The sequence below is a fragment of the Cricetulus griseus genome, chromosome 2, assembly GCF_003668045.3.
Source record: "Cricetulus griseus strain 17A/GY chromosome 2, alternate assembly CriGri-PICRH-1.0, whole genome shotgun sequence".
NCBI classification, from domain to species: Eukaryota; Metazoa; Chordata; class Mammalia; order Rodentia; family Cricetidae; genus Cricetulus; species Cricetulus griseus.
This window is the reverse complement of record NC_048595.1, coordinates 267,066,312-267,210,490: the sequence shown is the minus strand read 5'-3', so window position 1 is coordinate 267,210,490 and position 144,179 is coordinate 267,066,312.

The following is a 144,179-nucleotide window of genomic DNA, read 5'->3' as shown; positions in this document are numbered from 1 at the left end:
CATAAACACTCAAGCAGGGCCTCTAGAAAGTGGTTGTGAGCCTGGAAAGTTGCCCAGAGAAGGATGTTAAGTGGAGAAATTTAGACTGAGTTAAAGCAAGTGTTCTACTATAGTCCTGTGTCAGCCCAGCTGATAAATGAAAACTCTACCACTCCGAATGACTGTTTAGGTTTTCCAGAAGTTTCCATCAGCCCTTTGCCAAAGCTGTTGTCACATAAGATGATACTGAGAACTAGTTCTCTGATAACACATTGCACAGTTGGTATAGATTGCATTTCTGGGTTTTGTTAAAGTTTTCTTTTTAACCACATATCAATTTATGTCTGTAGTTGAGTCTGTGAAACTATTATAATTTGGATATGTGTGCTTGATGAAGGGGAACCATCTAGAAATTTAAATGATACTTTTTGAGTTTCTTAAAATAGGCCAGATGGAGACTCTAAGTATCATGATCTCAAAATAGACACCTAGATAAGTGAACTTGTTAGGATTGTAAAACATATATACAGTAATTGTATGAATTATTTACATATGCCCACATTTAGAGGTCAAATTTTTCTTCCTGTGTGGCCTTGGCTACATATTGTATGAAACTGCATTTTAAATGTAAATTAAAGGTATCTAAATATAAGCATGTTTATGTTAATTATACCAGTAGCAATTTAACTTCATTCAATTATACTTCCATTTTTGTTTTGTTTTCACAGGAACTGGAATCCTCGTCACCAGACAGAACTGTAGGTAGGACCAGGATTTCTTGTTTGTAATAAGTGTGCTGCTTTCCCGATGTCTTTTAACATCTAACCTAAATCAACCCTTTAATCTAGGAGCCTTTGATCCTAGCTCCCTTCCCAGAGTCTTCAATACCAGAACTTCCCCTAGTTATTCTTGTGTAAATCGATATCATGGATGTTAGAAGGCAATAAATGAACAATGCCACATCTAGTGTTTATAACAACAGGGATTATTAACTTAATTACCGTATCCTTTTGAAATATCTGCAGAATAATTATGACCTTGGGGACACCAGCGACAGCCACCTGATCTGTTTCTTACCAAGCAGCAAAGTCTCCCAGGCATCCCTCTGTGATCTGTTGTGACAACTGGTGTTTTCTCTTTGCAGAATTCTAGAGTGGAGGGAATGGGTCAGAACTTCTGTATTTCATTAACAAGGAAGATTTCAAAAGGTAATATGAGGGAAAACGTCCAAGAACCAATTTCTTATTTTGTTAAGTGAGGTTGATAAGCAAAAATCTTTCATCTCTTAGGTATATATTTTACAAAAGAAAGATATTTGAGCAACAAAATAGTATGTAGGGAATATTTTTAAATTACAAAGATTTTATGGACTTTCCCCATATTATCTTTATTTTTGCATTTTGGTATAGATCCTGGAACAATTTCATAAATCATGAGGAAGACAGAAAACTAGGAAATGTTAGATCTTAAGGGTTATTTGAGTGTTTAGATAAAATTATTTTAAATTAAAGTAAAGCTTAAAGAATGAGTAACTTCATGGTATAAAATGTTTTGGCTAAGGGTATAGCTCAGGAGTGGATCCTTGCATGGTGTGTGTGTGTGTGTGTGTGTGTGTGTGTGTGTGTGTGTGTGTGTGTGCACATTAAAGCTCTAATACAGAAAGAAAAAGACAGGGAGGGAGGGAGAGGAAGGGAGACAGACAATGATCAGAGACACAGACAGAGAATTCTGTAATTCTAAGAATCATGTCTCTTCACAAGGGAACAGTTCCTTTAGAATAGCATGCCTACACTTACACTGCAGGCAAAATTTTAAAAGCATTTGCTAAGCTTTTTCAGGCAGTCAATCCAAATGTCATTATTCAAGACGATTATTAATGATGCAGTGGGCTTAGACTTAACTAGTGATCTTACTAAGCACAGACAAACATTAAAGGATAACAATCTTCTATATAAAGTAGTATTTCCCAGTTAGTCTATTTTTACAACATTTTAAATGGAAAATTGTCATATGCCACAGAACAAAGATTTGCAAGAGACATTTTCAGCTTCTTTCCTATCCAATTCCCATTTCCTGTCCATTGGCCTCAGGGGTATAAGCAAAGCAAAATTCCAAAAGCTTTTGGAAAAACAGAAGCTCTCTCTCTCTCTCTCTCTCTCTCTCTCTCTCTCTCTCTCTCTCTCTCTCTGTGTGTGTGTGTGTGTGTCTGTCTGTCTGTCTCTCTGTCTGTCTGTCTCTCTGTCTGTCTTCTCTGTATGTCTGTGTGTGTTTGGGGAGGCATAGTGATGGAAGGCCAGCAAAATCAAAATAGGTTTAAAATGTCACTCCTTTGGTCACTTGCCTGTTTATTCTTAAGGCTCAATTGTGCACGTGCTCTGCCTTTGTGAATTTCACTGCAATGGGCACAGCCTGACTAATGTTGTGCCATAATGAGGAATCCGGTGGAAGCATTCACTGAAAGGACATAAATGGTTTGGAAGACACCAAAGCTATCTTATCATGAGGGTCGCCAAAGATCAAGCCACTATAAATATCAACACTTAATCCATTATGTTGTGAAAAACTTGGGTGATGTAACTAGGAACTGATTGGGTGAACTTCAAGGCTCAATACCCCTTGTCCCCTTGTAGTTAGTTAGAGGCTATGACTGAGAGCATCCTGCCTGGAGTATAGGGACATCTGAATCTGGAGAAAGCAATCAATGTACATTTAGAGACAGTATGGGGTTGACTACAGACACACTTCTGCAAGGAAAGGAGGGACCATAAAGTAAAAGCTTGTGAGATTCTATAGCAACACAGGAAATTGATATTAGGGGCTATGGGTGCCTGTAAACAGAGAAACTAAAAGAAAATGTAAGCATGGGAGGGAGATGGGAGAGGTGGGCAAGTGTGTCAACTATCAATTAATGCCACTCACTCTATAAACATCAGAGAAACATGGAATAAAATAGGAAGTCAGAGAGCATCAGCTCTGCAGGGTATGAATGGAGTGTGCATAAAATACTCCACCAGAAAACTAATAATGGAGAACTAGGGTCGGTAGAACATTTATAAAAGAAGGGTAACAAAAATAGCAGAAGACTGAGCTCTGTGCTGACAGAGATCTTTATTCTGTCCACCAATCTGGGTTTCTGAAAAAGGAAAGTGAACAAGAAGGCAGTAGTTTCGTTGGTAACTGTCTTTTGCTAGTGCTTTGTCAAATTTACTATTTCTAAGTGACTAATATCCATAGAGTGTCCTCTGGTTATTAGGAAGAAAGAAATCTAAATACCAAAAAAGGATAAACAACACAAAGATAAATATTTTGAAATGATCCAGATTTGGAAAGTCCTAATACATTGCTACACTTTCCACATTTTCTTTGCCACAGGATGACTCCTCTGAGAACAAAGTAATTGTTGACTTCAAAGAACTCTGAGGAAGTTCAGTGGATGGAAAGAATTTGGCTGGCAATTGGGTGATTCAAATCTATTTTTCTTTGTATCACATGTGTGCGCACATGTGTGCGTATGTGTGTGCGCACACACATATTTCCAGAAAATGTAGCTCACTACCTGAGAATTTCTCAATGTTTGGGATGTACTGGAGAAGGGGAATGCTCTTCCTGTCAGTAACTTACTGCAGAGCTGTGGCAGGGCACTCTGTACTTGGGCAATGTAAGCTACCAGACTTCAGTGGTATCCAGACAGCTGTCCTTGAACTTATGGAGGGAGCTTTAAAAGAATTCTTGGGTTTTACCACACTTCTCTTGAATCAGACTCTTCAGAGTGGATGAAGCAAATCTACATACATTTGCATAGGTGATCCTGACACCAGTCTGAGGGACCACTTACACTTAACTTATTTTGGAGGTGGTTCTGAGGGCTCACATATCTAAACTATTTAGTGGGCATCCCAGTTAAGTGACAGTTACCTATCCTATTGAAGTTACTACCTTAGAAAAACAGAAGTTCTGGGAAGACCTGCTCAAGGTCTTCACATATAATAGCTTAGCCTTCCCATATTCACCACACAAACCCCCACTTCCATCATTGCTTTTCAAAGAAAATGTTCTGCTAAGAGATACTGACCAATCTGACCAATTATATGGAGGGAATTGATGTCCCACCAGTGGGTTTATACTTCAGTATTTGTTTAACAAGATTCCAACACTGACTCCAAACAAGCAACTCAACCAGGGGAAAGTGTTCACATACTACTTGAGAAACAAGCTCTTGGCTTTATTGATTCTCTCATTTTAGAGTTTTGTTTCAATAGTTTCTTAGTTTTTTTTTTTTTAAAAGTGCCTTCTGGCAGACTTAGTAGACTTTCTAGGAGAGTCCTTACCCTTTTTGAGGAGCAGATGGGAGGTGAGTGTGGGAGAGTGGGAAGAGAGGAGGGAGGGGAAACTGTGATTGGAATATAAATAATAATAATAAAAATTAAAAATGTGTCCTCTATGAGCTCAGCTTTTCAGTCTATTAGAGTTCTTTACATTTTAAAAATATTTCTTTTAAAATTTATTTTTTCCTCTTATCGAAAATATCCTTTCATCAAATAATGTATCCTGATTATAGTTTCCTCACCCTCTACTTCTCCCAGTTCCTCCCTACTTCCCCTTCCCTCTGGATCCACTCTCTTTCTGTCTTTCATTAGAAAAGAGCAGGCTTCTAGGAAATAATAACCAAACATGACAAAATAAAATATAATAAGATGAAGCAAAAACCATCATATTGGAGTTGGGCATTGCAAGCTTCCAGGAGTCCTAATTAGACCAGCCACAACAGTCAGAGACTACTTTTCCTCACAGTTAGGAGTCCCCCCTCAAAAAAACTCCACTAAGCTAATAGCTATAATATATACACAGAGGACCTGTTGCTTGCTACTTCAGTCTCTGTGAGCTCATATGTGCCTTGCTTAGTTGATCCAGAGGGTCTTGTAATTCTAGTATCCTCCATCCCCTCTGGCTTTTACAATCTTTCTGCCTCCTCTTCTGCATGTGTTTCCTGATCTCTGAGGGGGAGGAATTTGATGTACACCTCCCATTTAGACTCTTTCTCTATGTAATGTCTGTCTGTGGGTCTCTGCCTCTGTTCCCATCTGATTCCCGAGGAAGCCTCTTTGATGATGACTGGAAAAAGCACTTATCTATGAGGAATCATTAGGAGTAGTTCTATTGTTACCTTTTTTTGTATTTTTTAAGCAGTATTGTTTGGTTTTACTCTAGACCTCTGGACATTCTAGTCTCAGGTTCTTGGTCACCCAAGCAGTGTTGGCATGAGGGTATGGGTTCTCCAGGGGACCTTAAGTCTATTCAGACATTGGTTGGCTACTCCCACAAGTTCTAAGCCATCATTGCCCTCGCATATTTTGAAGACAGTTCAAACATTGAGAAATTGTAGGTCAAAGGTTTTGTGGCTGGTTTGTTGTCTACATTTCTCTTTAGGCAGCCTGCAGAGTACCTTCTTTCATCAAAGATACTAGAAAGTAGGAGTTAAGGCTCCATGTAGGCACCAGCCATGTTCAATGAGTTGTGTGGATGCTGTCTTCATCAATGGGGACCCCACTGTCAGTTTCTAGAGAGCAACCCTTTGTCTTAGCATCAGCCTAGGTCGTTTGGGGATTTTCATGGGATCCACTTGGCCAACAACTCAACTGAATGCAATCCAGTCCTGCCACTGAAAGCCATATCTGGATACAAGAGATGGTCAGTTGAGATACCATATGCCCCATTACTAGGAGTTCTCATTAGGATCACTTTCATATAGATTCCAGGAAGTTTTCACTGCACCATTTTCCATATTGTCTCTCCAGTGTCCCCCACCAAATTCTAGCCATCTCTTCCTGTACTCTCTCCCTCCATCTCATCTTCCTTCCAGACTTGATCCAGTCACCACCTGCTCCTAGTCCACCCATAAAATCTATTTTATACTACCCCTTCCCAGGCAGATCAATGTGTTTCCCCATGCTTTTTACATATCTCTCTAGGTCTATAGATTGTGTCTTGATTATCATTTACTTAATGACTAACATCCACTTATAAGTGAGTACATACTATATTTGTCATTCTGTGTTTGGGTTAACTCACTTATGATGATTGTTTTTCTAGTTTCTGGTTCTTATGAATAAAGCTGCAATGAACATGGGGGCAAGTGTCCTTGTGGTAGGATGGAGCATCTTTTGGGTATATGCCCAAGAGAGGTAGAGCTGGGTCTTGAGGTAGGTAATTCCCAACTTTCTAAGGAACCATGACATGGATTTCCATAATGGCTATAAAAGTTTACACTCTCACCAACAATGGAGGAGTGTTTCCCTTGTGCCACATCCTCTGCACCATGAGCTGTCACTTGTGTTACTAATCTTAGCCATTCTGACAGGTATACGATGGAATCTCAAAGTCAGTTTGATTTGCATTTCCCTGATGCCTAAAGATGTTGAGCATTTTTTTAAGTGTTTCTTAGCCATTTGAGTTTCCTCTATGGAAAATTCTGTTTAGATCTGTATCCAAATTTAAAAATTGTGTTATTTGTTTTCTTAATGTCTGGTTTCTCGATATCTTCATACATTTTGGAGATTAGTCCTTTATCAGAATGTAGAGTTGGTAAAAGTCTTTTCCCATTTACTAGTCTGCCTCTTCGACTGACAGTGTCCTTTCCCTTACAGAAGCTTTTCAGTATCAGGAGGTCCCACTTATTGTTGATATTACTGCCTGCATTACCAGTGGTCTGTTCAGGAAGTTGCCTCCTGTGCCAATGAGTTCAAGAGTATTCCCCACTTTCTCTTCTATTAGGTTCAATGCATCAGGCTTTATGTTGATGTCATTGATCCACCTGAACTTGGGTTTTGTGCAGGGTGAGAAGTATGGATCTATTTGTATTCTTCTACATGCTGACATCCAGTTATGCCAGCACCGTTTGTTGAAAACACTGTCTTTTTTGCAGTGTGTGGTTCTGCTTTTATTTTTATTTTTGAAAATCAAAAATCAGGTGTCGATATGTGTGTGGATTTATGTATATGTATTTGCATATTTTTGTATATTTATTATGTCTGGGTCTTTAATTTGATTCCACTGATCAACATGTCTGTTTTTATGCCAGTACCATGTAGTTTTTATTTCTACAGCTCTGTTGTACAAATTGAAATTGGAAACAGTAAGATCTCCAGCATTTATTTTACTGTTCAGAATTGTTTTATTTATCCTGGTTTTTTTTTATTTTTCCATATGAAGTTGACAATTACTTTCTCAAGGTCTGTAAAGAACAGTGTTGGAATTTTGATGGGGATTGCATTGAATATGTAATTGCTTTTGGTAGGATGGCTATTTTCACTATGTTAATCCTACCTATCAATGAGCATGGTATATATTTCCATCTCCAGTTATCTTTTTCAGTTTCTTTCTTCGAAGACTTGAAGTTTTTATCATAACAGTCTGTCATGTGCTTGGTTAGAGTTACAACCAAGATTTATATTATTTGAGGCTGTTGTGAAAGGTGTTGTTTCCCTGATTTCTTTCAGTCCATTTGTTATTTTTATGCAGGAAAGTTATTAATTTTTTGAGTTACTCTTATATACAGCTACTTTGCTGTGTTTATCAGATGTAGAGGTGTCTTTTGTTATGTCCCATTTTCATTTCTGATTTTGTTAATTTGGATATTCTCTCTCCAGCTTTTAGTTACTTTAGGGAAGGGCTTGTCTATCTTGTTGATTTTCTCAAAGAACCAAATCTTTGTTTCATTGATTCTTTGTACTGTTCTCTTTTTTGTTTTATTGCTTTTAGCCCTCAATTTGATTATTTCCTGCCATCAACTCATCTTGGGTGAGCTTGTTTTCTTCTTGTACTAGAGCTTTGAGGTGTGCTGTTAAGTTGCTAGTATGAGATCTCTTCACCATTTTTTTATGTAGGCATATAGAGCTATGAACTTTCCTCTTAGCAATACTTTCATTGTGTCCCATAAGTTTCAGTATGATGTGTGTTTATTTTCATTGAATTCTAGTGTCTCTAATTTCCTTCCGCCCTCCCTTCCTTCCTCCCTCCCTCTGTCTCTCCCTCCCTCCCTCCCTCCCTCCTGACTTCCTTCCTTCCCTCACTGCCCCTCCTTCCCTCCCTCTCTGTCTCTTTTTCCTTTCTTTCTCCTTCCTTCCTTCCTTCCTTCCTTCCTTCCTTCCTTCCTTCCTTCCTTCCTTCCTTCCTCTCTCTCTCTCTCTCTCTCTCTCTCTCTCTCTTTCTTTCTTTCTTTCTTTCTTTCTTTCTTTCTCTCTTGATTCATTTTCCATTTGGTAGAGGGTTGTTCAATTTCCATGGGTTCGTAAAGTTTCTCATTTCTATTGTTGATATCTAGCTAAGATTCAGGGAGATATTTAATTTTCTTGTGTCTATTAGGACTTGCTTTGAGTCCAAGTATATGGTCAACTTTAGAGAAAGTTCTGTGAGGTGATAAGAAGAAGGTATATTCTTTTGTGTTTGGGTAAAGTGTTCTATAAATATCTGTTATGCCTGTTTGCTTTATAATGTCTGTTAACACTGGTATTTCTCTGTTTAGTTTTTGTCTGCATGATAATGGGGTATTGAAGTCTCCCACTATTAATATGTGAGGATCAATGTGTGATTTAAATTGTAGTAGTATTTCTTTTACAAATTTGGGTGCCCTTGTGTTTGGGATGTTAAGGATTCAAATATCATCTTGGTAGACTTTTCTTTGATGGACATGGGATGTCCTTCTCTATCTCTTTTGATTAGTTTTGGCTTGAATTCTATTTTATTAGATATTATAATAGCTATACCAGCTTGCTTCTTAGGTCCATTTGTTTAGAATATCTTTTTCCAACCCTTTACTCTGAGGTAATGTCTATTCTTGTTGTTGAGTTGTGTTTTTTGTATGAAGCAAAGGATGACTCCTATTTTTCACATCCATTCTGTTAGGGAAATTGAGACCATTGATACTGAGATATAATAATAACCAATAATTGTTGATTCCTGTTATTTTCTTGTTGTTGTTGGTGGTGGTGGTTGTGGTGTGTGTATGTGTGTTTCTTGTCTTTTGATTTTGCTAGTGTGACATTATTTATTTCTGTATTTTCATGGATGTAGTTAACATCTTTAGGTTGGAATTTTCATTCTAGCACCTTCTATAGGGCTGGATTTGTAGATGGATATTGTTAAAATTTCACTTTATCATGTACTATCTATTTTCTCCATCTGTGGTGATTGAAAGTTTTGCTGGGTATAGTAGTCTGGGGTGGCATCTCTGGTCTCTTAGAGTCTGCAGGCCCTTCTGGCTTTCAGAGTTTCTACTGTGAAGTTGGACATAATTCTAATTTATATGTTTCTTAGTCTTTTTCCCTTGCAGCTTTTAACCTTTTTTCTTTGTTCTGTATGTTTAGTGTTTTGATTATTATGTGTCTAGGGGACTTTTTTTGGTGCAATCGATTTAGTCTTCTCTAATAACCTTCTGTACCTTTATAGGCATCTTCTTCAGTTTAGGAAAATTTTCTTCTATGATTTTGATGAAAGTATTTTATGGACTTCTGAGTTGCAATTCTTCTAATTTCTCTATTCCTATTATTCTTAGGCCTGGTCTTTTCATAATTTCCCAGATTTCCTGGATGTTTTGTGTAATGAGTTTTTTGATCTAACATTTTTTACTGATGTATCCATTTTGCCTATTGTATCATTAATGCTTGAGATTCTCTTTTTCTTCTCTTGTATTTTGTTGGTGAAGCTTGCCTCTGTAGTTTTGTTCAATTCATAAATTTTTCATTTCTAGAATTCCCACAATCTGTTTTCTTTATTGCTTCTATTTCCATTTTCAAGTCTTGAACAGTTTTGTTCATTTCTTCCTACTCTTTGTAACTTCCTGGGTTTCTTTAAGGGATTTATTCATTTCTTTTAAGGGCCTTTACCATCTTCATTTAGTTGGTTTTAAGGTCTTTTTCTTGTGTTTCAGCTGAGTTAGAATATTCAGGGCCTGCTGTAGTGGGATAGCTGGTGGAGACACATTGCCCTGGCTGATATAGGTTGTTTTTATGCTGGTGCCAGGCATCAGTATTGGAATGATTATAGGTCTAGGTGCTGATTCCTGGATTCGTCTTTCTTTCTTGGTTTCTGTTTTGTTTATGGATTTTCAGAGAGTGTGATAAATGTATGTTGCCTGTTTTACAGGCCTGTTCAGCTGGTGTATTCACAGGGGATTCCTTTTGGGATACTGGGATGAGTTGGGGGCAGGAGGTTTGGTGGAGAAGTTCTTTGTGATCAGTTGGGGACGTGGTCAAAGAGGAAAGAAAGATTGCCCAGTGGGTTTGTCAGCTACAAAGCTGGGGATGAGACTGAATGAAATTATTTATTTTATGTGTATGGGTGTTTTGCCTGCATGCATATTATAAGTAGTGCCCACAGAGGCCAGAAGAAAGTGTCAGATCCCCTGGGACTGGAGTTACAAATGGTTGTGAGCCATCACATGGGTGCTGAGAATTAAACTGAGATCCTCTGGAAGAGTAGTCAGTGCTCTTAACCTCTGAGACATCTCTCCAGCTCCCTATTGAAGTTCTTAACCAGGCAGAAGTGCAAGCAAGAGACAGGCACACCCAACTGTCCTCTGAACCCAGCAGCTCTGAGTTTAGGGTACCCAGTGTCACTCAGGGACAACCCATTTTGTTGCTTATTTTTCTTTCTTTACAAGTATTTTGGCGTATCAGCTCCATAGCATCTCATATGGTGTGGTTGTAATTTTGGTAGTGGAGAGCCAGGCATTTCAAGATCTTAGTGTTCTTTTTTTTTTTTTCCAGAAATGATCCATCATGAATTAAAAATGATTTGCTCTTGACCAATACATCTTAGGACACAGTGCATTTGTCATTTCAATCCAATATCCCCTTTCTTTTTGGATCTCAGCAAATTAGTGTTAGGAAATGCAAATGCATCACTGTGTTTATCCATTAATCAATTTACCCCAACACTTATTTCTCATTATTATGTACCAGGAGTTCTGAGAGATATAAATAGTACACTATAAAGAGGATAAAACTATACATAACTTCTAATCCAAAGTAGGATGTAATTAGGATCCAGAAAGCAGAACATAGAATGTGTTACATGAGCTTTCTGGTGAGAGATCAGAACCATATACTGGACGAGAAGGCTGTGGGAAAGGTTCCTTTCATTTCCCTCCCTGTTTTCCACCAACCCTGAAGTTAGAGCACACCAAATGTCTGTGAGGGCTTATGTCTCAGGTATACATGAAATCTTACCATTTATGGAATGGATAAAGAATGAACCTAGTGTTGCATTAGAATCCATATTAATCATGTGGAAGTTTTTTGAACATGGAAACTCTTTCTTGGATTAAAAACAATGATGTCATGACTGAGGACATATGTAGCTGAAGGTTTCTCTCCTGCCCACCAGCTCTGAAAAAAAAAAAAAAAAACACCCTGAGACTTAATATTGATTACAAACTCTTTGGCCTTCTAGCCCAGGTTTATTATTAACTTGCTCTTACAACTTAAATTAACCAATTTCTATTATTCTATATTTTACCCTGAGTCTCATGGCTTGTTATCTAATATCTTGCTTCTCTGGCAGCTTCTGCCTTTTACCTGACTCTGCCTTCTTTCTCTCTATGTCTTTGTTTGGATTTTCCACCTGGCTCTATTCTGCCAGGCTACTGGCCAAATAACTTCTTTATTAGCCAATGGTAGTAAAACATATTCACAGCATACAGAAGGACATTCCACATCAGTCATGTCACCTCTGGGTATGTGTAAAATCCTCCCAGGCATGAGTATACACTTGAGATAGCCAACTCTCTTTCACTGCAACTCATTTCACAAATGTAGAGACTGAAAAGAAGATCACTCAGTTGCCCCAGTTTAATGGTAGTAAGTGATTGAACCTGACTCTGAATTCACATCACTTGAGTAAGGCCCCTGTCACTCCCATGTTCTCTTACAGTGAACATGCTCATCACTCACCACATGCTGGGTGGAAGTGAATCAGAAGCAAAATGGTGCTTCCAAAGCATGGGTAAAGAGAGCTGCACTTTGGGTACTTGCCCCAGGGCAGGATTCTTAGTCCTCAGCAGTGGGTGTGCCTAAGTGATTGCATACATGGCCAAGGGAAGTTTGTAGACACCAGCCAGGATTTAGGAACTCCGTGTAGGACGGCCATCACCATATTTTTCCCACCTCAATCCTGTGATTCTATTAATGGCTGAGTAGTGGTCCCATGTGATGTTATCAAAAGATCCTTTCAGACAGGAAAAGGACAAAGCCACTACGGGAGGCCCTACTGATTTTCTTTCTAAGCTGCTTTAATTTGTGAGGATTTTATATTCCTGTGTGTGTGTGTGTGTGTGTGTGTGTGTGTGTGTGTGTGTGTGTGTGTGTGCGTGTGTGTACAATTTGTGTATACATGCATACATCCATGTGTGTCAATGCAGGTGCACATGTATAGGTCAGAGAAGAACTTTGGGTGTTGTTCTTGCCTTCCACCTTTAAGACAGTGTCTCCTTGCTGTTTGATGCAGTCTTGTCTACACCATGCTAGCTGGTCTTTGAGTGTAGGAGTGTCTCCTTTCTCATGCCCCATCTTTTTGTAGGAGCACAGGAATTATAGGTGCCCATACAACATATAGGTTCTGGGGATTCCAACTCAGGTTCTCACTCTTACTTCTTCCCATTAAACCATCTCCATAGTCCTCAAACTACTGCTTCTAGACAGCCTATTATAGCTGTAAAAGTCTCACTTGTGTGCAGAATAAAGGTTGTTGGGAAGTATGCACCTGTAGCTGAGGTAAGAATTTTCTGTAGTATGCATTTATAATCTACCTTCTTTCAAGATAAAGAAGTCATATTTCTCTTTTATTTGACATAATTTATACTATAGGACTTTATAAATAATAGTCTGTGAATTGGCTGTAGGAGAAAGAAAATTGAGTACTTGGCAGCTAGATTGACTAATACATGGAAAGTTGTGGTTGGAGGTGCTTAGATGAAAATTAAATGGTCATTAATCTTATTATATTTTGTACTCTGAGGAAAATAAGTGTTTATCAGCACCGTTTCCCTTCATGGTTCAAAGTTTTTATCTTGATTAATCAGATATTTTGGTTTTTTTCAATGCTTGTGATTCACCAGTTTCCTGTCCTTTCACTCCACGGGATCTGGTTTTCCCATTGATGGCTTGCCATGTAGTCTCAGCAACACAAACTAGCCAGAAGTAATTTTAAGCTGTAACTATGACTCTGTCTTGTTTGGGTCTAAGGGGAGATTGCCATGACCAAACAAAATAACAACCCAAAGGAAAAGCCACCAGGTCCTCTTGCATTTGAACAGCCAGATGTTATTTACGGCTTTGTTTATGAAGTATTTTCTTGACCTTGCTGGCTAGAGTCCATGCACTTTGTCATTTTGGAGCACAATGTCCTGTCACATGGTGACAATGTGCCCTGAGCAAGTAAACAGGCTAGAAGACTATTGTAAGGGTAGAATAATCTTCTAACATAAAGTTGTACTCCACCTACTCACAGCCCAAAAGACAAAAGGGAGCATTTTTAACATTTTAAATAATTATAATTTATGTCACCACTATGAAACTCCTGCAAAGTGCTATGAATAAAGAAGTCAGACAATTCATGAATCTAACACTTAAGGCTCTCAAGTTCTCATTTAGTGAGAAACAATCTGAAGGTGCAGTTGCCATTGTTCTTAGGGTAGTGTACTAAATAGTCATTCCAGAGTGTGTGTGTGTGTGTGTGTGTGTGTGTGTGTGTGTGTGTGTGTGTGTGTGTTCCAATTACTAGCAATATAGGGAATATTGTATGACTCAAATTAAGGAAAGAATGGACTAAATTATAATTTCCCCAAAATGAAAGATGTTTTTTCTCTGCTTCCTTCTGCTGCCATCAGAGTTTACCCTGATGCCATCTTCTTCAGCCTCTTACCCCTATGTCAGCACATAGTCTAGACCAGTTTGGTCCACTTTCCAAGCCCACTTGCTGTTTCCCAAAGGAAGACTTCTCTATGGTGTCAGTTTATGTCCTAAATGATGATGTATCTGAAACCTGAATACTGATTAAGAACTATTCAGCCTACTGGGTCTCCCATGGACTCCAGCCCAGCTCCTACTACACCTGGAGGAAAACAGGAGCTACCTTGTTCTTCCCTCAACACAGTCTAGTCTTTTAAAAGATTTGTTTATTTTTATTTCATGTGTTTGAATATTTTACCACATGTGTGTCTGGTGTTTCTGAGGTCAGAAGAGGGCATCAAATCCCAGGAACTGAAGGTCAAGATGGTGTAAACTGCCATGTGGGTGCTGGGAACCAAACCCAGATCATTTGCAAGAGAAACAAGAGATATTAACCTCTGAGCCTTCTCTTCAGCTCACCCCATTCTTCTGATGCTCACATGCCCTGGGGGACCATCTCATATTTATCGGTACTGAGATAATTTACTGGCAAACTGGTATTTCTTCTTCATTCAGTATTTTGTCATGTGCTCACTGCCTTTCCATCTATTGCCCTTGGTGACAACTTTCTTGGATCGTCAGCACCATTCTAGTTGGTTCAGTTAATATGATAGCCTCAAAGATTCTGTTCTCACTCCCAAGGTTCTTTTCCTTTATGAGACTTCTGCCTTTTGTGTGGTGATTGCATTTCAGGGTTTGACATGATCAGTTGCTATGTTGCCTATGAAATGTCAACCTTCCTACTTTCTGTCCATCATTTCCTGCTTTTACAACTCACTCACCATTGTACCCTTTCTCCAGTTTTTGACCACTCAAGGTTGGCTACCTGTCATATCTCAGTTCTATTATCCACTCTGTTGTATGTCTGTCTCTTTCCCTCCTAGACTCTATAGTTTATTGAAAGTTCCTTGCATATGCTCTCAGTTTTTATAATGGCTTGAATCACGTTTCCCCCAAACTCATGTACATCTACAACCTCAAAACATGACCTATATCTACTCTCTGCCCTCTGCCTGCTGCCTGAGAGCCTTCATCCAGTAGCTGTTCGAAGCAGAAGCAGGCACCCACAGCTAGGTACTGAACCATACTCCTGGAATCCAGTTGTGGAGCGGGAGGAGGGATGAGCAAAGGAGCCAAGACAGTGCTGAAGAAACTCACAGAAACAGCTGACCTGACCAAGTAAGAGCATGGAGACCCTAGTCCTAAAGCTGAGGAAACAGCATTGGACTGAACCAAGCCCTCTGAATGTGGGTGCCAGCTAGGGGGCCAAGACAGTCTATGGGACATCTAACAGTGGAGCCTGTCTTTAACCCTAGAGCACAAGTGGACCTTGGCAGCCCCTTCCTTATGGAGGAATTGCAACCCAGATACAGCAAGGAGGGCCTAGGCCCTCCCCCAAATGATATGACAGACTTTGAAGGTCCCTGGTGGAGGGCCTCACTATCCCTGGGGATGAATTGAGGGATGGGTTGGGGGAGCGTTGTGGGGAACTTGGGAGCATGGGAGGGTGAGGGAATATGGGGGATGGATACATAATATGAGTAGTAATTAAAGAATTTAAATTAAAAAAGAATCTTCATAGAATTTTGGCATTTAAATTTGTAAGATACTGATGTAGTTTTTAGCTGTGAACTAATACTTCATAAGTGGATCCATGGGCCTGCTGTTTTAGTGTAACAGATAAGACAAAAAGCTTCTCTGTCTGGAAAACTTACTCTTTGAAGAGGGAAAGGGTGCCTACTGCTACCCCTCCACTCACTTTGGAGGGAAAAAAACCTCAAATCTGGATCAGCGTTCCTACCCTGTACTTGCTTTCTTGTGTATTTCAGAGCCATGCTTGTGAGCACATTTAGAAAAGTGGGAAGAGCGTTACCATTTGGCTTCAGTGGTTACACCATCCTGACTACTTAGAGGTCAGGAACTCCTCTCCCTATACAAAAACTTGAGGTGAAAGGTTTGGATGGTCTTGTGTGGCAGAGTCAGGACTTCCACTGTGGAAGCCCATCTGTCCTATCCACGCCTTTTGACTCAGGAGATGTTAGAGGGAGAGAGTTGCACAGTTATGTACATGGTTGGAACCTTTCTACTAAGAGATGTACAGAGAGGCCATTAGAAACTAGGGCATTGCTTCCTGGATCCAGACAGCAAAAGGCTGGGTATCAGCACTCCCTAAGAATGTTGGTGCTCCACTCATACCACAAGGACATCTGTTCAACTATGTTCATAGCAGCATTATTTCTAATAACAAGAACCTGGAGGCAACCCAGATGCCCCTCAACCAAAGAATGAATAAAGAAAATGTGGTACATATATACAATGGAGTACTACTCAGCTGTAAAAAATAATGACATCTTGAAATTCACAGGCAAATGGATGGAACTGAAAGAAACCTTCCTGAGTGAGGTAACCCAGACCCAGAAAGACAAACATGGAATGAACTCACCCATAAGTGGATGTTAGACACAGAGCAAAGGATAACCAGCCTACAATCCACAACCCCAGAGAAACTAGGACATAAAGGAACCCTAAGAGAGACATAAATGGACCCCCCAAGAAAGGGAAAGTGACAAGATCTCCTGAGTAAACTGGAAGATGGTGGCAGGGGTGGGGAGGGAGGGAAGGAGGGGAGAAGGGGAAGTGGGAGGGGACCATGAGGGATCAGCAAAGTGGAGTTGGGGAAGGACAGAGAAGGAGAGCAAGGAAAGAGACACCTTAATAGAGGGAGCCGGTATGGGCTTAATGAGAATCCTGGCACTAGGGAAATTCCCAGAGATCCACAAGAATGACCCCGACTAAGAATCTAAGCAATAGTGGAGGGGCTACCTTAAATATCCTTCCCCTATAATGAGATTGATGACTACCTTAAATGCCATCAAAGTGTCTTCATCCAGTAGCTGATGGAAGCAGAAGCAGAAATTCACAGCTAAGCGCTGAACTCCTAGAATCCAGTTAGTTGTAGAGAAGGAGGAGTGATGAGCAAAGGGAGCAAGACCATGTTGGGAAAATCCACAGGAATAACTGACCTGAGCAAGTGGGAGCTCAGGGACTCCAGAATGACAGTTGGGGAAATTGTATAAAACCGAACCAGGTCCTCTGAATGTGGGTGTCAGTCGGGAGGCTTGGGTAGTCCCTGGGGCAAGCCTCTGGCAGTGGAACCAGTATTTATCCCTAGTGCATGAACAGGCTTTTGGAGTCCATTTCCTATGGAGGGATAATTTCTCAGCCTAGATACCGGGTGGGGGGGGGGAAGAGGACGGGACCCTGTCTTGCCCCAAATGATGTGACAGACTTTGATGATCACCATGGGAGGCCTCACCCTATCTCAGGAGTGGATGTGGGTGGGATGGGGAGATGGTGGGTGGAGTGGGAGAGTGAGAGTGAGAGGAAACTGGGATTGGTATGTAAAATAAGATTTTTAATTTAAATAAAAATTTAACTAAAAAAAAGAGGGGTGGTGCTCTCCTGTGTTTATCGTCAGGGTTGGTTATGTCATCTATAGCCTATGGAGGTACTCTGGCAGGGCTCTCTCACACCTCCTACCCTTGGGGATCCTGATTTGTCTTAATCACAGGTTGAAGGCCTCTTTGGGAGAGGAGACAAATACCTTAGTCCTTCCATCCTTCATCCTAATCGAGGCTTGAGTAACTGATCCAAATGAAAAATTTCTTTCTACAGGTTTTCCTCACAAAAATCATCTTGTTCTTATACGCCTCTTAAGACTGTGAAAATGGGCTTCAGAGAAATCAAGTCTGTTTAATTAAAGTATATAAAAGATATGACCTTATTTGGATATGGGGTCTTGCATAAACAATCTGTTAAAAATAAAATCAAAACAGGTCAGTGTAGGGAGCCAAAGGAGCCTCGAGTTACAGTATCAAGAGCAGATAAAGTCTGTGAGTGAACTTGAATTACCAGCATGGGCACAGCATAGCAAGAGCCAATTCTTTAGACTCATAAGAAATTGGCAGAGTCTTTCTCCTGGATTAGTCTTGGAATGGTAAAGGCTTCTCTGGTCTAAGTACAAGTGAGTTTTTGTAAACTAGCAATTGTACTTCCAGAGCCTGAGACTGCTCATGTACAGAGACCTCCTACTAAGACTAGGGAATTCCTACCACAGAGCTGTACACAACAAAAACACTGAGGGTCTGGGTTGCCATGCAGCTGGTACCACTCTATCAGAGTGTGCATAGCCTACCTGACCACAGCTTTTCTGTACATGTGTCCATGCTTTCTTCATTCCCCCAGCATCCCAGTCAGGCTTCCTGACAAGTTATGTGGGATGTAACAGACTAAGGTAAATGCTGTATCCTATCACTGGTAAAAAGAAGAGAAAAAGGAAGCAGATAGAGACATGGTCACAGAGGCAAGGTCATATGACCGTGGAGATGGAGAACAGAGCTATGCTGCCATGTTGGAAAAGAAGCATGAGGTACTTGTCCTGCAGGGCTTACAGGGGCAACTGATACTGTTCCAATCTTGGTTTTAGGTTTCTGGCCTCCTGTACTGTGAGAACAAAATTCTGCTATTTCAACCACCTCTTTTGTAGTAATTGAGTACAGCAGACATAAATGGAACTATTCCCTTGTCTCTCAAGATTCAACACTAAGTCAAGACTCCCCAAAAGACAGCTTTGGGGTGAAAGAAAATTTACAAGTATACTATCTGGTCTTATGTTCTTGCTTTCTTTTTAATCTTGGCTCTTACTCTTTGGGATCTTTGGGTAGCCCACCACCCAGCTCCCAAATAATGGCATGTATTTTCCTTTCTGTTCCACTCATTTAATACATGGCAAGTGTTTATTAAATGGTGATGCAATACATTTTAGCACATTAATGAAGTCCTTCCCCTTTGGATGATTATGTTCTTGGATAAGAAACAATTAACAATACATAAACAAGTGCATATTCAATGTAATATCATATTGTATAAATACGTATATAGACATGAAATGTACTGTGAATGATAAAAGGAGGTTGTAAGTATAGTGGAGATGGGGATAATGGAAGGGTGGAGGGGATAGGAAATTGGGATTGGTATTAAAATAAGATTGTTTTTAATTTAAATAACAATTAATTTTAAAAATCAAAGCTGGCTTTGGCATTGGACTGTGGCTCTCCTTCACTAAATCCAAGCATGTTGTTAAAAGAAAAATTCAGAGTTTCTGTCTCATATCAGAATCTCTTGTTTTAGATTACCCATTCTTATCTCAGTCAAGGACTTTTCCCCTACTGCCTTCCTTCACCTAATTCTCCCTTACACACTCTATCAGTATCTCCTTCCTTATCGGTTCATGACCATTAACATACAAAGGTATAATATATATAAGCCTTCTTGCAAAGGAACATTCCTGGACTTCATACTTCATTAGTTACCACTTCAGTCCTTTATTTTTCTTTATAATAAAACTCCCCAGTGAATTGTCAAGACTATTTTATATTCACCTATTCCAGTAAAAACTTTACTCTTTTGAAGTTCTTCTGAAATATTCATTCATTTGTATGTGTATGAATGTCTTTCCTGCATGTATGTGTGTGCACCATGTGTGTGCATGCCACCCATGCCAGATGAGGGTGTTAGAGCCCTTGGGACAGACAGTTATGAGCCACCATGTGGGTGCTGGTAATCCAACTAGGATTTTCTGTATCAGTAGCAATTTCTCTAACCATGGAGAAGTCTCTGCAGTCCCTAATTAGTGTTAATTTTACACCTTCATCTTTAATTTGATGATATTTTGTTAAATATTTCCTTTCAAGACAGAGTCTCCAATGTGTAGTCCTGGCTGTCTCCAACTCAAGATCCTCCTACCTCTGTTGAGTGTGGAGATTACAAGTGGGAACCATGCCTAGCTGACTCTGACTTTCATTTTAATGATTCCTTACTGGTATTGGGAGCAATCATCAGAAAATTCTTTTCTAATTCTTCTCTTTGTTTAGTTTCTCATATATTTCATTTTCCGGTCTTTTTCTACTTTGACTAGGCACTCACTTCCAGTTTCTAAATATCTAAATATCAGAGTATCCAGGACTTAGTCTTCAACTCTTTGCCTGTGTGCCTAATATTACACCTCAAGATGTGGCAGCCTCACCCCGCTACGCTACTTTACATCACCCTGACAAAGAGTTTCCACCATTTCCTGTAACTGATACACAAGATGTAGTGTGCATAAAACCAACACTAATTCCTAATCTAAGAAGTTCAGGTGAGTTCATATTAAATAATATGATTAGATCACTCCTCCTTGAAGAGTATCAGCTAGGGAGCATCCGGGAGTGTTTACCTGGCCACATCATTTAATGCGCACTCTCACACTCTTCCTTACCTCATGTATGTCTTGTTGTCCAGTCTAACACTTTGGAGGGTGTGTGCTGGGCTCCTTTGTACTGTTTCACATCCAAATGTCATGCTGAAGTCTATGAATATCATTCTCAAACCATGGCCCTTTCTAGCACCTCTACAATTGGCCCAAACCTTCATCAGCTCCCTCATGGCCTCCCATTGCTTGTTATTCACAGAGCTATTCAGAACACTCTTAGTAAAGTATGAATCAGACCCTGATTTTTCTATACAAAATGCTACAAGGGCTTTCCACCACACTCAGAAAAAAAAGAAAAACTCCATTTTTGGCTTGTAGGACTCATTGGCCACTCCCAAGCCTTGAAACCTCATGCTTCTTTCTACTCTGTTCCAACTATCCTCACTTGATGCTCGACAGCTGGCACTCTTCAGGGAGGACTTATCTGGCCATATTATTTAGAATATTAAAATAGCACTATAACTGTACCATAGCCAATCAATCAGTCAATATACACACATAGACATATATGTTTCTCCTAATCTGATTTATTTACTCTATTTTAAGGTGGCATTAATTAGTAACACACACACACACACACACACACACACGCACGCACGCACGCACGCACGCACGCACGCACGCACGCACGCACGCACGCCCACTACTGTTTTGTTAACTATCATCCTTAAGGGAATATAAGTATGAAAGTATGCTGGGGAGTTTGTGACTCAGTCTTATTTTTCTTTTTAAACTTAAAAGCTTGGACATAGTGCTCATTTGACAATATCTGCTTAGTTGATGAAGTAAAACAAAACATATGCTACTGAACATTTAAGAGAATGGAGAAAATTCATGAAATAAGGTTAATTATCAAAGTCACTATTAATAAAAGAATAATAGCAGAGAATCTTCTAAGTACTTTCCAGGTATGGTCTTCCTAATCTTTAGATATTGCTAATCTTAGAACTAAGGGTGTTCATAGAAACAGCTGACCCAAGCAAGTAGGAGCTCACAGACCCCAGACTGACAGCTGGGGAACCAGCATAAGACCAAACCAGGCCCCCTAAATGTGGGTGTAGGCAGGCTATGGGGCCTCTGGCAGTGGAACCAGTATTTATCCCTAGTGCACAAATGGACTTTGGGAGCCCATTCCCTATGGAGGGATACTCTCTTAGCCTAGATACATGGGGGAGGGCCTAGGCCCTGCTCCAAATATTGTGACAGACTTTGATTAGCCCAAATTGGAGACCTCACCCTCCCTGGGGAGTGGATAGGGTGTGGAATGGGGGGGCATGGGAGGACAGGAGGGAGCAGGAACTGGGATTGGTATGTAAAATAAGATTGTTTTTAATTTAATTAAAAATTTATATAAAAAGACAAAAAAGAACTAAGGGTGCTATTTGACAAATGAGGAAAGTAGAGTTTACTAAGTTCAAAAACCATGAGATTGACATAAAGGGAGCATCCTTCATGAGATGCACAATGCACATTGTGGGGAGACTCAATATAAATCATTTGGAGACAATCTGTCCACCTACTTAGCAAGATAGCTCCCTCATGTGACCTACTGAAAGTCAGCTCTGGACACAATCAAATACAACAAACCAAAAAGGCAAAGTTCTCTCAAGCTAGAGTAGGTCAAAGATCTGGGTAGTGACCTAGATCTCTCTGCTTCTAAGGCTCCAGGATTCAAAACCTCAGCTATGTAAATGTTTACCCTTATTTATGGTAGAGAAAGGTTGCGTTTCCCTTAATATGCTGGAAGAGATGCCCAAGAAACAGTCTTGAGGAAAACAAATCTTGAGACATAATAAAAATGCTTCAGTGAGCTAACACAAAATCCAGGCACTTGCCAAGCACATACAGGAGAAATCAGGAGGCAGTAAATGTCTTAGGAGGCTTTACAGCATTCTGGGGACTTGGAACTCTGCCCTAGCTACCACTTGGGACCCTGGGAATGAAAGAAAACTCCAGAACTTTGCTAAGTCTAGGAATCCTTGCATAAAGTCAGAAGGACCTCAGTGACGTCACCCTCTGCCAGCGGGCAAGTCCTAAAACAGATATATACAACGTAACCTTATAGGTAACCTTTAATTCAAGAAAGGAGGAAAATACCTTCACTAAAAATCCATGGTTACATTACTGTCTGATGAAGATTCATGGTTCAAATCAATACATTCAGACTGAGAAATTAATTTAAATAATTTCCAGATGGGAGCACTCCCAGATAACTGGCAAAATTGGACAAATCTACTCTAAAGATTGGAAATTCAATCCCAGTCTTAAGGAGTTATTACAGAAAACACCTTTAAAATTTTTTAGATCTTAAAGAAATGTTCATTTACACAATGGAGTATTACTCAGCTGTTAAAAAAAATATTGACATCATGAAATTTGCTGGCAAATGGATGGAACTAGAAAAGATTATCCTGAGTGGGGAAACCCAAACCCTGAAAGGCAAACATGGTACGTACTCACTCATAAGTGGATATTAGCCACAGACCCAGAGAAGCAAGGTAACAAGGGCTCCAGGTGGTGGCACATGAACCCCACTGTGAAGGAAAAATGGCGGAGGCTGGATGGTTGAGGGATTGTGGGGTAGGGAGATGGGGAGTGGAAAAGGAGTGACCATGTGGGGAGAATTTGGAAGAAGAGAGTACTAAGAGACAATTATAATCTGGGGGCATCTCTGGGATGAACTAGAAACCTAGGGCAATGGAAACTTCCAAGAATCTATGAGGGTGACCCTAGTTAAGACTCATAGCAGTGGGGATATGGAGCCTGAACTGGCCATCTCCTCTAAACAGGCAACCTTGCAGTGGAGGGATTGGAGCACCAACTCATTCACAAACCCTTGGAGTTACAATTTGTCTCACCTACAAGATATGTTGGGGTAAAGATAGCATACAAATTGTGGGAATGACCCACTAATGATTAGCCAAGCTGGAAACCCATACTTTGTGTGGGAACTCATCCCTTAGGTTGGGACCCAGAGGCTAGATACTCCAGAGATCTAGGATAGAACCAAATAGATTGGCAAAAAAGTCACTAAAGTGATTCCTAATAATATTCTGTTATACACATAGATTAGTGTCTAGCCCAACTGTCATCAGAGAGTCTTTATCCAGCAACTGATGAATTAAGATGCAGAGACCCACAGCCAAACATTAGGCAGAGCTCATGGAATCCTCCAGAAGAGGGGGGGGGATTATGGGAGCCAGAAGTGTAAAAGACAACACAAGGAAATCCATAGAATCAACTAACCTGAGCTCATAGGGGCTCACAAAGTCTGAACAGACAACCAGGGAGCCTGCATAGGACCCACTTAGGCCCTTTGCATATATGTTAGAGTTGTGTCGTGTGGTCTTTTAGTGGGACTCCTAACAGTGATAGCAAGGGCTATCTCTGACTTTATTGCTTGCTTTTGGAATCCTTTCATCCTACCAGAATGCCTCATCCAGCCCAGTATCACTGCAGCTTGATATACCATGGCTGACTGATATACATGGGAGGCCTTCCCCTATCTGAGGAGAAACTGAGGGGGAGGAATGGATGGGGACCAAAGATGAGGCAGGAGACAAGGAGGAGAGGAGGGAGAGGAAACTTTGGTTGGGTTGTAAAAACAAACAAGAAATAAACAACTTTTCTACCTTTATTTATTGTTATTGTATGAATGTTTGTCTTGCAAGTATGTCTGTTCGTCACATGTGTGCCTGGTCCCTGTGGAGGTCAGATGAGGGGGTAATATCCCCTAGGACAGGAGTTACAGGTGGCTCTGAGCCATTGTATGGGTGCTGGGGATCAAACCTGGGTGCTCTGCAAAAGCAGTCAGTGCTCTGAACAATCTCCCCAGTCCCCAAAAAATGTTTTAATAGAAATGAGCAACTCACAGACACCAAGTATCCAGGGACCCACATAAAGGAAAATGTCAAAGAAAAGACCTGGGAAGAGTCAAGCTTTAGTTCACTAGATGCTGAGGGCAAAAAGATAAAACAAGTTAAAAATTTAAAATTTGAATAGGGAACAAGCAAAACTCAACAAGTAGAAGAACTTCTAGATACTTAGAAGATAATACTTGAAAATGAACTTGTTGATTTCATCAGCAGTGTTTATAAAATTCATAGAGAACACTGAGATGCAAGATGGGAGATTAGCTTAGAGGTCACTGGAGATAACCACCCACCATTCCAGCAGGTTGCCTGGAAGTGAGATCCCAGGTCTCAGGCTGCTCCAGTAGTCTCCTAAGATGGAGACCATAGGACTAATGAATTGTAGTTGAGACTGGGAAAGTCTAAAAAACATCACCATTAAAGTGTCAACATTTGACCAGGCTGTCCTAGTCAGACAAGGACCTTTAAGCTATACATCTCTCTCCATGCATGTGGGAAGTTTTTTGTGTGGCCAGGTACTCTGATAGTTAAAACACTTCTATTAAAATGAGATATTATTGCCCATTTTTCAAATTGGAAAATTAGGTGTCTGGGATTTTAAATAAAACTATATAGACATTATAGAACCCTATTTTCTCAGCATTCGACATCACTCAATTTGTATAATCTTTGACTGAAACATGTTAGAATTCCATTTAGTTGCATCTGTAAGGTTGATCCTTTGTGCCGTTTCCCCCATCCATTTTGGCATGTCTATTGTCCTTGTTCAGTTCATGTTTTGGCAAGCAATTTGGCAAGTTTTTATGGGTGTAGCTTCTAATGTCACTAGGAGACACCATCTCAGAGCAAACTCCCTGTTCTTTTGGCTCTTAGAATTTTTTGGTCCCCTTTCTACAAAGTTCCCTGAGCCTTGAGTGCAGGAGTTGCATTCTAGATGTTTTAATTGGTAGTAGGTTCCACAACTCCGAATTTTGATCACTGTGGTCTTCTGTAATGGTCTCTATCTGTTGTAAAGAGAAGTTTCCTTGATGAGGAATGAGAACTACACTTACGTGTGGATGTAAGAACAAACATTTAGAGTGTAGTTTAGGATCATGCTGGTTTAGTAAACTGATGGCTATATATTCTCTTCCCAGGTCCATGACTTTACTATCCTTGTATAATTGAAATGGTTTCCCTCTTGTTGAGTGGGTCACAAGTCCAAATAGAGAGCTGTTGGTTATCACCAAGGTGTGTGTGCCACCACTGTATCTGTAGTTAGTGTGCCACGCTAGTCTCTATTGTAGTTCAGAGGTGTTATAGCTGTGTAGGACTGGTGATTGCCTCTCTCCTTTGGAGGCTTGCATGTTGCCTTCTGGTACCACAAATGCTAGTCCTTGAGGAGGGAGCACTCAGATTAGCTCCAGATCAAAAGTCTCTGGGTCCTGTTTCTGAAGTGCATGGTATCTTTAGCAATAGGATTTACCTTCCACCTCTGGATGGGTTGAGGCAACCAAGGACAAGAGCAACAGCATGTACATCTGGGGAGTCTCTTCAACAATTTTGACAAGCTACCCAAAAGTGGGTTTTTCATGTTGGGGATTGGGACTTTTGTTACGTGAGCTTTGGCTCATGGAAAGAGCATTGTCAGTCCAGGTGAAAAAGTGTGCCTTAGATTATATATGTATGTTTCTACATAGACTTCCATGTATTATAGTTTTTAAGGTAGTTGTGACTTGTTATCCTTACTGTTATTTTCTCCACGTCTCTCCTTCTTCTGTATTTATCTATTCCCACTCCCACAATCAGATAACTAGTATCCTTCTCTTCCCCTCTTGGCTGGTATTTTATGCCCTATTATCCTCATAAAGATAGTGAAATTTCATAGAGAAAGAGACAAGTTGGCCTCCATGGGCACAAGGCAAACATGCAGGCCAAACACCCATACACATGAAAAAATAAAATTTAAAAACATCTAGAAAAATATTTCTGAAAAAGTAATAATTTGGAATGTATCCAGTAAGGACTTACAATAGGTATTATCCAGAGGCATCCTGAATTGCATAAAACAAATTTATGACTTATTATTTTGGTTACTCATGAAAATCACCACAAATGATAAAAAATTACAATTTTCTCGACAAAAATTATTATCAAAATTTATGTAATAGAGTTGACTTGTATACCTGCATGAAAACTATTTTCCATGGTCAAAGTAATATTCATTTTATAGAAATAAATAGCATTGTAAGATATCATGAAACAATTAGTAGCACTCTAAATATCATACTGAGAGGTTTCAATAGGTGCAAATGTTGGAGACTCGTATCTCCAGCTTATTTGAGACCTTGTAAACTAAAGTTTAGCTGAAGTATTTTGAGTATGGGAAATGGACCACATATATTGTAGTTATTACACTGCTCAATTCCAGTTAATTTGGCTAGAACCAAAGCCAGAGAACTGAGATAGCATGATTTCCACTGAAATTGTATGGGACCGAACTAGGCCCTCTGAATGTGGGTGACAGTTATGTGGCTTAGTCTGTTTGTGGGGCCTCTGGTAGTGGGACTAGGACCTATCCCTGGTGCATGAGCTGGCCTTTTGGAGCCCATTCCTTGTTGCAGAGATGGGAGGCCTGGTTCTGCCTCAATTTGATATGCTAGGCATTGTTGACTCCCCATGGGAGGCCTTGCCCTTTCTGAGGAGTGGATGTGAGGAGAGGTGGGGAAGGAGATGTTGGAGGGGGAGCAGGAGGAGGTGAGGGAGGGGGAGTTGTGCTTGGTATGTAAAATTAATAGAAAAATTAAAACAAAAAAGAATCATCCACCACAACTAAATAGTAATCGTTACAATTGTACTAGACTTTAAGACTATTTTTCAATCATTTAACGATAATGACCCCATACAGTAATTCTAAAGAAGGGAATACTAGATCTCCTGAGTGGGTTCCTTTGTTTTACAGACATTTCACACAACATAGCCATTGGATTCTAAAGGAAACTTAGTTTACCCTGTCTCTAAAATATTGTGGCCACATGTTCACATTTCCTCCCTTTTCCCAGACTTAATAAAATATTAATGAGCTATCTGCTAGAACAAATTATATTTTGTCTTAGATCAAAAGTCAAGTTTGAACCCTGACAGTGAAGGCCTCTTATGGATCTGGACTATCTGACTGGGAAGCTTAGTCCTGAATTTTCAGGAAAGTTCTGGAAAATGTCAAGCGGGAAATTTGGAAGTATTTCCTCTATGTTACTTTTTTAGGATGAGTTAATACTTAGAAGATATCAAATCTCTGGGCAGATTTCATAATGACCTACAAGACAAATTCAGAAGAAGAAGGATTGTCATCTATACAGATTCATATTTGTAAGTTAATATGGAGAACACATACATATGTATGTTCCTTTCCTAATAAATAAGTTGATCAATACTTATTGAACGATTCTTATGCCTAATACTTTCAATCAACATGTGAGGCAGTGGTGGATCTGTGAATTTTCCAGTAAGGAAACAGACGGCATGGCAAGTACTAACTGAAATGGGCTTAAAGATTGGCTTATTGATAAAGACATGAGAAAGATTAAGAAAATCAATACATAATGATGTTACATAGGTTTGAGTTTTTTTGTTAATGGGATCTCATAGACCACCAAATATTACAGGCTATTGTGGTGAGCACAGGAAGCGTTGAGTGTGTGAAGTTCTGAGTGAATGTGTTTTGTTGACATGAGCTGGCCATGGCAAGGATGATAGGTAGCCTCAGTCTCTTGGGAAATGGCAAAGCATTCCCTATGGTGAGGCCCAGAGGGACAGCAAAGTCTTCCTCTGTTTTGTGTGTACATGGTGACAATGTGTGCAGAAATTCTCCTCCAGAGCTTTCTACACTTGGATAGTTATGGCTGGTTCCTTCTGAGATGAACTAAACCTGCCTCCTGGTTCAGAGTATATAATAACCCTACTTCCTTGTTTGTAAGTAATAATCCGACCTCTCAGATCAACTGCCTGTAATAACCCTGCTCAATTTTATACAATAAATGTGTTGAGCTTCTTCATCAGAAAGCCCGGTGCACCTTATCCTAGTTTTTCTGAGAGTATGTGTGTCCATGTGTCTGTCTGTTTTCATTCTCTCACTGCTTCCACACAAGTCCATCCAGTTAATTCCATTCTTCATGGTTACTCCCCCAGTTCTTGATAGTGAGACCCCATTTGTGAAAATACCATAGACTTGAGCCACAGAATATGGAAAAATCATGTCGGTTCTGACTTGACGGGCAACACAAATTGGACCTGGTGTGTGTGTGTGTGTGTGTGTGTGTGTGTGTGTGTGTGTGTGAGAGAGAGAGAGAGAGAGAGAGAGAGAGAGAGAGAGAGAGAGAGAGAGAGGGTTGGTAGGTAGGAAGTGTGGTTGGATACAGGAGGGATGAAGAAGTGAAGGATGACTATATTCAAAATACAATGTTTGAAATTAAGTTCATTGAAATGTATAGACTTTGGGTCTGGCTAATATAACTGAATAACTTTTAAAGTTGCAAGTTCTTTACAATAATGTTTTAATTACTAAGATAGAATACAAATTTATTAAGAAAGAACAGTACATTTTAGCAGGAGAAAACTACCAATAAAATAAATGTGTAAATTATAAAAAATAGAGTATTTATCATTGGGTTTGTAGGAGACATAAAGCCCTTTAATTGTAAAAGTATAACATTCTAAGAATTTACAATGTTCTTGGAATTCTGCTTTACAAAATACTCTTCATAATAATCCTACAAGGAGGTTTATTCCTTTTTTTATTGTACAAATGAGTAAACTAAGGTCCAGTGCTTTAAGCAACACACATAATCAATAAGAATTAGTAACAGAGTGTAGATTTATGTTACATGTTTATCGTAGACACAAAGTGTATGGCTTCAATTATTAAAATTTGGTCCCAATGACATGTTTTTGTTTTTGATTTTTGGTATTTTCAGTCCTTTCCTGTTTTCAGGGTTATGTCCATGGTTATATCTAATCTTCACCATGGAGAAGCAAGTTTCAAGTGATTCTTCCAAGTTTCCTACTAGTAGAGAGCAGGGTTAGACCTTCAATCCTGGTGTTATGTACTAATGTTCCCATTCTTTCCTTCAGCATAAAGATAATTAGGAACTCAAAGCTTATACAGACAATGATTACTTAATGAAATAATAGGAAATAATTGGTTTTGTTATTGTTTTTGAGACAGGGTTTCTCTGTGTAGCCCTAGCTATCCTGGAACTCACTTTGTAGACCAGGCTGGCTTCAAACCTGGAGATCCACTGGCGTCTGTCTCCCAAGCGTGGGCTTTACCACTACCCAGTTGGAAATAGTTTATGAATCATAAGTCACAATAACTATTGACAAAGTACAATAACCCTTGACATCTTGGGTACCTCCTTCCTTTGAGAAGAAACAAAGAAAGGTGGTTACTCTGCTGGTTGAGATACCAGGTGAGCACTTGGGAAGCTCATGCTTGCTCTGGACTCGGGAGAGTACTGTTTGGGTGGTTAATGGCTTGTAAAGCAGACCTGGGAGGGTTGTGTACGATAAACTTTGGAAAGCGTTGTGTTCAGGTGACAAAGAAAAAGCACACATAAAGAGTTGTAGGTGTCAGAGCACACAACTCTGAGGAGGTCCCTGACACATGGAGCTTACAGGAAAAGCAGGAAGTAGAAAAGCAAGTCTGGGACAGGAACAGACAGGAACAGACCCGACGTCCTCAAGTCAGGAGAGAAATGCTCGGATGCTCTTCTTAGCTGCCCCTCTTGAGAAGCAATCCAGAAGATGAGGTAGAAAGGACTGGAATTGAGTTTCAGATACAACTGTCGACTTTTTGTGACATTCACGAGGGAAAGCAGTGCATGGATATGTGACTTGATTCGAGAGCCTGCTGGAGTCTGAGTAATCAGGGCTTTATGACGCATTCGATATGATGCAAGGGAATGGGACGTCCAAGTGGAAAGATTCGAAGGCTTCTAATGGGAAACGGTGGAATTTAGTGGAAACAGAAGACGTGGTAATGGCACAGGGAAATGTTGAGATCCATTCCATGTTTGGGATGGTTGTTGAAAATCCAAACAGGGACATCTCCCCAGAAAGTGGACACTGGTGTTTGTAGAGAGAGACCCTGGATACCTGTCCTGATGGCCACGCCCAAAAATAGTATGAGCTGGCAATACAGACCCAGAAGTGAGTAACGTATAATTGTATGTAACCATAAGGTAGACGCTTAATCATTATTTGAAGATTTTGTGGAAGACAATCTTATGTGACATTTAATATAGATGTCTTAGCATACTAGATGTCATTTGTTATGGGTTAACCACTTGTAGACCCTTATAGAAATGTTATAAGCATTATTTCTCTGCCAATTGATTGATGTGCCTTGGCTTATTTCAATTCTATATTTAAGCTTTTTAAGATTTATGAAGGACTAAGGTTTCACCACAGTTAAATAGCTTGCCCAAAGTCATACAGCAGATTTATAGAATTGTCACAGAGAGCTGCTCATAACTTTATCTAAAGACACGTCCTCCCTGGGATTTATGGATTTTTAAGCAAAAGCAGATTTTAGATATCTGCCATACTGTCAGCATCCTTTTACATAGACATCCTTGTCATCCTCTCACCACAACCTGCACCATTCTGGAATGTGAGTGCTTACTGAGCAAACCAAGTAGGCAGGCTTGCTCCTTCCTTCCTTCCTTCCTTCCTTCCTTCCTTCCTTCCTTCCTTCCTTCCTTCCTTCCTTCCTTCCTTCCTTCTTACAAAGTCATAGCCTAAGAGGCAAACAACCCTACTGGGATTTTCCTTTGTCCTGTGTAGTTAGCAGGACTCAGGCTGTGTAATTGCTCCTAAAGTATGCGGTAGTGCAGAAGTTGGGAGGAAAAGTGAATTTAAAGGAAATGACAAAGCTTTTTTAGCTTGGGAAACTGTCTTCTCTTATTAACAGTATGGGGTAGCTCCTGAAGGGAGGGAATTTCAGGAAGCATATGGTAATTTCACATTTTATTATGAATCATTGGCTCTGACTAGGGCAGGCTTTGTATCACACAAAAAGTGGAACAGCTATTTCTATCACAACATGATGACTACCCATAATTTCCTCTTACCGTGTTGACCATCCTGTGATTCCCATAGGTTCACTCAAAGAGGCCATCAGGATTATCATGTAGCAGAAATGTATTGGGTGGCATAAAATATTTCCAGTCCAGTACAAAGTATTTAAATTTTAATATTTTCAAGTCTCTAATAGCACAGCTCAGCAGTTGCCTTTGTATCCTACTTAGCAGAACCAACACAGTTTAGATAAAAAATAATGTCGTGGAGACTATTATACACCAAGACGATTGGTTATTCCTGAAGCTAGTGCCTTTCTGCTCAGTTGTGAATGGAACTCTTGCACATGTGATCTGAATAACAACATATTTAACAATATTTAACTTTTCTATTTTAATAACTCTAATTTTAAATATTCACTTGTATTTTAAATGTTCCTATGATGTGCTCACATTTTGAGATAGGTTCTCATTCTGGAGCCTTGTTTGGCCTCTGCCTCAGGATCCTTTTGTCTCTGCTGAGTGTGAGGATTTCAGACATGTACCACCAGGTTTGGCTCAGCTTTTCCTTGGAAGTACCGTGACATACCTTAGTGAGTTTTCCTACATTTGGTTAGGAGGATAAACAGAAAAATAAAAAGTAAAAAAGGAAATATTGTTTATATTCACTCAACTATTCTGTGATTACATTGTTCTAATATCATATATAGAAAGTGATGAAGACATGGATATAGAATACACTTTTTCATAAAATTGCTTAGAGGATAAAATTAGGTATAACAGTAATAATAATCTGTAACAATGCCATTTACAGTTATCACCATATTATTTAATCATCATGTTTTCATATTTGAAAACCAACTTCCAGCATATGATTTTTATGGTAGAGCAAACCAAAATTTGCCTATTAATGGTCTTTGGTTCATTGACATCAATTGTTAACTTCACCTGACAATTTAAATGCTCAGTTAATTAGCTTTATCAATAGTGTTCTTAAATTTCACATGTGTTAATTAATTTTATTCTTTGGCAGCTCCTGGAAGGCATTAGCCTACTTAATATGTTCAAATACACTTTCTTTCTTCCTTTCTCTTCCTTCCTCTCCCCATTCTGCCTCTCCCTCCCTCCACTACACCCTTTCCCCTTCTTCTTTCCTCCTCTGCTTCCTCCTTGCTTCTTTCACCACTTCTTCCTCCCTCTGTCTCCCTCCCTCCATCCCTCCCTCTCTCCCTCCCTCCCTCCCTCCTTCCCTTCTTTCCTTTACTATCTTTCTGCTATCTATGCAGCCCAGGTTGGCCTTGAAGCCAATCTGAACTTGAGTCCTCCTACCTCAGCCTCCTGTGGGCTGGGATTACATGTGTGCACTACCACATCCAACTCAAAAGATCTTTCCTGTCCCGGGGAGTTGGCTCAGTCTGCAAAATGCCTGCTGAGCAAGTGTGAAGATCCAAATTCAGATCCCCTGAGTACACACAAGAGGCTGGGCATGGGGCACATACCTGTGACATTTGAATGGGGAGTGTGTGGGGCCAAGCAGACCTCCGAAGTTCCTGCCTGCATGAGTTAAGGGCATAAAAGTAAAGATAGAGGACAACTGAGACATCATACTGGACCTGGGCTCTGGCACACACACACACACACACACCACACACACACATATACACACAAAACACACACACACACACACACACACATACACATACACCACACACACACACACACACACACACACACACACATACACATACACATACACCACACACACACACACACACACACACACACACACACACACACACACACACACACGACTTGGTTTTTGTGGTAACATCATCTAGTGTTTCTTTGAACTAAGAAATGATTATCCTCCACAATACATCTACAAGAACTATAACTAAAACAATGTTTCATTCCCCCTTTTTGACAGTTGGTTATGAAAAATTTTGAATAACTGATTTATTTATACTGGAATTAATAATACAAAATTATTTAATCCTACAAATTTTTTCTAGACAGGGCTTCTCAGTGTAGTTTTGGAGTCTGCCCTGGAACTCACTCTGTAGACCAGGTTGGCCTCAAACTCACAGAGATCCACCTGCCCCTGCCTCCTGAGTGCTGGCCCACAATTATTTCTGATACTTTGATCAAACCTAGGGCTTTACCTATACTAGGCCAATACTCTACCACTGAGCCATATCCCTAGCCAACAAAAATGACCCAATCTTATAACCAGAAACATGGTATTTCTGAATCTCTAACACTATTTTTCTTCTTTGATTGATTGTGCAGTGCACTAACATTACAAGCAGAGTCATTTCATTAGAGCTTAGTTTCTTGTGCATTCTTTGCACACTGGCTACAGTGGCGGAAACACTATGTGGGAATGATGAGAGTTCCCCAAGTATGCAGACAGCTAATGGAGTAGGTTCTTATCCAAATGCTTTGCAGATAACCTTTCAAAGCAGTGTGGACAGCAATGTGTTGTCTCCCTGGTGATGTCAGTGGTTAGACTACAGTAAAGTGGGGATGTGATCATTCCAGTTCCCAAAAAGATTCAACCCTAAAGGCTCTTCTGAAGAACTGGAATGAGCCAGTCTACTCTTTGCAGGAGAGGGGGAGTGGCATGGCAGTTGGATGGCAAGCCTGTTCTTCCTGAGAAAGTTAGTTCTAGTTAAAACGAAAGGAAGTAAACCAGGTCACAGCTTGCACACACCTCAGAGGCATTTCCAGGTAAGAGTGCTTGGCTCCCAGACAGCTGACTGAGGTTGAGGCTTTAAGAGGATTACCCAAACTCTTTGTTCTCCTGAAGAGTCTCACACCCAGCTTTCTTCACTACTTCATTTCAAAAAAAAAAAAAAAAAAAAAAAAAAAAAAAAAGGAGGGAGGATGCAGCTCTGGAATAAACAAAGCCATCAACACTTTCCCATCATGTTATATTTTCTCTTAGGTCACTGGAGAGAAATCAAACAGCTCTACATTTGGTCAGGTTAAGTAGGAGCAGTAACACTGTCTTCTAGATCATTGGTGTTTTGATGTCTGAACTAATTGAGCAGACTGAAGGAGTTAACGAGGAGAGAGAGAGAGAGAGTAGTATGTTGTTATACTTGTTGAGGATTTTCAACATTTTTTTCCACCACTGGGAATTTAGCTTCACACATGCCAGGCAAGCACTTTACCACCGAGCTGTATTCCCAGCACAATTTTGAAATCTTAGACCATCACATTTGGACATTGTTGTTGACACTTATTGAAATGGCAGTGTTGCCAAGAACATATGTTCTCCCTAAGAATCAAGTGATGAAAGGGTATGTTTTCAGTAGAAAAATGGATGGATAAATTAAATAGTATATAAACATGATCGAGAAGAATATTAAAAAAGTTCAAAACCTGGCAACTCCCCACAGCTATCATACAAAATGCACCAGTAAGACTGTTGAAACCATGGTCATGCTGATATGGCAAATCTCACCTTAGGAATTTGGTTCTTGGAATGGTCTATTACATCAACTACTTAGCTCCTTTGATACTTTACTTGGATCCATGAAATCCACCATATTCTTATCTTAGGAAAGGCTATGAAGACTGAAAAAGGCTATTCAAATATTGAGGTGTGAACCCCAAACCTGACAGAATTATATTTTGGGTTCAGCAGAACTTTTCCATCCAACCTGTGTGCCACGGGCAGGCTCCGGCCGTTCTTAGCTGTCTATAACCTAACCTGTAGATATCCTTCTTTCAGGACTATCTCAGACACTGGCCACTGTGGGTCAGTCTTTCCCAGTACCCCACCCAACTTGATGCATATACCTTCCTGTCACCCTAACACAGCACTCCATCCTGTCTGTACAGTGGATGGATCTACCTGTTTGCTTTGCCACTAAAAATCATGTTTTCCCCAAGAGCAAGCCCAGTATATAGGAGAACCTCAACATACGGCTGTTTAGTGCTGGGAGCCATAAGGGTGGTCATTAACATGTATATAAAAGCTATTTTTAAAAATTACTAGTTTTAAAATGATATGGAATATAGAAACAGTAAGAATAACAAAAGCTGTGTGATCTTATTTTTATAAAACTTGGAAAATAAACACAGAAGGCAAAAAAATTATCCACATGTGTTTTAAGGTCTTTCTAAATTTTAAATTAAAAATTTGTGGTGTGTGTGTGTGTGTTACACCCACATGCCTTTGGGTGTCCATGGAATTCAGAAAAAGTTGTTGGATCCCCTGGAGCTGGAGTGACAGGCAGTTGTGAGCTGCTTGAGGTGGGTGCTAGAGCCCAAACTCAGTCCTCTGCAAGAGTAGCAAATACTTTTAATTGCCGAGCCATCTCTCAAGAGCCCATAATGTGATATATATATACATTCACATATATATACATATGTACATACATGCATACACACACACACACACACACACACACACACACACACACACACACACAGAGTGAATTCACTTTCTTAGAAAAAGGAGGCATTTGCCATAAACACCCAAAAGGAAGATGTGCTTTGAACAGCTGCATCAGTTCATAAACTAGGAGGATTTTGTCATGAAAAGAATTGGTTGATTGGATGATGTTTGTGCAGTTAAACTACTTTACATATTGAGTTCGACTTGCATTTAAATACTGAAAGTCAGCTAGTCTCTTTTCTTACAATGAAAACTTAAAAAAAAGTAACCTTGAAACATCAAAGTTGTGTGACATGATCAGACTTCTGTCACCAGTAGTCTGGAATCCTGTTATTGCTCAGTCTTAGCAGCATCAAATCCCAGATCATCTGTCTGTTTAAACTGATAAAATGCTTAGAGTTCTTGCTTTTTTTAAAGTATCCATCTGCAAAATGATAAAATAATCACCTACTCTGAAGGGTGAAAATAAAAATCACGTGCAGACGTTAACATACAGGATGTCTAACAAATATCTTTGTTAATATTTTACTGTGGTTCACTTGTCTTCTTAATTACTGTTGATAATTCAGGCACATACCTTAAATATTTTCTTCTAGATTTCAGTGTATGATGCACAGTTAATAATCATGTGCATCTAGTTTAAATACTGTTTAAAAAATTGAAGTTAATAAGGTTACAGATCTGGGTGTCATAAGCATAACTCACTTTTAAAAAGCTGTAAAAGCACTGAAAAGACTTTTCAAAGTCAGACAATCTGAGAATGGAAGTTTGTGATGGCAGGTGTTCAGAAAAGGGAGCCATGCCATATTGTTTGTATTGTTTATTTGCCATTCATTTGCTTTCAGGAAATATGGATAACTAAAGGAAAGCCACACCTATCACACCTTCCAGGACCCTGAAAACTAGCTGGTAAGGCAGAAGTACCAGCTCCATTCCAGCTTCATTTGTCAATATCTTGTAGTGTGTTTTCAGCAAGAAGGCCTTACTGACCAGTTCTGGTGGACAACCAAGAGGAATGATGAGAGCCTGCATTGTTTAGGAGTTCTTTGGGGCTTTCCCAGTCAACAGCTCATAAAGGCGACTTCAGACCTGGTGCTGGGATTTTTTGTTGAATAATCCTTGACTTTTGGAACAGCAGTGTCTAACTATGCAAGCAATCTCCAGTCTCCTATCTATCTCTTTTCTTAATTTTTTTTAAATCCTAGTTTGAATCTTTAGATTTTTGTGTTTAACTTGGAGCACCTGGTGGAAGCCAGGAAACTAGGAAAGGTCCACTGGGGGGAGGGGTTTAAAGGAGGGGTGACATGGGAACCCAAGTGATGTGAAGGCAGAAGGTGAGGTACTGAGAATGAGAGAGGGTGGAGGAGACAGGGATTTGGAGTCAGGAGAATTAACCAAAACAAAGGTTATGTGAAAAGCCCATATGGAAACCTAAACCTTTGTAAGGTAATTTTAAAAATATGTGTTTGAGAAAATAGAGCACTGACAAGATGGCTCAGATGGTGCGGATAGAGCAGAGGGGAGGAGCCAACTCTCCCAGGTTGTCCTTTGACCTCCAAAAGCACATTACGACGCACACGTTGTGCTCATATACTCAGTTAGTATATCTCATATAAAAAGTGAAATGACATCTTATATCCTTCCTCCCAATGATGAGTAATTTCCAAAGTGTGTTCTAGAGAATACTAGCACCAGGCGGCACCTATGAGTGAGCTCCATCCGCTTAGGCTGACAGGTCTGAGTGTGGCAGCAAGTGAGATGCAGAAGAAAGGAGCATGTACTCCAGGCCCTGAACTTAACACAAGAAGTCAGGGATGAAGAATTACATGCTTTTGTGCAGAAATCAGCCTGTGTTTATTGAAGAACAGCAATGTTCTAGTAAAAGTTTAATAGTTCAAAATTCTGATTTACTACCAAGTTCTCTTTTTAGCAGTTGGCCCCCACAACCCCTGGGAGCAGCACCCTTTGGCCCACCAGCCCTCACAGGCTCACATCTTCACAGTCAAAGGCTCAAGTGTTGGAGAAATTTGTTCCATTTTAAAAACATTATGATTTAGAGAAAAGCAGTTTCAGCTTTGTCCATGTGTATTATTTTAAGAGCTGTCTTGCTTTGATTTTAGCACAGAAGTTAAAACAAGTGTGTCTTATGGTTTTGAGTTCTATTGAGTTTGTCAGGAGAGTTCTCAGGGCATTTCTGAAAAGAGAGATGGATGTCACCATGTGGAACCAATAGTGTTTTTTTTTTTAAAAAAAATAAAGGAATATTATTTTTGTTATGTACACTTATTACCAGGGGACATACACAGAAAAAGAAAAGAAGAAAACCTCCCCACCGCTGGCAAAACAAATGAAAGAGTCTGTTTTCACTGGCTTATGAAATAATCCTCCAAATATTTAGCAACAGTATTTTTATTTTTCTCCTTTCAGACAATTCATGGGATAAAAGATTAAATTTACAAGTGAAAAATAGCCACACATATAATTTCAACTGTCCAAATTGGAAGCTGGTTGCATCCCACATTTTTAATTAATAACGTTTCTGCTATTCACATTAACTCATATGGGATTAATGGTGGTGAGTATGTGATAATCCCAGTTTCAAGCAGAGCTGTCAAGCAGAGATAGGCTGTGGACACAGATGGAGTGGTGTTTGAAACTACTATGACTGAAGTCCATATCCAGGGTCAAAGAACCATGACGATAGGGGACCTACCCACATCTTCAAAGACAATACTCAACCCAAAGGGACAAGGAACATGGAGGGTGGGCTAGAAAGCTAGTTCCTCAGCTGGGTTCTCAAGCAGTCTTGGGTGTGGATCCCAGTCCTAACCCCAGATGAGTGATGCTGGGTGGTTTTGATTCCTTCTGTAAGCTACAGTAGCTTGCTCGTAAGTGGAGATACATCATGTCTATTTCTCAGAGATGTTCTGAAGAAGAAATACGATGATGTCTATGAAGAGTAAATGTTCTGCCACAGCCTAATCACTCAATAACTGTTCTGCTCATCTGTGGCAATAACCAAGCACAGTGCAAGGGACTAGTAGTTTGAGAAGGTTTGAAAACAAACTGCTAATGGTGCCTTTCGTGATTGAATCAAATACACCATACTCCTTAGATCCACACCCAGGAACAGTGTGTTTCATTACTTTCCAGAGAATCACCCTGTTTGCCACAAAAATCCTCAGAGCCAGTGCTTCTCAACCTTCCTAATGCTGCAACCCTGTAATCCAGTTCCTCATGCTGTGGTGACTTCCAACCATATACCTATTTTTGTTGCCACTTCTTAACTATATTTTTGCTACTGAGTGTGTCTCAGTTCCCAAGACCATCAGAAGTATGTGTTTACCAATGGTCATGAACCACTGGTTGAGAACTGCTTAGGCCAAAGTGAAATTGAGCATGGAGGATCCATGTTCTACTTCTCAGATCCTGATATTTACAGGTTTCTTAGATAGTTCTAGTGAAATGACCAAAATAAATGAAATTAACATCACCCTTTGGTCCAAAAAGGTAGAGGTTCAGAAGATGAACATAAAAGCCTGAAATATGTGTGTGTGTGATTTGTTTACAAAAATATGACATAATAGGATGAAGAAAGTGACTCATAACGTTGGAGAGAAGATAGCTCAAACAAGGCCAAATGATTAATCTTCCTGAGGAGCTCAGTGCTCATCCTTCCGTTAGCCTGAGATGCAAATCATGGCGCAAATGGTGCTGAATTCACGGGTGACATATCTACAGTGGACCTCTGAGCCACAGGCATGCTTGTACGTTCTAAAGTCAGATGCAATATTGATGCAATATTGGAGCAACATTGCTCAGAAAGCATTGAATTTTCTAAATTTAAACAGTTTAAGGCAGTTCTTTTGGAGGTTTTGTGATTCTTTTCCAATTGCAGTTTGGGTATTATGTAAGACTAGAAAGCTAACAAGAGGCCAGTCTCATAATTTTGCTCCATTCTAGGTTCCTTGAGGCTCTCATGCACATGCTGGATTAGACATAGTTACTCAAGTTCCTGGAGACTGCTCTTCTCAGCCATATCCTATAACTCAACCTCTTACTCATCAAGCTGGACCAAAGAGAACAATGCAGGCAGGCAGATAGAGTCATGATTGTGGATTATAAGCATAGATTGAAAACCTCGTTATTTATGGTAGCCTCCTTACTATTTTTCCCCTAATTTTCAGATCATTAACTAGCCACCAGAAACACTTGAAGTTCAGAAGAGATGTAACAGAATATCACAAAAATAAGGGACACAGTAATCATTTTTCTGTAGAAGACACAGATTGCTTTATAATAGTTTTTTTTTTTATTGGGATTTGCCATTGATTAGCTTAATGACAGCGAGTATTAACTTTGTCTCTTCGGTTGTTGTTCCAACACTCTTTCGAGTCAACAGTAAATACCAGCTTTTAAGACAGAAACCACCAAAGCAACACACTAGCGACTTTCTCATTCTCTGGTAGTGCTATGCCCTTGGAGGCCAGCCTGGGAAAGCACACTGTTCACTCTTGGGCTCTATTTTTACACAGCTATTGAAAGTTAGAGGCTTTCTCCCTGGCTGGCCTGAATCAGAGTGGGAAACACAATTCCCATTAAGATGCCACTTGTCACAAGGAAGCTGTATTCATATCCTGTGAGCAAATGTGGACTTTTCCAATCATGCCCATTTCAATGTCTCAGTTCCTGAACGCAAGAATGGGGGTGTCAGCTCGGCACTTCCAGGATTCGGGGTGGGGGAATCGTGAGAGGGCCTCATGGCTTGGGAAACTTATCTGTTCTGAGAAACGCACTGCTGTTTATCCCTGTAATAATTACTCATTTCTAATTTGAGAAAGAAGTCATTTGGGAGGCGAGAATTTTACTGTTGTGATTCGTGTCTGTTTTTCTTTTTTTTTCCCCGAGGGGGTTAAGTGCATGGCTGGACAAAAGCACGATGTGAGAGGCATCATTTATAACAAATGAAAGCAATATGTGATATTAGAGAATGGACACTTTCCAAAGTCTAATTCTGCTTTCTGTCAACAGCAGGATTAGCTTTAAGGGTGTTCCTTTTCTCTTTCTCTTTTTATCCTCTTAAGTATCTCCAATTCTAATGTCATGTGTAAGGGACTCTCAGCAATGCACCCAGTCCAGAAAACACGTGGCCAGCCTCCTGTTTTCAATCTTACAGAAGACCTTTAAATGGTGGTCCTTTGAGGATGGCCTTTGTTTGAATTGTGGGAACAAAGCCTGGGGACAGGGATTGCCTCTAATGCTCAGACCATCTGTGTGCTGGTACACACAGGCCACAGGGATACTGGGCCCAGGTAGGGCATATTCAGCTAGCAGGAATGAGAACAACTTTATGAAAAGAGGGATGTGTCTAGAAGAAAAGGAAGTGGTATGTATGTGTGTCTGTGTGTCCATGTGTGTGTGTGTGTGTGTGTGTGTGTGTGTCCGTGTGTGTGTGTGTGTGTGTGTGTGTGTGTGTGTGTGTGTACATGTGGGTATGTGTGTCTGTGTCTGTGTGTGTGTATGTGTATGTGTGTGCATGTGTATGTATGTGTATGTGTGTGTAATTAGGGACTGTATCTATTGGAAGCTAGAAAAGATGCATATGGCACATAGAGAGCACCCAGGAACTAGGAAGGCTTAAATATAAACACAAAGGTATTGAGTTAATAAACAGAAAATCCTCCAGTACATGGTTTGTTTTCCCAGGGTCCATGAGTTTCAAATGCCCCTCCCATTATCAGTAGGATAACTCTGTAAATAGGCAGAATTATTACATTACCTTTTATAACCAATAGCAACTTCAGGAAATCTTTAGAGAAATGCAGTAAATGGACAAATGTTAAGAAATAAAGGTTTTTATCTTGGTCCTCTTCTTTCTTCTCTCTCTCCCAATTCTTTGAGAATCATATAAATAGGCTTTGATCATTTACTCTCTTCCTCAATTCCTTCCAGATCTACCTATACTTCCCTCCCTCTTTGTGTCCATTCCCTGGTTTTTGCTTTTTGCTTTTTTATAATAGTTTTTTTTTGCATTTCAATCCCAGTTCCCACTCCTTCCTCTCCTCCTGCTCCTCCCCACCCCCACCTCCCATCTGCTCTTTGGAAAGGGTAAAGCCTCCTCTAGGAAGTCTACTAAGTCTGTCCCATCATCTCCTTGAGGCAGGGCCAAGGCACCTCCCCACCCCACACCCCTGTGTCTAGGCTGGGCAAGCTATCTCTCTATATAGAATGGGCTCCGCTAAGTCAGCTTGTGCATTGGAGTTAGATCTTAAACCCACTTCCAGTGGCCTCATATGCTCCCCCTTTTAAAACACCCATCAAGTTCAGTTTGTGCTGCCCATATGTGTGGGCAGTCTTGGATGTGTGGCTGTCCACCGGAGTATGATTACTCATCAGGAACTACCATCTTTAAAAAAAAAAAAAAAAACAAAAGCAAAACAAACGAAAATCCACTGACTGTCTTCTCCTAGTTGCTGTAATAATTAGCCAATAGCTCCACAGCTACAGGTAAGTGTGATAGTTTAATGCCCCCCTCCCGTCCCCTCCATGTTCAGATTTGGGCTGGTTTAATTTGCACAGGTCTTGAGCAGGCTGTCACAACTGCTGAGTTTGGCTGTGTGGCTGCACAGCTGAGTCTGAAAGATGATGATTCCCTGTAGTCATCCACCCTCTCTGGATCTCACACTCTTACCTCTTCCACATGATTCCCCAAGCCTTGGGAGGAGGGGACACGATAGTGTGTCCCATTTGGGAGCCATCGTTCTACCCATTCAGTTGTAGGTCTCTGTGCCACAGGCCATATACTAAACAGCAACTACTCTCACGACGCTTCAGAAATGACAAGTTGGCCCTTGTGAACTGTAGTTTGTAAAGGGGGTAATGGATTCTAAAGTTCCTTTCTTTGCTGGGGAAATCTGCACAAACCTTTAATTTTCCAAGAGAATTTTTGACCTTTGGTCCTATAAAACAAATGTTCTTTCATTATTCTTGTTCATTCCAAATTCCATGTCTTCCCTTCAGAAGAGAACTATAAAAAATTTCTACCAGTTTGGTAAATAGTACCCATATAAAAGGTATGAATTCTAAATGAAGTTCTCTAAATGGCCTTGAGGTGACAAATCCATTTCAGGCTTGAGTTCTTAGCCTCTGTACTTACGCCTGTCAGGTAAACGTTTCTGAGGGTCATTATTTTGGATTAAGCAACTCCGTTTGTCTCCAATGGAGCAGGTAAAAGAGACAAAATGGAGTCACATTATAGTTCTGGATAACCACACTGACACGGAGCCACTCATAGGTCAGTCTCCCTATTCTCCCTCAGTGATCAGGATTAGAAAGATACCAGCCAAATTAGCCCCAGAAGACTCCTTCCAACTACAGTGATACCCGAATTCCCTTAGGCCTAATCCTGACACACAGGTAACTTGAATTGCCTGGTGTCACTTTTCTGTTATTCAGTCTCCCAGCCTGGCCTTGCAAGGAATGCTACTTTCAGAGGATCAATATTGTTCCTTCTTGTTTCCACTTTCTTTTAACCCTGACCCCTTCAGTCTCTCATGCTCTGCTTCCTGGAATGCTTGCTTTGTTTAATGAACTGAGTGTCTGATTCTGGGATCCATAACAAAGCCAATTAAAACATTAAAGAAAATAGGTGCGATTCCTCTTGACATACCTCAATCTTTTTCATTATTTTGTTTTTTATCACGAGAGACAATTTATCACTTTTTTGTATTAAAAGGAAGGAGGGAAAGAAGAAAAGAGAAGAAAAAGACAGCAGAGAAACAAGGAAGTAAGTATTGAAAGAGGAGGCACAGTGTTGGAATTCTATGCTGTCAGCACCACTCTTCCACTCTTAAACGAGAGCCGTGAAACAAATGTCAGGAGTCCACAGGTGTTGAGGTATTTCCGGCTTATGCCACACACAAACCTGCACCTTTCCTAATTGGTCTCTTTCCCTACAGTCACCTTCCTGCTCCCATTTTATCACCTCTAGTTACACCTTGCAGGTCCAGCAAACTGACTTCTGATTGGACCACAGAGCTGTGACTCCTCTTGCCAAGGGTTGCCTAATGGGCACGTCCCATTTATTCCCCTCGGATGTCACCCTATTTCCCTTCCCGAAATCCTTTTTCCTAAAATCCCTGATAGGAATCTTCCCTGTTCTACATTTCCCCTTCTTCTTGGCTGTCTTTTAAAATTCTTCGTCAGCTCTTACATGTAGGAATTTACCGGGCCTGTGTCCTTGGCTGTCTTTTTTCTCTCATGCTTTTACAGGGTGGTTTCCACCAGGCATTTTTTTGTTGTTGTGGTTGTTGTTTGTTCTTTGTAATCTCAAACTAGATTTCTTTTGGGATGCTTCAGGCCACTGTCATCAGCTGCCCTCTGAGTTCCCCTCCCACAGGCATCTCAAGGCTGGTGTTTGAAATTCGACTCCTGATCTTTTACCCAAACCTGCATTCTCTTCCTGAAATTTGTGTGTCCAGGAATGATTCTACCAAGCATTCCATTACCCAGCTCAATCTGGGAGCTTTGCTATACTCTCAGCCTAATGCTCATTTGTCCTGGAGTCACTGTGCAGGCTTGCTGCATTTCTGATTCCAGACGTCTTTCCGTTATTAGTTCTCACCAAGCAACCATGATCTTTATAAAAATAAATTTTATAATAATGCTACCAACTCGTATACCCGAGCTTTAAAAGGCTCATTGAGCTCTTGTTAAAATATAAACCCTGGATCTTGATTTATTCTGTCTTCCAATGCGCACCATTGGCTCTGCCAAACTGTCCTAAATCACAGTTGTCCAAATGTAGATAATATGATGGGGTGCACCTGTGGTTCCTGCCCTTGAGAGACAGAAGCAGGAGGATTGACATAGTTCCAGGATAGCCTGGTCTACATAGTAAATTTCAGGCTAGCCTGTTGTTGGGAATATAAGTGAAACTATTTTATGTGTCTTGTAATGCTTCTAAGACTGCTGAGACAGCCACAAGGCAGTGTGATCTGAACCAATCCTAAAGCAGGCTTTGAAATGTTAATGAACCAATCCTAAACTGTGAGCCCTGACAGCAGGAAGCTCATGCCCAGAGGAAGTTTACAAACCTGTTGTCTTTGGAGCCCTCTCTGAGATCATCTGCTGTGCTCCTGAGACTTGGCATCTCAAGCCTCTACACTGACTCCCATCTGCAAGAGCACTCTGAGACTAGCCACCATGTGACTTTGGCTCAGGCACCATTGCTGAGTTCACACATAACTGCTTGTCAGTGCTAGCTGCTGGCTGATGCTCCTAAGGACCTTCTGGAACTTGTAACAATGCCATCTTCCTGGCCTGCCACAGTTGAAGGACTTTCTTGTGGTCATGGGTCCAGTTTGTTTTCCAAGGGCCATCACTGGGAGAGGATTCACCAGTGCTTGCAGCATCTCCTGCCCCACAGTCCCCACTTGAAATATCTGTGTACATGAGCCTACCATAATTGTTACAATAATAGCATGGTATGTAAGGACATGAGATTACCATAATCTATAAAATAGCATAGATGGATGGAATGTCTTCATGAATAAATGGAACATCTTGAAAAGCAAATCTTGTGCTGATATCTTAGCTGTCAAGTGGTTAGGCCACTGATGAATGGTAAAGCCCAGATCTGATTCTACCCCTCTGGTTCCATTGCCCTTTTACCTGTCTGCGTAGCCTGATCTGAAGAGGGGAGTCTAGCAGGACAGCCATAAGGCCCAGGGGAACTATGCAAGAAGTTATGTCTATTTTGCAGCCACAAGACCAAGGCAGATGGGAAGTCAGGGTGGACAGGGGCAGCAGTTGGTAGGTGTAAGGCCTCCACCTTTCAGTTTCCCAGACAATAAACAGCTCAAGGATGTTTCCCACAACTTCTCACCATCCCTGATAGACAGGGCAGAGAGGTCAGATCAGAATGAAAAGACTCATTCTGAAACAGGTACATCCTCCATCCTAGGTAACCCACCTGAGCTGGCCCTGAGATTCCGAACCAGCTACTCTCAAATCTCATTTAAGTCACAGCTCACTGGCTCTGCTCTTCACACCTGTGATACAGTGTGACTGTGTCACAACAGCAACAGCTGAAGCACCAGCCACAACCATCCTCACACATTGTTCACAAATGTTCTTCACTGTGACTTTCCTTGATCCATAGTTTGGTGTGATGTGGTAAGAATGTCACCTCCTTGTACTACAGTGAGCCGGTAAAGAAAAGGCCTAACTCTTACATCCTTCACTACAGTGCTAATTAAAGTGAAACTCAATGTGCAAACTGAAAAGTTGAATTTAAATTATAAGTTGCTTGTAGAAGATATTTCAAATTTGTCATGATTTAAACATACATTGTTTTCTCTTTCACCTTTACTTTATTAATGATGTAATTTTAACTTTTTTTTCTGGCAGAAACAAATTAAATCTTACTTATTTCCCAGGCTGCTCCCTAATAGACAAACTTAAAGGATGTCCTTAAATGGCCATCCACAAATTCCTTCAGAAGGTTCTAGCTCCTTATCATAACTCTTTTGGAAATTTTCCTTTATTAGTCATTGAAAGGTTCAGGCATTATGCTGGCCTGCCCCTGTTACCTGGTGGAACAGGCAGTACCCTGGTCAGCCCAAGGTTCCATGGGAACTAAGTCTGCACACAGGTGCAGAGGACCCCTTCAAAAGACAGGTCCCTGCCCATTTACTCGCTCTGTTTCCTCTCTGCTTCCTCTCTACTCTCTCTCACCTATGCGCTCTCTCTGTCTCTCTATGGCGACCGGCCATGGTGGTCAGCCATTTACCCCTGTTCCTCCTCTTAGTCTCCCTACTCTGCTGGGCCTCATAATAAACTTATAGTCAACATGTCTCATGTCTCAGCATTTCTCTTTTCTTCTTTTTAAACAAAACAATAACAGTCTTGACAAAAAGTTGTATCTTAGCTTCTTTTTAATCAAAATAAGACAGAAAAACCATAATATTTCACATAAAAAAAACACATGAGGATTTCCTTCCAAGAAAGCAAGCATTTATAAGTCTCCAGCCTTGTTTAGTCTCATTATTCCTAGTTTCATTTTATGAAGTGAGCAGAATTTAGTAGATTTGATTGTTTCTGCTCGTTTAGTTGATTATCTTTTCCTTGCACTTCCGTGAGCTCCACGAGACCTGAAACTCTGGATCCATACCTATATACTTCTAGCACCAAGCCTTCACCAGAATGGACTCTTAATGAATATTTGCTTTATGGATGTTGGGATATTTTATTTCTGTTCTTGTTCTTTCTGAAGAAAGTCTTCTTTTTATACATATTAAAGAAGAAATTATGTGCCAAAATTGAGAAATAATGCCATATAAGGTCCTAGAACTATACAGGGCCAAACTGTTATCATGAAATGATTCCATATGTCTAAACTTGACTGTTATGCACAGCTGTTGAAAGCTTTGACATTTGGTCAGTCATAGGCATGGTTCTAAGTGAGTCTGGGATGAGTTTAGTGACAAAGTTGGCACATGTGTCTATGGGAGCCAAGGCACAACAAAGTGAGATTCTATTTCTAAGTCAGGAAGCAAAGACAAACTTTTCAAAAATTATTCCACCTATGATGACATGGACATGGCTTCGGAGGAAGCTCCCATTAACCCAAATAAGTGAATCAACAATAAACTTTCCCAGTGCTATAAACTATAGTCTTTTAGTTAGTGACCATTCTTCAGGAAGTCGTACCACATCAAGGGATGCCCACAATAGACTCAATATTCTCCACTTAATAACATTTAAGCAAGCCATTGTCTTCACAGACATGGTTGTTAAAACAGAAAAGAGTCTTTTCAAAGTATATGCATCTGGTTAGAAGAGAATAGGACAAACCCCAAGTTACACAAAAAAAGTGACATTTTTGTTTCCTGATTCAGAACAAGGAAAGCCAGATTCTGCAAGTCTTACGTGTTCTTTCATGTGGGGTCTTAGAATTCAAGTCCTGATCCAGACACAGGTATTGCAAAATCAGAATGAGGTATCTTTCTAAGGTGGGAACCCTTGGAATGGCCAAATGCCTACTGTCTTTCTGGGAAATGTCACTCTGTTTTGTAATAAGCTGGAATGACTTCGTCACTGACATAGTCAATGAAGAAAGGAAAAGACTTTGCAATTTTGCAAACATAAGAAAAAAAAGTAGGTGGTTGTTTATAAAAGTGAATCCAGTAAAAAGTGTCTCTGTTAATGATAAACATTTATTTTATTCTGCATGTTTAGAACAAGAAAACACACTGAAAGTTGGCCAAATATGATAACTATTAGTTTTCTCAGAGCTCATAAGCTCTGTGATGAGAATGTTTTTGAAATTATCTTTATTTTATTTCCAAATGGATTAGTGACAGGCAAGCAGAGAGGGGAAAAAAGGCAAGGGTAAAGTAGAATAGCATAAAAAGCAGGATACCTACTATATAACTTGTGAGATGCTGTTACAGTTTTATAAATCTATTGTCTAAATTCTATATAATCACAAGTCCAAGTCTTCTCTGGAACATATGAATGGCATCTCTAGCATTTGAATTTTTGGGTGCATATCCTGGACCCACATGCATACACCAGGTTATTTTAAGAGAAATGATTCTCACATGTGAGTGTAGTGTCTCATCCTGCAACATCAGGAGTCTTTTTTCTAAATCCTCTGCTGTCACTTTCTTGGGTACTATTTTCATCCTTCACCCACGTTTTCATCTTGTCTATTGTCTGGGTTCAACTCCCCAACAACTTTTGCACTTAATTCTATGGTAAATATTTATATTGTGGTAAATGTATGACAAAAGGAACTGTGTCCTTTATATGGGAGGTGGGGCAAAAGTGACTGGGGTTATTGTGAAACAAGAGGTACAGATTAGTGGTAATCTTGCAGGAGAGTCTAAAAAAAATGGAGCAGAGTCAAGAGAATAAAAACCAGATCCCAGGATCTAGGATAAGAGAAAATTACCAGATGCCATTGTTGAAAGAAGTGTCCCAATCCGTATGAGTTTGGCTGTGACATTTGATGGTAGTCCCACTAGGGCAGGATAAACACATTAAAGGAGCAAAGATTTGGAAGAGGAGCCTGACGGCAGTGCAATTATTTCATAGGAAGAGTGACCAGCAGACACCAATGCCATGGTGTGGAGTTGGCTAGGCCCCATTGCTAGATATCCAAGTTAGGAGTGGGAAGGGACGAATCTAGGAGCATCTGGTAGGAGCTGTGCTCCTTGCTGCCATGTGAAAGTCACATTGAATTCCAGAAGTTCTTTCTGTGCTGAGAGGACCATTGGCCAATGATTCAAAGAAGGATTTAGTCACAACTGAAAAACAAGAGTGTAAACTGATAAGCAGAGTCTGACTCCCATCTCTAGACAAGTACAGAAGATGTGAGGATTAAGATTCAGTGTAAGAAAGAGTGAGTAGCCAGAGCATGGCCAACCCTGTGGGGAAAGGGGAAATTATGCCTCAGGGTAGACGGAGTTCCAAATTCCATTTCTTTCGTTCCAGTTAATGGGCAGGGCAATGATTACAAGACCATGTGAACCTGTGTCATATGACTCAGAAGCAAGCAGGTAAAAACACAGTGGAGGAAGAAGGCAGTGTGGCCTGGGCTTTGGTCACTCCCATCATGCATTAAATGCCTGGCACTTTCTGATGACTGTTCAAGACTCAGGTCCAGTGCTTTGTTTTACAGAAGTTTTAAGTATATATATGATTATGGTGGGCTGTAAAAGCCACCATCATCCCCATTCTTGCTTTCAAGGTTGCTAGCACCATCTCCATCTGCTTTTAAAATGTTGTTCCCTTGCTCATGGTTGATTGATAGTACTTTTAAAAGGCCCATACTCTAAAACTGGGTATCCCTTTAAGTGATAACTTAAATATTCATCAAGCTTCTATGAGTGATGTTTGAAGTGTAATGGGGTGTTCAAGCTCACAAACTTCCAGATGGAGACAGCGGAAAGCTCACCTTGAATCAGCATGGACACTAAGGGACTTAAGTGGCTTGAGGATTAGAAGTGCATGGGGGATCCAACTTCAGGTATAAAGAGGCACAAAGTTGTCACTAAACACTGGGTTTCTCTCCTTATTGCTTGTCTTCTTTGGTCAGTTTCTCTCAGAGGGAAGCTTACTAGAATCACCAGGCTACAGGCATGTTTATTTCTGTGCCTCCACGAACTCTTTGTCTCATCATCTTACAAAAGTTAGGAACTTGAAGCTCATGAGAGATCTCAGAGGATAAAAGCACTTAACATGCAAGCCTGAAAGACCTGAATTCAATCCCTGGGACCCACAGGGGACGAAGAACTCATTCCTGAAAGTTACCATCTGGCCATCATGCTCATGCTATGGCACGATGGGGAATGTCCTTCTTTGTATGTTTATCTTATTGGTTGTTGAATAAAGTACTGTTGGCCAATGAAGAAGCAAGTTAGGCGGGACTAGAAGTCAAGGAAGATTCTGGGAAATGTAGTAAAGAAGTGTAGTGATCCAGGAAGGAAGTGACATAGCAGGAAGACTCATATATAAGCAGGGACAAGAAGAAAATTGTGCTCTTGCTCTCTTTATCTCCCTCTGCCTCTCTGCTCTGGAGTCACCATGTGACCACCAGGAAGACAGGATCCATTCCGTGGGCGTCCTCCATAAGGTAAGTCTTATGATTATGATTGATAATTAAGACTGAGCTAGCAGATAAGAAATCCTAGTCAATTGGTCAGCAGCATTGTAAACTAATATAAGACTCTGTGTTATTTTGGCCGCTCACGTGGCAGGTGGAACTCGGGCAGCTGGAGTAAAGGCTTATCATAACCATGGCTTGTATATTTTCATACTTCATCTGTTTCCCTACCACCCACAACATAGGCTGGTACTTGACCTCACAGAAGTTCTCATTCTGGGACAACACTGTGTTGGTTCTCTAAAGTGATGTTATAGACTCTCCCCTGAGCCCTGTTCCCTTATGTCTGGGGTGTTGAGGCCATTACCCCAGAAACATGTGACTCTTAAAATGGAAGTTGAAATGGTTGGGGTGGCTGAAAGGGAAAATAAATACTAAAGAAAGTGTTGATCAGTGTCCTCAGGGGCAAAGAGCAGACTCCAGTAAAGGAAAATAACTTACTAGGACACAGTATAGCACAGCAAAATGTGCCAACACAAAAAAACAACCAATCCCCAAACAAATAAACAATAAAACCAACTTGAGTAAAAATGCATGTGGTAGCTTGCTAAGACAGACATAACATAGAACTACAAACCAGGGGTTTAAATAGCAGAAATCATTGTCTCCCAGTTCTGGAGACTAAAAGTCTGAGATCAAGGTGTTGGCAGCACTAGTCCTTCTGAGGGCTGTGTGGGTGGATCTGTTCCAGGCCTCTCCCTAGCTTCTGGTGGTTTTCAGGCAATCTTTGGCAATCCTTGGATTGAGAATGCATTACTTCAAACTCTGCCTTCTTGTTCACATGGCATTCTTCCTGTACAGACATCTGGTTCTTTGTCTATTCCCAACCCCTGCTTTTTAAAATATAAGGATATAGTGTTGGGACCTATTATAATGACTTCACATTACTCTGGTGAGCTACAAAGAACCTGTTTCCAAATAAGGTCACATTTGCAGGTATTGAGGACATTTCAAGATCTTTTGAAGGAATGAAAAGTCAAACTACAGCAGTAATTAGTTTAAACCACAGTAGCCATGTCATTAGGTGTCACTTCTGGCATTGATGTCCCTGAAGTATCCCCTACAGCTATCCTTGCTCTTAAATGTCATTGCCACAATCCAATTCCTGGACATCTGGGTAGCAAGAGTGAGTGTCTGGGGCCTCCCTTTTCTCTCTTCCCCAGATTCTCAGGGTAGGGATACTCTTCCAACACAAAAAGTGTTGCTGGAAAACCAGATTTGAAGCCAGTATGTGACAGATGGCAATCTTCAAACCACCATGAACATTTCCCCTGCACTGGTTTCTATGAGGACAGGGTGGAGGCATAGTTATGTACTATATTTTAGAAAAGCTAAGGGGATTGATTCTGAGGAAGAGTGAGTGAAAATATTGGAGCTGGCAGGCTGGAAAACCATAGGTATACTTGTCCTGTTTGGCATTTTGTTCTCAAGGTTACTCTATCTGCTTTGCACATAGAAAAGATATGGTATTCAATGGTTCTCGTATATTGACAGAGCATGGTGGCATCTCAGACAAACCACAGTCAGGAGCTAGGACTACTGCCAGGAGACCAGCAGAGGCTGAGCTGCCCAGGTATCAGCACAGTGCATAGAACTTCTTCATTAGTTCTTGTCCAATTCCAATCCATGTACTTTTGAACTATACCGAAATGTCATGTCTTTGAGATAAGCTTTCCTAGTGATAGGTTGGTTTGTGTATTTTAACAATGTATTGACATTATGAAATCACGCCTGGCCAAAGTTGAACCTCTTTGGAGATCACAAGATATCTTACTTATCGTAATGTTCTCAAGGCACCTGGCATTGGAGGTTCAGCAAATGTCAGATGAATTCATGCATCGGGGATATTAAGACTGTATTTGCTTTTACTGTTGGCAATGCAGGGTCAGGGAAATTTATTACATAGTTTTAAAATATTGGGTGGCAACGGAGGGGTTTTGGGGAAGGGACAGCTAAAACCAAGAGCCATTTGAGGGGTTTTATGGAAATCTTCTTAAAACATAGACATATATGAAAGAAATCTAAATTGGAATCATCAAATAACAGGGGAGACAAAGCCCCAACTGGACATTTCTCAACACAAAATGAGAGCCCCAATGTTGAGAATATGTTACATCTAACCAAGTTGTTGGCCAAAGAGGCTCCGTGGAAACTCTGAAACAACCCAGGCTATTACAAAGGCTATTGGTTCCTCTTCAGAAACTGATGATAAGGGCCTATTGCTGAAGACAACATCTGCATAGCTCACTGAATATGGTGACGTTGAGCTGGTGCTGTCTGGAGCTTTCACCTCTACTGACTAGTGTCATGGGATGGGATGGTACTCTACACATTATAAAGGAGACAGGCCATCCCAGCTATAAAACCTGTGATCTATAATGGTGTCCTGCCTGCCAGAGACTACACTGGTACAATGGTGGCAGAGGAGTTGCGTGGTAACCAATCACATATTCAACACTTCCCAGAGAGGCCATGGTCCTGGGGGAAAATCAAATAGTACTGCTCTGCTAAAGGAAAATAGCAGCAATATAACTCCTAACAACATTCTGCTATACACATAGATCAGTGTCTTGCTCAGTCATCATCAGAGATGCTTTCTTCTGCAGTAGGTAATAATAAAAACAGAGTCCCAATTGGACAGTCAAAAAAAGAGTGAGAGAGCATGGAACACTCAGTCCTTAATGGGATGTCTCCATCAAATCTCTCCCCTCTCTCTCTCTCAGAGAATGGTGTAGAAGGTGAGGTAGAAAGACTGTAAGAGCCAGCAGAGACAGAGAACACCAAGGAAACAAGTCCTCCTAAGCACCACAGGATTGATGCACATAGGAACTCAGACACTGTGGTAGCATGCATAGGGCCTGCACAATTCTAAGCCAGATGAGGTCCCAGCACTGAGCGGGGACATAGACAGAAGCCCTGACCCCTAATGCAGAAGCTATCTCCACAAAAGAAAAATTAGTTTTCTTAAATAGTGTTGCTGGGTATACAAACCACATGTAAGGGCAGGTCCCATGCTCAGCAGTAGATGGCCAACACAACTCAGTGGTATTTCTGGAGGGTTTTTAAAAACCTCTATTATGGTTTCTGATCTTGTTTTTATGGATTTTTCTGTGTCTCTGCATGTGTTTCTTGTGCTTTTTCTTTGGCTCTTTGCTTATTTGTTTTATTTTAGCTGTCTGTATAATAGAGAGAGAAAGAAGGGGTATAGATTTGGGTAGTGGGGAAGTCGGGAGAATCTGGGAGGAGTTGGGGGAAGGAAAACCATAATCAGAATGTTTTATATATAAAAAAAATCCATTTAAAAAACATGGGGATAAAAGGCTGCTTAAGAGAAAAATTTTCTCAGAGTAGTTCTACTATGTCTTCTTTTTATCACAGCCATGGGCACAAGAAAACAGTGGAACCAACAGATAGTCGGATATACTCGTTCTTCCAAAACTGCAAGCCGACTTGGTCTTTCATGTTCATGTAAGCTGAGGTCTCTAACATGGAGGCAGTAGGCGACGTCTGTTCCTTCTGCAGTTAGAAACCATTGAAGCCACCAGAGATTCTTGCTAACAATACCTTTCTCAATGTTTTTACATCTCCTTCAGATTGCTCTCTACTTAGTGTGTATTTTTTTTTTAACCAGGGTTCATTCTGGAAATCAAATATGTGTTAACTGAAGAAAATTTCAAATCTAATTTTTTCTTTTTTTTTTTTGGTTTTTCAAGACAGGGTTTCTCTGAGTAGCTTTGGAGCCTATCTTGGCACTTGCTCTGGAGACCAGGCGGGTCTTGAACTCACAGGGATCCACCTGCCTCTGCCTCGCGAGTGCTGGGCCAAATCTAAATTGAGAAGAGAATAGAAACTATTTTAGTCCTGCTTTTCTTCAGCCCTGAAAATGCATTTAGCTCACCTTTTTTATTTTCTCTACTAGTTCTGCAAGCAAATAAAAATTAATGTAAACAAAAATCTGTCTCATTTATACAATTTTGTATTTATTCTAAATTATGTTTTCTTAAGTTTGAGAACACAAACACTTGAGAGTAAAGTGTTTTTTTAAAAAAATTGAAAATTAAGTTTTCAGACTTTGTAAATGCCCTTTGCTACTACTGAACTCCCCTCCACAGGAGGAAGTGGGCTGTCCTACTGCCATCCCAGTGGAGAAGGTGAGCACCATGTATTTCTTTTGCATATTGCCAATACTTCTAGCCATCCAAATGCACCTACGAATTAAATGTCTGAAATTCTACTATCTGCAAACTAAAATAATTTGTGTTTGAATTAAAGATGCTAATCAAAACCAGAAGAGCTGTATTTGGGTCATGAAGGTACATGAACAGCATTTTATTGAAACTTCCCAGAGGTTTCCCTTTAATGGTGCTAGCAAGAATGCCAGACATACAGAAAAGCAGGATGGAATTACACGAGTAAGATAAACTTTAAAAATAGATTTAGAAATGTTTCTAATAAGCAAATATTGTTGACTTTGTGTGGTCAGAATTTCTTTCCCTCTGGACCTGCAATCGTTTAGCCCCAAATGAACACACAGAAGCTTCTATTAATTATAAACTGTTGGCTGATGGCTCAGACTTCTTACTGGCTAGCTCTCTCTTAATTATTAACCCATAACTACTAATTATTTATTTCTAAATGGAGAACTTCCAGTGTCCCATCTTCCCAACAGCTACATAGCATCTCCCTCCTGGCAGCTTCTCTCTCTTTCCTCTACCCAGAGTTCTCCTCATCTGGTTACCCTGCCTATACTTTCTGCCTGGCTGCTGAACAATCAGTGGTTTATTCATCAACCAATAAGAGAAACATATATACAGAAGGACATTCCCTCATCAACTATGTATATAGTATCTAGTTAGGCATATTCCAAACAAGAAAGAATATAAAAAGATATTCCTATGCATCTCTAGTGTGTCATCTTAATTCATATATACTTCAGTCCTGGATCATAGACTTCTAGGATAATATTCTTTTAAAAATGATTATTAGTTCTTGGAATTTCATGCAATAAGTTTTGATTATATTTGTTTCCCCCATCCCTCCAAGATCCATTTCTCCTTCCCTGTCTACCGAACTTAGTGTTTTGTTTTTGTGTTATTGTTAAACATCCATGTACTTTGTGCTACCCATATATTCTTGGTGTGGTTGACTCCAAGGGGCTGTCCTCTAAAGAAAACTGACTCTCTTTCTCAGTGTTATCTAACTAGGGGGTAGTCACAATATGTACCCCAAGTCAAGTCTCACTTGCCCTCCTCGATAAGCCGATTAAAAGATAAAAAATTAAAATAGAACACATAAGATGAAACCAACAAACAAAACGAGATCTGTTCAGTGTGGCCACATTGGAAGAGGAACAAAAGATGCTGCCAACTGATGTCTGTCTTTGGGGTCCTAAAATTCACTTGAAGTTTAAATGGAGGGCCACAAACATACTCATCTAAGCAGTTCCTGTTAAGCTGTGGTCCTGTCCACCACTGACCCTTCATTTTCTGGGCTTCAATCTTATCTGGTTAGGTGGTATGTCAAGCTGTTAGACCTGTGTGAAATCTCTTTCTGGGAGACCACTTCTTTCTCTGGATGGCAGCATGAGGTTCCTGAGGAAATTCCCATTGCTTCAACGGTTTGAGAATGTGATATAGAGGCAAGAATATATCTTTAGAATATTTTCAGTTTTTTTCTGGCTGGTTATTTCAGCTGCTATCAATTGCCAAGAGTTTCTTAGTAAGGGGTGGGATTTTGTGCCCACATCTCTTCTCCATGTTGCATTTGGGTTGGTTTTGAGTTTACACAGGTTGTATGCAGTGTCACAACTGCTATGAGTCCATATGTGCAGTTGTCCTGCTGTGTCCAGAAGACACTGTCTCCTTGTAGTTATCTACCGCCACTGGCTCTCACACTGGAAGAGCATAAGGGGAACATTGGTTTTTCATTTTTCATGAAGGTGTTTTGGGGCCCTTTCCATGATCTTGTGGGAATTCTCTTGTTATAAAACCTTCCATTTGCCCGTCTCACTTTGTACGTATTCTGCCTTTTCTCCAGCAGCCTTTAATTGATAGCCCCACCAGGATCCCCACTCGTTTATAGTAATAAAAATCAGGCTCTTAATTTTAAGTCTCCCAATGCCTTGGTTAGGGGTAGTAAACTCATGCATTTACTGGCAAGAAGGGTAACATAAAATGTGAAATAAAGAAGTAATAGCTGTCCTTTGACAAATTGGGGACTATGTACTGTGTCATTGAGCCAGTTAGCACGTGTCTGTGAGGATCTTTGTTTAGGTAGCTTAGTTTTCTCCCTTAACATGTTGGACAATGCTAATAAGTTATTGTAGATCTTCCATTGTCTGAAACACAAACTTAAACTCAAATATAAAAGGTCTGTTACCTACTCAACAATGATAAAAATGAAGACTTAAAACTATTTTCTGATAAGAGTTCTGTTAGCTAAAGTATAAGACTTAATGTATAATGACTGAAAAGTTAATTTTCACTGTCAGACTGACCCAGAAGAGCCATATAGCATATTGAATTCCTAAGAACTTTGATTATCTTCCTCTTTTTTATTTACTTATTATGACTTAATCATGTGAAGGCTGATGGGAGCAAATTTTTGTTCTGTTATGTGTATTTACTGGAACCATCAAGCACAGTATTTCTATAGTGTTGGTTCTCAAATCAATCCAAGACTCCTAAAATTGCTGTCTCCCAAATCAGTCCAACTGCAGAGGGGACGGCTCCACACAGCACTGCAGGCAAGGAGCCACTCTCCAAAGAACACCAGGGACGAGCAGGCACTTTAGACAATCTTACAAATATAATTTTACACAAGCACAGAACAGGAGGAGAAAACAAAGACCGGGTAATCACCAGTGGACCCGGGTGTGCCCTGAAGCCTGGAATCTGGAAACTGTTAATTCCTATTTTTCTCTCACCTCCCCAAAGTTTCAGCGCATGCATTGATGTCTGGAACACAATCTGCACAGGGTGCCTTCGCACGGCAACATCTGGTTCTCAGGGAAGTCCACCGCCTGCTTTCTTGAAGCGTTTCACCTTTTCGTCTGAAGTGTGTTCTGGCATCCAAAGATGTGTCTGACTTCCTCTGTGATCTGAGGAATCCCACTTTCTCTTCACTCATAAAATCTGCAACCTGGCTCCGGGACGGTAGAGATCTGTTTCCCAAGCGTACATTTTGGGGGAGGGAAGGGCAACTCTTCTTTCAGACCACTCACTGCTCCCATCCCACCCAGAGACCAGACTTTCTTTCTGTCAAATGGTCTGCAGTCAAAACCACAAGCCCTCTGGTGATCAGTGAAATCATGTCTTTGTCCTCTTTGTCTGATGAAATGAGGTAGATCTCTTTTCTTCTGTGAAAAGAACACAAAACTAACTAATGTGCAAAGGAAAACCCATAGAGTTTTTCAAGCAAGAGTTTTCAAGTTTGAAAAAAATGCTTTGAATTTATTACAGTGTAGATAATATCAAACCCAGATGCTTTATATATTAAAACATCTCTTTAATTCTACCTTTTAAAGAAAAGAAGGATATGGCAATGTTAATACATACATACATACATACATACATACATATATATATATATATATATATATATCCAAAATATGTTCTTTTATGAACCAAAACAAACATTATGTGTTTCTGCAATGAATAAGATGATACCACTGCCAGCAATCCTCCCTGTCCAGACAGACACGATGTCTCAAAAACCCATATCTTGGTTATATTGTTTTCAGATCACGTGGAAGACCATGGCCACAATGACTAAAGTTTTCCAAATAATTTTCTATTTCAATTTCAGGCTGTTGGATGTCTGCCCTAGCTTGTTTTTTGTTGTGGTGATAACACTAAGCAAAACCAAATTGAGAAGGGGGGGGGGCTTGTTTGGCTTGTAGGTCATAATCTGTCCTTGATGGCAGCCAGGGCAGGTACTCAAGCAGGAACCTGGTGGCGGAGCTGAAGCAGAGACTGCGGAGGAATGCTGCTTACTCGCTTTCTCTCATTGGTCACCTAATCTGCCTCTTATGCAATGCGGCACCATCTGCCCATGTCCACAGTGGACAGGACCCTCACACATCAGTCATTAATCAAGAAAATGTCCCATGCACCAATCTGAAAGAGGCATTTCCTCAATTGAGGTTCTTGCCTCCCAGGTGGCTCCAGTTAATGTAAAGCTGAAAAAGAATGGCCAGCACAACATTTCTTTCATCATCAAAAGTTGCCTTCCCTTAAAACAAAATAAGGCAAAGCAAGAATATACCTAGAGAAGGACTCTCTATCAATTTATTGAAAATAACCGGGTCCCTCAACTTCGCTTTGACTCTTACGTGTATTTTGAGTATTTAGCTAGCTTTTTGACTCTGTAAATTACAAAGTATTTGTCTATTCATTTTAGAAGAACTTTCTTTCAGGCCTATGTTTTTAGAAGGAGAATAAAGCAATGGTACTACCTAATATTCTGTCTATGTACTATGAATAGTGGAGAAATTCAGATATTTGTGGGAGCTGCTTATCTTCATATGTGAATACTAAGCTACAACCTGTCTTTGGAAGGTTAGTGTAGGAACTACTTATCCAAATACAACTATATTTATTACAAAAGAAAAACTTTTACCACTTGATGTGCTTAAGGAAGCCAAGAAATAACACTGTTAACATGAAAAATGCATTGGACATAGTAGTAGCACAGCTGTGACTCCAGCACTCAGGAAAGCAGAAGCAGGGACAACACTGAGAGTTCTAGGCTAGCTGGGACTCCGTGGTGAAACCCAGTATACAATCAATTAGTCAGTGAACCAACCAAACACTAAATAACCAATAATAAAGCTTAAAAACAAACATTCATTCCATTTTTGCTGACATGATTGAGAATTTTTTGTTCAAGTGTCCATTTTCAGCTATCTAGATGAAGTCATTCCAGCCTTAGGCTACCTTCACAACCAATGCTTATGTAGCTCTTTCATTAGGCAGCAACCTTATACACATAACTTAAGTGACACCATTTAAGGTGGTGAGAGTAATAGATGGAAAGAGGATTAAAGGGCCATTTTCTGACTCTTGGACTCATAGAAGAGGATCCTATGGTCCCATAATTCATTGATATACAATATTTATATATGAATTACAAGTTTACAAAATAATACTTATCAGTTCTAAACAATGTTATTTTAGAATTGTATGTGTATGTGATACAACTTGTCAAACTCACATTTGAATTGATTTAACAACCACCAACCCAGTGGATCAAAGTTCACAAATGGACTCTTAGCCACATGGTTGTGTGTTGGAGAACTATCTTTTGCACTCTGTCGTCACTCAGCCATCCTGTGTCATACTTGGCAAGTGTTCTGATATCATTTTAAGATTTGTTTCTTTTTCTTTCTTTCTTTCTTTTTTTTGTGAGATAGAGCTTTTGCTAATGTGGCCTGGGGTTGGCCTGGAATTTGCATTCTTCCTCCTTCAACCTCCTGAAATGCTGGAATTACAGATATCTGCCTTGGTGTCCACCTATCATCTAGGAAATCTTAATAATGTCACTCTTTCAGCTGTCCTGACAAAGCTAAGAGGAACGAGGTGATGGGATATGCAGGTGAGTAGGCATGCATGCACTTGGCCTTATTGCTGTCCTTCTCATCCCAGTCACATAGAATGTTCTTAAGGTCCTAGTAGCACAGAATCCTGGCAGGTCTCAATGTGTGGGGAAGTGGTAAAAGTCCAAGCATAACATAAGCCTGTTATTTTCCTGAGAGACAACACTGACAGCTCAGAGAGGGTACACTTTGTATCAGAGCCATGACTTCCAATAGGAAAGAAGTTAATGGCATCCTAAGAAAAAGACATCATCCAGAGCCATTGTCATATTCTTCCTCATTTGTACAACTTCTTTGGATTAGCCAACTACTTACACTGAACATGATGACACTGCAGGAAAGGGAAAGAAGAAAGATGGAGACTCCTTCCTTAATCTTCAGTAGACCAAGGACAGAGCATTGGTAGAGTGTGTACACGAGTGGAGATAAGATAAAAATGTATGTGTCTTGATTTTGTGCAGCAATTTCACTGCTCTGTTAAGAATGAACAACACACATGCATCATTTGTGGGATAGAAATTGCAGAATCTTAGTGATTTTATATCACTAAGTAAATTACATCTTATGGTTGCATTTCAATCTAATATTGAAGCTGGGTGTGGTGGCTCACATACTTAATCCCAGTACTTGGAAGGCAGAGACAAGTGGATCTCTGAGTTTGAGGCCAACTTGGTATACAGAGTGAGTTCTTGGACAGCCCAGGCTACACAGAATAAGCCTGTCTTAAAAAGCCAAATATATATAAACAAATAAATAAAACTGACACTGAACAACATAAATGTATTTGACAAAATTCACCCAAAGCTCCTATGACTAATTAAAATTTCCTTTTTTAGAATGATGCAAAACGGCAAACCACTAAACACCAAGCAAATGGATAAAATGAACTAACCAAACAGCTGCATCCCACCCCTAACCATGAAAACCCAAGAGAGACACTGAAAGAAAGAATAAAGACTCTTTTAAAAAATTACTTTTCCAGCTTTTGATTATAGAGTCCAGCAATTTTTATTGTTTTCTTTTTGGCTACAGAGGGTTGAATGGTGCCTCCCAAAGTGATTTATCTATGTGCTCACCCTCAGAATTGATCATTTTTATCTTACATGGCAAAGACTGTGATTAAGTCAAGGATCTTGAAGACACCTATACTGGATTATTGAGATAAGCCCTAATTGTAATCTCATTTATCTTTATGAATCAGACAGGCAAAGTAGAAGATAGAGAAGAGGAAGAGCCAATGTGACTGACCTTAGAGGCCAAGACTGGAATGAGGTGGCCACAAGCTAAGCAATGCCCTGGGTCACCAGAAGCTAGAGGAGACACAGCACAGGGTTTTCTTTGCAGTCTCTGCAGGGGTCAGAGTCCTTCAGGCACTCCATGTCACACACCCCTTGTCTCTAGACCTGGGGGAGTAAAAAGTGTCCCCTGCTGTAAGCTGCCCACTTCTCTATGGCAACATGGGAACTGTACTCTGGCTTTGTCTCAGTGAACCCCTTTTCTAAAAAGGAAACAAACAAAAACCCAGAGCATGTGGAGTGCATTCTAGAATGGTTTGTCAGAAATTGACTTGTGGCGCCTCCCTTCTCTAGATGAGGTAGCTACAATAACTCCTTACCAGGACAACAACATTCTCCAATAACCCACACATAGTTTTGCCCTCTTCCTCAGCTTTCAGTTCTGTATACTTGGGAAGAAAGAACATGCCAGTTTCCTTTATGCCACCTGTGCCCTCTTCATTAATGCTAAGTTTCTGAGAGAAAGCTCAGAGTCCAGTAGATTTCTGCTGATTGATCATTCCCTTGTTTGGTTTTAGATTCATTTTATTTTCGAATCATATCAATAGCATTGGCAACAATAGACAAACCCTTTGAATTACATCTCAGGCAAATGTATTTTATTTTCACAAAGGGATTGTTGTAGTCTTAAACACCATATAAAACCAAGGACTCCTCTGCTATTGAAACAGGGGTTGTGCACTACCATTAGAGTAGCTACTTGGAAGGCACCAGCTGGTGCAGCACATACAGTGTCCAAGTCTGTTTGAGCTGTTCTAGAGAGAGGCTTAGCTCAAGCTGGGAGAAGGAACACACGTGGTGCCTACTTGCAAGAACATTGAGAATGTTTTCTGAGGTTGGTATGTATAGAAAGATGTTGTGGGGGATAGGACATGAAAAGACATGTCAACTCAATCGTGGAGAGCCCTACAAATCAAATTCACGTGATATATGAGAAACTGCAGGTGCCTGAGTCAAGGAGCTGTGTGGTTTGGTGCTGTGTCATGTTAGTGAGGTGTGGATTTCAGAGCTAAGGGCTTAACCAGAGAAGCATTTATTTCTAGTGTGCAAAGAAGCGAAAGGGTGTGCGAAATACAAATAAAGAGCTAGGGCTGCTATAGAGATTATTAGACAGTAGAGTCAGTAGAATTTAACAATTAATGAGATATGAGTATTGAGAAGGGAGCTAAAAATTATGATCTGCAAAGTGACCTGGGTACAAGGAGCTTTGTGAGTGATGTGTGGGAGAAAGCAGCTGAGACTGGGAGGTGTGTGAGTGAGTGTGCAAGAGTGAACTGAGCAAGGGAAGTGTGTGAGTAAGTGTAAGAGTGATCTGAGCAAGAGAGGTGTGTGAGTGAGTGTGCAAGAGTGACCTGAGCAAGGGAAGTGTGAGAGAGTGTGCAAGAGTGATGTGACCACAGAGAGCTATGTGAGTGAGGTGTGCAAGAGTCACCTGAGCAAGGGAAGTGTGAGAGAGTGTGCAAGAGTGATGTGACCACAGGGAGCTGTGTGAGTGAGTGTGCAAGAGTCACCTGAGCACAGGGAGGTGTGTGATGTGGTGTCAATGGTTTGAGTCTGTAGATAAGGACTTGGAGCTCTAGAAATAACAAAACTTGGAGCAGCAATGTGGAGTCAGTGACTGAAGGGCTAGGAGGGGATCCGAGCTTCCAAGTGCAGAGGGGAAAGGAAGGAAAAGAGGGTGGGGTCCTCCCACAGATGACAGAAATGCTCACCTGGTGTCCCCAGGCCACAGCAAACTGATACTGTGAGCCTGTTTTCCTAGTCGGGCTGACAGAAGCATAAAACACACAGCTAGATTCATCCTTTCTGATGCTTACAGCTTTGTGTGTTTTGACAAACACGGGTTATGTAAGCATAACTTTGAAGATGAGAGATCATCTGATTCGGGTATGTGAAGAAGAATCAGAAGAGCACACTGTGAAGCTCAGGAAGATGTATGGAATGTGGAGGTTGGAATTCCACACCAACACAGAAGAAAGCCCGAGCTAAGAAAGGACGAAAAGATGCTGGACTCGGCAGAGGGCAGAGCAAACTCCTAATGAGCTTTGAAAAGCCATTTTAGAGCCTGGGAAGGGGGGACTGTGAAGTAAGGACAGCAGGGAGGCAGCATGTATAGACTGCCTCATTGGGGAGTATCCAGTCCAATCCCTGTTACTAGAAAATCCCCCCACAGGACCCATTTGATTAGAATGAGCAAGGTTACTGGCACTAATGCCATTCATCTTTATAAAATGTGGGTCTTCAGTGTGCATTTGTCTTTCTTAGTGTTTCCTTCAAGCTTCTCCTGTAAAATAAATTCACTTTACCATGGATGCCACAAATTGTCTGAAAAGAAGTGTGGGGCACAGAGACTGCTACTGTGGCCATGAGCACTCCCCAAGCACATGGCTGTTCCAACATGCGGTAAGTGTGCTGTGAGGATACTTGGGGAGTCAGCTGATCTGGGCAGGGTCACAGTCATCCTTTCCTGCAGTGTGTTGTTCCACGTGACCCTAGCTAACATCTGCCATTTGCCCCCCACTCACAGAGCTTCAACACTATGAAATAAGAGTGTGGTAAAGATTATAGTCCCAAGTCTCTCTCTCTCTCTCTCTCTCTCTCTCTCTCTCTCTCTCTCTCTCTCTCTCTCTCTCTCTCTCTCTCTCTCTCTCTCTCTCTCTCTCTTCTCTCTCTCTCTCTCTCTCTCTCTCTCTCTCTCTCTCACACACACACACACACACATATATCTTACAAACCCCCACCTTACATTGATATTTGAATTCAAACTAATACCACATTTGCCTTCCACTGTTAATATTTGGAGCTGAGCCAGGCAAATGCATGCAGTTGAGGCCAGGAGTAGCCAGTTCTTCAGGAGTTTATCTCATACTGATAGGATCAGAGTGAAAGCCTTCTTCTCCCTAACTTTTCTGAGGAGCTATATTTGCCTTCCAACTTTTCAAAAACTAGGAATTTTTGGCAACTGTGGCTCTTAAGGAGCATTGGATGTAGAATCCACGGAGATGAAAATGAGTCACAGCCATAGCCATGGACTAGGAATGTACCAACAACGCTCCCTTTGCTCCAGGATTTCCATTACTAAGTTTCCAAGAACCTTAGTCCATACTTGGTCTTACATAGGGCATCCAAACAAGGTTTTGAAAACTCAAATACATTCTACAAGGTTCAACAACTACTGGGCATTGCTAGCATCACTCTCTGTAAATGAGATGAACCATGTGTCCTTACCAGGATGCTAGAAAAGCTGCCCAGTCCTGCCAGCCTTGTTTTCACTTTGACTTTTCCTCCTGGGAAGCCTATCAGAGCAGACATGCCAGGAGTTCTACCTTCTCCTCCTTAACGGATGACCTGCCATCTTCCAGAAACTAACTTACATGGAAATTGCCCAAAAGGACGAGTTACAATACTGTCTGGGCTCTGCTGCTCTCAGCTGGCTTTCTCCCACTCTACTATGACGATTAAGAATAAAATTCACCATGTTCTTCCTCTGCCACATCATCTTCTATTTCTTTATCCACAGCTTCAGTAAAGAATTAGAGAATTTGGGAAAGAATTGTGCAAGTGAGCCTTGGCTCAGCCAAGGTGAACAGAAAGGTCCACCCTACCGTCTGGTAGATTTTCAAGTAGAGAATTGTTTCAATGAGATGAGTCTCTGAATTGGTGTCATTAGCCCAAGCATTACCAATCTCTGTTCGACAGCTTCATAATGGGATATTCCATCTAGAACTACTTGATTTTGAATAAGCCTTTAAAAAATGTTTAGGAAATAAAAACCCTTTTCAGTCCAGAGTTCAGACGAAGCACCCTATGGCCAAACTGGTAGAAGCAGAAAACTTGCTAAGGTACATGATGATAAGATAAGTGAGCTTATGGGAATCCAGGACCTAGATAACGTGATTTGTGTTTTTCCCCACAGAAGGAAGACTACAAATTGCCCTTTGCCTATAAGAGTACATTTGTACTAATAGGAATGGTATGCTTGGGCCAAGGATGTGGCCCCTTGGAGATTTCAAAACCGGGTGAAGACTTTGAAATAACGGTGTAGCAGTTGGTCAATATATTGGTCATCACATGTCTGAGGGACTATGACCTTCATTTCCTCTTGCTTCACAGTTCTGTACTGGAATCGTGTGTTTTTTGTTTGTGTTGTTTTATCTTTCCCATGTCAAAAATAATGTTCTAAGTAGAAAAATCAGACCAATTATACATGATAAGAAAATTCTATTAGTTTTACTGTCTGCTGGACCAAACAGAATGTGCTTCTTTGTTTAAAAGCTTCATGTAATAAGATTATAGCAAATACGTTTTTGAGTGAGATATTACTACACTGGCCTCTGAAAACAGTAGAGGACCTGCTGAGGGCCATTTTCTTTCTAGGTGTGGTTTTCTTCCCACTTCTCCACTTAGAAAAATGCCAACTGGAAAACAAAGAAAAATCCGCCCCCCCCCCTGCAGCCCCATGCACCAAAAAAAAAAAAAAAAAAACCCAAAACAAAACAAAACAAAACAAAATCGTCCAGAGAGACAGGATTCAAATTGGGGCATCTCCAACCAGAGCTTTTAATCATTTGTTTGTAGACTCTCCAATCTCTTCATCTGGAGTCAGATGACCTCCGGTCAGTCACAGCCCCAGCAGACAATTCCAGCACCATGGACATCTTAGCAGTAGATATTTATTCTGCTCCTAAGCCAACTGACCCCACAGAGATGACTGAGTTACTCTCTCTTTGGTTATCTATCTTGAAAAAGACTTTTTTATTATTTATTTTTCCTTCCTGAGACAGAATTTTACTCTATAGCTCAGGCTGGCCTGGAACTTACTTTATAGCCAAGGCTTGTCATTAGCTAGTGACAACCTTCCTGCTTCATCATTCCAAGTGCTGAGATTATACACATTTCTGGCTATTGACAAGACATTTATCATGAATATTCCATCACTGTTTAATTCAGAAATCTAATTACTATATTCTCTCATTCTTTCTCTCAAGGGAAGAGTACCTAACTTTTTTTTTAACATGGGTAGAAAGTTTATGGAGGAAGGGAGGAGAAGGAGGGTAGAGAGGAGAGATACAGAGACAGAGACAGAGACAGAGACAGAGACAGAGACAGAAGCTTGCCTCCACAGAGACACAGCAGAAAGAACAAGAGCAACTCATTTAATCACTGGTCAGTTCTGTGGCACTTCACTTGTTGGCCAATCCTCTTGGGCGGGTTTTATGAGCCTCACAGGAATGGGCCTGTAGGAGCTCTCACTAGTAGCACATTCATTCCATTCCAAATGCAAAGTCTTTCTGGTATGGTCTTCATCTAAACAAAACATGAGAAATAAATGAAACAAGCAAACAAAACAAAAACAAAACACCTTCACCAAGAAGCTACTGAGTGGATGAGAAGTGAATGAATGTCACAGTAGAGCTGCTTTCTCAGGAGCAGTCTGTTCTGAGAGAAAACTGAGAGTCTGTTCTGAGAGAAAACTGAGAGTCTGTTCTGAGAGAAAACGGGATGAGAAAGCTTGCATCTACAACAGAGATTAAGTAGTGCAGGCCGTCTGTTTTTATCTATGCCTGAATTCGGAGTTAAATTGATTGACTGAGCACAAAGTGAGGTCAGAGCTCCTCTGGAGGTTGAAAGTTAGCAGAGAGAGATAGTTAATACTCTAACCAACTATAATCCTGGGCAGTTTGTGGTTCACTTTTCAAATCACTAGCCCAATGATAATATGGTTGAGAATTTCATCCCAAACATTGGGTCCAGACCATACAATCTCTCGCTGATTGTGGTAGATAACCTCTTGACTTTCTTCTTCTGCAATCTGCCTTGTCTGGTGAGCCTGGAGTTCAGCAGTAAAGATAACAGCTCCTCTCTAGTGGACTTTGACAAATGACAGGTTCTGTGTCTACTGGAACCATTTGACTCCTGTTCAGAGAAATCTTGCCATCTCATGTGTTCTTTTTAGTTAATTATTTACTTTCTAATTTTTGCTAAACTGTTTGCCATGGGACTAGTGGTTCTTGGTAAGTTTAGCTGAGACTGTGACACTCAAGTAATCTCATAAGGTTTGTAAAGTTCAGGGATAATGAACATGGCTGCTTTATGATGGGCACTGGGGTGGAGAGGAGTTTTCATGTACCAAGCTTGCATATTTCAGCTGCCTTAGTACTTTCAGCTCACCAGCCACCCTGGGCAGTACATGTGATTAACTGTGAACTGTGAAGACTCATGTGACCATAGGGGTTTGAATTAACATGCCACCTTCAGAGTCTGCCCTCTTTGAAGGAACCTTTCAATTCAGCTAAATCCAGTTTCACTGAGCTATAGTGATGGATAATAATAGTACATCTACAAACTTTTACACACACTGCTTGATACACACTAACTATTCGATACAAGCTACTTTTCAGTCTTCCCAGCTTGAGTCCATCAAACGGACTTCAGTAATCAGAAGTTCACAATTAGAATGTTGTTTCAGTCCTACACTATCCAATTGTCTAAGCCTCAAGAGTAGCATAAGAACAAAGTTCTAATGACCGGTCCTTTAAAGATGAGATCTTTTGTCTGCATGACTGTGAAACCCTGCAATGCCATGGAAACAAAAGCTTCATACTGGCTTACAGGATGCCGTTGGAAACACACCACTGAGAGACAGTTCTAACCAGAGCAATGTTACAGAAACCAACCCTGGAATCCTTCATTTCCTTACTGAACGGGAATGGGGTGGCAGCATGGAAGGCAGATGCCCGCAAAAAGTAATGGTGTTACCATTAGCTTTGATGAAGATGGGCACCAATTATTACACCATAGGCTAAACCCTTTGTAAACTTGTCTTCTAATGCATGTAAAGAGATGTATGTTATGGACTTCATCTTAAGAGATAAAGGTCAGTGAGGTTAACTAATTTTTCTAAGGTCGTCAAAGGTGTGAGTTAAATCCAAGTCACTGGAGGAAGAGTAGTTATGCCACCACAGCATGGGAACATGCTGCCAGTGAATAAAGAGAAGAAAGCCACAATGGGAAGGCCTCACCATACACTCTTGTGGGTTTCCCCTAGGTATGGTGTCCCAATAAGGGAGTGTCCCAGGAATTGTTATTGCCCTCTGACAAATTGAAGATACTTATCATATCTACATATACTATGACAAAAATAAAAACACAGGTCTTGAAAGGGTACTATTTTTGAACAACAAAATATTTTATTAATTATTTTTATTCTTACAATTCACCCAGCTCACACTCACTTCCAAGTCCTCCCAGATCCACCCATCCACACTTGAGCATTGCCCCACCCCCCTCAACAAACAACAAAAACCCCACCAAGTCCAATTTGTGTTGCCCATATACTCATTGGAGTATGGTCAAACTCCCAGTGGCCAGCCCCTTAGAGAAAACTGAGTGCTTCCACACCCCACCCACCAGAAGGCATCAACAGTGAAAAGCTACACTTCAATACCACTTCAGCATCTTTATCACAGTTTTTAAGAGCCCTCTTCAATAGCTTTCTGTCTGGACTGCTTCTGGTTTTTTGTTTTGTTTTGTTTTGTTTTGCCGGGGGTTATCACAGAACCCATGTCTCTTTCTCAGTTATGAGTCTGCCGTCATGTGAACTCCTGCAAAAAATGCTTCCTTGCCCATAGATAGCAGCACAGATCATGGACATCAACATAGCCTCAGACTTAATCCAGAAAATGAACCATTCTTCATCTTGTATATCTTGTTGCTCAGCGTCAGTGCGCTGGTGCAGTAGGGCAGAGCGGCAGGTGGCAGGTGGCAGGTGGCAGGTGGCAGGACCTTCTGCAGCTCCAGGCTAGTGTACACCACCTGCCCTCGGTACCAGCCACCCCACCAGCACACTCTCCTCCCCGTAAGCAGGGCAAGACATGCAAGCGGCAGCAATGGCGGCTGGACGGCCGTCGGTCGAGTAGTAGCACTGGTGGCCAAGGACCAGACCTACTCATCAACAACACGCTCTTCTGTCCACCACAGCTGCGCTCCCGTACCTGTAGCCAATGCTGCGACTCTAACTCAGTTCTCTCTGCTAATTGTGCGGCGCCATTCTGCCATTTATTTTAATATCATGAAACCACTTTTTAAAGGCATCTTCCAATAAGACCTGTCCCCCCCTTTTTGGTTGCTCTGCAGGTTCACCCTCCACCACTGCCTCCCCTGGAAGCCTCTGGGGTCTCTCAGGCTCCTCCAAGTGGACCTGTGACCCCAAGGATGCTTGTGCCACCGCCATCTAGAATCTGCTTCCCAGAAGGTCTTATTTGTTAGTATCTTTTTACTCTGGTAAGATAGAAATTCATTTGTAAACTTGTAAATCCCCTGGAACTACCCCAGAACCTAACAAATGACATAATAAATGATGCATGTATCGAGAGGGGGGAGGGAGGGAAGGAGGGAGAGAGAGAGAGAGAGAGAGAGAGAGAGAGAGAGAGAGAGAGAGAGAGAGAGAGAGAGAGAGAGGAAAAAGAAAAAGAAAGAAGAAAGAAGAAAGAAGAAAGAAAAAGAATGAAAAATGGATGGATGATGTGTACAGGAGCTCTAGCACCTTTTTGGCTAGGTGAGGGATCTCTTCCATATGTAGCTTTTATTTTTTTCAATAATGTGGGAAAAAAGCTGAATTTTTAAAAGTATAACCTGGTATATTGCCCTTTATTTCAAGTTGAAAATTAGCTAGGATGTGGAGAGATGTGATAGAAATCTACACAGCATAAATGAATAGAGACAGAGGAAGAGAAATTAAATGTAGTGACAGAAGACAGAGGCTACCAGCTACATCAAAAACTACAACTGATCTTCCTATACTACCATGTATTTGGAGGCCTGATTTTCTGGTTTCCTTTTATATCCCCATGGTCTCTTCAGGCTGCTGTAGCACTCACCACTGCCCAGAGTTCATCTTTTTTTATTTCTTTAATTTATTGCTTGAGAATTTCAAACATGCATATAATGTGCTTTGATCAAATTCACCCTCAGTCCCTGCTCCAAGTTGTCCTTTACTCCCCTTTCCCTTCCAAGCTTGATGTACTTTTATAAAAGTTTCCTGAGTCCACTTAGTACTGCTCTGGGTGTGTATAGGGCCATCCAGGAAAGCATGGCCAGCCCATCACAGGCCAAATCCCTGAAGAAAAAAGACTCTCATCACAACCATTAATTAAAAATAGCTCCCCAGATAGGGGTAGGATTTGTGATCACCTCCCTCACTGTTGCTGGATTCTTGGCTGGCTTGATCTTGTGGTGGTCTTGTACATACAGTTCCAGCTGTTGTGAGTTTATGTGGCAGTGGCCCTGTCAAGTCTGGAAAGCACCATCACACAGCAGCTTCCACTACCTCTAGCTCTTACCATTTTTTCAGATAGCCCTGTATCCTGCAGTGATCTCTGAGCTTTGGAGGTAGGAGACATGGTGTAGATGTACCATCCAGGACTGAGCACTCCAGAGTGTCTTATTCTTTGCATTTTGATAAGTTGTTAGTATTTGACTTAATTGCCAATTGCTGCAAAAAAGAAGCTTCTGTAGTGAGGGTCGAGAGCTGCTCTTGTCCCTGGCTATAAACATTAGTATTTAGAGAGCGGTTTAATAATATGTCCATTTATCAGATAACAGTCGCAGATTCTCTCTTAGGGCCCATGACCCACTTATCAGCCATAAGTACTTGGCTCAGTTAACAGAGTTATGACTTCTTTATCGTGGAGCTGTCCTCAAGTCCAATAGAAAGTGGTTAGTTACTCCAACAACATGTGTGCCACTATTGAACCAGTTGGGGAATATCATGTGAAGGTGGTCATTATTGTAGCTTGTAGGGTTCACAGCTGGGTAAGACTGTTGATTATGACTCTCTCCCAGTAGCAGGCATAGCACCTTCAGGCATTATAAGAATTATCCAATAGGGGGGTTGAAGCTTCCAGGTTGGTACCAGCTTGATTTCTGCTCATTCTAAGACTCTAGTGTATGTATTTGCAGCTATTGAATCTTACTATTAAGTTCTGAAGGTAACCAAGAACAATGGAAATATTTTGTATTGCTTTGGGCATCTATGGGACCACATTCACCAACAAGCCACATCTGGCACTGAGCTTTTTCTAATTAGTTTATGGCATCTGGGAGAGGCATTACTCTCCACATAGGATAACTCTCTTTAAAATCTTTAAATATATTATATATTTTAGATGACTTCTAAAATACTAGGTTTTCATGGGACTTTTTCAAAGGTCTTAGTATTAGTTGTTTCTCCCCATACAAATTCCTCTGTTCCACCTTCTGATTCCCTACCACATAACCCTTCTTGACCTATTATTCATTTTCTCTCTTCACCTGTGTTATACTACACCCCCTCTCTAGAAACCACCCATGGTCTTTTGTAGGTTTTTTTTTTTATTTCTACAAGTACTCCAGTTTAAACACATATATCTGAAGACTCAAAGCCAGAATCCCCATAAGGAGGAGAGAATACGGTATTTGTTTTTCAGCATCTGTTCCCACTCTTCTTATTCCTTAGTTATTGTCTCTGCATTGTAATACTGTGATTTTCACAGTCAGCGCTGTTTAAATAAGTTGTTATGTAACTCTTATTGTAGTGAAAGGGAAAGATTTTAAGGCATGCAAGGATCCTTTGATGATAATCTACTGAACAAAGTGGCTTCAAGGATAAAGTCATATCAGGGGTTGTTAACTTTTGTCACATGGATCCATCTGACAGTCAGGAAAACCTTTATAACCCATTCCATGGACGTGTGTGAACTGCATGAGTTTACGTGCATCATATCTTTGCAGATGCCCACAGAAACCAGAAGCAGGAATGGGACAGAATATTCGTTTAACTACATAAATATTGTTGTATTTGATTATGTTACAGAATATTTGTTTATGTGATGATGTGTGGCTGTTTTACCTTGCCTGCCTAAGGAAGCTGCTTGATCTAATAAAAAGCTGAACAGTCAATAGGAGGGGGTATAGGCCAAACATCCTGGCATGGAGAATAAGTAGGAGGAGGAATTTAGCTTGAGGGAGAAAGAAAGAGAGAAGCCAGAGAGATGCCAAGGGTCAGCCAACCAGACACAGATGAAGCAGAAAAGTAGGGCATACAGAATAAAAGAAATATAAAAAGCCCTGAGGAAAAATATAGATTAATAAAACAGGTTAAATTATATTAAAAGAGCTAGTGGGTCAGCCCTTACTAAGGCTGAGGATTCATAATTAGTAATAAGTCTCCATGTCTTTATTTGGGAGCTGGTTGGGGCCCAAAGAGAAAATACAACTACATAAGCAGGCAGTGGTGGCTGCCTGATGTGGGTGTGGGGAGCCAAACCCAGGTCCTCTGCAAGAACAGTGTGTATACTTAACCACTGAGCCATGTATCCAACTCCTACAACAATATCTTAATATAAACAAAAAGAAGATACAGCCTGTCAGTCATACCACAGCTGTGAAACATTTTCAAATAAAGTTGTGAGCAACAATAAGCATTCTACTTAATAAGATGTAACACCATATTGCTTTTCTGAGAGCAACAGGAAATCTCAATTTTGTCCTGAGTTTGGATGATATTTTGAATTTATAATGAATACATTGCAATGTGAAAATGCTAAATTCCAAAGAAAAGTTGGTGAAAAAAACATAAATTTCATTTTCATCCAAGTTCAAAATCCTTACTCAGTCTATCTTTCAAGATATTTTAGATGTCACATAAAGATATCACACCAAAGTCAGAGTGTTTACTTAGCACAGCAACTGTTTAACAGAGATTTCTTTATTATTTATTACTTAAATATTTTCTCTGAAAATATTGGAATGATACTATTGTTCTTATAAGGTGAAACACATAGAATTGCCACTTTCCCAGGTTAAAGAAGTTTCATTAATTTCATATGATTCAATATAATATAATTTAACTATATAACATAACACACAAAACTAATTTTTCAGGCTTGGGATGCAGGTCAGTTAGTTGAGTGTTTGATGAGCATACATGAAATCCTGGGTTGGATCCACAGCACTGCATATAAAAACAGACATGGTGAGACACTTCTGTAATCTTAGTGCTTTCAAGGTGGAGGCAGGAGGACTATGAGTTCAAACTCATCCTTACATAGCCTACGCTTGATGCCAGCGTAGGCTATGTAAGATTCTGTCTCAAAAGAACAAAAACCAGGGGCTGGAGAGATGCCTCAGCAGTTAAGAGCACTTCCTGCTCTTGTTGAGGTTTAATTCCCACCATCCACTTGGCAGCTTGCAATAATTGGTAACTCCAGTTCCATGGAATCCAATACTCTCTTCTGGGCTCCACAAACACCACTCAAACAAGCACACAGTGCACAAACACATATGCAGGGAAAACTCTCATATTTACAGTAGCTTTTCCCAAAATAAAGTTCCTAGGAATAAACCTTACTAAGTAACTGTACAAAAGAACTTTAAGACACACACAAAAAAGGAAATTAAAGACAGTGTCATATGATTGAGAGACTTGCCACCTGCCCAGAGTGGCAGAATTCATCAGGTGAAAATGGCTGATACCATCCAAAGGAATCTACAGAGTCACTGACATTCCCGTCAAAATTCCAGTGACATTTTTCATAGAACTAGAAAAAAGAAAACACAAAATAAGACCACACTAAAACAAAGCAATCCTAAGCAGAAAAAAAAAGTTAGTAGAGGTAACAGCGCATAATCTCAAATGTACTCCAGTGATTGCAACAAAAACAGCGCTGTGCTGGTATACAACAGCATGTGGAATAGCGGAGTAGAACAGAGGATGCAGAAGTAAATTCACATAGCTAGAGCCACAGTATCATCACAAACACCCAGGGGGAAGAAAACAGACCATTGAACAAATAGAGCTGCCAAAGCTGGATCTCCAGCTGCAGAGGAATGAGATGAGAGCCACACCTCTCACCCTGTGCAAAATCAAGACAAAATGAATCAAATACAATGATTTAAAACCAGAAATGCTGAAGTCACTAAATAAAAACACAAACAATACTTTTCATGTTATAGGTACAGGTAAGAACTTTCTGAACAAGACTCCACTAGTCTGGGAAATAACTCCAAGATCAGTAAATGGGACTTCCTGGAGTTAAATAGTTTCTATTGTAGGACCCAGCTATTCTACTTCTATATCCAAATGACTCTATATCCTACCCAAATGACTCTATATCCTACCACAGAGATAATTAGACATCACATGTTTGTTGAATTTTTCACAGTAGCTATGAAATGGAACTAGTCTAGATGTCCATTAATGGGTGGTGTCAATGTGAGATACATGTATGTATATACATATGTATGTGTGTGGATATAATGTATGTGTGTATATATATATATATATATATATATATATATATATGTGTGTGTGTGTGTGTGTGTGTGTGTGTGTGTGTGTATGTATGTGTGTGGATATAGTATATATATGTGTATGTGTGTGTGGATATAATGTATGTATATATATATATGTGTGTGTGTGTGATGTGTGATATACATAATACATATTATATATACATATATGTAATATTATATCTATAAAATCTTGCTCGGCTCTGAATAAAAATAAAATTTATAGGAAAATGGATGGATCCAGCAAGAATTATTCTAAGTAAAGTGATCTAAACTGAGAAAGACAAAAAATAAATCATGTTTTTTCTTTTTATGTGGTTCCCAACTTCTAATATTTACATGTATATAGGAAGCAGACATGAGTGAAGACTATGAAACTAGACAAAAGATCATGAGGGGAACGAAATGTATTTAGATGTGGGGAGGGCAGCAAAGGGTCATGTGACATGGGGGGGAAGGAGGCTTGGAAGAGTGGGCAGACACAAGGAAGAGAAAAGGGAGGAAAGGGGAAAAACAAAAACAAATTTGGTGTAAAAAATGCCATAGTGAAACCTAACTCTTTGTATGTTGATGACAACAACAACAACAGGAATAATGTCAATGTCAGTCCAGTGGTCACACAGATGACCCTGGCTCATAAAACAAACCCCAAAGCCATGAATGTCAAAAAGGGATAGGTAAGGGCTGAGTGCTAAAGACGGAAAGGAGGTGAGAGAGGGTAGAGAGAGCAATCAGAAGCCATTATCTAAACATGTGAATCTGCCAAGAACAAGCTCAATTAATAAAAAATGATCAAATAAAAATATTTGTCATTTCATCTCAAGTAGTTTTGCTTTAATATTTTAAACAAAGTTGAAGATGTCAGAATGATAAAACAAATAATGTGTATGTTACTTTAGTGGCTTTTTTTTTTTTTAAGCATAGATGACTTAGACACCCATGTTTGACTGTTTCTTTTCATTCTTTCCAGTATTTGTTGACAAAGACAAATGGGCACAGTTTGGGTTGTTCTGAGATTTATTATACTTTAAAACATATCCTTTATCTTCTTAATTATACAACATTTGTTATGTCTGAGACCTATTCATTCCTAATGATTCATTTAGAACTAGGAAATCTCCTTTGCTGTGCCAAAAGGTTTATTCTTACTAATTCAGAGGAGCCCCACGACCTGGCTCCACTTAGATGTCATACATAACTGAGAAGGATATTTTAATGATAATCGCCCCCAAATGAGTTTCTAGTATAATCCCAGAAGTAACATGTCAACCCAGGCAGTCCCTACCATTCTGAGTTTGTAAGACTGGAAGCAGAGAAAGCCTTTGGTTATTTGATCCCCCTACATACTGTGGAGACTGCATGTTCCTTGTGCTTCCCTGAGCCCCAGGGGGAGGGCAAAATAGCAACGGACCTGATCTTCTTACTGTTAAGTAGAGTGAACCTGGGACCTACCTCTGTCCTGGTACAAAGTAAATAATAGTGAGTTGAAAGAATAAAGAAATAAAATGATGAGGAAATTGCACGCTAAGTGTTCTTCTGTAACAATGGATTAGCCTTCAATGCCCCTTGCTAACCGCACACTCTCAGAAACACTGTCAATCCTAAAAAGTGTAATTAATTGCAGAAAAATAACTAACTTTTTGAGTATTTGAAACAATATTTCAGATTGAACATTGCACACTCTCTGTGAAAAACATGTATTAATCAGATTAAATGTATAAATAAGTTACTATATATTTTACTTAAGAAAAAACACCTTCTAAGTTTTATCAAGCTTTTCAGAGAGATCCTTAATTGGAATTTCTGGTCATATTATTAAAAAGTCGTAGTTTGTATAGAACGTATTTGCACAAGAACTATTGTATAAAATATGTTCATAAGAAAATAAAAATACCTGCCATATAGCAGCTTCTCAAAGTAATATATGAATTCAGGCTGGGGAGAGGAGATGGCTTCATTGGTTGAGTGCCTGTGGAAGAAGTGTGATTCAGTGGCAGTCATCTATACCCTCAGCCCTGGGAAGGCAGAGACAGCAGATCCCTGGAGCTCATTGGCTAGCTAGCCATTTGTGTGTAACCGAAGTATTGTTCACTTATATGTGTACAATATTCTATATTTCATAAGTTTTATCCAGTATTTTACTAGGTATTATGGCTTTTCTAATAGGTTTTTTTTTTACCATTTAATTACTTTTTGTGTTTGTGCTGTATCCATGTATATGTGTGAATGTGTATGTGTGTGAATGTGTGTGTGAGTGTGTGTGTTTGTGTATGTGTGTGTGTCTGAATGTGTGTGTGAGTGTGTGTGTGTGTGTGTGTGTGTGTGTGTGTGTGTGTGTGTACATAGAGTAGTTCCTTTATTTCTCTTCACCTTAGTTTTTGAGGCAAGGCCTTTCCTTGAGCCTGGATCTCACCAATTTACCTCAGGGATCTTACTGACAACCTCCCCACCCCAAGAATTGGGCTATCTATATGTTCCTTGGAGTCTAGCTTTGTTTGTAGGCATTGGGATTCAAATCCAGGTACTCATGCTTGCATAGCCAACATTTTATTGAATGAACCAACCACTCTGCCTCCTAGTTGACTTTTTTATATCACATCTTTGCTCCATCTAGTCTGAGAATAAGGAATTATATCAAAACCTAGCTATATTACTTTGAAAATAGTAGTTCAGGTATCCCAAAGTCTTTTATTTGGCCACACCCCCATGAATGGCAACCACAGCTGCACGGAAGTTACCCATAAACTTGTCATTACTTTTGAGTTCTTTCCATTGAGCTCTCAGTTATTGCAAACCACAATTATAGTTGGTCAGTCCACACTTGTTTTCTTTCCCAGAATTTTCTTTGCTCTTCTCAGATGTTTATTTTTTAGATAAACTTTAGTTATTTTGCAAGTCCCCCTGAACATCCAATGTTAATTAGCATTGTGTGGACACTTAACCCCTTGCCTGACATATAGCACAACTTCTATAGGTGTGAAATATAATTATAATTTTGTAATGATTCTAGTTATTGCACCAAATGTGAGGAAGTATCATGAAAGTTCTTCAAAAGTATGAAGAGCTTTGATAGTTACCTCCAGTATCAAGTCTTCCTCTCAGTGAGAAAGTTGGGAACTTTGCAGAATTCTACCTCAGTGATTGAAATGCTCTCATCTACTCAATGTCACTCTTTCACATGGCTGTCATATACCTTCATTACCCTCCCCAAAGCTCTGTTCTCCAATGTCTACACTGTGGAGAAAATAGATATCACCTTCAACATCTTCCACCCAAATTTTTAAGCTGGTCTCCATTTTCACATCTCCTTTTTCACCTCATTTACATATGGTAATCCAATGGTCATTTCCAGGCCTCAACTGATTGATAAGAATTAAACAGGATATTTCCTGTGTGGAACACCCCTTCCCTGGCATTTCTCTCAGGGTTCCTCTTCCTGAACATTCCCTTCCCAATCTCCTTTCCAGTTCCTTCTCCTCTCTTTGACCTTTGAATGTTCATGTTCATCAAGAATTTCCTCTGGGACATTTGGTTTACAACTTTGTTCATATTTCATTCTTGAGTACTACCTCCTCAATTATAAGTATTGTATGGATGCTGTCTTAGGTTTTTATTGCTGTGAAGAGACACCATGATCACAGCACCTACTATAAAGGAAAACATTTAACCAGGCCTAGCTTAGAGTTTAGAGATTTAGCCCATTTTATCACAGTGGGAAACATGGTGGTGAGAAGGCAGACATGGTGCTAGGGAAGGAGCTGAGAGCTACACACCTTGATCCACAGGCAGCAGGAGACTGTGTGTCACACTGGGCATAGCTTGAGCATAGGTGACATCAAAGCGTGCTTCTATAGTAACACACTTCCTTCAACAAGGCCATGCCTCCTAATAGTGCCACTCCCTGTGGGGGCCAAACTGGCTTCAAACTCAGAGATCCATCTGCCTCTGTCTCCTGTGTCCCAGAATAAAAGGGATCCACCATCATACCCTGCTCTGAGATTTTCTTTAATCCCTTTTCACAAGTTGGAAGCTTAGCTGTGTGGGATCTTGGCCTGAGGTCACCACTCCCTTTACTTCATTTCTTAATCTGTTTATCTCCTTGAACACAGGATTTAGCTCCATTCTACTTCCTGGTACTCCTTTTCTCCTCAAATTGTACATTTTGTATCTTTCCTTGCTCAGCTTGACCCTTCTCATTATAAATCTTTATAAGCATGAACACTAGTAGTCACATGACAGAGTCTATACTAGGCTGTTTTGAGATTTCCTCTGCCAACTGAATTAATCCAAATGTTTTTACTTTAGCCTTCAGATAAGGTAAAAAGCCAGCCACATTCTTCACAAGATGTCATAAGAATGATCTCTAGGCCACATATTAACGTTCTTCTTCTCTGAAACCTCTTGAACCAGGCCCCCATAGTTCACCAAATCACCCTCAGCACCACTGTCTTCCATGCTCTTAGTAGTGTGGCCCATTAAGCAGCACTAAAATGTTCAACTATTTTTCTAATTCACAGTCCCAAAGTCCATATTCCTTCAAACAAAAGCATGGTCAAGCCCTAGTCTCTGGTACCAATTAGTTAGGATTTCTATTGTTGTGAAGAGACATCATGACCATATCAACTCTTACAAAGGAAAACATTTAACTGGGGCTAGCTAACAGTTCAGAGATTTAGTCCATTATCATTATGACTGGACATGGTGGTGTGTAGGCAGACATGGTGCTGAAGAAGGAACTGAGAGCTCTACATTTAATTCACAGGCAGCAGGAGTCTGTGTGTCACACTGGGCATAGCTTAGTATAGCATAGTATAGCAGACCTCAAAGCCAGCCTCCACAGTGACACACTTCTTCCAACAAGGCCACACCTACTACAACAAGGCCACACCTCTAACAATGCCACTCCCTACGGGGGCCATTTCCTTTCAAACCACCACAGATGCCAAGGTTGTGAAACTTTTGTCACTGGCTCATGTCTCCTTTATTATCTATCTTGATATACTTCCTTGCTGTCTTGAAATACCCACTTGGAAAGTCTCACTGGCACCTTTTCTAAATTTGAAACAGAGTCAGACAAAATACCATTTCAGATCTTCCTTTGTTGTCACATTCCCCACTTAGAAACAATGTTTCTCCATCAACTTGTATCCATGTTCAAATCTGGGTATAACCTTTGGTCTCATATTCAAACCACTGTCCAGTGAATTCAGGATATTGTGAATTCATTCATCCCCATATCACTACCCCACTCAAGTCCCAGGACTCCATCATTGACTGCCACAGTAGTCTCTTTTCTATCATTTCAGTCATACTCGTGGTAGCCTTCCCAGGTAGGTTTTTCTTTACCTAAAGGAGAAGAGCCATTTAAAATACATATCTAATACTATTGCTTACACTCACCATTAGAAAGTGGTTTCTTAACACTGTTATGACAAAATGACTATAATTCACCAACCACTGCCAAACTCCAGCACTACTTGTCAATCTTCCATATAACCATTATATCACTGTCTGTTCTGTGCCAAAAGACTACTCCTTTAAAACAAATGTGTCCTATCTTCTGTCTCGTTTTTCTTTTTTTAAAAAAGATTTTATTTATTTATTATATATACAACATTCTCCTTCCATGTATACCTGCACACCAGAAGAGGGCACCAGATCTTATAACAGATGGTTATGAGCCACCATGTGGTTGCTGGGAATTGAAATCAGGACCTCTGGAAGAGCAGTCGGTGCTCTTAACCACTGAGCCATCTCTCCATCCCCTCCTGTCTCTTTTTTCATTTGATCAGTTCTGAATTGTTCATTTTCTCTAAATACTAAATCCCCAAGGAAGCCTTTCTTGACTCTTGAGTGAAGACTGGACTCACATGTCATATACACTTTGGTACCCAATAGTTCTCCTCTGACTACACTGTAGTAGGTGTTATTTAGTATTTGTGTAAATTTATCCATAATGTGTATAGGTTACTAGACTGTATTCTACACGATGTCAGTGACTACATAATTTTTAACCATCTTTATAACCAGAGTCGCACACAGTTGTAAGAAATAGCACTAAAAAAGACAGGTCTGTCTTTGAGCTGTTGCCCCCAGTGGCAGCATCTCAGTGGCTGTATGATAGCCAAGACATCAGCATGTGTGCCATCTACCACTTCATGCAGATTTCACCAGCGCCACACTTGTATCCATGTGTAATTCTGTGAAACTTTATCATGCAGACTTGTGTGATGTTGCCACAGTCAGAGGGAGCTCCATCGCAATGCTTCTTCATGTTGACATCTTATATCTAGTCATTGTCATCGCTATATGTCTCCAAATTATAATACCTCTATGACTTACATTAGAACTTAATGTGTAGTGAACACTTAAAGAGTGTTTGTTAAACAAAATAGAATAAGAAAATTAATGTTCATTAAAAGAGCATTATTTAGAAATATTTACAGAGATGATAAATATATATATATATATAGCAATAGCATCTCACTTTTAAAATAATGAAAAAACCCACACTTTCCATAATAGAAAATACTTAAATTGTGGTTAAACTTTGTAAAAATGTCAACGAAATTTTATACTTTATGTAATCTTATTTTTTTACATTTATCTGCTTGGGTTTGTGTGTGTGAGTATATGCGAGGGATGCACACATGTCATGTCCCATGTGAATGTCAGGAGCCAGGACTCTCTTTCTACCATGTGGGCTCCTAGGTTAGAATTCAGGTGATCATTTTTGGTGGCAAGTGCCTTCACTTGCTGAGCCATCACACCAACCTTCAGGAAACTTTAGGTTCAAAAACAAACAAAGTATCACACATAAAAATGCTTTGAACATGTAAGTACAAGTTTTAAGAAAGTATATTTCTTTTTGTGTTTTGTGATACCTCAGCTTCTTTGCAAATCTGCTTTTCCTATTCCATGTAGACTGTAACACAGTGCTTGAGAAGGGAAAATGAGCTAAGACATTATTCTTTCCCATGTGTACTTTAGGGTCTGGCTTACTAATTGAAAGGTGTTAGAGCACCCTGGTGAGAGCCTACAAAATCTTTATAAGTAAGCTATTTTTGAAGAGAAATCCTAAATTAATCTAATAATGTATCTCCTAAAATACATAGTATATAATAGGGAGAGGTTTATATGTAGAGGCTAGCTCATTAACTTGTCAAACCACAATGTTTTAATGACAGGGAAAGACCTTTTGAATTTTTTATTTATAAATCAGGATATGAATAAAAGGAGGAGGCAAAGTGAGGAAAAAAAGAAAAAGTGAGAGATTTTTTTTTTTTGTCAAATGGTAATGTAAGATTCTACGGTAATACAAGGGCTTCTACAGTGACATTGTCTCAGGAAGTCAGAGGCTGTTCAAAAATACCCTCTGTCCAGGTCATGTAACTTCTCTGGATGTAGGGCTTGTGCTTAGAACATTGTGCTCTTACCAAAGATAAGGTTACAATTCTGAACAAACTCCTGACATCAAGCATTGAAGTTCAGTTTCTGTGACTTTCAATAGTGACTCAAAGCAAAAAACAAGTCACTAGGACCATTGGAGTCTTAACTGCAAGGAAGGCCTTGCTACAACAGTTTTACACTTGTGATGAAGAACTAGCCCTCCTTACCTCTTGCCCATGCTGTGGAGACCCCAGATGTCAGGCTCACTAACCCTCACTGTATTGTCACTGATACTTCAGAACAGAAGTGTAACTATAACGCCTTGTATCTGGACCTCAGTAAGACCTGGATGAACCACCACCTTGGTTTGCCTGCCTTGATGATCTTGTGACTTTATGGAATCCACCTCAAGGCCTGGGTTTGCCTCAGCCAGACATAGAAAGGTTCAAAGTCCTCCGACAGCACTTTCCTCTCCAGCTGGAGTTAGGCTGCCCAAGGCTACTAAGTGCCTGTGCATCACAGGGTTGCAATTGTCACTCTGTGCTGACTTGCTCCTGGGACTCCTCCTTGTCCCCTGAGGTCCTACATCTGCTTCTGACTTTGTGGAGCTTTTCCTTATCTCACTGCCGCTCTGAAGTTGAACTTGGAAGACATTTACAAACTTGGCTGGGAAGCCACCACACTCACATCTCTGCTGAGCCAAATCATTATTTAATCATGTCGGTGGATGTGGAAGAAAGGAGAAAAACCACTTAAATATGGGCTATAATGGTCTCTGACTTCACCTCGACTTGTGAGAAATAATCACTCTTTCTAGTGACACATACAGTAAGTCAGAAGAATGCCATTTACTGCTCTCGCTTTTAGGGTATTCCTCACTGTCATATGTGACGTTCCATCCATCATCCAAAAAATGGATTTCATTGACATATTGGTTATAAATTCATGTGGGGAAAAAGCCTCTTCTGGCATGTGTGTGTGATATATGAGTATATACAGTTTAATACAGCCTTAATTATAATGTGACTGTCCCATAACTTATTTGTGTTTTTGTTCCAACCACACTGTCTTCTCATTGCCCAGATTGTCTCAAGATGTAGTTTTCTTCCTATTCTACATTTCATTTTAGGTTGAAAACATTTTAAACTGGAGGGACATTTTGTCTATTTCATATGCAAATAGAGCTTAATATCTTTAGAAATATTAATTGACCTTTGAATGATTAATTTTAAATATTAGGAAGAGTGTTTTTACTGTCAAAATGGTGAGATAATCATTACTAATTTGTGTATTTGAATTTTGAGGTTGTTCATTTCTGAAAAGGCCTGCACTATTAATATATGATTATTATCACTGCAAAGTATGTCATTGATTCTATCTCAATTATATTCATATATTCCCAACAAAGTAGATGACATTAATTTACATATTTAAAAAATATGGTACATTTGATACAAAAATGTGAAATAACTTGCTTAAAGTTATAAAACTAATCTGTGATTGAGTTGCATTTCAGGAATGCATAACATAACTTCCTACCCTACCCTATTATTAAGGAGTGAATTACCAATACAGGGTCAGGTAAAGATATTGGGGTATTTATTCGGGAGAAGCCTTACTTACAGAGCAGCCTAGCCAGCCGGCAGGGAATAGAGTAAGCAGAGCAAGCTGAAGGTGAAAAGCAAGAAAGGGCTCCCATGTGCATGCTTCCCCCACTTCACCCTGACTACGCCCTCCCAGGCCCCGAGCAGGTGTGGTTAAGGTGTCCCCTACATACTATTATTATTATTATTATTATTATTATTATTATTATTATTATTATCTTTTTGTATAGACAGCTTCTCACTGTGTAGCTCATATGGATCTTGAACTCACTGTGGCCTCCAAGGTGGTCTTGAACTTGCAATAATCCTGCATCTACCAACTGAGTACTGAAATTATAGGTATGCCTAGCTCTCATGTTCCTTTATAACATGAGATGTATGAGGGGTTTTCCCTCTTCTAGAATGTGGCAGTCCACTATTTTGCTAAGCTTACATGTCAATTCAGTTAACTAAACAAATATAAAAGATATAAATTATATATTCAAATATACAGGAAGAGTACTATCTCTGTGAATGACAGTAATTGAGGTTGGTTGTGTTTTAATTTCAAACCTGGCTTATTTCAATCCTTGTAGTTCCCCCTTACTTTAACTTCCAGGAGTTCAGAAGTACTATGGTTATTCACTACAACCCCTCAGGGTCCCAGTAGGTTAGCACCTTTAGGTGGGCATGCCTCTAGCATTTTGTAGCTATTTTTCTTGCAGGTTTTGCACCTCCCTGTAATTTCTGTCTTGTATGTGGCACTCCAGAACTCTCTTCCCCATATTCCCCACTCTTAATTTTGACCTGGAGGTGATAAAGCTGGTGGGGTGCTAGTAGTCACTAGCTGTCTCTCTTTTGCTGGTCACTCTGTCTACACCTGGGAATCCTCCCCTTTATTTACCACACCAAATGTTCTTCTTTACCTAGGAGTTGGTGACTTAGAGACTAAAACCACAATGTCTGGTGGTTGATTCTTTCACACAATGCTTCAACCTTTCCCTGAGGGCAGGAAGTCTGGAGTCAACTGCACTTCTTAAATGGGAGAGAATGAGGAGTGAAGGACATGAGAAAATATTTAAAATCTCACAGTGAAAACATATACATAAATATTTAGGACATGTGAGAATTGTCTCAAAGTGAAAAGGAAGATAGGACTAGGGCAAATGGTGTCAAGTAGGTAAAATAAATTGTCTAGGATCACACAATTTACTAGTAGCTGGGATAAAAAGGGGAAAGAATTTGATCAACCTTCTATGTCCATGGGCTCCACAACTGCAAGTTCTGTGTCCATGGGTGTCTGTGCAGGTCTTTCACTTGTTTGGTTAGTGTTACCCCAAGATATTTTATGTTGTTTGTGGCTATTGTAAAGGGCAATCTTTCTCTGATTTCTTATCAGCCCATTTATCATTTGTATATAGCAGGGCTACTGATTTTTTTAGTTAATCTTGTATCCTGCCACTTTGCTGAAGGTGTTTATCGGCTGTAGGAGTTCCCTGGTAGAGTTTTTCAGGTCACTTATGTAAACTATCATATCATCTGCAAATAGTGAAAGTTTGACTTCTTTATTTCCAATTTGTATCCCCTTGATGTCCTTTTGTTGTCTTATTGTTCTAGCTAGAACTTCAAGGACAATATTGAAGACAGATGGAGAGAGTGGACAGCCTTATCTTGTTCCAGATTTTAGAGGAATGACATTCAGTTTCTCTCCATTTAGTTTGATGTTGGCTGTTGGTTTGCTGTATATTGCTTTTATTATGTTTAGGAATGTTCCTGTTATCCCTGATCTCTCCAGGACCTTTATCATGAAGGGGTGTTGGATTTTGTCAAAGGCTTTTTCAGCATCTAGTGAGATGATCATGTATTTTTTCCTTTTCAGTTTGTTTATATCGTGGATTACAATGATAATTTTTCACATGTTGAACCATCCCTGCATCCCTGGGATGAAGCCTAATTGATCATGGTGGATGATTTTTCTGATGTGGACTTGGATTGGATTTGTCAGTATTTTGTTGAGTATTTTTGCATTAATGTTCATGAGGGATATTGGTCTGTAGTTCTCTTTCTTATTTGTGCCTTTGTGTGACTTGGATATACAAGGTAATTGTAGCCTTGTATAAAGAGTTTGGCAATGAACCTTCTGCTTCTATTGTGTGGAACAATTTGAAGAGTATTGATATTAGCTCTTCTTTGAATTTCTGGTAGAATTCTGTAGTGAAGCCATCTGGCCCTGGATTTTTTTTTTTTTTTTGGTTGGGAGGCTTTTGATGACTGCTTCTATTTCATTAGGGGTTATAGGTCGATTTAAACTGCTTATCTGTTCTTGGTTTAATTTTGGTAAGTGATATCTATCCAGACCCTACACTGAGGACACCCAACACTGAGGACACAGCTAATGTTATTTGTTATAGTAGATAAAAATAAGATAAGCTATTCTGGTTAACTTTTATGGTTATAACATTCTATATTATTATGGTATATTATATAAATAACCATATTAACATTTAGCTTTTCTTTTCTACTAAGGTTCCATATATAATTATATAAATGTGGGTAGTTATGATTATCCCATACATAAGGCTATACTGTGAAAACTGAGGATACTGGCATTGTTCATGTAATGCATAAGAAATTACAAATATCAGCAGTTCACAGGTTAAGAAAATCCACCAAGTCTCATTCCTCATTGTATTGACATTTACCACTTTAGTCTGTATACTTTGGCATGAGCAAATCTCCTTTCAACCTGGATCATACTTGTAGCAACTTACCATTTTATCATATGTTTAATAAGGGACACACAAGATAACTAAAACATGGAGAATTGCAATCTAGTCTGAGTTCCTCATAATAGCTTTAGACTTCCAAAGCAAAAGAAAAAGCCTTTCATTTCCTATGGTCACTTAGATCCCCACAGTTAGTATAGATGTATCAGCAAGGCCTCTATTTTTGGAGTTGACAAAGAAGGAAAAAGAACTAATTTCAAAAGGAAAGTCAGTCAAAAGCACAGCATTTACTTCACTTTCTCAGCTAGATATTCACATTAAAGAAATGTGAATTTAAGAAACACAGTTATGTTGTTAAACACTTTGGGAGCATGGACCAAGATAAAGAATGTTTTATGAGACTTGAATAACTCTGAAAGGAAAGTGAACAGAATGGATGAGTGGACCTAACAGGTTCTTAAAAGCAGGACAAGAATCCCAAAACATTCCCATTTGGGCACCCACAAATGCTGCTCAATGGTCCGCTCCAGGTCCAGGCTCAGGCCAGCAAGACCGTACTGGTGGTGCTCCTGACAATTACATGTCTGTTTCCTTGCAAACCTACCAGTGCTTGGCTTGTTTTTAAAGCAAACACTAAGCTGTAACACCAGTGGTAAAGACCTACATTTCTCCTCATTTCGCAAGCTTCCCCTCTGGTCCCACCTTTGCTTACTTGATAGCTGTGTCCTTTGCTTGGGACCACTGATGAGCAATTGATGATTTTCATGAAAATTCCACAAAACCAGCTAAATAAACAAGTGTTTATAAAAATTTTTCTGAAATGATGATTTTTATTTGCAAAGTACTCAGCTTTACCTGGAACTTAAATTTCTTTAAGGCCTCTGTGTGTGCTAAGATCGACAAAAACAGCAGAGAGCTCAGCACAGGAGCACATGAACAATCACTTCAGAGAGGCGAGGAGACCAGGAAGTAGATCCTATGGCTAATACTGCCTATCACAGAAAGGGTTAGTTAGGGTTACAGTCGGGTTGCAGTTAGGGTTGGGGTTATTATGCTGTCTAGAATAGGAAGCTATTTATGGGTAGGTTATTTGTACCATATTATCTTCAGCACCCACCTGAGCACTAATGATGCACATTAGACACCTAAAACTTGGCTATGATCTACCCTTTCTTCCCTCTCTTCTTGCCACCAACACCCTAAGGCAAGGACTGGAGGCTTCTAGACACCACCAGATGAGTCAAGGCACTTCAGCCCAGACAGAATAAGCATAAGCTCTGTCACCATGCAGACACAAAGGCATCAAGAAACCACAGCCCTCTGGCTTCTCTGGTTTGGCCTCCTCAATCAAACTGATGCAGAGGGTGTGGAGAGAGCTCATCCATACAAAAACATGTCGTAAAAATGCCTTGGAGCAGTTGGCCAGCAGAAAGGCCTGTTGAGCTGTGATTCACTTCGGAAGAGGATGGTTCGAGGGCAGCCAATCAAAGTCTGACCCAAGAACAGTCATTTGGCTCTTACAGGAAGCAGCCTAATTATGTTACTGTAATCCTTGAGCTTGCATTTTTTCAGCCACCTCAACACGAACTCACAGGCTTCAATGATTATGTAATTATGGAAAACTTCACAACAAACATGAAGATTCCTTCTGGAGGCCACATTGGAGACTGGGATGTGCATTAGAGCGTGGGAGGGACGCACACAGCTCACAAAGGGGAGAGCAAAGAGATTTATTGAACTTAAAAGGCCACATTTTAAAAGGGTCTCTACCAGACCTCCCTTTTCGTGTGCACATTTTCTGCACCTGCAACTGTTTGTGGGCTCGAAAGCAATAGCCCTACCCCCTTCTCCCAAGAGACCACACTTTAATGCCTTGGCCCCAAATGTGTCATTTTCCTGCCAGGGGGGAGAAATCAAAAGAAACCAAGTTTTTAGAACTTTGCTGTAAAGAAAATAATAGTTCTGCAAAGGATTGGAGCCACATTTTCAGGTTAGACACAGTTGTTAGAGAAATGTCAGAAGGGAAAACAGCCCTCTTCACTTTCCTTCCTAACTTCAAGTTCTACGTCTCTGGGTTCTGGGTGACATCTGTAGCATCCATTTTAGTGTGGGCTGCAGCAGGCTTTGACTCTGAAGCATGTAACTGTACTCAGACCACAACGTTCAAAGTCAAGACTGCAAATGGACATTCCTGATTCTTCCCAGAGAAGATGCCGTATAAATTATTGCCATTAAAGCAAACCTTTGATATTACAGGAGAATTGTGGAATTTTGATAATGATGCTCATGAAGTGCTGACAAATGGTCTTGCTTTAGATGGTGTTTGTGGGTAGGGCTCGGGTGAGAGTGGGGATCTACTTCCTCCCTCCCCCACCACCCACCTCATATATTGAGATGAAAGTTGGAGCATAAAGCCTCTTTTAAACGATTATGAACTGTTGTATTCAAAGAGACAGCTGTGAACTTTTATAAGATGGGCCAGGATTTGCCCAATTATTTCTCCATTCTGTACAGGGAGCAGAAAGTTCCAGATCAAGGGTCACAATTGAAACCAAAAACCTCATGTTCATATGCGGTAGAATGCATTACTAAAAAGGAATACAACAAAACCCCTTCTTGTATATAACAGCAAAGGCATGAACTTGATGGAATAGATGCGAGGAGCAGCTACAGATCAAATACACTTAGCTAGCTTTGGTTTAATCTGCAAGACACTGAAGGTCTTCCCTGTGGTATGAATCTTCAACATTGAAGACACTGGATTCTCACGTACCTTGTAAAATACTTGAGATTTACATGGTCAGATAGCCAGAGGCTCTTAAAAAGCAGATACATTCATCCCACTGGGGAGGAGGATGGAAATAAATGAGTGCATCAGAGGAAGGGTCTTTTGTTTCTTAGTGGTTCAAGCTAGTGTTGAAATAGGTTTAGTTCCCATAGAATAACTAGAGTTGTTCTTCAGTTCAGCTTCTTGTGGGGAAAGATGAGGGAGGAAAGTTGAAGCCATTTGGTTTTCACTGTCCACTGAGTAACCCTCCTACAGAGAGATTTACTGATGCATGGGTGGGACTGTGTACAGAGACTTTGTACAGGGAGAAACATGAAGGTTCAAGAAGCACAGATAAAGGTCATGGGATAGAGAGGATGGGAGGATGGAAGAAGACACAGTGGACACTCATGAGAGCATGATGCTGTATAGGCTTGAGCAACTTAGGGTGATTGAAGTCTTACTTGAACACATGCCTGCCTGCCCTATCTTGGGTTGAAAGGAAGCATCAGGAACTCGCCTTGAAAGGCTGGGGCTGAGAGTCAGACAGCAGGACCAGGTTCCTGTGAGGCTTCTTCTCCTCACATATAAGTTACCCAAGGAAGTCTTTAGGCCTCCAGTGAAATAATTCTTCCTCCAGTGAGCTTACAGAAATGGGGAAAAAGACCAAGAGGAAATTCAGAGTCCAGGGTCCAAGTGAGTCCACAGGACTATAAGCCTAGGAGGAAGCTCAGAGGGGACTTAACAGCCTAGGAGCTAGAGTGGAGATTCAGAGAGCTCCCCTTTTAATGCCACCTGGACTCCAAATACAGCTAGCCAGAGACATCCCAACCCGTCTCCCCACTGGAGGCTTGCTCTATGGGGGGATTTCTTCTCTCCTTTCTTCTTTACTAACTTGTACAAATAATACCAATGGAAGGAGAACTGTGGCCTGGAATCCTGATGACTCACAAACAGTTTAATTACAGTTTCACAGAGTGGAGGAAAAACAGGCATGCTTTTCTTTCTTCTTTTTATCCTTCACATTTTTGACCAAAACATCATTTGGGATTTTCTGCTTAACTGTTCAGCAGTTTATGAGCCCTTCCATCAGGCTTCCTCCCTATAAGATGCCTTCTCGGTGAACTCCGCCCCCCCCAGGCGCCCCAGCTGACCCACCTCCCGGGGTTCCTCAGCTGCTGCAGGGAACCTGCAGCAACTTCGTGGCCAGTCTCTTCTCGAACTCAAAAATTAACATAAAGCTTAGCTATTCATCTCCTACCACAAGGGCTGAAAGCTGCTCCTGAGCAGCCCGGCGTGAAAAGGAGTGACACGAGAACCGCATAGGATAGATTTAGTCTTCTTCCTATTACTGCAGATGCCTTTGACCCATTTTTTGAAGCACACTCGTTTTGTCTTAGGGTCATGCTCCCTTTCTCCCAGCACTACAGGATTTAAGGATTCAGGCTTCTTGGGGCAACATCACCATTGCCAGGCCTACTCCTGTCTCACCGGGTAGGGTGAAGCTCTCAGCAGCGGCTGGCTCTGCAGCAGCTGGACCCCTGCCCCTAGGGGTTCTGAAGAATGGCCTGGTTTAAAGATATCTCCATCATAACCCAGAGTCTATTAGCTGGGTTCTACTTGCCCCACCTTCCAGATTATCTGTCTGCAGTTGGGAAATTCCACTAGCCACTTCCTGCAAACAACCATTTCTCCTTTGCTACAACAGTCCATTGATAATTCCCCAAATATTAGCAATGCTTACATGAAAAACAAAACTGAGTCATGATGGACTTGTGCTTCAGGTTTTGTTGGTCAGTGCAGAGTAAACACTTAAGTGACCAATTTATCCAGGAAGAGTCTGGTAGGAGATAATAAATGACAATGACAACCAACTGATTGGGGACCTGCTGCAAGAAGCTACGCACTGGTTGAGTACAAGGGCTACATATATTTAGGACATTAAATACAGCATTTATATGACAAAAGTCCTCAAGTCTTTTTGCTTTATATTAAAAAAGATTGCATTAGCCTCTTGTAGTAGATCAGTACTTATCCCTTGCATAGGAATGGACTGTGGAAGCCCATTCCACATAGAGGGATACTCCCTGAGCATGGGGGAGGGCTTAGGCCCTATCCCAAAGGATATGACAGACTCTGAAGACCTCCATGGAAGGCCTCACCCTCTCTGGGGAGCAGAAAGGGTATGGGATAGGTAGGGTGTTAGTGGGGGTCAGGGGAGGAGGGGAAGGAGAAGAAACTGGGACTGACACGTAAAACAATCTTATTTCTAATTTAAATAAATAAATGGAGAAAAAGATTGCATTAATGTATTACTTCCCATAAGTCAGTTCTTATCTCAGGGTGTAATAGTGAATGCAATGCTCTTTGGATTTAACTATATTTCAATATAAAGAGGGGGCAGCACATTAAACCTTGATATCCATTTCTCACCAAAACTAACTTGTTAAAAATTTTGTATCCTCATAAATGTCATTTAAAAATGTTTCTCTGACACATTAATCAAAATAAATATACTTGAAAGGGCCCATGTTCTTTTAGCTTGTCTTCTTGATTTTTCTCAATGAAGAAAGATAAGAATAAAACTAAGTGAAGATAACATAAGGGAGTAACCTAAGACTTTAGAGCTGGGGGTCAGATGACAGCGACAGCCTGCTGAAACAAACTCTGGAGATTGCTGGTTAGAACGGAAACTGAGTGAGCTCCACCCATGTCAGGTTGGGGGAATGAGCCATTCAAACAGCAACCTGGGGGAAACTTAAGCTGTGGTCTTTGAGCTATTATGTTGTAATGGATTTATGTTTGCCATGTGTAAAGAAGAACCAGTCTGCTAGACTGCTAAGGAAACATGTTTCTTAGCCAACAGGAGGACCCAGCAACCCTTCCCAGAATTCAAATTCCAGTCTGAAGGAGGAAGAATTCACGTATGATACAGCATATGAGGCACACTGCATTCAAAAGCATACCTGAGACAAACCCAGCTCAAATCATAACTCCTCCTTTTGATACACAAACTTAGTTTTTATAAACTGTGCCCCAGATTCCCGACACTGACTCCATGGTTCCTGTGGGATGACTGTTTTGTTGCCTTCCTACTGAATGGGGAAGCACATCTAGGTCTCCAGATTCTAGCACTTGGTGTTGAACTGTGCACTGCTCTCTGACTGCCCAACCCATCTACCTGTGTACCAGCTGTCTTTTTGACATTTAAAATCGCAGTTGTCAAAGTCATGGAGGCAAGCAGGAGCTATGCTAAGAATTACTTCACCCACCTTTCCCAACAAGGATGCAAGTCACTTTGTTATTCTCACTGTGGGAAAAGACCCTGAAGCTTTGTTGGATCAACTTGTCAGGAAGTGTTTAAACTAGCCCCAGGCCAAAAGCTGCTTTATTCTAGAGAGACAGTGGTCTTAATGGCAGAGAGAAGACATCCCCACTCTCATGTGGACATCTTTAGTGGGTCTGTCCCTACCTGTGCTAGACAGATGTAGGCTAGGTCCTCCTCATTGCATGAATTTCTAATACATTTTGTAAGTGTGCTTTTATTTATTAACAATATACCACTGTTTTCAAAACTTCAAAGACAGCCACATCCTAGATGATGATGAAGAACCTACCAAGCATTTAGGAAGGACACAATGGAAAGTCCCAAAGCATCTCTGTCTTTAACAACAACCCTTCCTCTCTAAAGCAGGCATCCCAAAAGGAAAAGGATGGACCATTGTGAGAGGAAGTTGTCTGGCACTGTTTATATGATACAAACAGTCAGGAAAATGTGGCATTGTTGTGATTCCCTTCATCATTTTAGGATCTGAAAGAGACACAGAAAGAAAGACACTCCAGAGGAAGATGGACTTCCGGATATGACTCACAGGGAGGAATAAAGAAGAAAGAAGAATGACAGTCGGATGGACAATGGGCTTTTATTTGGAGCACATGGTGCTGTATGGAAGAATACACAGAGGTGGTGGTTAGGAAGTGAGCAAAGCAGCAGGAGAAGCCCAGGCTGCAGGGCTGGTGAGGGGGTGGACGGGAGACAACAGAGGAAACGAAGGAGGAAGGGCACAAATATAGGAGACCTTTGTTTATGAAGGAGAGAAACAAATGTTCTGCTTTCAGCATCTTGAAAAATGTCTCCTGTTTATTAACAGTAATGTAAATAAGCTTTTCTTAATGCTTTCTTCCAAATGAGCCAAACAGCTTCAAACACTTTCTGCTTATTAGCTGGGAGAAAATCTGCATCCCTTCTCTGATAGGCAAAAGGTAGCAGGCAGAATTGCTGGTCTCATAAAAGAACCTGATTTTTGGGAAAAGACTCAAGAAGTGGATTTTCTAAAGGAAATACCAGAAGTTTATTTATTTATTTCTTGAACTAGCATATTATCAGAGTCTCAAAGAGACACAAAATAAAATAACTAACAAACAAAAAACCCAACCCAGGCAGGAGGAGGCGCCCTGAGTGTCTCTGTAAGGATGAGTGTGCTCTGGTAGAGCCTTCCGGGCCAGTTATCAGTCTTCAAACAAAGCTATGTAGATGGCTCTCCCTCTGCCTCTATCTAACACCAAGTACCTGTTCTAATACCAGGTACCTTAGAAAATGCCACCTGGTACTCCTAAGCATCACACTGCATACAAGGAGCCCCCCACCCCTACCCTGTCCACTTGCTGCCAAACATTAATTGCTACCCATTCCCTTAAGTCTTGAGTTCTCTTTCACCAGCTGTAGAGATTGCTTTTAGGAGATTACTCCTCTTGGATTTTCCTTTCCTTTTCTTTTCTTTGCTTTTTTTGTTTGTTTGTTAATCAAGACAGGGGTTCTCTGTGTAGCCCTGTCTGTCCTGGAACTCACTCTGTAGACCAGGTTGGCCTTGAAGTCACAGAGATATACCTGCCTCTGCTTCCTAGTGCTGGGATTAAAGGTATGCTCACCACCACCCAGCTACTTTTATTTTTTTTTTTAAATTTCTAAGCCTAGTCCCCCAAACTATGTTCTGGTTCTCAGCCCTGAGTTGTGCCCCATCCTCCTTGTTTTCAGGTTTCTATCACTGAGGACCTCACAGTGCACTTTAAAAATTCCTTTACTTCATCTATTAATTTAGAACCCATCTTAAGTGACCTCCACTTCTCAGTACTGACCTGAAATGTCATGGTCATTTAGAGGCTTAAATTCACTCAGCATATGAGATGGTCACTTGCCATATAACCCTAAACTTTTTTACCACATAGTTCTCAAATTACCAACCAGCTCCTCTGAGACTATGGGCCTGTCCATACCTTTCCTCAAATGCCCCTTCTGTTTCCACTGTTTTTCTGTACCACTGTTTTCTGTTTCCACTGTTTTTCTGTTAGAAGCAGGCAAGCTTCTCTCTGTGTCAGAGAGATCTAGTTTGAAAAGACTGAACATGAGCAAGGAAAATAACTTCCTGTTTATTATTAATATGGATAGTGAAATTATATAGATTAAAAAGGATATTAAAGTGGCCAGTACAAAGTATGTACTAAAAAACAAACAAACAAACAAAACACAATAAACAAACATAAAACACGTTAGATTGGCTGAGCAGTGGTGGCGGCACTCCACTTGGGAGGCAGAGGCTGGTTGGTGTCTGTAAGTCTGAGGCCAGTCTTGTCTACAAAGTGGGTTCCAGGACAGCCAGGGCCACACAGAGACACTCTTGAAAAACAAAACTAAATCAAACAAATAAACTAAAAAGTGTTAGATTGAAAAGAAAAATGGATTATAATTAAATCAAAGAGGAAGGAAAAGAAATGGGAAAGGAAGTAGGCTTTGCATATGCACAAAGAGCTGCCTTCTGGTGCCAGTCTCCCAGGTCAGTAAGGGGAAATGACTTAGGAACAAAATTACCCAACAATAGAGTAGGCACAGACCAGGAGACAGATATGCAGGAGTACCTTGTGTATAGCAAAAGCCTATCCCAGCCTTAGGAAGGAGGAGAATTGGGCGAAGTCTGTCTTACGGGCAACAGTCTTTCCTGCCCACCATGTAAGGACCACAGCTGAAGATGAAGCTAGTCCATGGAGATGATGCTGTCATTTCATGCTTTATTTTATTCACTTAAAACGTTTGCATTTCTTATTGTTGTGAGCGTGAACATGACCTGCTTGGTGGGGGAAGAGCAGGTGTGCCACACTGTGTGCTTGTGTGGAGGTCAGAGGACAATTTGGTGGGATTGGTTGTATCCATCCACCTTTATGTGGGTCACAAGGTGACCCTTGAATTTAGGTGGCCAGGACTGTAAGGCAAAGATCTTCACTCACTGAGCTTTCTCACTAGCCCTATGTCATGCTTTATAGCAAACCACAGGGATATGTCCACCTTGGGTAGGTCACAGAGCTTGAACATGAAGTTGTAATTGAGGAAGCATTCCCATTTTCCCTCCAGGGTCCACAAAAGATGCATTTTTTGGAGACCTGGTGTGGGATACAGGTGTAGAGCTTTGTCTACACATCTGGAACCCCCGGGGAGATGGAATTTGGCTCTGGGTCTTATTTCCTACTTTGTGTATCAATTATATGGAATCTCAAAGTGTCCACATTCTGTAGTATTGGAGGCACCAATGTCAGCAGCATCTTTGGTGTGAAATTAATCCTGGTCTTGGGTAAGGCTCCAAAGTTTTCTGGTTTTTAGAGGTGGATCAGCCCCTTATCCTGGTGATTACTTCTATCTCAAGCCAACAATAACAATGATGATGATGGTGATGGCAACAGAGCTTGCTTTGTGTTTCAAAGGACTCTTTCAATGGCTATCTCTCACATTTATAAATACTTTTTTCCTAAATCAAACTCTGAAAATACTAGAACAAACTCCTCAAATATTTTACTTCTTTAAATCCAACATCCTGGTAATCCAGTAACACTTCCTACTGGCAAACATTCCTTCCCTAAAGCCTCATCTGTGGATTAACTGTTCTGTTTCATAGAGCAGGAAAGAGGCATGGGTGCAACATATAACTGACCTAAACATTCACAGCACAGTAGGGGAAAGCCTGGGAATCTGGTCTACAGAGCCCATGCTTTTATTCAGTCTGTTGTTTAGTCATGAGACATAAAGCATCCTAAGAATCCAATGTTACTAAAAATAGTCTGGTAATGGTGATCGATTCCTGGGATGTAATGTGGTGGACCCTGGGAAGGAAAATAAACAGCATCTGAACATAGCATTGAAGAGCTGCTGGCAGCTGCCTCAGGTCAGCTTTGAATAGGGTTTCAAGTTCTTGCGAGTCTGATGACTGCACTGGGTTTGGCTCTCCTTCAGTAATGTGTACGCTACTCAGTTTCTTGTGCAAACTCAATTTCTGAAAGTTATGAAGGGAATTTTTGTTGAGTAAAATGTTCTTGTAAAAGTTGTCTCCTATTAAGCCATAGACACAACTCCAAGGAATTTCTTACTAGAAAGCAGCACATTTCTCTAGCATGAATCATGGATTTTTCCCCAGGATCTTATAACTGCACATGAGAAGTAAGGTACTACTTTACTGTATGTGTAACTGAGATGCCCACTGAACAGTTATTTCAGACAAATTTAGAATGAAGTTTTTGTATGTAAAGGGGGCCCAGTGAAATGTGGTTAAGGCAACCTCCAATACAATAAACTGCAAGTTAGATAGAAATGTATACACAGCACTAAACATACTTAAGTTACATTTAATGTTATCTGCCAAACACTTCGGGAACACTCTGCCTTCTTGTCTTCTGGATGGCAGGTGCAATACATTCTAACAGGGAAGAGGAAATCACTCAAGAATCAAGTATTGTGGAATGAGATTTATTTGCATAGGAAAGTAGAATAACTATCATTTAAGACCAATTAATTCCAAGATGCTTATGATACTGTGACTGAAATGACTGCCATAAAAATAGTGACATATTCTTATTTTACACTCACCATTGTTTGTGTGCTTGTAGTAAGGGTACCGAAAATCTACTCAGTAAGTTTCACATTTAGAACACATTGTTATTATATTTCCTTCTTTTTTAACCACAATTTTTATTGGTTCTTTGGGAATTTCACAACATACAACTCAATCTCACTCATTTCCCTGTCCTCCTATGTCAACCTTCTACCCCAGTAGCCTTTCCCCCTAAAAAAGAAAATTAAAAAAATAATACAAATAATTAAACAGCAATAACTAGCAAAAACAAATGAACAAAAAACAAAACAAAAATAAACTACAAAAAAGCCACATTGCCCTTCTGTCTTCCCCACCTCTCCATCACATATCCGGCTGTCTTAGCGGCCTTGGGAGCTACAATGTGTCACACAGGATACCCCTTTGCCCAGACAGATTTACTTGCAAATGTTCATTGCGATGTGTTGTTGGTCAGGTTCAAGGCCTCTGGCTTCTACACCATCAATACTGCCCCTTACAGAAACTGCTCTCAGATAGCCTGTTGTTGCCTGAGTCATGGAGAACTGTGGCTATGGTTCCACTGGACCAGTCCCCTGACACACACCCCAGCAGGTCATGTATGGGGTAAATATTGGGGTAAATTCAAAGCCCTGGATGTGGGTCTGGAGTTGGTCACTCTGGGCCTCCTCTGGGACCGCCCACCTCAGTCGAGGGTCAGGGCCAGCTCCAGTCCTGCACACCCAGGGTGAGGGGTGGAGCCAGCTCTCCCTTGAGAACACATTATTATTAGCTATCATCCTCCCACTGATCCTTTACGGTGCAGCTTGTACCCTCAACTGCCATCTCCCCATCCCATCTTGGATCCCACACTTCATAGCATTGTTCTACTTTCTTTTTCTATGCACTTGACTTTTTGTTCACTTGATTTTTAAGATTTCATATCTATATGAGATACTGTTCTAATCTTTCTATATCTGGTCTATTTCACTTAATAAAATCTTACTCCAGTTTCATACTTGTTAGAGTATATAGGAACCTTAATGGCAAGAACTTTAAGATTGAGTAGTGGTCCCTTGTGCATATCATAATTCCTTTTTCAATTCATCCTTCAATGAATACATTTCTGTGCCTCAGTTGTGAAGTAACACTGTAATAGTCATGAGGTGGGGCAAGGGAAAGTGTTGATTTCATCTCCTGGGGGGTGCACACCATAAGTGGAATTAGTTTTGTGACTGACCTATGTGCTATTTTCCTTATGCCTATATCAATGCATATCCCACCAACTGGAATCTTTGTTCTGCTCACTCTCATCCATGCTTGCTGTCTCTTTGACAATTGACACCTCAACAATTATGAGGTGTTGTCTTTTGATAGCTTTGTTTTGGGTGCCCTGATGTTTAATGATGTTGAGTATTTTCTCATCTATTTCTTGGATAATTTTATGACTTCTTAGTTTTTTGAGACAGAGTTGCTCTGTGTAGCTTTGGAGCCTGAACTGGACTTCACTCTGTAGACCAGGCTGGCCTGTAACTCCAGACATCTCACCTCTGCCTTCAGAATGCTGGGATTAAAGGAGTGAACCACCACTGCCAAGTTTCGAAATATATTTTGATGCCACTTTCACTGCAACTCTACTTTTTATTGACAACAGTTTAGAGAGAGGGAAATAAGACTAAGTACCACATTTTCTTCATGAAACCATTTAACATCCAAATAGTGCCTTGTTCTTCAAAGCAGTTCTGCATAAGGCATCTTTCATACAAACAAAACTGTTAGTACAAGATAGCTATTATCTGCTTCCCTGCTAAAATAAAGAAGTTGAAATCTATATGAAGCCAAGACACTACCCAACATCAAGTAGCAAATTAGGAGCAGAGTTTAAAATTAAAACCAATATTTCTCCCCCATTTTTTATTTAAATTAGAAACAAGATTGTTTTACATGTCAATCCCAGTTCCCTTTCCCTCCCCTCTTCCCCTGGCCCCCACTTACACAGTACCTATCCCATACCCTTTCTGCTCCCCAGGGAGGGTGAGGCCTTCCATGGGGGGATCTTCAGAGTCTGACATATCCTTTGGGATAGGGCCAAGGCCCTCCCCTGTGTGTCTAGGCTCAGGGAGTATCCCTCTATATGGAATGGGCTCCCAAAGTCCATTCTTATGCTAGGGATAAGTACTGATATACTACAAGAGGCCCCATAGATTCCCGAGGCCTCCTCACTGACACCCACCTTCATGGGGTCTGGATCAGTGCCAAGCTGGTTTCCCAGCTATCAGTCTGGGGACCAAGAGCTTCCCCCTTGTTGAAGTCAGATGTCTCTGTGGGTTTCACCAGCCTGGTCTTGACCCCTTTGCTCACCACTCCTCCTTCTTTGCAACTGGATTCCAGTTCAGTTTAGTGTTTAGCTATGGGTGTCTGCTTCTACTTCCATCAGCTGTTGGATGAAGGCTATAGGATGGCATATAAATTAGTCATCAATCTCATTATCAGGGTAGGGCATTTAAGGTAGCTGCTCCTCTGTGGCTTAGATTGTTAGTGGGTGTCATAAGAGAAATCAGGCACTAGGGAAATGTCCAGAGATCTAAACCCAGTATTTCTAACTACAAATCATAGCAGTTTTTATTTGAGTTTCTAATCTTGATGCACACTTGTCTTTATGTACTGTAGTCTGTGCCAGACTTACAGGAGAGCATCCACACGGGAACCTTCTCCTTCATTTTGGAAATAGTTTACTTTTGGCAGACTTTCCTCTGTATAAAAAAGAATATTTTATGGATTCAAAAAGTGAAAACTAATTTTGTTCCTATAGAAGTATGGATCAAAGACCTCAACATAAACCCAGCCACACTGAACCTACTAGAAGATAAAGTGGGAAATACCCTTGAATTAATTGGTACAGGAGACTGCTTCCTGAACATTACACCAGTAGCACAGACACCGAGATCAACAATTGATAAATGGGACCTCCTGAAACTAAGAAGCTTCTGAAAGGCAAAGGACACAGTCAGCAAGACAAAACGGCAGCCCACAGACTGGGAAAAGATATTCACCAACCTCACATCTGCCAGAGGGCTGATCTCCAAAATATACAAAGAAGCTAGTCTCCAAAACACCAAACAATCCAATTAAAAAATGGGGTACAGAACAAAATAGACAATCCTCAATAGAGGAATGTAAAATGGCTGAAAGACACATGAGAAAGTGTTCAATATCCTTAGCCATCAGGGAAATCAAAACAACTCTGAGATACCATCTTACTCCTGTCAGAATAGCTAAAATGAAAAACACCAATGTCAGTTTATACTGGAGAGGATGTGGAGAAAGGGGAACACTTCTCCACTGCTGGTGGGAGTGCCAACTTGTACAGCCACTTTGGAAATCAGTATGGCGACTCCTCAGGAAAATGGGAATGAGTCTACCACAAGATCCAGCAATTCCACTCTTAGGCATATACACAAAAGAAGCACATTTATACAACAAGGACATCTGTTCAACAATGTTCATAGCAATACTATTTGTAATAGCCAGAAACTGGAAGCAACCCAGATGCCCCTCAACCGAAGAATGGATAGAGAAAATGTGGTACATTTACACAATGGAGTACTATTCAGTGGGAAAAAAACAATGGAATCTTGAAATTTTCAGGCAAATGGATGGAACTAGAAGAAACCATTCTGAGCGAGGTAACCCAGTCACAAAAAGACAAACATGATATGGACTCACTCATATGTGGCTTTTAGACATAGAGTAAAGGATTACCAGCCTACAATCCACACTGCCAGAGAAGCTACTCAACAAGGAGAACCCTAAGAGAGACGTACATGGTCCCCTGGAGAAGGGGAAAGGGTCAAGATCTCCTGAGCAAATTGAGAGCATGGGAAGAGGGGGAGGGAGCTACGAGAATGAGAAGGGAAGAAGAGGAAGGATGCAGAGATCATGAGGGAGCAGAAAGGTTGAGCCAGGGGAAGAATAGAAGAAAGGTTATGTGATAGGTAGGGTTTTAGTTGGGAGGGTGCTAGGGGAGGATGGGAGGGAGAAGGGAACTGGTATTGGCATGTAAAACAATCTTGTTTCTAATTCAGATAAAAAAATCTGAAAAGAAGTATAAAGTTTCTTTGAGTAGTTTGTCTTTGTCTTAAAAGTTAAAAACACCCAGAAAGGCCACATGACTGGCAAATATTGACATGTTCCATTTTCCTGCACTGTGTGGAAACATGAAATGATGCATATCCTCAATATTTCATCTTTGCACACTCAAGTGACAGAAAATCCAGAGTTGCATACTGAAGCTGGAAGGTGCAAGAGTACTGGGCCATGTAGAGACAGAAGGGTCCCCTCACTCAGGATAGGAAGTGGACCCTCCTCAAATAAAACCAAAACAGAAATCCCTGATAAGATTTTCCTGCTCTTTTCCTGAGGTAATGTTGAGTGTTCGTTTATAGTGTTCTTCTACTTTATAGTGTTTTAGGCAACACTCTGATCTATCCCCAGGTCTACAGGAAGATTTGAACATTCCTGTCTGTCTGTCTATCTATGTTCCTATGTATTTATCAATCATCTATCTATCTATCTTTCTATCTATCTATCTATCTATCTATCTATCTATCTATCTATCTATCTAATCTAATCTATCTATCAGCTACTGTTTACATTCTTATGTTGAAAGGGAAAAGGGAAAGGGCTTTAGGCAAGAGGAGCAGTAATGGTTATTATTTGGACAAACTAGAAAAATGGTTGTTGTTCTCTGTTAGTTCCTCACATGGGCTCATCTGAATAGACAGTCTGGTTCATCCTGTTAGAAGGATGAAAGCTCAAAGGAATGTTAAGACAAAGTGAGGCCTGAGGGGCTTTTGTTGTCGTTACTGAAAGATAAATGCTATTTTAAAGTCATGTCCTATGATGTATACGGTATAAGAACCAATGAATGACTCTTTTCTTGCTGGTAAATGAACAGACTTGTCTAACAGTTCTTGTGTGTGTGTGTGTGTGTGTGTGTGTGTGCGTGCGCGCGCGCGCGCGCGTGCATGCGTGCATCTGTCTGTCTGTGTGTTCTACCTGGACAATGCTTTCTTTTGATTCATGTATTGAATTATATCATCTTTTTATTCAAACAGGAAAATTCACTTTAAAATTCTTCCCACCCTTGTTTCTTCCTCCTTTTTAGTATACGGCTGAAGCCACAGACATACAAATGGGCTGCCAAACATTGGTTGATAGTGATTCTGGGGGGTCAGAAGACCAATTAGAACAATGTAGGAAGGTTATTTGGAGAACCCCATGGTGGAGAGGGCTATTGACAGAATTGCTATGCTTTAAATATTTGCTCATTAACATGAAATACATGTACATATAGCCACATAGCCACACCCACTACATCCCATTAATGCTCTATACATCTCTATTTTGCTTCTTTATATAATTCTTAATTCTTTTTTTTTCTATTTGTGTGTGTGTGTGTGTGTGTGTGTGTGTGTGTGTGTGTGTGTGTGTGTGTGTGTGTGTGTGTTTTCTCTCCTCCCTAGTTTTTGTGGTCTCTTCAGTGCTTCCTTGGAGATTAAATCAGAAGTGCACTTTGAGTTCTGGAATGTGAAATTCCCAGTTTCAGGACATGCATCCTGTGAGAGAGACAGCATCTTCATGAATGACAGACGAGAAGGCACCTAGTAACTGGCATTTGTATCAAAGCCCTGGGCGCTTTCTGCTATGTGAGTTTCTGCATACCTTCCTCTTAAGACAATTCGAGTCTCCACATCTTCTAAAGCTTTTGCAGATTCCACCAGTGTTTTCCTGTCAGGTTCAGCCCAGTCCTTGTCTGTGCCTCTTCTCACCTTTTTGAGGTATCAGCTGTCAAGTCATCATCAGGTGAAGTGTCAGTTTGTGGAAGACCTTAAATGAATCTTAACTTAGATGGTGGCTTTCAAGTCCAGAGGGAGTGGAAAGACTAAACAACGGTATTTGAAAAGACTGGGGAAAAAGATCTTCATAGGTTTTTATTGGGGGTAGGTTTTTGTTTTGTTTTGTTCTGTTTCTATCTTTGCCTGGGAGAAAGAAAGCATGACATCTTTTTAAATGGTCTAAATGGCTAATATTGTTATTTGTCTGTCATTAAAGCCATTACATTTTTGTAGATAGCAGCATATACTAAGTCCAGTTTTCCAGCATGAAATACAAGGATGCATATGTGCAAGGTATCTCATTAACAACATGCACACTGTACTCAGTGCTATTAATAATTCTATTGATACTTTGTCTTAGGCTCAGCTGTGCTGTGTGCTGTCTAGATGCCTACATATCAGCACTCACAAGATACTGTTAGAACCCTGCTCTGGACAGCTGACTTGTGCTTCTGGGGACTAATTAGTGTTCCTTTCGGCTCCCACCTTGTGTGGGCTTGGCAGACATCAGCTTGAAGCACCTAGAAGGCACTTCCTTCTCCAGAGTAATTCAGGGAAACCAGGACTCTGTCACAACTAGTTGGGGTTGGAAAGAGCTTGTTTTCCTTCTGCGCTACAAAAGAAGTGAAGATGAACTGGCCCAGGCAAGTTTTCTGTGTTCTTGGATCGATCTTGCATTTTTTTCCACCTCTTTTCAGACTACATCTAAATTTAGCAGTGTGATATAGCACAACCAAGGCTTTCAGGTGCACTGTGTCACCAAGGGGATTTCAGGATGTCTAATTGGTCTGCCTTGCAAATCTGATGTAATCTCCCATTGGCTGGTACTTAGGAATCTGGGTGGGAAGTGAAAGTCCAGCTAAGCACACCAAGGCAGCCTTTGCCATGCAAGGGCTTGCTGCTCTATGTGGATCTGAGAGCCAGATTCAGGCCAATTAAAAATGAAGCCTCCCAGAACCACATGAGTGTTCTGGAATTCAAAAGGAAACTGAGTCAAAGTTAGAAAGCTCCTTTCTCAGGAACATACCAATGGAAAGGAGATTGAGAGAAGGTCCATGATTCATTGCCAGACTGCATCCCCCACGCCTGCCTCATGGGCATCCCCATGGAAGTGCTGGCTCCAAACTAAATGTGAAGTTCTCCCTAGTTTAGGACATTAAAGGGAAAAGGAGAATTTGGAACATTTGGAAAAACTAGGACTGGTTAGAATATTTGTGCTTATAGCTTAATAACATATATATGTTTGTGCTAATTTACCATGCAGAGTTTTTAACCACTTAAATGATGGAGGATGAATTGAGGTTGTTTGATATGCATAAAGCATATTATTATATTTTTCTTATATGATTTTTTTCTGACAATCAATTCACAGTTACTGAAAAAGAAGGTCCAATGCTATAAGGCTGTACAACAACATAATCTGTGGTGTGACTTTTGACATACACTCATTTCTCACCAGCTGAGGAAATGGCTCAGTGGTTAAGATTATTGGTGTTCTGCCAGGGGATTGGGTTCGATTCCCAGAACTCACATGGTGTCTCATAACCGACTATACTCCAGTCTGGGGACCCAACATCCTCTCCTGGCTTCTGAGGTTACTGCATGCACATGGTGCCCAGACAGAGATACAGGTAAATCAACTATGCACTTAAAAAATCAAAAGACCCAAACTCATTTTATGTACTCATCCCCCACCCCCAAATTATGTCTATCTATATGTCTGCTATCTATCTATTTATGATCTTTTCAATAAGAATTCAATATTGATACTCATAAATTACTATTCCATTCAAGAACACACCTGCTTGTAAACACTCCTTGTTCAGTTTCTAAGATTAAACTTTTTTAAAATTATAAATTATACACAGAATAATAACAAAGAATACCAATAATACACATGAATTGAAAATCTAAGAGTTTCTGCTCTGGTCTCCTGCCTCCCAGCAGTGCTCAGGTTTTGCCTTCTTATAAAGCCTGTAGAATCATGTACATACTTGTTTTCTGTGTATTTTAATACATACAGGTGAAATCATAATATATAGTCATACATCTTTGCTTTATTTTTTCAATTATTTTCTTTAATTAACACCAAACTATGTTGAACTTGAATATAGGTCAGTCCACTCCTGGAGGACAGAAGCCATCCATCTATTGTTCACTGAGGTGGGCATTTTGTCCACTGTCTTGTGAGTACTAAACTTGTGAGAGTCAAGAGGCCCTTCTTCCTGCTCCAATCAGAAACCTTGGGAGGAGGGTTATCCCTAGACCTCAGCGCTAACCAACACAGGAAGGTTATCCTTAGACCTCAGCGCTAAACAACACAGGAGACTGCCTCTGGGCACTCAATGCTGTGTGCCTTCCATAGGTGTCTGCCTTCAGAGAGGTTTGTCCCTAGCTCTGGGGACCATTAGAACCACGCAGGGGCACACGCCTGACTGCCTAGCTCAGAAGACCTACTGGTGGATCCTTTCCTGGTGCTCAACAGGCAACATTCTTCTTGGGGGCAGAAAATCTGACCTGGAGAGGTGCAAGCAGTCTAATTTTAGTCATCAGTAAAGATTATTTTTAAAAAATGTACTAAGATCCTTAGTGGCTTCTTTTAAAATAAATTTCAAGATGATTTATTTATATGTATATAAGCTGAAACAAACAGCAACATGAAATAACATGTAGTTGAACTCTCATGTGTCACATTACAGTTTGTTTAAGATCTGTGCTTTATAACAAACATCCTTCCCAACACTGTCTAACACAGTGCTTGCCTCTTAATTCTTCAGGACCAAGAAGATAAAACTATGTGTATACATTGTGAGCATCAATTCACACACACACACACACACACACACACACACACACACACACACACACACACACACACACACACACACACACGCACACACACAGAGAGAGAGAGAGAGAGAGAGAGAGAGTCACAACCCAAACATTATTCCAGATGACTTTAAATTCTAATTTAGCATTAATGCTAATAGAAATGAAAACCAATGTACACTAGTTTTGAGTAGGAGGGGGAATCTATCTATCAGAGAGACTTCAAAGGTGAGTATATCTCAGAAAATTTTAACTTGTAATAAAAGACATTTATTATGCACTGGGCTTGAGACATTAAAATGTCATCCTCAGACCTGTGGGTTTTATAAAATATGCCCAATTTCTGAGGGGAATTCTCTTCATCCTGAAGGACAAGAATAATAGAACGGAAGCCTTTTTATTAGGGCTTACTTTTAAATGTTCTGGAAGTACTGACGAGTCAGGGTGACTGTTGTCCAGCTGGCTACAGGCAGTTGGTACAGAAAACAGAAGAAATTGGCCATAGTGAGCCTGTGTGGGAAAACTCACACAAACTGGCAACTGATCATTCCCTTTCCTTTATTTCTGCATAAACTGTTTACAGAACACTCTGTGGCAGAGTGTCCGAAAATAGTGACACTCTAATCCCTAGTAATTCTTAGGAAATGTAATTGTAGAAACAGATTTCATAGAGTGCCTTCGATCTTCTATAAATCTGTGTAAATCACAGGCCCTTTCAAATGCCATTTGGACAGCAGAGCTATGGCAGAAGTGCAGCTTGGCTTCCCGGAGCTTCCTGAAGGCTGATTCCCCGGTGGGACCTCCTCAAGCTGGCCCAGAGAACTGAAGGCAGTCTCACTCCATTCGCAATGCCAAAATTGGTCCCCGGATTTCAAAGGCATCTGCCTTTCATCAAAAAAACACAGGGCCGTGCTTTTGCCTTACTTGCACAGAGTGCATGAGGAAGTTGAAGTGACTATTTGCTGTCCTTGGGTGAAAATGGCTTTCTTCACTGAAAACCACATGGAAGATGGTGTGACTCCATTTGAACAGTGCACATTTCCTTTCTACAGAATTGTGTTTAGGGTAGATGGGGGTTGATAAAGTGGACACTGGATATAATTTATTTACAGGCTTCACAGCTGATGGGGTTGATGACAGATACCCTTAGGAGGTGGGGTGTACACATACCCCTTTCAATCTGCACTTTATAATACAGGAATCATAGTTTGTATTTGTAGAAAACTTTTAGAACAAATGAGTGCTACACATCCATGGTCCCAGAGCAGGTGAGCATTTTCTTCCTGCTCTTACCAATGGTCTGGAAGAAACAGAAGCACAATGTAGGGATGCTCTGGTGTTTGAATGAAAGACACTAGTTATTTATCCATTGCTGCCATGAAACATCATGACCAAAGCAGCCTATAGAAGGAAGGGTTTATTTAGGTTTCAGTTCCAAGGGGATAGAGTCTATCACTGTCACGGTGGGGAAGTATGGCAGCAGGAAGTCATGGTGTAAGGAATGGTGACTGCTGTAACAAGCTAAGGGCTCATGTCTTGAACCACAGCAGGAAAACAGAGAGCAAATGGAATTATATGTATCCTTTAAAACTCCAAAGCCCACTCCTGTTGACATACTTTCCCTAGCGAGGCCACACACATACCTCTTAAACCTTTACAAACAGTACCACCAACTAGGAACAAAGTATTAAAGTGCCAAAGGCTATGGAAGGCATGTCATTCAAATCACAATATTCCACTCACTGGCCCTCATACTCCTGTGGCTAAATAATAAAATAAAAATAATAAAATGTACTCAGTACAAATTCAAAAGTCCCCATATTCTCTCAATCTCATCACTGTTTAAAAGCCTACAGTCCAAAGTTTCTCAATCTCTTAATTGTAATCTCCTGTAAAATAAAAAATCAAATTATATATTTTCAATGTACAATGGCACAGAATATACATTAAATTAAAAAATGGAGGGATGCAGGTATAGTGAGTAAATACTGCACCAAAACAAGAGTAAAATCCAGCTCCATGTTTGCTACAAAGGGCCTCAGATGGCTCTGTCCCTTCATCCTTGCTTTCTGCAAGATACCAACCTCTGTCTGGTTCAAATCCCTGTGTGCAGCTCCCTTGGCAGCTATCCTATAGTTTTTTTTGTGTTTTTGGTTTTTTTAATTCTTAATTTTTCCTCTTTGGGAGCCCACCACACAGCTCCCAAATAATCACATGGAGACTTACTTATGAATGCCAGGCCTTCACTTTGCTTATTTTTAGCCATCTTTTCTTAAATAATCCCATCTACCTTTTGTCTCTGGGCTTTTTTTCTCTCTCTATCTCTGTATATCTTTTCTTTCCTCCTTACTCTGTATCTGGCTGTTTGGCTGGGTGGCTGGCCCCTTGCATCCTCCTCCTCCTATTCTCACTCCTCCCTCTTCTCTCCTTTCTCTATTTATTCTCTCTGTCTGCCAGCCCTGCCTATACCTCCCCTGCCTAGCTATTGGCTGTTTAGCTCTTTATTAGACCAATCAGGCACTTTAGGCAGGCAGTGTAACACAGAGTTAAACCAATGCAACATAAAAAAATGCAACATAGTTTTGCATTATTAAACAAATATTTCACAGCATAAATAAATATAACACATATTTATTACTCCACAGCAATATCCCATGATTTTGGCATCTCCAACATCTTGGGGTATTCAACACGACCCATGCTTCACTTCTACAGCTTTACACAAGAGCCTCTCAGGGCCTCTATGCTGGGACTCCCAGATACATACCTGACCTCAGTGGCTCTCTGACACTATAGAGGAATATTCTACCTGTCATTCACACATCCTTTATGACTCTAATCTAAAGTCAGCACCATGAGGATCACTGCCAAGTTTGGCTGCCAGTTTGGAATAGACCCTTGTCCCCTTAAATCACAGTCGCTGCTACTATTGTTTGTTGCTCCTTTCTGGGAGTAGGAAGTTCTTATAATCTCCTTACCCTTTTCAGCACAAACCTTGGCTGCAACACTGTTTCCTGGTGCTCTTTGTCTCTTCTAACTATACATATTGTGGTTCTTTTGCCTCACTTGCTCTTTATCTTTTTAGACCTGCATAATAGTGATTGTTAATAACCATGCAGCAGAGATTATCAGATTATCTTGTTGTAAAAAGTTCTCTACCAAAGAAATTAGTCTATTACTTTAAATTTAACATCAGGCAAGTACTAGAACAAAGGAAGAAAGCAACTTTTTTTTTTTTTTTTTTTTTTTTTTTTTTTTTTTTTTTTTTTGCTAACATAGCACAGGAACTTTCTCTAGCCCAGTTACAAATACTGTTCCCCTCTGAAACTTCTTGAATTGTACCTCCACAGTCCACATTGCTGTCAGTACTACTGCTTTTCAAACTCCTGCTGGGATGTCCTACTAAGTCTTGTCTATAGCATCCAACTGCTTGACAAGTCTTAAGTCCCAAATTCTTCCATATTCTTCCAAAAATAGCACAGTCAGGCCTGTAGTAGCAATAGCCCCACTCCTGATACCAAATTCTGTATTAATTCCTTTTTTATTGCTGTGACAAAACATCACGATCAAAGCAATTTATAGAAGTAGTGGTTTATTTGACTTATAGTTCTAGAGGAATAATAAGTGTCCTTCATGACAGGGAAATGTGGTAGCAAGCAGCAGACATGGTGGCTGGGGCAAACACTAAGGCTTCATATCACAAAGTGCATGCAGAAAGCAGAGTGAACAAACTCAAAACACTATAAATCTTTAATTTCTCAAATTCTTCCCTTAGTGACATACTTCCTCCAGCAAGACCGTACCTCTTAACCTTCAGCAAATAAAGCCACCAACTAGGGAGCAAATATTAAAATACTTGAGATTATGGGGGGTATCTCATCCTATTACAAATGGAAAGTATCAGTCAGAATTCCCTAAAGAAAGAGAACAGATAGAATGAGTACATATATACTAAAGGGGATTCATTAAGAGTGGCTTAAAGGCTGTGGTCTGGGTAGTCTAACAATGGCTGACTCTTGATGGAAAGGACAAGAATCTAGTAGACATTCAGTTCATGAGGCTAGATGCGTCAACAGTCCCAGTCGAGTGCTTGAGTACCAGAGGATTCCTAGAGAGCTGATGGTCTTCTGTCTACATTGGAATGTTGAAGAAGTAAGCTCTAATAGCAGTGAAGGAATGCCTCAGCAACAGAATAGATGAACTTGCCAGCAAGAGTGACAGAAAGGCTCAAGGGAGCTTGCTAGCTTCCACTGTACACGGAAGCAAGAAGGTGCAGTCTACAGGGCACAAAGGCGGCTCTTGCCAGACATGGAATTTGCTAGTGCCTTGGTTTTCAAATTCCCAACCTTCAGAATTTGGAGCAATAAAATTGTATTGTTTTGTTATAGAAGCACAGTGAACTGTGACAGTTAACCAACAATGTCTTCTACTCTGTGAGATGCTCCAGCATCACATAAATGTTTATTTGTTCATTGTTGTTTTCCTTCTCAAAAACATCTGACAAATATTTGGTATTTAACAATTGTGTGATAGACTGTGTGATGTTGAGTAAGGAAAATAAAGCTTGAGAAGAATTCATGTGTGTGTGATATATGTATGCATTCTTATCAGTATATGCACATGCATGTATTTGCACCTGTGTTTGGAGGCCGGAGGTCAATGTTGGGTGCTTTTATAATAATGCTCTGCCTTATTTTTTAAGATAGGATCTTTCAATGAACCTGAAACTCCCTCATTGGCTATAGTAGCTAGCCAATAAGCTCCAGGAATCTGCCCCTCCAGTGCTTGTGTTATAGACATATGTGGTGATACATTACTTGTGATTTACTAAAGCTGGCCTGAGGATACAGAAAGCAAAGCCAGCCTCAAGCTATAGAGATCAGGCAGTGGCTGTACACACTCTTAATCCCAGGACTCAGGATTAAGAGGTAGACAGATCTGACTACACAAAATTCATGCAGTCCTAAAAGAAATGGCACACACAAAGGTGTTTTCAGCACCTGGGATCACATGCCTTTAATCCTAGAACTATGGAGGTATGAAAGATAGGAGAAGGGTCTTCAGTCTTCAGTATCAGGCATTGATTCTCCAGCCATGCTAAGGAGAAGCAGCAGTCTAAGGTGAGAGCTCATAGAGACAGGATCAGCCCTTTCATCCTGAGGTAGAGGTAAGAGCTAGTGGCTTAGCTGCTTTGCTTTTCTGATCTTCAGCTTAAAGCTTGAACCCCAATATCTGTCTCTGGGTCCTTTATTAACTGTGTTACAGACACACATTAGACTTGTGGGATCCGAACTCAGGTCCTAATGCTTGCCTTTTTACCACCTGAACCATCTCTCCTGCTCCAGGATTTATTTTTATACTAAGCTTGTAAGGCTCATAGCAAGTTTAATATAAAGTATATAGTAGATTTGCATAAGATTTATGAAAGGCATATAATTTATAATAGTTAAAAAAATAATTTCCATAGAAGAAAGACACATGGAGAGCATCAAGTTCAACATTTTCCCTTTAAGGTAAGGAAACAAAACCCAGGTCATTTACCACCTTCCCCTCACCTCACAGAAAGTCATCCATTTAGCTTTTGAACAGATCCCCGCTAGGTCTGTGAAACATGTGACTTAATATTTATATTCAGGTACAGAATTGGCATCTCCATTATTTCCTTACTAGAGAAGTTAGCCATGTGTACACATGAGTGTAATATCAGTGCCTAATACCACAAAGTGCTCCTTAGTCACATGTCAACATGTGACAGCAAGTAAAGTACTCATAGTAACTGCACTGTAGTCCACCAGCTGACACTGAAGAAGAACAAGGAAGTAGACACAGAACTAGTGAGAAGAAACACTTGACTTTGCAATATGAAAGGACCTAATGAATCAATTCCTTTGTCTTTTCCTTACTGGTGTATACCTGGTACCTAATAACCCAGCATTCCAATGCAGTATTCACTTCTGATGCCAAAAGTGGCACAGACCACATGGTTTTGTGACACATGCTCCAATTGCTTTGTCCTAAGGACACAGTGACAGAGCAAAGGCAATTCAACAGTTACCCCCCCCCCCACCCCCAGAGCCCAGTGGATAAGTTGTGTCATTGAGCACCGGGAACTCATGTATGGCTAACAAGTGTGTATGTGTGTGTGTGTGTGTGTGTGTGTGGGCATATCCTATAATGCCAAGCACCTAAGGCAGGGTGCCTCCTACATTGCTCTATTAAGAGCACTAAATCAGAGCAAATTCAGATAAACAGACCATTGGGCTTCCCATCACAAAGTCCTGTTATCTGATTCTTTATGAGGCAATAGTCCGATGAGGTCCCCCATACTGGTTTCTTACATTCTTACAGCATTGCCTGTGGGATCAGCAAGGGTATAAAGGTCTGAGAGAAAAGGCCAAGAAACTGCACATTTGCAGTCCTGGATTGTTTTCTCAAATCCACTAATTACCTACTGGGTAACTTTGGGAAAACACAACCTGTTAATGGTTAGCCATTTCAGTTTCTCTACTCATAAAATAAGTCATAAATTATCTACACATTTGCAAAGGTTCTGTAGGAATAAATGTTCAAATGAAAGCTATAGTAAAACTGTAACATGGTTTTACACAGTTGGAAGTAGTTTTGACCTTTAGGTAAAGTTAACATGATGTCAGACTCACAGCGGCTCCAGTGAAACTACTTTGAGGTTGTAGTATATTCCCTTTCAGCTGCTCAAAAAATGTGATATATATATATATATATATATGCTTAGAAAGCCTTTTTGAGGAAATGAATTTTTGTTTGTAACATGAACTCATCACATTAAAAGATTTTTATGAAAACAAAGTCATCGGCTGCAAGTGTCTTCCCTGAGCTTATAACTCATCTATGACTGGAATAGAGCCTGTCCTGGGAGATGACAGGGACCTGACTTCTTGCCTACTTAGAGACTAACAAGTGGAGTTTTAAACCTCCCGGTGCCAGGTTTAATCCGTTTGAGGCTTTCACCCTCTTAGAATCTCTGGTAGTTTGCTTTAAGGATGTATCAAAAACTTCAAAGACCCTGAGATAGATTTAGTTTAAAGAAGATGTTTTTAATTAGCTGGGATGGCTTATGCCTACAATCCTAGTATTTGGGAGGCTGAAGCAGGAGGATTGCTTCGAGTTCAAGTCCAGCCTGAGCTACAGAAATGCTGTCTACAAACAAAACAAAAAAGCAGATATGTTCTCCCCCAGCCCCAAGATTTATTTTCCTCTAAACTATGGGGGCTATGGGGGGGTTGTACATATGCATGCAGGTGACACTAGGGGCCAGCAGTATTTGATAAGCTAGAGCTGGAGTTACATGGAGCTGTGTGATGCCTAGCATGGTTGCTTAGAACTAAATGTGGTTCCTCCACACAAGCAACACATGCTCTTAACGCCAAGCCATCTCTGGAGCCCCACAGCTATTTTCTTGATTGAGGGTTATGAGCAACTTTGAAGGCGTTCATGCAGAGAGCAGATAGTTCCACATTATAACACTGTCTCCAGGAACAGTGCCCTGCTGAGGGGCTGGGGTCTTCCTTCTGTGCAGAGGACTCTTGTGCTTCAGAGGGCAAGACGGGCTCCTCCACCTCTGGCTCTGCATAGAAAAAAACTAGACTGAGCTGGTCTGGGGGACTTTGAAATCTGGGACTAACAGACAGAGTATGACAGAGCTGAGGGTTTTGATGACTATTGGGGTTCTAGGTTGAAAACAAGTCATAAGAAATACAAGACTAGTACAGCTCCCTGTAGTGGTGGGGTGGTGAGTGGTTCCTTGGCATTTTCCTTTTCCCACAGTAAGGTGGTTCATGAAGACAGGGTGAGCGCCTTCTATTCTGCAGCGCTTCTGGAGCCTCAGCCTTCCCATTCAGCACTCTCTCCTCAGAAACTGTCCCTACCTTGGCCACTTGCAAGAGCTTCAGAAAAATGTTTCCATCCTAAAGTTCCCCAAAATCCAAATGGACAAAACCTTTCCATATTAATTTTTAAATATCAGAAGAATGGAGTGGCCATGGTTTACACTTTCCCTCCTATTTTCCTCAGGTCTATGTTGCTCATCTAAATGCAATTTGCTGTTTGTTTGGGTCAGTGGCTTAAGTAAGGAGGTTCTTACAGTAACTCAGCACTGTTGAAATCCCAGAACCTAGGCAAGCAGCAGCCCGGGATCCGTGCTAACAGCCGGGCTAGCGACATTCCAGCAACAGCCCACTTTGGACGCAGATCCTCTGCCTAACATGGAAAGAGTCCACAGGGCCTGAGAAAGCCACAAGGCCAGTCCCGATGACTAGGGAGACTGTGAGCCAGAAAACTTCCGCCTTGGTATTTGAAAACCACACAATATTTTACAACATTCCTGCCTATTAACTGCTGGGAAGGGCACTACCTTATTGCTTTTTGCATAATGGAACCAATTTTTCCCCTCAGAGGCCCTGCATTGCTTTGATTCAGTTCAAAGGACAAGGGGAACGATGACTAAGGACCTTGGGAACCAGACTGAGGAATCTCACAGACATACTCAAGGGTTTTGGGGGGACTGTTGTTTGTTTTTTTTAACTGACGCATCATTTTGATAAACAATTCCTATATTCTGCGCACTTATCAGATTCCTCACCCAAATATTTGCTATTTATAAAATAATCAAGGAAACAGACTTGTGTTTATTGTTTCTAAATCAGCAGTGGTTTGATGAATTAAAAACAGTCTTACTTTTTCCCCTTTCCTCTCCTCCACTAGTCTCTTGTAAAAATGCCAAGACTATACACCCAACTCTCTCTTTAAACAGTAAAACAAAAAATAAGAGTGAACTCCATGAACTGTACATTGCCTGCCTCTCCACAGGGCACAGTTTGGGCCACCAGCCAAGCCCCAGAAGCACTAGAGGTCGATGTTTGGAACCGATTGAGTTGGTAAGGGATGCAGTACATGTCTGTTTCCGGTTCACAGAGGCCTTCACGTCACTACTCGGTTTGGACGTCTGACTGGCTTCCTGGCTTTGAGAGTCTCTTTCTTTAAACACGAGGGGAGCAACTCTGGAGAGGAAAGAGAAGACAACACGCAAGAGCCTGGTTCCCCTGGCAGCCACTCTCAGGATGGCTCCTCCCGGTGAGCTTTAAACAGGACGATGTGGACAGTGTTCTGGGAGGGGGACCATTCGCTTACGAGCATGCTCAGAGCCTCAGTATGGAAGGTCCCTCTTGGCAGCACAGCTGCCAGGAAGCCCCATCTTCATAACCCAGTGCTTCAAATTCAGAAAATCCCTCTAAGCTAGTTCGTCTCCACCCTGTACCAAATGGAGCCACTCATACTTCACACATGTGAAACAAAAGCTTCCTTGGACAAACACAACTCTTTTCTAAAAGAAACAAACTTGCTAGATCATCATGAGAAAGGAGTCCAGAATTTCAGTGAATGATAACATTTGAAAATAACTGCAGCAGTGTTCTAGGCCTGCTGTGACTGTGCCTTGCCCAGAGTTGCCACAAAGCTCAAAATACTTCTTTGCACACTTTAAAGTCCTCTGAAGGCATATCCTTGTTGAATGCTCTCGACCTTTCATGAGTATGTCACCAAATGTAACAATAAGCTTTCCCTGCTATTACAGCTCTTGTATTGACTGATTCTCTTCCTTCATAATATGCCAAGCTGGCTTACAGTTTCCTGCTCTGCCATGGTGATACTGGCTGTTTCCCGTCTCGCAGTAAGAAAGCTCTCTGTGTGATTTGGTTAAGAGAGGATACTACATCAAGCATCCCATAGAAAATGGTAGGAGGTAGACAAGACTTGCCTACAAATGTAGACAAGACTTGTTGAAAATGCTGCACTGTAAGAACGCCGTCCATTGAAAACGCTGCACTGTAAGAACACTGTCCATGGAAAATTCTGCACTGTAAGAACGCCGTCCATGGAAAATGCTGGACTGTAAGAACGCCGTCCATGGAAAACGCTGCACTGTAAGAATGCTGTCCATGGAATATGCTGCACTGTAAGAATGCTGTCCATTGAAAATGCTGCACTGTAAGAATGCCATCTGATGAATGAAGGTCACATTCACTGTTACAGAAATTTCACTTCAAAAAAAAAAAAAACTTCAGTAAATGATTGCATGATTTGAAGACAGAGCCTAGAAGCAGGAATGTTTTCAACTCACAAAATACAAGTGGTCAGAATGGGACAGTGGCAGCAAGGAGATTTTGAACTCCATTCAGACTCAAAACCAGAGTTAGGGGGAAATGGGAAGAAAAATACTTGTGTTGTTTTCTTTTAAAACAAAACCAAAACAAAAAAGCACTATTAAATAACCAGGGAAGCTAGCCCCTTAAGAATTTACCCGAGGCTAGCTCAAATTACTTTCAGGTTTGTCTTGAATTGCAGTGCTTTATTGTCTGCAATGGCACATGCTTCCTTTCTCTGCTCAGGTGAATTTTTGTTTCCAATATATGCAAAAAAAAAAACAAAAAACATGTAACCATTCCTAACTGCCAACCGAGGAGCTGTTTCAAATGTACAAGTTACAGTATTTAGCTTAGTTCTACCTCTGTACATTTTATGATAGCATGAGATCACTCCCTTTGTATCACCAGGACACCAAGTATAATTTATATAATTAGAGGTGGAGAGTGTCTAAATTTACTGCCTAAATCAAATGGCTTCTTCATATAGTATTTTGGCTAAGCAGAAGCTCATCACCTCTGTAAATGTGATAGAGAAACAGTGAGGACTGTCTTTATCCCAGGTGTGGTATGCAAATCCTCAATAATGATCCACTTGTCTTTTCCTCTATATTTAGTCACTGGAAGAAGAATGTGAATAATTGAAAGACAACATAAGATCCAAACAAAATGGATCTGCATTTGGCTTAGACTTTGGGTGAGTTACAGACTTCGGCAGTGCTCATAGCCTTTACCCATCAATGCTCAATGAGAACCTTGGTTAGAGCTGGGAGGCAGATTCAGGCAAACAATCTAAATGGCAGAGTCTAGAGAGGATGGGCTTCCCTAAAGATGGCAGGCACAACAAAAGTGATGGAAGGCTCTAGAGTCTCATCTGAAACATCTCCACTTTTCTTGTCCTGGACAAAGGGTTTTCCTGTCTGCATGCCTGAAGTCTCTCATCAATGTAGATGAATGGCCGTTGTAATGCATACATGTCCTGCTTGCACTGGGGTGAAAATTCATATATAATAAAATTTACTGAGCTATGCGTTGTGGGAGCATCATGCCAAAGAACTTCAGCATAAATAATAGCCAAAATCAAACTTGGGTTAAAATCTCAAAGAAATTCAGTAGCAAAACTTCCAAAGGAGTAAACATTTACATGCCTTTAATCTAAGACTTTAACATTGTTCCTCTTGGCAGTGGCTTATTTAAACACCCATTTCACAGTTGTAACAGTTTGAGTAAATCCTCCAGTTGACTCAATCTACGAGAAATTGATCCAGGTCAGTTCAGCTTGACACGATTCAGCAATTCTGAAGTTCATATTCCAGTCATTCAAGTAAATGAGTAGTGTCATTTTGTTATTTGATGTGATCTTTTTTAAGTGAGTCTTTGGAGAAACTGCTTCTGGGTATCAGTACTAAAGCGAAAACACTGGCTAACATAATAAAGGCAGGAAAATTAATTTCAGGGCATTTAGGCCCTCTCCGGCTTCCTGGGCTCATGGGGCTTCAGAAGTTCAGAATTGTTCTCTGATGTCACTGTTCTCTGAAAGCTGATCCGTTTAAATCCATATGGAGGACATCTTTGAGTCACATACTGCTTACATTTTTCAGTGCCTCTGAAAGTGGAATTTCTCCCTTTTAATCCTCAAAACTGAACTCAAACTGCTTTACCCACCTGCAGCTTCCTCGGAGGAACATAACTTTTTGATTCAATCCACAATTCCCTTATATTCCAGAAACCCCAATTATCCTACTTGAGTCCAAACCATGGAGGACGTCTCTTCTATGTGATTCATCATGGAAATGCTAATGGAAAACAAGGGAAGGAACTCTCTAATTTCTCTAATTCTCCTCTGCAGACTACAACTTTTCTCAGGCAATAACAAGTCTGTATGCTACCAAAATTTACAAAGCTAGAAACAAGAAACACCATGAAGAAGGACCTGCTAAACTGAGCCCTGGACAGAGAGGTCTTTGAGCCACATATGGCTTACAAGATTATAGGATCACCGACCACAAAGCATGATACTCAAACCCTTTCACCAGAGCCAAACTGATGTCTTGACCTCAAGAAGCAAGGAGACTTGACCAGAGATGCTCCTTTACAAGGGAAATGCTATATGAAGACAGGATGAGAAAGTGTCTTTTGTAACTCGTAGAAAGAAGCCTTGAGAGACACAAATGCCCAGCTTGATGATACCTTCATTTTGGGCACTATGGATTTCTGTTGTTTAAATCATGCAGTCTGTGATACTTCATTGTAGCAGACTGAGCAAACTAATATACTGTCTTAGCCTGCTTCCTATTGTTTGGATGAAAATTATAATCAAAAGCAACTCGGAGAGGAAAAGGGTTTTTTGGCTGACACATCTCAACCACAATTCACCATTGAGGGAAGCCAAGGCAGGAAGGTCAAGCAGAGTATGAACTTCCATAAACCCCCAGGGTAATTTTTTCCAGGGAATCCATATTAACTGTTAGCAGTGTAGAAGACACTATGTGAATGCCCTGAGAACCATAAAGGACAAAAAATATCTTTAAATAAAATGTCTCACCTCTGAGGAGTTTATAATAAGGATAAAGATAAAAAATTGAATAATGATTGCTACAAATCAGATGTAGTTGCCTTCCCCCACCCCACCAGAGATACATGTCCTGGGAATTTGGTCCCCAGTGTGGTGGTGTGACAAAGACCCAATCCTTTAAAAATATGGAGTATACTGGTGGTTAATAGGTCGCTGAAGATGCTTCTCTTGGATGTGACAAATACAGTCACCATGGGCTCCAGTCAATTCCTACAAGAGTGCATTATAAAAAGAGCCAGTGTAACTCATCCACAGGCTATGGCTTCCTGTCAAGCCATATGATCTACACTTATATTGCCACCATTATGATGCCACCTGCCATGCATTTCTCCTCAGATTAAAGCAGAAACCAGTGGCATGGTTTTGGATCTCCAGAACTCTGAGGCAAATAGATCTCCTTTCTTCACAAACTAACCAAGTCTCTGGTATTTTGTTAGAACAATGGAAAATGGACCAACATAATGAGAAGGTTTTAAAACAATCTAAATGAAATAGTTTAATAACACTTCAGAATAAAAAGAGATGGTTACTATCATAGATCGTCCATGGTTAATTCTCAAGTGAATTCTGAAAGCAGAAAGTCATTAGACCTTGGATGGGACAAGCTTAGGAAGGCATCTTTAAGGACTGGTGGAATGTAGGTAGGAAGAGAGGGAAGCAAAACAAATCCACCAGGCTCTTTGCTGAGCTCAGCTCCACACAGAGGATTCAAAGCATGCTCCTTCTGCTCTCTGACTGCAAATTCTCAAAGAACACAGAAATCACAAGCTCAGCCCTATGTGATGAGGAATCAATGAGATGCCCTCAGACATTAGTATTCAGGATCCTGGACATTGTATTATATTTGGATTTGCATTTCATTCTATTCTCAATTTCCTCCAATTCAAAGTGAACTCCTAACCCAAGTGTGGTAGCTCATGGCTGTAAGCCCAGCATTCCAGAGGCTGAGGCACAGGGCAGGGGAGGTTGGCATATATTTCAAGTGAGCTTGGGGGTACTTACTGAGTTCTAAGCCACTCTGTGTTACAGAACAAGATCCTATTTCAAAATAAAACATGTAAATGATATAAGATAGGAATTTGGTATTGTTCCATGTTTGGATCCACAGTGTCTCTGTATTGAACAATAATTGCTTGGTAAATATATTTCCAATGATGTAAAAGAAATAACTTAAGCATTAAAAACTGATATTGCAAGCAACAGGACAAATTCCAATAAGTAAGATCAAACTTTGGGGTTTGAAAGTTGTCCCTGTGAGTTACAGCTACTGGAACTCATACTTGATGACAGTTGACAAAGCAATGAAGGAAATGTCATGTGTTCCCTCTGCTTCACTTCTTATCTACTGCTCCCTACTAACTCCTGCTCATCCATCTGCCTTCTGTGCCCCTCCTGCCCATCAGTATTCAAAGTACAACACACACAGAGATCTTGGAGAGGAAATAGATGTTTTTCCATGTAGTCCTCCTAACTCCCATGGACAGAGGGTTTGCACTGTTAATCCCCCATCCTCTAACCCACCTCAATTCCCTATTTTTAAGCCTGGGAACAGCAAGTTAACCAAAGTTCAAAGTTTTCCAAGTGAAGCATTAGAAAATGTCATGTTTTCCATGACACTATGTCATGTGGTAATGGGTTTCTGATGTGAAATCTCTTGGATTTTTTCAAAAGTCTCTAGAAGGGTTACCAGGGACAGGCTTACATTGATTGCATTTTTTGTTTCACTAAAATATTCTATGTTAAGCTAGATTCGTTTTAAGAACAGGGACTAGAATTTACATCACTAGCCTTAAGAGGAGAGATCAACAGTCAACATTTTATCATTTTATGTTGATGTCTGACCAGCTAGAGAATCTCATTAAAAGTCTTACTTGCAGGAAATGAACTCATTTATAGCTCCCCACTTGGTAGTATGTTTGTTACTAGAGCAGGGGGCGGTGAAGTGAGTCACACATCGAATGAGTGTCCACCCCGACTGCAGACTGCTTCTACCTCCTTGGATTCTCCATGTCCCACGTAAAACTCTGATCCATGCACACACTGCATTCTCTGATAAAATCCTGTCCCCAGACATGTAAAACTCATTATTGCCTAAGACCAGCCAGAAATACTGAATGTTTTCCTTTCTTCTGACTTAGAATGCACGTCATCAACTACGGAAAGGGAAAGAAGGGTACGCAGGCTACTGGCTGCGGTTCCTCGCTCCTTCGAAGATATTTGATGTGTCTGTGTGAGATCTTCCAGAACATCAAATAAAAACTAAACATCTCAGGAACATCCTTGGGTAAGCCAGTTAGAAAATTTGGGTGGTGGTGGTGTTTTTCATATGAAAAACATTATGGAGTCTGTGGAAGAGTTTTTGCAGCTTTATTAAAACGCGTTGGTGAGTTTTCAAGGAGGACTGATGGATAATCGGCAATTTACTGATGTGTGGCCAGGCTAAAGGATCAAGGGAACAAACTTAGGCCTCCAGAAACATGCAAATTCAGAACACTGTTAGTGCACATAGGTGGCAAGGCAATGCTACCTGAATCTGTGAAACCTAGTCCTGCTGGAGAACCAACCAAAGAAGAAACCAACCCAGGAAGAAAACTGATCTCTGGGGCTCACTGGCGAAACCCAACTAGAGGAAAATGACAAAGAACCTCAGTGACACAGTTCATGGAGGTCAGTTTCTCAGAAAACAGAGAAAGGCAATATAGGGCAGACTATACATACATATTGTATACATGCAATGGTTTTACTCATTTTTCCAAGTATTTAGGATAAATGTATCATTTTTTACATGGCTTTATCTGCTCTTTTAAAAACTTCATTTTGTTTATTTGTGTTTGTACACGTGTAGATGAAGTCCTTTCTCTCCTTTCCCCATGTAGATTCTGGGGATTGAACTCAGGTGATCAGGCTTGACCCAGCAAGCATCTGTACCCATTGAGCCAACTAGCTAGCCCTATCTTCTTTTTTCACGTCACCCTTTCATAACTCTATGGACCATTCTTATACTCTTGGCCCTGAACAGAGTTTCTCTTTGGGAAATGCTAATTCTTTTCTATTTTAGTTGCTATCTATATCATAAACCAAATTCAGTACACATAATTTATGGTCCTTCTTCAACCTCATGAGTCTTTAAATATATAATCTCTTATCTTGACACAGTCTCATTTTTTTCAAGGACACTCAAGCATCTTATTTCTTTTATCACACAGATCTTTTCCATATCTTTGGTGTAGTGTCTAGCACAGTGGCTCATGAAAATAGACGCTTAATAAATACTGATGGGATGAGTGCCGTCAGCTGCTTTTTGGGTAGATATGGGAGAACAGACTGAAGAGGTAAGCAACTTAGCCCATATCTCGTGATGTGCCAATAAGAGTAAATGTAATGTCATTAAGGTCTTCCCTGACTGCTGCACAAATGAAGATTTTGCTAAGCAGGGTAAAAATTAAAACAAGTTTCTTTTTTGCCTGTACTTTGACCCAATCTTAAGAATGGGCATGGTGTTTCAATTTATGGGCTAGATTAGCGGAAATATGTCTGCCTCATTATTTCTTTTTAATCATGATATATTGATTAAGCAAGAACAAAAGTTGAGTTGAACAGAGCAATTGAAATGAACTATCATGGCTTCTCATTTCTAAGGTGAAGAGAAAATGATTAAACCTAAGAACTGCCTGTTACAGCAGACCTTTTTGTATGAGAGCAAAAGATGCTAATGAAACATATATAACCTTAAAACTTCACAGATATTATGAACCTATCTCCAATAACATGCCTGCCCCCCTGCTGGCTTTTTTGGATATCCCATGAATGGTTTAAAAAGAGAAGGAGAGGCCAAGGGACTAGATTCACTGAATACCAAGTATCAAATACACAGTGTGGAGTAATACTAAATCAATGGGCTAAATATTTCCCATAGGCAGGCTATTGAACAGATAGGCTGGAAACAGGTAGGCAAGGCTTCTCTGTCATCTTGGAAGGACATGGGATTCCTTCCACTGCCCAGTTCCTCTGTGGATGCGTCCCATCTCTACAGCCCTGTGGCGGGTGCATACATAAGGAAAACCAACATGGGCATTGTTTACCACAAACCACAGTAGTTGGAAATCAGTGATAATCAGTTTGCAGCTGTGCTCTCTCCTTCCTCTTTTAGTTTGTTCCCATAATTACAGTGAAGTCTAACTTAGAGTATGGAAATTATCCCTACCCCTTGAATGTCACTGTTTCCTCTCATTGTCCCCATTCCCTCATCTAGGTTACTATCTTTCACTTCTCATGGAGCCCATTAGACACAGGATTCTTTTGTGATTTTGGTTTCATTTGGTTTTTTGAGATAGAGTTTCTATGTAGCTATGGAGCCTGTCTGGGAACTCACTCTGTAAACCAGGTTGGCCTCAGACTCACAAAGATTGACCTGACTGTGCCTCCCCAGTGCTGGGATTAGAGGCGCATGCCACCACCGGCCAGCAATGAAGAGGGTTCTTAACTGGCTATGCTAGCCATGCTCCCACCTCAACTCTCTCCATGCTGCACTCATTGCCATTGCTCCAAAACACATACAGCCTGTCAATTGCTTGCTTAATACTTTGGCCGTTTCCTATTGCCTTGAAATTCACACATTCTGCTGTTTTGTATATATATATATATATATATATATATATATATATATATATATATTTTTTTTTTTTTTTTTTTTTCTGAGACTGGGTTTTACTTTGTAGCCCAGGATATCCTTAAACTCTTAGTTCTGTCTGAGGTATTCAAGGATTGAGAATACAGGCCTTTACTATTACTTCCAATTTAAACATGCAGTTCTACTATCATCTCTTCATCTATCTTCTCACCAGTTTCTGTCTCATATCATAAAAGTAAAGTGCAAACTCACGGCCCATCGCATTCTGATTAGAGCTGCTTCCTCCGCTTTATCTCTGTACCATCCATATCCACGAGTTCATTTATCTGCTAATGTTTAGCACTGAAGTCCTGGCTAAAATTACAAATCTCTTAACACTCTCAGTGATGCTACCCTTTCCCATCCCACCTGAGCACAATGCATATATCTGAAGTATTGCAAAGACCTCCATTGTATGCTCCCTGTTTGTGCATCTGTCTCCTCAAAGGAATCCAAAGGAAGAATCTTCAACCTGCTAGAATCATGTTTCCTTATCAACTCAAGCACCTCTCTTACATCTGGGAAAGGCTTCAGGCTTCAGAGACCTCACACTTTGCTGGATGTGTCTTTTCACATGACTTACAAAATCCTCTAGGTCAGTGACAGGTAACTGTTGGATTTTTAATCGTCTTGGAGCCCGTGCTCCCTACTTCTTGAATATTCACTATTTATGTAGACAAAATGAACTCCGTTTTCAAACAGACATTTCAGTGTCTATACAAGTCATTGTCCAATATCTGCCCACTAGAAGAAAGCCTAAATAGATGGTATACTTATGTATAGGCTTAGTAGGTGACATTCTTGGGTTTGCAGACCTATATGAGTTGAGTTGGTACATGCCGGTCTGCCTGTACAGGAGCATGCCAAAGTGACCAGGTATGTAGGTCATAATCAAGACTTGGAAGAGAAAATATATAGGCTCGTCTTACAGTCTGGGTCATCCTATGGTAGACTTCTAAAATAGAATGTGGTTTTTCATGAAGCTATGAAGGCATGTTTCTAATTGTGATGTGATGGGACATATTTTGTAATCTTCAACTCTGAAATATTTAGGCACATATCTCATTAGCTTACATTTGGTCCTCTATAAATGCTAGGGTCTTGTGCTGGTTAGAACAGTATGACTCATGTAGTTAGTACTTAATTCATGATTGAGGAGAAGCTGAAGGCAAAAAAGGTCAAATTACTAAGACCCAAGAGAAATAATTAGAAACTATGGAAGGCATAGTTGAATTGTCAATGTAGCTAATATACTTCCTAAAAATACTTATATTTAAGGAACAAAAGTTATGTTTGGGTATAATTCAGTAGTTCAGCACTTGCAGTTTATGTGCAAGCTGTGAGGTAAATATCAACACCAAACACACATACACACACACACACACACACACACACACACACACACACACACACACAAAGACACAGACACACATATACACACATAGAGACACATACACACATACAAATACAGACACACACATACAAACACACAGACACATATACACATATACATACATATACACACATACAAATAAGCACATATACAGATACACACACACACACACACACACACACACACACACACACACAAACACATGCACTCACACACACATACACATACATACAGACACACAGAGACACATACACACATACACACTCACACCAAAAAATGAAAACAAATGAAAAAACCACAACCCATACCTCTTCCCTAGATATGTTAGATACTTCTGCTGGGGAAAGCTCACTTATTAAATAAGTGGTTGATTTCTACAAAGCCTTACTTGATTTTTTTTAAAAAAATCTTTCTTTGTATTTTCAAGACACCACACCAATTTACATCTTCCATAAATGGGTTAAAGATGAAGTCTGATGCAACATGGGTCAGATAAGAAACACAACTGTGGGCTTACATTCCATCTGGGGAGGAAATTCACTGAAAAATGACAAGAAAATTTCTTAGAGCACACATGTCAGGTCTGGTCCTTCAAATGACCCTTTCCTCCCCATGGCCAGATAAGATCATTACAACACAGAGGAGGGACATGAGTCTCCCAAGGAGACTCTTAAGAACTAAAGCTCTACTAGCCATAAACACAATTCTAGGGAGTACTGGGTTTAACTCCTCAGGTTTAACAGTTTATGGTTCCAGACGCAAAGTCACCAAGACTTCTTATCTTGTATCCCTTTTCTCTTCTCCAAAGAGTAAATATATCTATTTTCATATGTTGTAATTTATATGAAATAATATATATTTATTATATATTATATATTTAATAAATGCATTAAAGTTATATATTGAAATGTGATTAAGAATATGATTATCCAGTATATATGTCTAGTATACAAGTACAGAAGTAGAGGAAGACATCAACAAAGATACCAACAAAGACAGAGACAGATAGATAAATGGAGGATAGAGAGACAGACAGACAGACAGACAGACAGACAGACAGACATTTAATCTGGAAAATCAAGAGACAAACATGTAAACCACGTATGTATACCCAACATTTACCATGTGATGCTGCATGGGGGATAAAGTGATAAGACATCATAGGCACATCATGTTGGTGTAAGAGAATGCATGACTCAGAACTGGCAATAGCCTAGCACAACCAGGCATTGTAACTGGGTGTTTTGTGCTAGGACATCCCATTTTTTACAAACCAATGCATGCAAGTATTGTCTCCCTTTTCTAGATAAGGCAGCTGAGGTTTGGAAGACCTTCCTAATGAGAGGGCTATCCAGTTGAAGAGCTTCCAGAGGAACCATTACAGAGGGATGGGAAGCATTTGAAATTAATCTGGAATATGGTGTCTATTAAGACAGAATGAATTTAATTGTATGGCTTCCGCCATAACTGCTGAAGTGTAAATTGGTACCACTTCTGCTTAGCACATGTATTAATCTCTCATTTGAATTTAATCATATGACAGGAAAATTTGTGTGAGAATTTCCTCACTGCCTCCTAAAAATGACAAAATCTAGTAGTACCAAACCCTGGTTCTTCAATTGGTTGAATTCAACAAAATGATTATTTTTAGGTAAATCATCTTTTACATAATTAAACCTTTTATGATTTTTGAAAGTTATACGTTTTGAGTTAACAGGCTAAGATAGAGTTTTTTCTCTACAAGAGAGAGAGAGCAGTTTCAGGAGGTATGAGACCCAACGATGGGGTTTCAGAACCAGGACAGCTGAGCTGAGCAAGGAAGGAGGAGGGAGAAAGGAGAAGGGAGGTCCTGAAGAGGTTTCTCTGGCAACATGCCTCCCAGGATGCAGTATGAGAAAGTTCATGTAAGCCTAATGGGATGATCTGGATCACAAGGCAACATGAAGTGCATGTGCTGTAAAACCAAGAAATTTGGAATCTTTGCTGTTAGATCAGTCAGTGTAGACCCTCACTAAATAAAGAAAAATACTTAATGACAATAAGATTGAAGGCCACGTGCCCACTGCCCTCATCTCCGCCAGGTCTCACTTAGGTGGAAAAAAACACATGAGGCAAGCAGCCATCAGCAGAGCCCAGGACTTCTTTTGAGTGTGAAGTGGAATAAATCTGAACCTGGAGGTTAGCCTGGTCTCAAGTCTTGCACATGCTACTTCTCAGGTTACATCAGTGTATCGCGGAGTCTAAATTAGCCCTTTGGGGTCTGCTTCCCCCAGATGAGAACTGCAGGTGATCAAACCTTTTAAGTCTGCCTTAGTGGACAACCAAGGATCAAAAGTGATGAATGAGAAAATACACTGTAGACTTTCCAGAGTCAGAAGTGATAGAGATAGCCAATCCCAGGAAAGAACCCAAGAAATTGCGAATATACGTGCTGTCGAGGAGAGTTCTGATTTGGTGTAAACTGGTATTCCCAAAAGGATTATTCATTTTATTAAATAACTAATGGGATTTGCTTGTGCCGAGATGATCAGGATGTAAAATACGCAGGCAGACAGACAAAGACACAGAGACAGACAGACACATACATGCACACACACCCCTTCCAATATCCTAAGCAAACAACAAAATAACAAACAAAGGTACAAAAGAAATCATGCTTCTGTTTTTTAAAAATCAGTGTTGAGTTTTAGTGTTGTGACTTGTGAAACTGTTTAACATTTAATTGTTGATTCCTTTGGCTTCTGGACTAGAGTGGGGGAAGGTTGGGGATTCAATAGAGTATTCATTGAAAGTGAGTTCATTGGTGGCACCAGAATGCTGGGCATTCTGGAAGTAGTTCTAAACAATTCAAATCTCAAGTATGACAGTGAGCAATGTCTTATATGTCTCAGGCAAGAAGAACTGAATTTAGCATCCTCAGTTGGAGAAGAGTCCCAGCTAGGATTGCTTCTGTCCAACATCTGCAGACTTAATGTAATATCTTTTGAATTTGATCATGGGGAACTGTTTTCTCTGTGTTTTTGGAAGATTTTTCTAGGTATGCAAAATATGGGTCTAGTCTAGTTTTCATTTTTTAAGACAGAGGGGAACACTGATATCAATGAATTTGAATTATCCCTAGTGCATTGCATGTTTTTACTATTATTTATTTTTATTTTATATGTATGAGTATTTTGCCTATATGTATATATGAATATACAGGTACACATGAATGCCTGGTTCATGCATTCAGAAGAGGTTGTTTGAGCCCTTGGAACTGGAGTTACAAATTGTTTTAAACTGCCACATGGGTTCGAGGAATTGAACCTAGGTCCTCTGAAAGAGGCACATGTGCTCTTCAATGTTGAATCATCTCTGCAGGCGCTACTTTTTGTTTTTATAGACATGAAAGTCTATTAACTATTAACTACTAATTATTAAATCAAACTACTATTGCTCTTCAATGTCCTGCCACTGAAATCATAACAGTTAAGAGGTAGAGAGAAATTACATTCAATACTGTACATCTTTTGAAATTGCAGCTTCTTCAAGAACCATCCATGTTGGGAAACTCTACATTGGTGTCTCTGCTAGGAACATATTTCTCTAACAGACAATTGCAGATCCCAAAATAACCACGCCTCACCTAAAACCTACAGAGGATAAAAGAATCAGCTTTTTGGAATGGAGCGTGCCAGAGGAAGGCTTGAGTGACATCACCTCAGTTCCAGCTCCAGCTTATATCAGGAGCCCACCTTCCCTGCCCTGTATATGTTATGATATTTCTGCGGAGCATATAACTGGTACAAGGCTGAGCAACTGTCAATCTGAATGGCATTTAAAAACTGAAGGATCACCTTCACTAACCACTTCCCAGAGCAGTGCAATGAGGACATGAAAGCCATGTTAACATGTGCCTTGGAGAAAGTGCTTTGAGACAGCAGAAACAGTCATCTTCCTCCTCTTGAATCTCCCATAAGACCCAAGCAATGCTGAAGAACACAAAACATCACACGGGTTTGACTGAATAAATATTTCCCACAGAGTTGAGAGGCAAGAGAAAAGCCAAGGGAAAGGATGAAATGCAGAGGCTTGAAGAAACAGAGGACACAGGAAAACAAACTGCTCTTTAATGAGGCACAAAGGGGACCAATCAAAAGTCAATTCTGTTGAATCCATATGGACAAGCTCATTCTTTTCCTGGTCACTCTGCTCATGTATCCTTCTGTAGGCACTGTTAGACCTGACCACCAATTAAACACTAACCCATGCTTTAGGCCATTCTTCAAAATCCCTATACGAAGGCTGTGGTGGTCTGAATAGGTGTGGCCCCCACTGACTCATGTGTTTGAATACTTGGTCCATAGGGACTGGCACAATTAGGTGTTACTGTATTGGAGGTGTGGCCTGAAGGCGGCGTATTAATGAGTTCACTAGACTCAAGATAAATGATAAATGGATGTTTTATTGTGGAACAACTTACACAAATAGTAGTAAAGAATCACCATGGTGTTCCTGCTCCAGAAGATGCAGATACTGCCCTTTGGATGCGAGCTTCTCTACTTTCAAGTCACCTAAAGACACATCCAAAGGGGTGTGGTCACAAACACAAATTTACTGGCAAGGTGAGATGCTACTACAGTGGCCCTGTTAGAAAAAGTGAGTCACTGTGGGGGCAGGCTTTGAGGTCTCATATATGCTGAAGCTATGCCCAACACACAGACCCCTGCTGCCTGCAAATCAAGATGCACAACTCTCAGCACTTTCTCCAGCACCATGTCTACCTGCATACTGCATGTCCCACCATAGTGATAATGGATTAAACCTCTGAAACTGCAAGCCAGTCCCAATGAAATGTTTTCCTTTATAAGAGTTGCCATGGCCATGGTGTCTCTTCAGAACTGTAGAAACCCTAAGACTTAGGCTTTCTTTATTTGTCCAGTAAGCTGTTTCCTTCTCAGTGGAGTTTGTACTCACCTAGTACTTTGTCCTTAAATTTGCTTAGCACTTATATATTTATGATATGCTAACACATCTGTCTGTCTCCTTTATTCCTCTCCAGGCCCAGACTATAATTTTTCTGAATATCTAACGTCGTTTTTCCTGCTATCAGTGCAAATTATCTATGTATCTGGGTCCTGTCTTGCAAGAAGCTCTCAATAAATGTTTATTGACCCATATTCTGAGAAAATTTCATTTATGGGACTCATCAACTGTGTCAAGATGCAAAAGAAACAGGTTGAGACTATCCAAATGAACATCTTGCTTCCCTAAAGGTGTGAGCCACATCCAGGACACTTAGTGGGTCCCTTCCTTAGGAAGAAGGAAAGTCCACTCACATTCATGGTGGAAAGTTGTTCAGTGGGCTCACTGTCCCTGCATCACATTAGCTTTTGAGGCAGAATTGTTCTTTATGCTGTCTTCTCAGAGGCCTAGTGTAATCTGGCTTTAAAATTAGCACCGCCAAGAGAGTTCCATGCATTCCCAGAGACGACTGTCTCCTGGGTTAACAGACTTCTAGGGATCTTGCACAAATAAACAGTCTGTAATAGTGAAGTAGCACTTGGCTGCTTTGGGATTTCTTTGTGTGCAGCTTAACTGAATCATAGCTGGACTTGGGGTGTGTATACAAACTAACTAATCCTACTAGATCATCTTGACCTGCAGTTACCCTCTGATTCCCAGCTGGTACTCAACTCATGCCCAACAAGTCTGTAGCTTCATAATGAGAAACACTTTCCATTCAAGAGATAGGTGGACCCCTGCATGGCTCTGCAGTCAGGCAGCCTATTCTTCAACTCTGATACTCCCACTTGCCACAGTGAAAAAACGCCAACCTCTTAATGGCTGCTATAGTAAATGTGCAAGAAAGCTTCCCTCTTTTCCCAGCTGGATCAGAAGCTACACTGAGGTCTAGCTCACCTCTCAAAGGCTGTTTTGTTGAAGGCTTGGGCTCTAGATGATGGAGCCCAATGGAATTAGCTGGCCACTAGGAAGAAGTTAGCACACCAAGGGCACTTGCAGACCACATTGTCCTTTTCCTTCCTTTTTTTGCTTCTCATCTACCAACAATCATGTATTTTTCTTCACTGCACACTCCCTGCCTTGCCATGGGCCCATAAGCAGCGGGGCAGGAAGATCTTTGACTAAACCATGAGCCAAAGTAAACCCTCCTCCCTGAAAACTGCTTTTCACACAGCAATGGAACACTCGACAACACAGTGCTAGCCTGGTGCCTTCAAAGGACCTGTGGTCCCCAGGGCTTCGCTTCGAGTCACTCTTTACTCCAGGTACTAAGCAGTTTCTTTATGCAAATGCCAGTGATATGATAGTCCAAGGGGCATGCAAGGAACACTTTGGGCCCATATGTATCTCTAAAATAGTCTGCATTTGGAACCTGATAGAACCTCAACTACATTTTCTTCAAATGTCTCTTGTAAATTTTGAAACAGCCTGAGGATTCAGAGGGGCAGTATTAACCCACATGTTTTTGATTCATATACACTCGTCCTATTAAAATCCTATATTATAAGAACTAGCTGATGCTCAAGGAACCAGTTAAACTTCTAAATAATCTTTGTAAAAATCTTTCTTCTTAACAACAGGAAGATGTGTTTGCCAGAAGAAAATGAGCGCGCAAACACCAGAAAATCTGGGTTTTATTCAGAACAAACCCAGGAGGTTTAACAGGACTATAAATTTGGTGAGAGTGAACTGAGGTTAGTTTCCATAGACAACATGTCCATATGCCATGTTGATACTTGGTGTGCATGTACTCAGCTTGCACATGCTGGTACGTAGTGTTAACATTTGGAAAGGCAGAGCTAGTTGGCAGGTTAGGTTAAGATTAAATGCTAATGGGATCCAGATTCTACACTAGGTCTTCCTGAGCATGGATGTCACCTCTCTTAAACCAGCCTCTGTCCTTTGATGAGCTCAGTGGCCTCAGACCACAATTACTCAATCCAAGGAATCAATTCACTGAAGCCTGTAATGCACTAGTGCTATGCTCAGCACAGGGGGACACAATACACCCCTGTACTAAAGGGACTCACAGTCCCCAGGAGAGACAAATGGGTGAAGGTAGAAGGGCATCTGTGAAGTGCAGAGGAGAGGTAGGGCATCTGCTCCTTGAGCTTCAAGGCCGGTGTTATCAAACCTTGAAATCCTGTGTATATTTTCCTGACAAACATGGCTGTTTCTTTTCTCTTTAGGACTCAACCTCTACTGCATGAAATTGGGAAACTTAGTGACTGAATGGTAGAGGTAACTGAGAGTCAGAGACAAGGCTTGATAAGAAAGTTGCATGCCAGAGAAAACAGGAACAGGAGAACTAGAAGGTAGGTGAACAAATCGCAGAATAGCAGAGGACAGTGTTTAGCAGCCCTAAAATTATCTGTGCCTCTTAAAGCCTTTACATTCCCTGTATAAATGTTTATATTTCATTTGTGCGCTGCTGATGAGTTATTGAGAGTTTGAGAAGGAGATTCATCCATTAATTCACCAGTTGCTTAGATGGGAAAGAAATGAATACGGGAGCAGTGGAGCCAGTTAGAAGCCTCCAAGAACGCCTTAGGCAGGAGCTAAAAGGGACCTGAACTTAAAACAGTCCTGTGTACAGAAAAAGGAGAAGGTATATGTGTGAGGAAAAGCTAGTAAAGCAGTAAGGATGGTAGAAGTAAGGTGCTTGAAGAAAAGTGCTCTGTTTCATCTCTGGAGACTAAGATTTTAGATGGCTGATGGGAGAAGACTAGATAGATGATGAGGTCTCCAGTCAGCATGAGAAACAGAGAAGGAAGTATGGGAGGAAGAAGAAATGCAAAAATGTTTGCTTATAACTTCTTATGTTATCTCCATGGAAAATAAAGACATAGTGATGAAATGCTATAGAGATAGGGCTAGGAGTGGAGAAACATACAGGTCACAAGCCATGTGTGTTCGTGATCTGTAGTCCTAACACTTCCAGGAATTGAGGTAAGAAGGTTGTGAGTTCAAGGCCAGCTAGTGGTGAGACTTGGTGAGAGAGTGGGAAGGAAAGAAGGATGAAGGAAAGGATAAATAGAGGGAAGGAGAGAGGGGAGAGAAAGAAGTTATACTGAAGAGACAGTAAGAATGAAGCAGAAAGCCAGGGAGTGGTGGCACATGCCTTTAATCCCAGCACTCGGGAGGCAAAGGCAGGCGGATCTCTTCGAGTTCAAGGCCAGCCTGGTCTACAGAGCAAGTGCCAGGATAGGCTCCAAAGCTACACAGAGAAACCCTGTCTCGAAAAAACAAAAAACAAAAAACAAACAAACAAAAAAGAATGAAGCAGGAAAACCGGATAGAGAATAAAGCCAATAAGAACTTGGAAAATGTTTAGAAAGGGAAAAAGGAAACCAGTGGAAAGATCTCTCAGCAGAGACCAAAAATGATAAGAGAGTGACTGAACCATTCTGATGTCCTAGGAAGACCGAGGAAGCAAGTGACTGAGCAAACCCACTGAATTTGATATTGGTGCTGATCGATGGCTTTGCTGAAACTGTGCTCCTTCAAATAAATGAGATAGGAGGAACAAAGTGTGAACAGGGTCTGCTGTTGAGAATCTGAGGACAGGAGATGATAGAACAATGGTGTAGAAGCTGGGCAGATATACAAAGAGATATTCTCTGCATGCAGTTTCTGAAATACTTCAATTGGGAAATTGGAAAACATTTGAAAAGAATAAATACAATGTTCAAGTGTGAGAGGGAACAAGTACAGAAGGGAGAGATTGGCCTAGGTAGGTGCCTGTCACCCTGCCACCCTGCCACCCTGCCACCCTGCCACCCTGCCACCCTGCCACCCACAATACATTTTCCTGTCAACCTACAGAATAAAGTATTTATAGTGTTGTCATATGAAAAATGTTATAACACTGTTCAGAATTCTTTCCATGTCTGCACTTAAAAACATCCTCAAACTGTGTTTTTAGAGGCAAGACCAATTCTTCATGAAATGGTATAAAGTTAGAAGGAATGAGTCCAGAGGAATGAAGAATTTTGGGGGTGGTGATCTTATTTGGAACCCCAGTTCTGCTAGCACCCAACTGATGTGACAGAATTCTTGGAGGATTGGATGAGAGTCTATGAACCCCCTGGTAGAATTATACTGAGTTTCCCAGCACACAGAAATGCCCAGCAAAGGCCCAAATGGTAATGTCTTGGTTTCTAGTTAATGGACTTTTGAATCATGAAGGCTCCAACCTCATCAATGGAGTAGTTCCCCAAGAGGCTCAGACCTGAGTGGATTATTCAAAATGTAGGGACAGTTTGAAGAAGATCACTAAGGCTTATCTTAGTTCTTGGACCTTGTGTCTCCTGCTCTACCTCCTGGCTGCTCTGTGTTGACTAGCTCTATTTACCCCACCATGCCCCGTCTCCTCTGCTATTTGGCCTCAACCCAAGCTCATGGTGATAGCCACAAGTGATCATGGCCTGAAGCCACAAGCTCAGAGAAATCTTCCTTCCTTTGCTTGGCTTTCAAGTACTTTACTACAACAGAAAGGCCAGCCAAGTGTAGATGGTCTTCTGTTTTACTGACAGGAGGCCTCTGTTTTAAATGAGGCAATACACTGACCGGAAGCCCTTGTAATGATTTTCGGCAAAGAGAAGCATGTGATAAAAGCTGAAGAGAATCAAGCCTTTTTCTCCACATATCCCATGTGCCTCAAAAGCTATCTGGATGCTGATGGGAGCCTCACACCTGCAGGAATGAATGCTTACTGGTGTGGTGTCAGCTTTTGTGAGAGCTGTCTCTTCTTAGGAGCTCTGACACTAAGACCCACCTGATTAGTTCATTTTCACTATAGTAGTGAGGACTAATTAAATAATTATTCCTCCCACAAGTACTTACAGTTGAATATAGCACAAACCTCAGCCAAGGAACAAACCCTTTTACTGTAAAGTATCAGATAATGCCTGAGCAGTCATCACGCTGCAAATTAAATAAAATTCAAGATAAGTATCACGAAATGACTAACATTTTTTAACATAGACAGGGAACCAAAGCCAAGTGTTCCTCAGGAGTGTCCTCTACCAGAATTTTCATTACTCATGTTCATACTCAGTTTGTCTATACCATAGTCCTTCCTGGGAGGGGTGTTAGTCAGCTTACAGTGCAGTATATATGCCCAAGGAAATGAAGAAAATCAAAGGATAACTCAAGACTATAGGAAGAAAGTCTACTAAAATATTAAAAGTACAGAAAGATAAAAATCAATCTTGAAATTCTTGTGTAACCATCAACGAATCCAAATGGCCCAAGCACTCACAAGAGGGAATCAGGGCTGAAGGCAGCACATTTCCTGACCACACATCCTGGTCTCAAGCTTCATTTATCCTCCTTCACATACAAAGCAGGATGGGAGAAAAGTAACATAGAAGTGAGTGGAAGAGAGCAGAAAGCCCAGCAGTCACTCATAAGTGTGAGATGGAACTGACTGATGACCAACAAAGACACTAAGGACACCCCAGTGGTCCCAACAGGAAGTGTAAGAAAAGCTTCATGGTAATGGTCTTAGCAAAAACTATTAAACGTGAGACTTGAAGCACATGCAAGCAACAAATCATCACATTGCCCTTGGGAAAGATGCTCTCTCCAGCAGAAACTGTGTGATAGGTTGTAGTTGCCTACTCACCCCAGGGTTTTCAAAGATTGAAAATCACATCAGCTCTCATTGGTGGTACCATGGCATGAAAGGCATTGATTCTTCTGTAAGCTTCCCAGTTCAATATACCAATTGATAAACTTACAGAATACACTCTGTGTTACAGAAACCAAAGATCAGCATCCAGGGCTAGTGGTGACAATCTACCAACCAAGAGACACTGGCTTCTGGACTCCAAATGCCAACCCCAGCTTCTGCCATCATATCTGTATCTCAGTACATGCTCATGCTAGAGTATAGCCTGTGGGTTGTACCTATCAGTTCCACTCATGTCTCATTGGCCAGGGAAATGTTGATCACACAAGTAAGGCCAAATAGCAACAAAACATGAAATAATATTTTTAGAAAGAAATAGGTATTGGTAAGGAACTATAATTCCAACCACATGCCTGAATCATCTTGTTTAATGGGCCTCAATCCCCCTTGTATTGTATTGTATATTACATTAACATTGCATGGTATATATAACACACTACTAGAGATTACACAAGAGTAGTACAGATCTCTCCTAACATCCTAATTTTAATTCTGGATATATCTCTAGAAGTTAGACCAAGGGATCCTGGTCACTTCTACTTTCAAGTTTTTTATTTGATTTATTTTTATTTTTAGGAATCTCCATACAACTTTCCATTGGGGCTGCCCCATTTTACATTCTAATTGACAGCATGCAGTAGCTCTAATTGCTTTATAACCCCAAAGAGACTTGAAAAGAACACTAGCTACCTTAGCAAGTGTGGGTAGCATTTCATTATTGCCCTAACAGGCCCTGATGGCTTGAGCATTTGAGCATTTTTCATGTCTAAGGTCTGTCCTCTTTAGAAAAAGGCCTCCTCCTATCCCTTGCCAACTTCATAATTGGATGCTTTATTTTCTATTGAGTTCCATACTGGTGTTGGTTCCAGGCCTTGGTGAGATACATGGTGTACATTCTGTAGGTTGCCCTTTCCACTCTGGGGATTGTTTCCTTTGAGATTTCCTTTGTTCAGTTTTTCACAACTCTCTGCTCTCTTTCCTGAGTCTTGTGTCTAAGTGTGTTCCAAGGTCTCTTTCTCTGTATAAAGTATGTCCATGAGTGTTTATTCCCATCTGCTGTAGGAGGAAGCTTCTCTGACGATGGCTGAAGAGGGCACTGGATCTATGAGTATAGCAGAATATCATTAGGAGTCATTTTAGCACCATGTTTTTTTAAAGACCAGTAGGTTTTATTTGACCCTAGATCTCTGGGCTATTTGGACTCTGGTTCATGGTTACCCAAGCAGTATCAAGCAGTGTTAGGTATGGGTTCCATCTTTAGTCAATGTCTGATTTGACTTATTATCTAACTTCTTAATGAAGCTTTAATTTACATTTCTTTGATTGTCAGGGAAGTTAACCATTTTACCACATGTTTATTGGCCATTTGTGTTTTTAATTTTTGAACTCTCTGTTCAAAGACACTGGGGAAGGACTCACTGAGCATTCCAGAGCTAGGTGAGCAGGTGTATTCTGGAGAACCCCTAGGATAAAACAAAACAAGGCATGAGAATAGGGTGGAAAGCATGATATAAAACTAGAACTTTGAGTACTAGCTGACTTTTGGGGTATAGACTCGAGGCTATCAAAGTTATATCTTATTCTTTCTAGAGAAGAGTTGGAGAATAAAAAGAAAATGCCTTCACCTAGTTCTAGAAATTTCTTGGAGGCTGGTGAGGTTTGTGGTCAGTGAGCAGAGAGGTAAGTTTTGGTAGAAATATGGACTTCCAGAACATCAATATGGATAAAGACTGTGTATGACTTTAAGCAAATGAAGCAAATAAGAATATTTTTATGCCCACTCTGGCATAAAAAAGTCCATGACCTAGTCAGCACTACCATCAGTGATAAAGAGGAACATTTTATATGCACTCTGATTAATATCATGTGCATGGTCGACTTTCATCTGCAGGCTCTTAGGCCACATCACTCATCTACCCAAGTCCATTTATGTATAGTGAGACCTGCATATTGTGCAGGGAAAGCCCTAGAGATAGGTCTCTCTGAACAAGTCTATTGTACCCAGTAAACTCAACTTGGGAAGCTTGGTATGAAAACTTGTAAGGATTAGGGGAACTCGGTAGACATATTCCAGCAGACTTATAGTCGGCTTGTCCCTAATACATTGGCAGTTTTAAGATTCTCCCAATGTGTGAGACATTTCTAAGGCTGGAAACACCAGCACAGACTTGTTAAACATCAACACTCTCCTGTGTCCTAATGTGAAGGCTTCTGTCCAAGTATCATGGCTAAACAATAGCTGTAAATGTCATCAATTTTCCTGTATATTTAATAGCTCAGTTTACACTAATTTAAAGGATTTAGAAAGGCCCTTTATAGCTTGGTACAAACCAACTAATCATTCTACCTTATTCTTCCTAGCTTGTGCCAAAAAGAGATTTTGTTTTAATGGGTGCGGAATGAAAAGATGAGGGAAGGGCCCTCCTGCAGTTCTTGGAATGTTTTGGTCATTAAGTTTCCATGAATGTCTTAATTGTACCATCATATTAATAGTCTGCTCTGAAGTATGAGGAAATTTTATTTCATAATACATGTCACCAAAGACAAGTGCATCTCCCCACATATCCATGACATGTATAAACATATGAAAAATCAGATACAGGAGTACAGTTAACACTCAGATGGAATGGGTTAAACTGCAAGAGGAAAGTTTTATGAGGCTGCAATATCCATGCTCTTTTTAAATAAAGGTCTATATCTGACAAAAACACAGATTACACATAAAATTGCAAATATAGTCAGGTGTTTTTTAGCAAACACAAATGAAGTTAGAGGTGGGAAAATGATTTCTATAAGATATCATGACCTACTATAAGGCTATAAAGATTGAGTGTGTGAACATGTTCACAGGCAAAAGAATAATTTAATTGGAAGTTCAGAAGTGAATGGAAAAGCATATAGCTTGAGAAAAATGAGTAAGTTATATATGATATTATATGACCCCCAAGTAAGTGACTCATCAAAAGTGTAAAACCATTAGTTGTCTCCAATTCTTTGCTTTGCATTTCAGTGACATTAAAGAGTGAACTTCCTGAAAACACGTGCTTATTAGAGATGTCATCAGAAGCACCAATAAGGACAAAGAGTACTGTGACCAATATGAATTCTTATGTGTGAGCAGTGACATACACTTAAAGATGCAGAGCCTCTCAAGTGCCTTGTAACAACGAAAATTATGTAGTTTGTCATTCAAATTGTGACACTTCAGACAAGATGAGTGTTATCCTGAAACAATACACATAATTCTGGAACATCCTGGGTAAATCAGTTGACACAGTCATTCATCCATACATATAGCAATGCCAAGAACTTCATGCTAATTTTATAATCATCAATAATACTGCAATTTCCAAAGTTGTCCAGGACCCAGGACTAGTTTGGAGTGGATCTGGATGTTATGTTGGGGCTTAGAGAATATGGACATATTTATTTCTGAATTTTAGATTTTCCATGGCAAGAAGACAAAGAGTGAGCTGGCCATACTACCTTTTATAATAAATCCACTCTCCGTTTTTAACCCATTCTTAAGGATACAGCCATCATTATTTAATTACTTCCCAGAAGGCTTACCACTAACCACTGTCAGACTGGTGATTACATTTCTAACATATAAAGTTGGAAGACAACTTTCAAACCAAGTGTAGGCTTTAAAATGACTATGCATACATATATACATATGTGCACTCAAGAATGTGTGTATGCACTCATTTTAAAAACGGAAACACTAGGTCTCAAAGCAGCTAGGAAATTGCCTAGTAACCCCCAGAGCAGTGGTTCTCAGCCTTCGTAATGCTGGGAACCTTTCATACGGTTCCTCATGTTGTGGTGATCCCCCAACCATAAAATTATTTTGTTACTACTTCATAACTTTAATTTTGCTAGTTATGAATTGTAATGCACATATCTGTGACTCCCGGGGGTCTTAGGTGACCCCTGTGAAAGGATCATCCAACCCTCTATAGGGGCTGTGACCCACTGATTGAGAATTACTATCCTAGAGAATAAAGGCGGGTAAGGAAATATTTTTATCCCATTGTCTTTAAAATCTACTTGAGAGTCTTCACTTTAGTGTTGGCTTCCTCCTACTCAGAGTTCCAGGTGATACAGATACAAACTTTAAGGTACAACCAATAAATGCTCATCTGTTGCAGAGGAAGTTACTAATCTCAACAGAGAAGAAAGAAGACAAACACCATTGGATCATTCTTGAAAGAAATATATTGGAAAGATACATTTAATTTTTATTTCTAAGACTTCAGTTGAACCTATATGAGAGTTTCATACATTGATGGCAATCTTTTTCCTACTACAAACTGCAAAATAATTTCTGAGTTTCAAGAACTGTGTATTTTGGCTGAATGTAGTGGCATAGACCTGTAATTTTAGAACTTGGGAACCTGAGACAGGATGGTTACTAGTAAATACTGAAAAATTAGAAAATTAGAAAAATAACGTTGAGAAACATAGTTTTAAAAGGTATGCAGGCTTTGCTTTTTGGTTGGGGCATCCACAAATTTAAATGGAGTTATCTACTGTACTCAGAAATAGCAATAAATAATCTACTTTGAAAACAAGGACAATGGGAACAGAGACTTGCATAAGTGTTCATTAGAGCAAACAATGCCCTCTGATGCCGGGACTGCACAGACCCACATTATCATTTATTCCCAGTGCAAGCACAAATACAGAGCTCAGGAACTAATGAGTTGAGGTGTCATCTGAATTTCCACAGGTTGTATTTACAGCTTAGAACTGTAGGTTTACTGAATAGTGCCAAACATTCTTATTAATAACAGCATTAGTGACATATCATTGGATAATCTTCTTTGTTTTCGTTTATTTTAATGAGGTATTTTGGATGGTATCGTGCAGTGGAAACCTGGGAACAGGTGACAGCATGACTTTAGGTGCCTCTTGAACTGAAAAGTATCTAAAAGCTAAACTAACACTTAGATGTCCCACAGTTACCCAGCACTACGTTTTGCTCTAAAAACAGACTAAAGTACAAATTTTAAAAACCTAGGACTCTACTACCTTTTAAAACTTTCCCGAATGGATAAATGGATAACAAGGATTAATTTGCTGAATTTTTGTGGCCTGTTTCCACATGTCTGCATTTCCCAATGACGCTTTCTTTATGGAAACAAGTATGCTAGGCACAACACATTTTTTTTTCCATGAGACGATCATATGTCTGATTCATTAACTTGTTCAAAATATACACATTCAGTAGTGATGAAGATGGCTAACAGGCATGGATATTTGCCAAGCCTTTCAGTGTCCCAGCTTACAAAAGGGGTTTCTAATGTTGAGAGCTTAATTACGTCACTTAAACCCATCAACCCTTTCCCTTGATTAATGCTATAAATCTTTCAGGCTTATTATTTCCTTAATATCAGATGATGAGGGAAGAGAGTCCCTCTGACATGTTAATTTCCTTTAAAGCCTTGGAACAAGAAAATGGAGTCTCCTTAAGTCTTCCTAATCAATTAAAGACCAGAAGATGTTGCCTCTACAATCTTGTGGGAAGGCTAACTTCACAGTTAAGTGTCTTTCCAGGGATGGATAAGAACTCAAAACCAACCCTGGTCTTTGAAGCCCAGGGGATGAGTAATAACAAACTCTCCTTCCAAGCTGAAACATTTTCATGTTGGCCCCAGCTGTTCTGAATGTTCTACATAATCTCAACAGAATTGGCTTCCAGGTCAAAGAACAGACTCCTATTGACAGTATCAGCCAACCTCTGGTCAAAAAACAAATTATACTAGTGGGGATATTTTAAAATAAAGAACTCTTTACTGGGTACTGAATTATTGAACACACAAATGGGAGCTCTAAGCTGTCCTGGAAACAGTACCAAACCACTACCTTTATAAATGAGAGCAAAAGGAGGGCAGTGGAAGTATTTTCCTGAGAAATTGGAAGAGATTTCCAGAGTCTTCAGAATGCTCAGTTCTGAGGAAAGGACTATAGCTATATTGATGGTGTTGGTGCCCTAGGCCTTGGAGCAGCTGCTGGTGTGAGGTGGCAGCTGCCTCCTGCTACTGTATCTAGGGCCAGTGGGAGTATGTGGGTTAGTCCAGACTTGTAAAGGAGAGTGTTGCTAACTAAGTGTTTTGGGGAGGTGTCATCAGATGGAGATGCACAATTAAAAAAAAAATAACCTAATTGCTATCAACAGGTGTTGCTGGAATTTGCTTGAAGAAATATTTCAGAATGAAGCTGAAAGTAACGGCCAGAAAAACTAGAGCCAGAAGTAACTTAGAAAATATAAAATCTCTCCCTACTCAGGATATGGTCTCATGCTAGTACCCCTATTGGAAGAGTCTAACAAAGAACTAGTTGCAACAGAGAAATAAATGTTTTGCTGGATTTGACATCACAAAAACATAAAAGGATATGTTTGATGCTGAAATGCAATTGTTTAATGATGGTCTCAACATTTATACAGAAAAATAAATATTGATTAAGAGTGAGAGAAAAACAAAACTTCTGATTAGCATTCTTATGACTAGACTTACACCCTACTTTCTGCTTCTCCATTAACCCTATGTGTCAGCTCATTTGGCTAAGGATATTTCAGGGTAAAAATTGAATCAAGGCTTTTCTTTGTTTGATTCATTTTCAAGTCAGAACCAGTGTGGAAATGACTACAGATGTTCTTTCAGAGAAGTTATCTAGACAGCTTTTACTGTAGGAGCTGTTTGGCACTCTGAGAAAGGATTATATGTGTATGGTGTGTTTTGACTCAAGAAAGAAAAATCAAACTTCACTTGAGAAATGATTTACCAAACAGGTCTTATTTATGAGCACAGAGGTAGCAATAAAATTGACCTCACGATGCCTTAGACTTGAGAAATAACTGGTCACATGGTACTTCCTTCTGGCTTTCCTGAGTGGGATATACAAAATTTCTTCCTTTCTTCTTTTCTTCTTCCCAGGTACTTGATAACCACATTTACTTCATTAATTTCCATTACCTGTATGAGAGCACTACATTTCCCATACTTTTAAAATTATTTAATAATAAAATGTAAGATAAAACAAAAAACTAGGACATTAGAGTTGGACAAGGCAAACCAACAGAAGGAAAAATAAAAGCCCAAGAGAAGACACAAGAATCAGAGACCGACTCGTTCTTTTGCACACTCAGAAATCTCATAAAAACACTAAATTAGAAGCCATAATGTATAGAGTACCCGTGCAGACCTTTGCAGGCCCTGTGCTTGCTGCCTCAGTCACTGTGAGTTTTTATGTGCTTTGAGCATGGTTGATTTAGAGGGCCTTGTTTTCTCAGTGTCCTCCATTCCCTCTGGCTCTTACATTCTGTCTGCCTCCTCATCCATGTGGTTCACTAAGCGCCGAGGGAGGGGCTGGGATTTGATGGAGACATCTTGTTTAGGGCTGAGTGTTCTCTCATTCTCTGTATAATGTCTGTCTGGTTGTGGGTCTCTGAATTTGTTCTCACCTACTGCAGTAGGAAGCTTATCTGATGATGGCTGAGAAAGGCACTGACCTATGAGCATAGAAGAATGTCACTGGAAGTCACTTTATTGCCATATTTTTATTTTTGTTTCTTGTTTGTTTTTTTTAACTATAGTATTTGGTTTTACCCTAGGTACCTGAGCTATATAGTCTCTCTTCTTGGTCACCTAAGAAGTGCTGGTATAGGTTCCATCTCATGGAGTGGTTCTTAAGTCAATTCAGATATTGGTTGGTTATTCCCACAAGCTTAGTGCTACCATTGTGCTAGCGTATTTTGCAGGCAGGACATCACTGTAGAGAAAGGGTTTTCGGCTGGATTAATGTTTATGTTTCTCCTTTGGTAGTGTGCAGAGCACCTTCCTGTACCTAAGATGCTAGAACTTACAGTCACAGGCTCCTTGTGGGCACTAGCTTAACTTTTCAATGTTTAGTGAGTTGTCTAGGTTTTGTCTTCAGCAATGGGGCCTTGCTGTCAATTTGTGGAGAGCAACTTATTATCCTGGCAACATCCTGGGTTGTTGGGGATTCCCACAGGACCCCTTTAGCCAACAACTGTATTAGATGTAACTCAATCTCAGTACTGGAAGCTTCGTCAGTTGGAACTCTGTCTCCCTGATTATCCTAAGCTTTTATATTGGTCTTATTATTTTCAATTATGAGCTGATAATCTTAGAAATTCAAGTAGTGAGAAATCCCTCTTTTTTTCTTTTAAATTGTGGAACCTAACCTCAGTCACACAGAATTTTCTCATGTATGTGAAGAACTGCAGGCATCCTCAAGTAGGGAAGTTAGGATACTAGTTGTGTCTTGTTGCTAGTAGGAATTTCAGTGACTGGAACGAATACCTTGCTCTATGTAAAGAATGGCCAATGAGCTGCCACCCTGTTCAACAAATGAGCCCTGTAAATCATTGGAGGCTGGCTTCTGTCACATCTTCTCACAGCAAGGTGTGCAGGGAACACAGAGTAGCATTGTTTTATAGTGCTTTCCTCTGAGAAGTTAGTTTACTGTCTGGCAAGTGGAAAGATGAGCAAGTATTCCTGGAAATAGCCATCTACCTGTGTACTTAGCAATGTCCTTGCTGAATGCTCTCTGCACCAGGGATGGGGAATGCTTCTGTGCTGTAAGGGTGAGAAGCAACCCAAAGAACTTAGAAATACCTTCTTGTAGCTCCTTCTCCACCTAAGTGTGGCTTGTAACATCCTAAGATAAAATGAAAATAGATGTCATAAATGCTACTTCAGTCTACAGACTGAAACAGAACACTGGATGTTTCTTTGCACATAAAAACAATAGGTAGGGAAAATTTGAGAAATATTGTCAAAAAACTTTTAGAATAGCAGGTTTGTTCTGAGATGAATATATGAACAGTGTACTATTTACTTCATGATAAAGGGGTATTAGGAATTATTTATTTCAAATTCCAGATAAAATCTGATTTCCCCTATTACAGTTAGTCCAAATTGAATATCCACTGACATGGATACTGGATATGCCCTAAAGTAAAAAATGACAAAGCTGCAAGTTCAAGCATTGGAACAGGCCTCCCATATATCTGTTGCTCCTTAATTAAGTACCCTAGAAAAATCACTAAACACCCTAAGTTTTCTATTGCTGTTTAGGAATGTCACAGTCACAAAAAGACTTTGAAGAACCTCAGAAGA